Source organism: Phascolarctos cinereus, unplaced genomic scaffold, assembly GCF_003287225.1.
Source record: "Phascolarctos cinereus isolate Bilbo 61053 unplaced genomic scaffold, phaCin_HiC Scaffold_1;HRSCAF=81, whole genome shotgun sequence".
Classification (NCBI taxonomy): Eukaryota; Metazoa; Chordata; class Mammalia; order Diprotodontia; family Phascolarctidae; genus Phascolarctos; species Phascolarctos cinereus.
The window spans coordinates 81,755,946-81,900,124 of NW_027555514.1; the positions used below are offsets into that span (position 1 = coordinate 81,755,946).

The 144,179-nt window shown below is 36.4% G+C and overlaps 1 protein-coding gene and 3 pseudogenes across 2 annotated transcripts; 3 read left to right on the top strand and 1 right to left on the bottom strand.

The window, feature by feature from the left end:
• The first annotated feature begins 222 nt into the window (after nt 1-222).
• On the top strand, nt 223-102,136 carry NCAPG2 (non-SMC condensin II complex subunit G2). Its single transcript, XM_020990346.2, is given in 30 exon segments — nt 223-559; nt 2,092-2,206; nt 8,470-8,658; nt 8,953-9,067; nt 11,447-11,601; nt 13,225-13,359; nt 17,411-17,505; nt 19,541-19,610; nt 22,191-22,277; nt 27,546-27,641; nt 29,419-29,544; nt 39,558-39,737; nt 42,710-42,862; nt 47,113-47,335; nt 47,796-47,899; nt 51,607-51,780; nt 52,456-52,526; nt 58,696-58,751; nt 58,754-58,848; nt 58,994-59,036; nt 59,039-59,166; nt 61,595-61,711; nt 61,804-61,944; nt 62,478-62,577; nt 68,957-69,144; nt 70,941-71,081; nt 76,077-76,180; nt 76,617-76,717; nt 86,710-86,809; nt 101,903-102,136. Coding segments are annotated over 29 exon segments (3,417 nt in total). The 5' UTR covers nt 223-559; nt 2,092-2,128; the 3' UTR covers nt 101,955-102,136.
• Nucleotides 24,380-25,993, top strand: LOC110211163 (oxidative stress-induced growth inhibitor 2-like; annotated as a pseudogene).
• Nucleotides 102,137-120,298: 18,162 nt separating the features above from the next.
• Nucleotides 120,299-120,362, top strand: LOC144455178 (U6 spliceosomal RNA; annotated as a pseudogene).
• An 11,332-nt stretch (nt 120,363-131,694) lies between these two features.
• LOC110211176 (H-2 class II histocompatibility antigen, E-S beta chain pseudogene) lies at nt 131,695-136,786 on the bottom strand (annotated as a pseudogene). Its single transcript, XR_013484637.1, has 3 exons — nt 136,759-136,786; nt 133,934-134,010; nt 131,695-132,433 (listed from the first exon to the last, which is right to left on the bottom strand). The product of XR_013484637.1 is annotated as an H-2 class II histocompatibility antigen, E-S beta chain pseudogene (transcript).
• Nucleotides 136,787-144,179: the final 7,393 nt, after the last annotated feature.

Here is a 144,179-nt window from a genome sequence, read left to right on the forward strand (position 1 = left end):
CTAAGCTCGGTCCTTTAGTCACCATTGCCTCTCCCTGTCTCCATCCTGTTTTGGACCAGACGGAGCCAAGGTGGTCAGGGAAACACCGCAACCCGTCTCACGAGCAGGAAAGAATTCATAGGTAGGCCAACACGTTCACCGGAAACCGGAAAAAGAGTACCCCAAAGCGCGCGACGCCCAGCAGAGTCTCACATCCCGCGAGAAGCTCGTGACAGCTGAGGGGCCGGGGCCGCTTTTCGCTCCGTCCTGGTTACCGTAACTACAAAACATCCCCTCCAAAACACCCTCTGGCAAACGCTGATGGGGGCGGGGCTTTATTTCGGTTCACCCGGGCACACCCCCCACTAGGAAGGGTAGCTCGGTGTCGCGAGAACAGAGTTTCCCCCGCCCACTCCACTCTCGAAAGCGAGGCTACGGTGGCGCGGCGGCGGCGGCGTCCGCACTGGCGGGTTTGTTTGAATTTTTCTCCCGCCAGCCGGAGTCCGGGCGTTGGGCGAGACGAGGCGAGGCCAAGTGGAGAACCGCGGAGGCAGCGGCCGGGGCGGCCCGAGAGGAAAAGGTCAGGGGAGGCGACGTAGAACCTTTGGGGGGGGCGGGTGAGGGGTCGTGGCGGGGGCCGCGTCCTCAGTCACCACGGGTAGCCCTGCCCCGCCGTCGTCCTGTGCCGTGACTCCCTCCCTGGGACCTCTTTAAACGCGGGAAGCGGGAAGCCTTCTTCATCCTGGGCTATTCGTGTCCCACAGCTCTGCCCCGGCACCTGACAGCCGGCGGGCATCCTTCCTGCCCTCCCCTGGTCCGCCGTGGAACCCGAGGCCTTCTCGGAAAGAGCGTTGTAACTTAGGGCATCGTAATTTGTTGTTACAACTCTTCCTATCTCATCCTGGCTTGGTGATTTTGTGTTGGACCAGACAGAGCCGAGGCGGTCAGGGCATCCTAATTTCTCCCTTCACTCCCTTTCTCGGGGAGCCTCCCTCTCTGAAAAGCTCCCGGTTTGACTACTTCTCACTCTTTGCCCTCGTTGAAATCCTTGATTAGGCTCCCACATCATAGCTGGGGCTTTGTCATATTACTGATGAAACCGGGTGCTCAACCCTTTTGCTCCTCATCCTCATGTCAGTCACCGGGGACTTTGTGCTTCGTAATCGGTAGTGTTCTTTTTGTGAAGACCATTGGATACAGGATCATAGGAGTGATGGACATCTTCAGATAATAATGCAGGCTAACAGACCAAAAGTGCTCTAGGACTTTCAGAGAAGACGGACATCACCACAATTCAACCAGTTCTTCTCCAAACTTAAGCTTGTTATCATAGACATTTCTGGGACTATTCTTTTGCTGATTTGGTGTTTACAGTTTAGGTGCTGCTTTGCACTTCCAAAAATGTCTCATTCTGCATCCTGCCTTCCAGGAGGTGGAGATAGATAACATGCTTCATCTTTGATCCTTTGGAGTCAAGTGGATCATTGTATTAATTAAGAGTCTTTAAGTCTTTAAAAGTTGCTTGTCTTTGCAGTGTTGTTGTTCTTATATGAGTTTTTCACCAGGAGCCATTTTGATGTGAGAGGTAACTAATTTGATTAAAGACCATTATTAGATAAAGATTGGATAGTATATACTATGGTTGTGTTCTGTTTTGGTTTTTTCCCTTTTGTAGTTCTATATGAGAAATTCTGTAATTACCATCTATTTAATATTGCTGTTCTGATCTTCCCTTCCCTTTTTTCTAATGCCTTGGTTTCTCAGCAAAATTACTTTTATTGCTGCTGGGTACAAAAATGTATTTGTCCACAGTACAGTGGCTTCCTTCTAACCTTACTGCTGTCATTGTTGTCTGTGATCTGTGGTAAGGAAAGTCCCTAGCAATCAGTCTATAATGTACATACTGATATAGGGGAAAAAAAATACTTAAGTGTCATCCCAGTCTTCAGGAATGGTAACGAAAAGTTATTTTTCCTTTATTCAGATGTCCTTTCCCTTTTGAGATGATATGTTTTAAAGACATTTATGCTTTCCCCCCCAGTATTAGACTATAAATTTCATGTAAATCTTTTCACGTGCAAATTGAAATGTAACTATTGTGTTTGCCTCTAGAGTCACAAAATAAATAACATATGAAAAATATTTCATCATGGAAAAACGCAAGACATTTTTACAAGCTGTGTCTAAGGAATTTGTTGAAGACTTTTTGCAATTTGTTCAACTTGATGTGAGTACTATGCGTTCTGTATTTTTACTGATTTTCAGTACAAATATCATAAATTACTTTTGGTAGAAATTGACTCTCATCCTTCTGATGGTTGAGGACCTGAAACCCATCTATAATTTTTGTTCAGATGCCTGAGATCTCTTAAATCAATTAATTAATGAATGAAAAAGCATTTATTCATAACCTAATGTACTAAACAGGAGAGAAGCACATGAAAAAGTGAGACAGTAGCTGTTTTCAAGAAACTGACATTTTAATGATAGTATACAACACATATAGGTAAGTGGAGGCCAGGGAAGAGATCATAGAATCAGAGATTTAGAGCTGGAAAGGACCTTACTGGCCATTGAATCCAACACCTTCATTTTATAAATAAGGAAACTAAGGCATGGAAAGATGAAAGAATTTACCAAAGGTCACACAGCTACTAAATGTCAGAGGCAAAATTTGAACTTGGGTCTTCTTGACCCTAAATTCAGTATATTATGATGTCTCTAGGTACTAGGGAGGGCAAGAATATGTATGGGGCATTGCTTTAAATTGACATTTTAAGCTTATTCATGGTTAATCTGTGGAGGACTTATAAAAATATTCTTTGCCCAGTTGCCCATCCCTATATAAGAACTGCCTGTCTTTTTCTGCATCTTTCTTTTAAATTCCCCATCACAGATCTCAAATATATTTAAAAAGAAGAAAAAAGCCTTAGTAATTTTTCATGAACTTAAAAAAATAAGTTTACTTTATAAATAAAAAGCTGAAACATTCATTTATAGCTAAAAACCTTCAACAGCTTATCAGTTGCTCAGTTTCCCCTTTCATGCTCTTTATCTGTTCACCCCTATAAATTCACACTTGGTTCATCAGGTGTGGAGTTATCTGCCATACTGGAGGTTTCCATGAGCTAGGTTTTCAAACTGTCAAAGACAACCTGGATCCCAAGTTAAAACAAAACAAACCCAGGGCCTTGTAGCAACTAAAGTTAGCTATGATTAAAAAGTGTAAATTCAGATGATTGCTAGACCTTTATGCCTATAAACAGACAAAAGTTATGGGAGGGAAACTGAAATCTGTGTTTAAATATCTGAAGGGCTTTCAGGTTCAAGAGGGCTTAGACTTGTTCAGTTTGAGCTCAGAAGACAGAATTAGGAGCAGTGAGTAGAATTTTCTGAGAGGCAGTTTTAGGTTGGATGTGAGGGAAAACTTCTTAACAGAGTTCTCCACCAGTGGAATGGCTTGTGTTAGGCAGTAGTTGGTCCTTCCTCATTGGAGTTTTCTAATCATAGATTGATTGAGCACTACTTGTTAGACCTATAACAATGGGAATTCTTTTTAAAGTATGGGTTGGATGGGCTGGATTATGAGGTCACTTCCCACTCTTGAAATTCTTTGATCGTGTAAGGAACAGCTTTATGCTGGTTACTTCTGCAGTTTTAGAGAGTGGTTTGGAGATTTTGATTTTGATCTTGAGGTCATAAGATTATTAATTTAGTACTTAAAGGGACCTTAGAAGTTATCTAGTACAACTTATTCATTTTATAGATGAGGAAAAAGTTGAGAAAAGGGAAAAGTGACTTGCTCAAGTCATGCCAGTAGTCAAATAGTAAATGTCAAATCTGCACTTCTAAATGTTTTTTTTGTCAAAATAAAATTTTGTTGATGTCTTTTGTTTTCACATTGCCTGAATTTTTCCCAGTGTCACTTCTCTCTTCTCTTTCCCAGTCATCTTTTATAACAAAGACTTTTTTAAAAGCAAAAAAAGGAGAGGGAGGTACAAATAAGCAAAATTAATCAATACATCAAAAAATTGACAGTACACGTGTGGATTCCTCTCCTCTACAAAGGAGTGGAGTACTTTCTTTTATCTCTTCTTTGAGGCCTAGCCACTCATTTATTTACTTATTTACCCATTTATTTATTTATTCTGCTTGTGCCATTTATTTATTTATTTTGCTTAAATTTAAATTTTGCAACCTTCATTTGTTTTGTTTTCTTTTCATTTCCATTGTTGTAGTCATTTTTTATGTTTTTTTTGGCTCTGATTACTCCACTTTGTGTTAGTTTTTCTAAGTCGTGCCATACTTCTATATATTCATCATATTTGTATGTCTTATATCACAGTAATATTTCATTACGTTCATATACCACAATTTGTTTAGTGATTTCCAGTCCGTGGATATTTACTTTGTTTACACTCATTTGCTATGACAAAAAATGCACTACTATGAGTAATTTGGTGTATATGGAGCTTTTCTTTTTATCAGTGACCCTGGGGGGTATATTCCTAAGCAGTGGAATCTCTATGTCAGAGGGTATAAACCTTTTATCCACTTTATTTGCCTAATTTCAAATTGGCAAAGCTGGATTTATAATTAGATCTTTTGACTCCATATCTAATGCTCTTTAAACTAGTCTACTCTGGATGAGTTTTTGTTTGTTGAATCCCACATATATTGCTTTATAATCAACATGTCATGTCTTGTAATTTCCAATGCTTTCAATTCAATTTAATATATAACTACTGTGTGCCAGAAATTGACTCAGTTTTCTATATATTTGAGAAATGAGGCCTTAATCAGAGAAACCTGTTGGGGCAGCTAGGTGGCACACTGGATAGAGCACCAACCCTGGATTCAGGAGGACCTGAGTTCAAATGCGGCCTCAGACACATAACACGTACTAGCTGTGCGACCCTGGGCAAGTCACTTAACCCCATTGCCTAACCAAAAACAAACAAACAAAAAAAATCAGAGAAACTTGTTGTAAAAAAAGTTCCCCCAGTTTCCTGCTTTCCTTATAATATTGGCTTCATTGGTTTTGTTGGTGCAGAAAATTTAATGTAATTGGAAATAATCCTATTTACTTCCTGTAATGCTCTCTATATCTCTTGTTTGGTTGTAAACTCTTTGGTTATCCATAAATCTGACAGGTATGGTATTCCATGCTCTCCTGATTTGTTTATGGTATCTCCCTTTATGTCTAAATCATGTACCCATTTTGAACTTATTTTGGTATATGGTGTAAGATGTTGGGCTATACTTAGTTTCTGTCAAATTGCTTTCCAGTTTTCCCAGCAGTTTTTGTCAGATAATGAGTTTTTATTCCAAAAGCTTAGATTGGGTTTATCAAATACTGAATTACTACTAATACCTTTACTACTGTGTATTGTGTACCAATTTATTTCACTGGTCCACCACTCTATTTCTTAGCCAGTAACAGATTATTTTGATGATTACTGCTTTCTAATATATTTAGAGATTCAATATGGCAGAAGGTATAGGATACCTTCCTTCCCCTTTTTTTTTCCATTGATTCCCTCAATTTTCTTGACCTTTTGTTCTTCCAAGTGAATTTTGTTGTATTTTCTAGCTGTATAATATAATTTTTTGGTAGCTTGATCGGTATGACACTGAATAAGTAAATTAATTTAGGTAGGTGTCATTTTTGTTATGTTGACTCAACCTACCCATGAGCAAATAATATCTTCCATTTGTTCAGATCTGAATTTATTATCGTGGAAATGTTTTGTAATTGGGTTTGTCTTGGCAGGTAGACTCCCATATATTTTCTATTGTCTATAGTTACTTTAAAAGGAATTTCTCTTTCCATCTCTTGCTGCTAGATTTTGTTGGTAATATATAGAAATACTAATAATTTATATGGGTTTATTTTGTATCCTGCAATTTTCTGAAGTTGATAATTATTTCAACTTTTGTTGTTTTCTCTAGGATCCTAAGTATGCCATCATCATCTGCAGAGTGATAGTTTTGTTTCCTCATTGCCTGTTCAAATTCCTTCAATTTCTTTTTCTTCTCCCATTGCTGTAACTAGCATTTATAGTATGATATTGGATAATAGTGGTGACAGTGAGCATCCTTGCTTCACTCCTGATCTTATTGGAAAAACTTCTAGCTTATCTCCATTACAGATAAAGCTTGCTGATAGTTTTAGACAGATAATATTTATCAGTTTAAGGAGAGCTCTGTTTATTCCTATGCTTTCTAGTGTTTTTAATAAGAATGAGTATTGTATTTTGTCAAAAGATTTTTCTGCGTGTATTGAGGTAATCATGAGTTTTGTTAGTTTTGCTATTGATATGGTCAGTTATGTTGATAGTTTTCTTAATATTGAACTAGTCTTGCGTTCCTGGTATAAATCCTACCTGGTCATAGTGTATTATCTTTGTGATGTGTTGCTGTTATCTCCTTGCTAGTGTTTCAATATTTATTAGAGAAATTATTCTATAATTTTCTTTTTCTGTTTTTGCTCTTCCTGGTTTATGTGTCAGCACCATATTTGAGTAGTAAAAGGCATTTGGAAGGACTCCTTCTTTGCCTATTTTTCCAAATAGTTTATATGTTATTGGAATTAATGGTTCTTTAAATATTTGGTAGGATTCACTTATGAATCCACCTGGTCCTGGGGATTTTTTTCTTAGGGAGCTCATTGATGGATTGTTCAGTTTCTTTTTTTAAGATAGGGTTAAGTATTATATTTACTCTTCTTTTAATCTGGGCAATTTATGTTATTGTAAATATTCATCCATTTCACTTAGATTGTTAGATTTGTTAGCATATAATTGGGTATAATAGTTCCTAATAATTGCTTTAATTTCATTTTTGTTGGAGGTGAGTTTACTCTTTTCATTTTTGATACTGGAATTTGGTTTTCCTCTTATTTTTAAATTAAATTAACCAATGAGTTATCTATTGGTTTTATTTTTTTCATAAATCCAGCTCCTGGTTTTATTTATTAGTTCATTGGTTGTCTTTCAATTTTATTAATCTGTCCTTTGATTTTTCAGGATTTCCAATTTAGTGTTTAATTGGAGATTTTTAATTTGTTCCTTTTCTTTTTTTAGTTGCATGTTCAATTCCTTAATATGTTCTTTGTCTATTTTATTGATCTAAGCAGTTACAGATACAAATTTTCCCCTAACTACTGCTTTGGCTGCATTCCATAAATTTTGGTTCGTCATCTCATTGTTGTCATTAATGTAATTATTAAAGCGTGATTATTTAATGTAGTTATTGTTTCTATGATTTGTTCTTTTACCCAGTTATTCTTTGGGATTAAATTATTTAGTTTCCAATGAATTTTTGATCTGTGGTTCCATGGCTCTTTATTGTTCATTTCTTTAGTTATTTCTGGGTCATTTTAATCACTGAAACCTTTTGGTATCCACAGTAATTTTAAAATAAATGCTATACATAAGTAATTTTAGTAATATTTGAAAACTTGACTGATTATTTGGGTTTGCAAAGACTTCATTTCTATTATCTTCTCTGATCCTTATAGAAACCTTTTGAGGTAGGTGCTATGATTGCTCCAGTTTTACAGATAAGGAAACTGATGCTTTGGGAGACTGACTTGCCCAGGCTCACATAGTGCCAGAGATGGGATTCAAATCCAGATTATCCTTACGATTACAGTTTATCAACTATGACTCATTGATTCTCCCTCCCAAAGCACAAGTATTGCATGTAGTTTCTGTGAACTACTGATACTCACTTAAATCAGATTTTTTTATTGGACTTTTCTTTGATTTCACTGGTACAGGCTACTCCCCATAAGGAAGCTTTCCTCTACCAATGCAGATTGCTACTTTGCAATTTATGGCCTTCGAGATGTCTGGGGCACTGGCTGGTTTAGTGACTCTACCCAGATCCACAGTAAGTGTGGGTCATAGGCAGGTCTTCTTGAGTCTGATGATGAATTATCTAATTAAAATTAAAGAAGGGGAAGAGGAAGGAAATACTACTATGTGTTGGATACTGTATTTAGGTTCAAAAGTAACTCATTTGATTCTCACAATAACCTGGGAAGTAAATTATTATCTCCATTTTACATTTGAGGAAATTAAAGTAGGCAGATTGAGTGACTAGCCCAGGGTCACATAGCTAATGGGTATTTGAATCAGGATTTAAATTCAGGTCTTCCTGACTCTCGACTTAGTTTTCTATTCACTATACCACCTAGCTGCCTCATCGGTGGTCCAAATAAAAATTTTTTGAGCCATGCTATTAGAATTATTCAGTTATAATACAATAGAATAAATTTTTGCTTACAAATTTTACACCCCACTGCTACTTAATTATCTTTTATCTTTTCCCCCATGGAGAGTGTTTTTTGAAAGCTGCAACCAAGTGTATATTGGTTTTTTTGGTTACATGTATTAAAGATAAACAAAACTTATAATCAAAAATTATAGGAAGGAAAAGTGCTGCTTTCCTTTTTAAAAAAATCTAATTCTGATAACTTTACAGAAAGATGTCTTTGACCCTTTCAACTTAAATGAGTTATTAGAGGAGTTACCAAGGAAACAGAAGGAAGAATTATGGGAAAGGCTGAAGAACTTATTAACAGATGTGCTGCTAGAGACCCCCGTGGATGAGTGGCAAAGGCATGAAATGGAATGTGAAGACCATATGGAAATAGAAAATGGCCCAAACATGGTAGTATATACCTGAATGACTTTTAACAACTGAACTAAAGTACCTATGAAGTATACAGACCTAAAAATCTGGAGTCTTAAAGATTGAATGTGTGTTCCTTATGATAATGAGCTAAAATATATTTAAATCAATTTGTATTTCAGATTATTTCAGCATTAAAAATACATTCTGAATTTATTAAAATAATTTTGTTTTTGAAGCATAGTCCAATATTCAAAAATTTAGTAATGCTTTAATTCCTTGAAAAGTTGGGGATAATTTTGTGATTTTAATGTTGCTGTTTTTTATTTACAGAAACAAACCTTTAAAATCATCTATGCAATTACGTATGTGATTATTATTTCATTATCTGTAGTAAATGAAAATGAAAACTACAAAGCTCTTCTAGAGTGTGCAATCATATTAAATGGTAAGTTTTTTTTTTATAATATCACATTTTTGAAAGAATGTCAAGTCCTTTACTAAGCCTTGAAAGAGAAGAGTTTGCTTTAGAACCAGTGAAATGTTTTTTATTTAAATTTATTTGATTTAGAATCTAACTTGTTGGATTCTTGTTAGGAGGCAGTGCTTTTTCATATACAAAAATAATCTAAGATTTTTCTTTATTATGGGTCCATATTGAATGAATTTAGTTTATTCTTGAAACAGTGGTATTGGTTTATGGAATTTGTATGAGAAAATATCTTAGTGTCTGAAAAATAATGGCCAGTGGCAGCCTTTACAATTTTATTGTTTTACTTATTTGATAAACGAATAAGTTTGGTAAGGGCAAAAGTTCATGAATTTAATCAAGAAATAGAAACAATGTTTTTTTTTCCCTTGATGTATTTTTTGGTAGTAGATATCAAGGAATAAACAATGAAATGTGTCTTGATACTACTAAAGTTTATCCAGAAAACCTTAGTAAATGATAACAATATAGAGAAAAGACTGGTTGAAATTAGTGACATTTCCCAGTATAAAGCATTTAAAGAAATGTTAGGTTCAAGTAATTGTAGTAGACCTACATAAAAACTAATTGTTAAATAAGTGTATCAAATAGACATGCAACACTGTTAGGAGACAGTATGATACAGAGCAAAATGTACTGTCATTGGAGTCTTGGCTTTGCCACTGCCTGGTTGTGTTACCTTTTGCTAAATCACTTAGACTCAAGGAGGCTCAGTTTTCTTATATGGAACATGTTGTATTATATAATCTTTAAAGTCTCTTCTAAATCTAAAATTTTGTGATCTGAGGTTTATTTTAATGACAAAGTAACACTCATTTATAGTTAATAGCATCACTTGCTTAGAAATAATTTACTACACTGCTTAAACTTTTTTATTTTAAGTGGCTTTAGCATGCGGCTAGGTGCCACAGTGGATACAGGGCCCAGCCTAGAGTCAGTCAGAAAGACTCATCTTGTTGAGTTTAAATCTGACCTCAGACACTTAGCTTTGTGGCCCTGGGCAAGTTACTTAACCTTTTTGTCTCATTTCCTTATCTTTAAAATGAACTAGAGAAGGAAATGGCAAATTGCTCCAGTATCTTTGCCAAGAAAAACACAGATGGGATTACTAAGTTTTGAACATGATTGAACAAAGTGCAGACTACATTGCTGTTTAGCAGACCCTTCAAATACAAAGGGAAATTTCACATGAGAGTAGGTTATGAGATAGAGGCTATACTTGGCGGTTTTATTGATCTAGGACCTACTGAAGAAGGAAACTCCCTCTACCAATGCAGATCTGCACCTTCTCTGCCACTTGTAGTGTGTGGTCTGAGAGGTTGAGACCCCTCAAAGGCTGGAATACAGGACAGGGTCTTCTGGAATGAATTCACAGACTCAAATTAAGTCAATTGGCAAGATTTATTGTTGTGCTTGTCAGCGAGCAAGGGTTCTTAAGGAACCTTTGAAAGACTGTTTATATGGAAAAGGGCATGGGAAAGAAGTGCCAGGGATACTAATTAGGTAATCTAAAGATCCAGGTGTCTTTGGGAGCTACGAATGGAAAAGTAGAGAGAGTTGTCAGAGGCATAGATCTTGGGAACCTGGCGGGAGGAAGATTCCTTGGGCCAAGCACCTCTCTCTGTCCTGATGAGACAATGCATTCTGCAACAAGAGAAAATTTTCTCACAAGACAGGAGCCTACTAAGAAATTGGGAGGCTTCCAGAGACATCATGTTAGGGCTGGGGCCTGAGCAGCCCATCACTCTCTCACCCAGCTTTGTCGAACTGTACCAGGGAGAGAGATAAGTGTCTTGCTGGGGCCTGTTGTCCTTGGGCTGGGGCAAAACTGCCAGGGATAATGTTTCTGAGGCTAGGGGGAAACATGGTCTTGGAATTGGGGTCCCAGTAAAAGCACTCAAGCACCTCATCATTAGTATTAGGAAGCTGCATAAAACCTTGAGAATTTAAGTGGCTTGCTGGGGTTACACAGCCATTGGGTGTTGGTACCAGGACTTCAACCTGGTTGGGTCTGAGGTGACCTCTATACCAGGGATGGGGAGCCTGTGGCGTCGAGGCCACGTGTGGCCCTCTAGGTCTTTGGGTTGCGGCCTTTTGACTGAATCCAAATTTTACAAAACAAATCATTTTATTAAGGGGATTTGTTCTGTGAAGTTTGGGTTCAGTCAAAGAGCTGCATTTGAGGACCTAGAGGGCCACCCATGGCCTTGAGGCCACAGATTCTCCACCCCTGCTACTATGCCACATTTCAGTGTACACTAAACTGTTGCAAACTTAATGTGTTTGAGTTAATGACGTTCTACTGTATTTAAAGTTGCTTTCTTATTTTTACTTTAGGTATTATACGTGCCCTGCCTGAATCTGAAAGAAATCTACAGAATTCCATACATCAGCTGTGTGTGACTTGGTGGGAAAAAGGCCTAGAAGCCAAAGAAGAAATGGGGAAAACTGCTTTTATAATGCTGTTAAAAAAGAGTCTTAATACTAAAACAGTATGTTGAAATTGACTATACATTTTCACCATTATTTGTTATTTTATTGTGTTTGAGAACTAGATAAGCTATTGGCCTTCTTATACCTTAGTCTTTAAAATCCATTTTATTGCTTTTGGGGTAACAAAATTATGCTAATTATTCCAGGTTGTTACAAAATGCTTGTTATGGGTATTCTTAATCTTTTGTGTGTCATGGACCCTTTTGGCATTCTGGTGAAGTCTATGGATTCCTTCTCAGCATCATGTTTTTGAATGCATAAGATAAACTGTATTAAAAGGAAACCAATTATATTGAAATACAGTTATCAAAACAAAAAAAAAACCAGAATCCGTGGAACCTAGGTTAAAAAGTGCGTTTTTACCACTTTGCCTACTGCTTTTTTTTCCCCTACTGGTTTTTTTTTAATCCTTTCCCCTTTTGGTAGCTTTCTTTGTTTCTCTCAAATCTTGAGCCTTTCTCTTTTTCATTTGAGTGACTTTATGCTTCTTCTTGGCTTTTATTTCCTTTGTTATTCAACCTTTCAACAACTTGTTTAGCCTTCTTTGTTTTTGTTATATTGTTCTCAAGCTACAAATGATTCTCTGCTAGTTTCTTGGAGGTTTCATATCTATTGCTTCTTGACTAGAACATCGTAATTCTTTGCTAATTTTGGATATGGGATTAAGTTGTCCTATAGAACATTCTTATGTTGAAATTAAAGTTTGATTGGGCTTTTGTCTAGGTATATAAAATTTTATAATATAAACTAACAATGTTTATTATAAAGTTACACATTATATATATATGTATAATGAATAAAACACTTTGTTTCTATAGAACAATGTTCCTATGTTGAAGTATGACTGGGTTCTTTTGTATATTTATATAAATAAGTGTACATTTATTTATATAAATATATAAAACATATTATATGTATGATTAATTCAGCATATTACTTTCAAAGCTGTCCTCCTAATGTTATTACCATTTGAACTTCCTTTTTTTCTGTGAATTCCAAAAAAAAATCTTCATTGACCTTTTTTTTTCATCTTTTTTTATGAGGTAGCATTATGATCTCTAGCACTCTTCCCTTTCTTCTTTCACAATAAAAAAGAAAAACAGTATTTGAACAAATTAGCATAATCAAGTAAAACAAATCTATGCATTGTTATATCCTAAAATATATGTCTCATTTACCACTTTGAATCTCTAATCTCTCTGTCACATAGTGGCAAAGTGGGCAACAAGCATTTATTAAGTGCTTACTATATACCTGGAATATAGTGATAAGCACTATGGGATACAAACACAAGCAAATAGAAAGATAGTACTATGTTTAATCATTGGTCCTTCAGAATTGTGGTTGTTTATTGCATTCATCAGAGTTCGTAAACTTTTAAAATTATTTTTCCCTACAGTGTTGCTGTTACCATATTAATTGTTCTCCTGGTTCTATAACTTCCCTATATATAAATTTATGTTTATTGCCATTTATTTTTACATTTATAATAAGTATAGTATTTATAATAACAAATACATTTATTGTTATTTGTTGTCTAAATCTCCTTTTATCTATTATTTCTCAAGTATATCTAAAATGTTATAGAAATTAATTTTAATATTTTATTTTCATTTTGCTAGGGTGCAGACATTTCTCGACTTTGGAATATTCATCAGGCCTTACTTTGCTTTGATTATGATTTGGAGGAAAGTAATGAAATTAAAGATATGTTGCTACAATGCTTCATGAATATTAATTGTATCAAGACAGAAAAGGTAAATAGGGTTTTCATTTTGAGTCCATTTGCTATATATTTGTACATTTCTTCTCCACAGGATTATCAGTATTAACCCTTTTCAGTTCCTTTCCTATCCAAAGATAGTTTTGCTTGATAGAGAAAACAATAGTAAGATCTACAGATGCAATGGTAATGAATAGAGCTTTGAATTTGGTATCATAGGATCTAAGCTCAAATCCTCTCTCTGGTGCTTACTGTCTAACCTATGTGACCTCGGGCAAGTCATTTAAAATATCTGGATCTTAGTTTCCCTTATATATAAAAGAGGGAGTTGAATTAGATGACTTCTAAGAGGCACAATGAGGTGGCTCAGAGTATAGAGCATGGTGTCAGAAACAACTGAGTTCAAGGCTAGTCTCAGACACTTAATAGCTGTGTGGCCCTAGGCAAGTAACTTACCTTTTCCTCAGTTGCCTCAATTGTAAAGTAGGGATTATAATAATACATACCTCCCAGAGTGTTTTGAAGATTAAGTTCAATAATATTTGTAAAACACTTAGCACAGTGTTTGGCACTGTAGCTGCTTAATAAATGCTTATTTCCTTCTTTCTCTAAGGTCTCTCCCACTGCTAAATATCTGATCTTCTGGTCCTTATGGAGATAAGAATTAAACATAAAACAACTAGGGAGTACTTATGGGTCATAAGTTTTCAAGAAACAAGTGTACTGGGCCTTAAAAGTATATTGTTTAAATTGGCATAGAGAAAGCAGAAAGGATTAAATTATACCAGCCAGAGTATACAGGCAGAAATTGTTAGTGTGGGGAAAGAGAAAAACAAAACAAAGACTAAATTAGTTAAATTGAATAGGAAAGGTGGATTCAATTCTAGAGAATATTGAATAGCAAGCTGAAGAAGTTTTATAATTGGTTAGATAGACTTGTAAGTAGAGAAATTTCTTAGCACGTTCCTACATGTACTAGGCACTAAAACATTTTTGTTGGTAATTTTGTTGTTGTTGAGTTGTTTTTGTTTTGTCTTACTCCTTGTGACCCCATTTGGGGTTTTCTTGGCAAAGATACTGGAATATTTTGCCATTTCCTTCTCTTGCTCATTTTACAGATGAGTAACTGAAGCAAACAAGGTTAAGGGACTTGCCCAGGGTCATACAGCTAAGTGTTCAAGACTAGATTTGAACTCAGGAAGATGAGTCTTCTTGACTTCAGGCCTGGCACTTTATCCACTGTGTCACCTACCTGCTTCATGTTGGTGATTACAACAGTGATATTTTGAAAGATATGTACAGTAAGTTAAAGAACACGCGCAGAAGGAGGATAGAAGAAGAGGAGGTATCAAAAGATACAAAGATAAAGTTTAAGACCTTTCCAAGTATCTGAGTCTAGAGCAAAGAGAAGGAAACTGGCTCTGTTTACTGATTTGAAATGTTATAACAGACTTCTCAGGCTTCTCGAATTATCTTACCTTCATTTCATGGAATCCTCATATTCAATAAATCTATAAAGGCGAGAGCAAAATAATGCTTCCTTCTAAGCAATAAAACATACTCTATAGCTAATGTGTAATTATATGTTATGAGTCATATATAAAAGTCTTTATTTCACAAGAATTCTTAATTCAACAACAAATATTTATTTAGCATGTATTAAATGCCAAGGACTGTTATAAGATGAGCAAAGGTCTCAGATCTTGAGGAATTTGGGAGTGTGACAGAAAATATAACATGTATAATTATCTCAACTTGGAATAAGTAAATTAAAAAGTATAAACTGTAGGAATGGGGACTGGCTATGTTTGTATTCTTTTCCTTTCAGAATTTTTAAAGAAAAGTTCTCAAAATCTTTTTAATGGATTTATAGTTTGATTTTTCACATTCTGACCTTTGACTTTTGAATTTTTTTATTTGAAAACCAAAAAAGAATAATTCTACATGTAAAGTAGAACAAAAAATGGTTTATATGTGAAAACTTGCATGTATGTTATACACAGCTTACTTTTTATTATATAGTAAATTCAATCAATCGGTAAACATCTATTAAGTGTCTACGTTGTGACAGGCACTGTGCTATGTGCCAGGGATAAGAAAGGAAGCTTAAGGTAGTCCCTGACCTCAAGGAGGTTACAGTCTAATGGGGGAGACAGTATGCAGACTAATCTATACAAACCAAGACATATATAAGATAAACAGGAAATAATTAACAGAGGTAAGGTACTAGAATTAAGAGGGTTTGTTTGGACTTCCTGTTAAATAAGGGATTTTAGTTGGTACTTGAAGCCAAGGAAGTTAGTAGCCAGAGTTGAGGAGGGAGAGCGTTCCAAGCTGAGGGAGAGCCAGAGAAAATTCCCAGAGCTGATGGAGAAGGAGTGTCTTGTTCCTGGAACAGATGGGAGGTCATTGTCACTGATTGAAGAGAATGTTACAGGAAATAAGGTGTAAGGTATTAGGGGGCTGGATTATGAAAGACTTTGAATGCCATATAGAACATGTTATATTTGATCCTGTAGTGAAGGGAAGCCACTTGAATTTCTTGAGTAGGGTAAGGAGGAGATATGATCAGACCTGCCCTTTAGGAAAATCTGTTTGGTGTCTGATTGGAGGATAGACTGGAGTGAGGAGAGACTTGAGGCAGGCAGACCCTGCAGCCTATTGCAATAGTCTAGTTGTGAGGTGATGAGAGCCAGTACTAGAGTAGAGGCAATATCAGAGGAGAGAACGAGGCATACTTAAGAGATGGTGCCAAGGTAAAAGGAACAGGCTTTGGCAACAGCTTGGATATGAGGAGTTGTTAGATAATAAGGCCTCGGTTCAGCATGCTACTTTCAAAGCTGTCCTGCTAGTCTGTGTTTCCTTCTGTACTTTGTTCTTTTCTGTGTATTTTTTAAAATTAAATTTTATTTTTTAATGAATATAGATTTCTCACACAGCCTCCTACCATTGAGCATCAAGAAGAAAACCCTTTGTCCAATTACAGTTTTCATTTTCCTTTTTTGTCAGTTTTACTAGTCTGACAGGTATGAGATGGAATCTCATTTTTAATTGACCTTTCTCTTAGTATTAGGGATCTGGAACTCTTTTACTGTTAGTGATTTAAAATACCTTTTCACTACTATTAGTGATTTGGAGGACTTTTTTCCAGCTGTTAGTGATTTGGAGCACTTTTTAATTTAGCTAGTGGTAAAACTGCTTGTTCATATCTTTTCAACATTTGTTTATTTGGGATGGTTTTTGTCACATATTTGAATCAGTCCTTAAATATGTCTTGGATGTCATACTTGTGTCACAGGCACTTGCTGCTAAGATTTTTTTCCTTGCCAGGATTTTTAGAGACGTTTGAATAGTACTTGTCCAATTATTTTTACATAAGTATGGGTTTCAGAATTCAGTGGCAGAATAAGAATTAAGTTTGTGGCTCAAATTGAAAGGCAGTATAATATAGTGGATATGGTGCTAGACAGAGTAGAAAGTATCTTATCTGATCATGAGCAAGACTTTCAATCATTGAGCCTGAGTTTCCTCATCTACACAATGGAAATAATAATAGCTGTGATAACCACTTCACATGGCTGTGAAGCTTAAATGAGATAATATACACAAAGATTTTTATATACCTTACCCATATACTATGAATTCCGTGTCATAATAAGTGATATAGTTATAAGTCTTTGAAGTACTGCGACGTAGTAATGGTATCAGAGGTTGTATTTGTATCTTTAACTCTTCATGTTGTGAACTCTGACTTTAGTTAGTTAGTTGCTATGGAAAGGGATTTGAATGGGGATTGCACATTGACAACCAAGTACAGAAGATGTTAAGATTCTACATTTTGCTTTTTCTCGTCTATTCCCTTCCTTTCCTCCTTCCCCGTGGAACTCTGGTTCATGTCATGGAAACACTAGGGTTTTGTAGAATGTGGTCTGTAGGAAATGCTATATTAAGCTTTATAATGATAATACTTTCTACATGTTGGCTGTGATATCAGAGAATCAAGGATTTGCTCTTTCTTTTGTATCATTGGAATTGTTTTATCCAGTTACTATTTTTATATCACATCTTGCTTTTTTCCTTTACAGGGAAGAAGATTTCTCAGCTTTCTATTCAGCTGGAATGTAAACTTCATTAAAATGATCCATGTGATCATTAAAAAACAATTGCAAGATTTACAAAAGTATGTATTACAGGTAGTTAATATTAATGCAGTTATAGCCTTAGCTTTTTAAAGGTACAAACTGAACTTGCTTTCAAAATAGCCTTGAAAATTAACTCCCACAGTTTTTACTTAGATCATTAGAAATTAGTGACTAATTTTTCCTTATTAATCATTAGAATTGCTCTTTAAATTGTTTGGTAGAAGAAAATTCTCTAGGCTATGTTTTAAACACAAACCTGACAGAAAAAATTATATTAATTATATGACCTAATTATAAGCCTCTTTTGCTTAGAGAGAGGTTCAGAAATGAGCAGTTTTTCAGTAGCTTTGAAAATCTCTTTGATAGCTGTCCTTAACCCATTTTGGCTTATAGATCTTTTTGGCAGTTTAGTGAAGTCTGCAGATCCCTTCTTAGAATAATATTTTTAAATAATTGAAGGAAATGGATAGAGATGAATTTGTTTTACCCATCCAAGTTCATAGATTCCCTCAAATCTATCCTGGGACAATGGAATGGAGTCAATTAAGAAAACTCTTGCTTTAACAGAAACCATTTGGAGTTTTAATTGATAACATTCTCAAAGAAATGACAAAATTCCTCAGTAATTTTAAGCAAGGATTCATGGTTTATATAATAGTCTGAGAATCATGGTACCTGAAAATTGGATCATTCAGTTGTATTAATCAAGAAACCTTGTTGTTGCCCGCTTACCTCCCTTATCTTCAGATAGCACAGAATTCCTCTCTGAACTTTAACACAGTTTCTTCAGAGGAAGGAAGGAACTAGGCATTTATTTAGTGCTTACTCTATGTCAGTTACTGTGCTAGGAACTTTACAAATATTATCACTTTTTTTTTCCCGCACAGCAAACTTCAGAAATAGATGCTATTGTCATCCCCATTTTACATTTGAGAAAACTGAGGCAGACAGAGGTTAAGTACTTGCCTAGTGTCACTTAGCTGGTAAGTGTTGATGGGTGGATTTGAATTCAAGTCTTCCTGATTCTACACCCAGTCCTCTATCCACTGTGCCTTCTAACCATGGCAGCTAAGTCACTTAAGTTCTATCTGCCTCAATTTCCTGAACTGTAAAATGGGGATAATAATATCTACCTGACAGGGTTGTTGTGAGGATAAAATGTCATAATATTTGTAAAGTGCTTAGCACAGTACCTGGTACATAGTAGGTGCTATATAAATGCTAATTTTTATTATTGTTGTCGTAGTTATTATTAGCTGCCTCAAAGTGTGACTAAGCCTATGGCAAGAGGAAAAAGTGATTTATTTAGGGTATGATGTTGGTCAAAATTGATAGTGAAAGAATTTCTCATCTTGGTGGGATCAGGGATATTGTCTTGATTTGTATTGTTTAGCCTGAAAAAGAAAGGAGGAGGACATGGTACTTAAGTATTACTTCTGTAGTGTGAACTCCATCTATAGCTGAAGCACTTTGTCAATTAAATTTCAAATTTGATCATAGTATATAAAAATGTCAGATTTTCTGTATTTTAGATTAAAGTTTATATGATGTTCTTTGTAATATAAAACGTTCAAATATTATGGGGCTTTTTGTATTTAAATATTCAATAAATGTCATTCGCTGAATAATTGAGGGAATTAGTAGAATGGATCATCTGAAGTGTGTATCTTTTCCAAAAACTTTTTTTGGAATATGCTTTTGTACTTGCATTTGAATCCATTTATTGTCCTAGGAGTATTTAAAAATTTTTAGAAAATAATGAAGGCATAGTGAAGATGTGATTTGGAAAGACTGGGAAAACAACTTCTCAGTGTTGTGTTCCTTCTCGGGACTTTTCACTATTTGATATTTAATATTACTGTTTAATATTTTTTCATGGACAAAATACTAGCCTTAATTACTGTGCTAGCCCTCAAATTGCGGACAATAGCTGAACATATATATATATATGTCTATATATATGTATGTATGTATGTATATATATGTATATATGTATATGTATGTATATGTATGTATATATAGTACTTAAGCATTGACTCAATTTTATGAATTTTTTTTTTATAATTCGTACAGATCTCTGATGGTTTATGTTGCTGAAATTTATTTCAGAGCTTGGAAGAAGGCTTCAGGGAAAATGTTGGAGGTATTTGCTTTTAATTTGACAGAACAACTACACTAGACATTCACATGTTTAATTGGTCAGTAGGGAAGGGATAATTTGAACTTTTGGGCTGCCCTCCTATTTCTCTTCCTCTTCCTTTCTCCTCCTTATTTCTCCTCAAAAAAGAAAAGAAAAAAGAAACAGTCCATTAGCTGTAGAATTTTAGAAAACAGGGTGTGATATTTTCTTGTAATAAAGATTAACTACTTGCATACATCCCTCTTGATTATTTGGTCAGATATCTATAAGTCACTACATGGTACTCTTACTCATTTAGCTAACACAAGACTTGTGGTTTCTCTTATTAAATGCACATTTTCCAGAATTCTGAGAACCATTAAAAAATTCTCTTTGAATCTTCATTAAAACCACTTAAGACCTGTTTTTGAAATTAATTAATGACTGACTTATATTAAAAACAGATCCTTGGCATTCTCACCATAGCACAAGAAAAAAGCTTCCTACTTGGGATCATAGTAGATCTCTTACTAACTCAAAAATGGCCTTACTCTAGTGCCTTTTGATCCCAAGACATTTTTTTCCTCTTGGGGAGAATGGTGGCATGAACTGAAAATGTTGTTTTAACCCTCAGGCACCTAGGTAGCACAGTGAATGTAGCAGTTGGTCTGACTTCAGGAAGACCTCAGTTCAGTTATGGCCTCCTTTACTTACTAACATGTCACTGAAGTTATATCTGCCTCAGTTTCCTCAATTGTAAAGTGGAGATAATAACACCAACCTCCCAGAGTTGTTGTGATGACCCAGTGAGATATTTGTAAAAGCACTTAGTGCTTTATGCTTGGTACAGAGTAGGTGCTGTATAATGCTTATTCCCTTCCCTTTTTTCTTTTTTCAGCCTTTGATGTTTTAGACTTTAACTCTCTTCCCATTTCTGAGTTTGTATTATATAAGGGCTCTCTTCTTTTTAAAAAATTATTTTAAAATTTATTATTATTTTACTTAAAATGGTAGGGCTAATTATAAGTTAATATCGAATTCCTCTTGGCAAAATTTTTGGACCAAGGTTCTTCTTAATTTAATGAACATTAAAAAAAAATAACTAACCAGTATAGTTTGTTTTTAAAAATCATTTTCATATAGAAGGATTCAGAATTACATTAAATTTTGTCTTTCCATCACGCATTTCTAAATTTGCTTTCTCTCTTTATTTTCTTGATCATCTGACTCTTGCTTCAGTATTACAAAGATTTTCCTACAAGTGAGGAAGAGCTTCGGTTAGCAGGTTATCACCTATATGGTGCTACAGGAATACATCTTATATGCTATTTCTCTTTTTGAAATATCAAAAGAAATTGTTTCAATTTTCTTAGACTGCACAGTAAATTTATTTTGTAATCTATTAGTATGCTCCTTCCAAGATATGCTGATGTGAAGCTTTAACATTTATATCAGTGGTAGCTTTTGCATTGTAGTTTAGATATACTGTAAAATAGCCTTTGAGAGGAAATACTTAATTTTTATTCCTGAAAAGCTTAAAAAGAAAATGAATTCTTAGTGTTGGTTCAAGTATATCTGTAGCTGTTAGTAGCCTGCAGTTTGTGTTCTCAAGTCCAAGTTCTTAGTAATGCTCTTATTTCAGGAAAGTATTTTTAAAATGGGGAAGCTAGATGTCACAGTGCTTAGAACTAGTAAAACTCAGCTTTATGAGCTTAAATCTGGACTCAGACACTTAATAGCTCTGTGACCCTAAGCAAGTAACTTAACCCTGTTTGCATCTGTAAAATGAAGTGGAGAAGGAAATGGCAAACCTGTGCAGTATCTTTGCCAAGAAAACTCCAAAATAGGGTCATGAGGGATCAGACACCAATGCCTCGACAACAGTACTTTTAAAAGATAGTTGTAAAAGTTGATCAGTTGCAAGATTGTAAATTCTAGGACCTTAGTAAGTAGTTAACCCCATTCAGGCACCATTGGGACAGAGACTTCGAGTTGCTCAAAGTGGGGTGGGCAACTCTCTGACACCTAGTTGCTTTTGCAGGCTACAGTCGACTCAAGGCAGTCGGGTTATTGCCACACCTTGTGTTCTGTTTTGTAGCAGATTTGGGCATCTCCTTCAGTCAGAGATTTGTGTGTTAATCTTAGAGTAGATTGATTCTGGCTTACTGACTTGCTCTTCTTTAAGAATTTCACAAGGTTAGGGATGAGTGTATCTTTCAAGCCTTTTACACTAACTATATCTATTGCCATTAGTCTGGTATGGATTCAAATTAGCTTTTGTAAATATAGATGCATGGTGGTTGATCCTCCTATTTGCCATGAAGTTAAATTGTCTTCAGAAAATAAGAATTATTTTTGAGTGTTACCTCTGCCCTAAAGGAATTCAGAGCATATATTGAGTTAAAAGTTTAAAAGTTAAGTCTATCTGTTTTCAAACTTAACCTGTTTCTAAAATTTTAAACATAATCTGTGTAATCTTAAACATGTTTTTTTCAACTGAGTGAAAGATGAAAAAATTAGACTTTTTATACTGCTTAGTATACTTTATATTGTCTCTGAAATTTTCTGTTAATGCAATTCTTTTTACTACATTTTTTATTTCAGGTAATTGAAGATGGTTGTATTCAGGATTTCATGCATCATGGAATTCATCTTCCGAGGAGTTCTCCAGTGCATTCCAAAGTACGAGAGGTAAATAGAACCTGTTATAATAATGTTTACAAGCTACATTTTGATACAGAACATATTTATTTTTCAATTTCCTTATGATTTTTTATATTCAAATTTAATTAACTTTCCATGATTTTGAAAATTTAAAAAAAACTTAATGTTATTGATCTTCCTTACAATCAAATGGTAATTTAGTTAAGGGAATCTTTTTTTTTTTATAGTTATCAATTTCGCTACTGTTTCCCGTATTCCTGTATACATTGGATGGAAGATTCCATTTCCTGTTGATGATATGAAGTGCAAAATGTGCTTTGAATAGACTCTAATGTTATTATGAAACATGTTTATGAATGGTTAGAATTATCATCTGCTTACTATCATGCTTTCTTAGACCTGTCTTAGTTAAACTTTTTAAAAGTTCTTTTTTGTTACGTACTTAATATTTTAAATAGATTTGAACAGTCATGTAGACCAAAGAGGGAATCAAATCCTGAATAAAGACCTAAAGTCTGCATCTGGAGTTTAGAATTTGAGAAGAATCTCCAGGGTGTTATAAATTTGTTTCCTTATTTTTTATGTTAAGATCATTTTCATTGTTTATCCGTACTATGGTAATTCTAATCCACAAACTGTAGGATCTGCACAGATTTTCTGGCAATTTTACCTCATTCCCAGGCACTTAGTTAATATATTTTTCCCATTTTAAATTTCAAATTTAGAATATATACACAAATGTTACCATTTTCTTTGTGTCTGGATATTTTTACTTATTTAAAGCACTATTATTTATCATTTTTGTGAATGGCATCTTATTGATAATAAAGAATTTAGCAGAAAGTAATTGAAAATCTGGCCCATTGTTATGCTTGGACCTATTAAAGCAGATACTATCTACCAGAAACCCAGTCCATTGGGCTTACTGTCTTAATTTTGTTTTTTTGGCAGTCATGAATTGACAAAATAGGTTGGTAGACACTGCTAATTTTCATACCTAGCACAATCACCTCATTCTCCTTAGCTTACAGAATAGAAACAGGACTTATAGTAATTTTATGCCTTATGGAAAGATTTATTTAAATTTTAGATTATTGAGGCTTACATTTGAATTACATGAGGATAAATAAAGGTTACAGGAAATGTCCTAGTCACTAGCTTTTCCTGTTTTTTTGCACTATAATTTCATGTTTTAAATAGAAAATATTCCATAAAATTTCATTAAAAAGACAATTTTAAAATAGCCTGAAAATAAGGTCATATAGTAGTCATTTTATAAGCTACATATATAAGCAAATGTATTCTTCACCTGTATATAACATCTATTGCTTAATAGTTTTATAACCTTTTGTGAGTTAACATCACATCATTTGTTTTGTGCAAGAAATTAAATTTCTTAGCAACGTAGGCTATAGTGAAATTTTAGTATGTTGTTTAGCATCTTGGGAGCTCTTGCCTTCCAAGTTGAACAGGGATAATTCTTGTGGTCATGGATCTTATCAGCATAACACATAACAACATCATTCCCCCAGACCACCATTCCTGCTTCTAGCCTGTCCCTTGCAGCCATCATTTGGGGAAGCATCTCCTGTGGAGGGAGGCTAGCCATCTATACCAGCTGTCACCTGACTTCTACCCATGGGATGAACAAGCCAACTAGCTGAAAAGCAGGGAGCCTTGAGGGAGAAACAGGAAATAGCATGTGCCAGGCTAGTAAATCCACCACCCCCACTTTGACCACCGTCTCCCTTCTGACACCAGTGGAGCTAGCTTATGACCCTGAACCCCAGAGCCTTTGGAATAGCATTGTTTCCAGCCTAGTGCCCAGAGGCATCGTCCTGGGAAGCATCTGTTGAAATGTAGCCTTGCAAGCTGCACTGTCCCCGAGGGGCTGCAGGAGCAGAATCGCCTCCTCCTGCCCCAGTGGGGTCGGCACCCTGGCGGCTCAGCCGCTGGCTGGCTCGAGGAGGCAACTGTCACAGCACTGAGGAGGTACAGTGGTGGTGGATGCTGGTGTGGTGCTGCCGGTGCTCTCTGGCCGGTCACTTCAGGGTGACACATGATTATAAACTTTGTAAATGCCCAAAATTGACTGAAGGAGAAGAACTGATTTAATATTGAAACTATAGCAATCCTGAAACTGAAGGGCAGATTTTGAATTCCTTAGTACGATATTTTGGTGACAGTTTCAGCAGAAAAGTTAAAGGAATGCCAATAGTTGAAGAAACTTCTTTACCTGAAGACTCAGCACTGACTTTGCCTGTGGTAATAGTTGGAAATGGACCCTCAGGCATTTGCCTTTCTTACGTGTTGTCAGGGAACAGACCGTATTTATCTTCAGAAAAGCTGTACATCCAAATCCAATTTTGCATAGTAAATTAGAAGAAGCAGGACATCTCTCCATTGTTGATCAGGATATAGAGTATTGTCTGAAGATCTTGAAGGCCGATCATCTAATCCAGTTGCAGTACTACTTGACACACTTCTTCATCCAGATGCTGATTTTAGGTATGATTATCCATCAGTTTTGCAGTGGAAATTAGAACAGCATCGTTATATTCCTCACTTGGTTCTTGGTAAAGGACCACCTGGTGGGGCTTGGCATACATTATGCACTTTTTATTCATTTTGGCATCTGGAATGTGATAAACTCTTGCTCAGACGTTGGAGTTCTAGAGTCAAGATACAGCCATCCTAAAAGGAGAAGAAAACCTTTAATTTTAGCATATGGAAGGTTCCATGTTGACAATTACCTTTAGAAACTGGATGGAGTTGCCTGGGCTTAAGTTTAAGGATTGGGTAGCTACCAAGTGAAGGAACATAAAGAGTGACTGAGTTATACCAGAGGAGATAGCTTGCTACTACAAGCACTATGTGAAAGTTATGGGTCTTCAAAAGAATTTCCGAGAAAATACTTATATAACCTCTGTATCGAGACTTTACAGAGATCAAGATGATGATGACCAGGATAATGATGATATTTCAACACAACAGTTACAAATGGAGAAGTCAACATTTACCAAGAGGAAACTGGGAGATTAGAGGTTATCTAAGAATAGCCAGTGGCTCTCATGTCCCTTTTTGTCTCTTTGCTGAGAATGTAGCTCTAGCAGTTGGAACTCTGAATTCTCCTACTTGTTTAAAAGTTGAAGGGGAAGATTTTCCCTTTGTGTTTCATTCAGTGCCAGAATTTGGAGCTGCCATTAGCAAAGGAAAGTTACATGGCAAAGTGGAGTCACTTTTAATTGTAGGTTCTGGACTTACTGCAGCTGATGCTGTGCTGTGTGCTTACAACAATAATATTCCTGTAATCCATGTGTTCCAGAAACGGATTACTGATCCAAGTTTAATTTTCAAACAACTTCCCAAAAAACTTTATCCTGAATACCATAAGGTATATCATGATGTGTATTCAGTTATATTCTATTGACTCTAATCTTTCATCACCTTATACCAGTTTTCCTGAGCACCATGTGCTTTCATTTAAGACGGACATGACATGTGTTCTTCAGAGCATCTCTGGATTGAAGAAAATCTTCAAGTTATCTGCAGCAGTAGTATTAATAGGCTCCCATCCTAATCTGTCCTTTTTAAAGGAACAAGGCTATGACTTGGGCCATAATTCAAACCAACCAATTACATATAAAGGTAATCCTGTGGAAATTGATCCATATGAGTGCACTAAAGGAGCTAACCTTTTTGCTTTGGGGCCTTTGGCTGGGGGGAAAAAAAAAGAAATGTAACCTTGTGGCCCCTCCCAAAGGTGCTAGAGACACAGCTCCTGAAGGCCCAGAAATGAAATTCCAAAGTTCTTAACACTGCTACATAGTTCAGCCTAGAAACTAAATCATTTTATTATTGAAAATGACTTTGAACAAGAGCTATTACCATCTGCTTTGCTGCTGCTGCCTAAGGACTGTCTGACTTGAAGTATTGTCTTCTCCATTAGAGTAGCAGCTCCTTGAGAGGAGAAGTTGTTTTACTTTTGTTTGTATCTCAGTGCTTTTTACATATAACATGCTTAAGAGATGCTTCATTCATTAATTATTCATTCTTTCACACTTCATTTTCATCAGCGTTGTCGCCTACATAATTATCTTAGGACATATTATGGATAAAGGGTAACTCTTTATTAATTTTTTTTTAAAGCAGAAAGAAAATTGAAAAATAGATTAAGGGATTTCATTTCAAAGTAAGATGTTTTCTTAATGTTTTGTTGTACACAGCAACTTTTTGCTCCAATTTCTTCACTTGAAAGATCTTTACTTATGTATAGACATTGGTTATTTGAAACTCCCTTATAGGGAGTTGTTAGAAAGTTATTTTGGAAGCAAAAGCCCCTGCCATCTATCTTTGTAATTAGACATGCCCACATTAGATGGGCTCTTTTTTAACTTTTCTCTTTTTCAATAATATAATCTTATGTTTGAAGAGAAGTAAGAAAAGGTGCTTGTTTTATAAGTCAGTGTGTGAGGAATTTAGGGAAGAAACTGAGAAGGATGCCTAAAGTAAAGGATAAATGAAAGGAAGAGAGTAGAAAAAAAAAGGAAAAGAAACAAAAATAAGTTCTCTTTCCTTTTAAAGATGTTGGGAGGGGCAGCTAGAGGTGGTGTAGTGGATACAGCACTGGCCCCGGACTCAGGAGGATCTGAGTTCAAACTTGGTCTCAGATAAGACACTTGATACTTACTAGGTATGTGACCCTGGGCAAGTCATTTAACCCCAACTGCCTCGCCAAAATAAATAAATAAAATTAAATAAAGATGTTGGAAAACATTTGAAGTTTAGAGTTGTGAGGGACGATTCCTAGTTGACAAAAGAGGAAGCCATTGCTTGTTGTTATTAGTTGTGAGTCTTGAGGTGTAAGGCAAAATTTTAGAGTTATAAGGGAGCTTGAAGACAGTCTGGTATAGTCCCATCATTTTACATATATGGAAACCTAAGAACTACAGTGGTTAAATAGTTTCCCGAAAGCCACACAGCTTATAATTGTTACAGATAAGATTAGAATGAATGTTTCCTGAGTCATAATTTCATGTTCTTTATTTCTCTTGCAGTTTTGTTTCTTATGGGTAAATAGATTCACTGACTTTTTCTTATTGCCTCCATTTGAGAAATTAATGAAGATGATTTTTCAAGAGAATCACAGAAATGTCGTGTAAAGTCATAATATGCTAACCACTAATTTCTGTTTTAGAGGGTTTAGAACAGTTTTTTCCCCCTGATTTCCTTTGAAAGGACTTCTAAAATTTTTATTTTACAATACCAACCATATTTTTGCTTTTGGCTGTATAGGTGCTAAGTTATTTTCACCATCAAAAAAAATTTCGTCAAGGAGTAGAAGAAATGTTATATAGATTGTATAAACCTATTCTTTGGAGAGGATTAAAGGTAATCTACCTTCTAAATTGTATGAACATGTTTTAGATATGTTAATTGTTCCCTTTAATTTAGAATGCTTTAGTGAAAAATTTATGAAAAAACAGTTTTGATAAGGTGAATTTCTGTGAATTTTTTGTCAAAATAAAACCGTTAGAAGCTGGATCTCATGGTAAAATTATAGGATGATTCTCCCCAGGTGCTCTTTCCAAAGTTTCTTAAGCTCCACTCCCACCTTACTAATTGCGTCTTGAACTTTTTGAACTGGATTTACTGTATAGGAAACCGAACAACTCCAAAAACAAATTCATTGTTCTCCTCCACTCCCCCACCATTCCTCAAACTTGATCCTTTTTGAAATTCCTTTTTACTGTCAAAGTAGTAACAGAACGAGTATTAAATTCAGTTTTGTTGATGCCCTGTCCATTGTCCTCTGTACTACTTAGCAGTGGTACCCTTTGAGATAGTTCCATCAATTTACTATGTTAATTTTAAAGATGTGTTTTAAGCTCATTTTAATCTTCAAAATGACCTATATTTCATATTGTGATTATTAAGTTCATGTTTTATTTTCCTTTTTTTTCCCCACCAGACCTGTGATTTCACTGATCTAGGGGGCTATATTGCCTAGCCAGGGAAATAGAAAGTCAATTCTAATTTTTCTTTTTATTTACTAATAAACTTTAGGATCTTAAAGAGTTAGCCTCACTAACCTTAAATTTCCTAATCTTAAAACTTTTAATCTGTAAAAAAAAGGTTGTTGAATTAGAATATCTCTGAAGTTTTTTCACCCCCCAAAATTCAGCTGCACTATGCATTGCCATTCTCTGAAACATCTCTAGTCTTCTAAATTATTTTTTTGAGGTACCACGCCAGGATTGCTTAAAGTTTTCCAGGTGTATTGGTATTATGCTTTTGTACAAGGATAAACTAATATTTTTTTCCCAGATTTTGGTACGATTAATCATTATATTTTCAGGTACTATATAAACCATTTTCTGAATATGGGAATATATGTACAAAATCTGCTCTGGGGAGTGTGGTTTTTTGTTTTTGGTTGTTTTTTGGAATTACTGAATCTCTAAACAGTACTTACATCTAATCAAGAGGTTGAAAATTATAGCTTCATACCATTAAACTCGGAATATTATTTTCATTTTTCTTTTTAACAAAAGTAGAGGTATGCTTTATGTAGCCTTATAGGAAAAATTATGACTTTTTGAATTAAAAAAAATGTTAATCCCTAGATTCAAGAATATCTCCCAAAATTTGCTTTCCTAGTTCTGATACCACTCTTTGCTGTGGATGACCATAGGATGAGTAGGACTGTATCAGAAGAAAAATGTTGTAATTAGGCTGAATGAAATTCTTTTTCTATTACTCTTGAAGGCAGTAGTCAAATATATTTTCATTTCTTAACTTGACACAAAAACATGAAACATGCAGTAATCCTGTATCAGTCTATCAGCAATCATTTATTAAGTGCCTGCTATGTATACATTTTTACTGTCCTCCCAAGGACCTTATATTTATGTGGGGGAGACATGATTATAAGTAAATTATATTGATTAAATTTATATGATTATATGTAAATATGAATATATACAAAATTAATCCACATGATTTTTTGATGGTGGAGGAAAATAAGTATTTGGGGAAGATTTTAGTAATATATAGTCTTTCGTCAGGAAAACAGAGAAATGTTCAACTTTTCACAGTGAACTGAAGTATTTCAGCAGAGTTTTATTTTTGATTATTAAATCATTGACTTTTTTCCTTTATCAAACAGGCCAGAAATCCTGAAGTCCGATCAAATGCGGCATTGTTATTTGTTGAAGCATTTCCCATTAGAGATCCTAACCTTAATAACATAGACATGGATAATGAAATTCAGAAGCAGTTTGAAGAACTCTATGTAAGTTTTACAAAGATGAATCGTAACTGTGTAAGTTTTACAAACATGAATTATTAACTGTTCCAGCTGCAGTCAGGCCACTCCTGGTTGTATTCCTAAACATGCCTTATTCATGTCCTCTATGAAAGTCTTTCCTAAAAACTCGTACCCATTTCCTAAACTTCTGTAGTTTATTTGTGCTTGTTGTTTTCTTTTTAACTACATTGTTAAGACCCTCATTGAACTGATTAACATTTATTAAGCACCTATTATATGCCATGCACTATTCTTGGTGCTGGGGATGCAGTTACAAAGAATGAAACAATTCCTGCTTAAAAGGGTCTTGTATTCTAACGGGGAAGGCAGCAGAGACTTATTCCATTTGTATGTGGAATAAATATAAAATAAATAACAATAACTACAAATGAATACAAAGTAGATGATTTCAGAAGGAAGACACTAGCATTAGGTACAATCAGGGAAAGCTTCTGGTAAAAGGTGCTGCTTGAGCTGTTTCATAAATGAAGATGTGAATTCTATTAGGTGGAACTGAGGCAGGAGCCCATTCCTGTTATATAGAATGTCCAGTGCATAGGCTTGGAGATGGCACATAGAGTGTATCATATGAGGTACAGAGAAGGCCAGTTTGGCTGGATTACAGAGTGCAGGTGGGGAAATAACATCCACTTAGACTAGAAAGATAGGTTTAAAAGCTGAGTAGTGGGTTTTATATTTTATGTTAGAGATGATAGGGAGCCAATGAAAATGATTGAGTAAAGTAATGATATAACCATACCTACTTAAGGAAAATTTGGTAGCAGTATGTAGGATGGGCTGGCGTGGGGAGAGACTTGAGGCAGGTAGACCAGTTAGGAGGCTGGTATAATAATCTATGTGAGAAGTGATAAAGTGTTGTGATAATGTAGGTGAGAACCCTGAATTAAGGTAGTAGCTGTGTGATTAGAGAGAAGGAATTGAATATGAGAGATGTCAGAGTTATACAAATGGCAAGATTTTGCAAATCAAGTCCAGTCAAAAGAATTTATTGAGCACTTTTGTTCCAGGCACTGTGCTAAATACTAGGGATAGAGAGAAAGGCAAAAAAAGTGCCTGTCCCCAAGGAGGTCTTAACTTAATGGAGGGAGACAATATACAAACAACTGTATACAAGCAAAATACATACAGGATAACTTAGAGGTAATCTCAGAGGGAAGGTACTCACATTAAGGAAGAAGAACCTTCTTGTAGACTTAAAAGAAATCACGAAAGTCTAGAGGTGAGGAGGGAAAAGGAGAGAATTCCAGGTATGGAGGGCATCATGTGAAAATGCATAGAGTGTTTTGTGCAAGGAACAGCAAGGAGACCAATGTAACTGGATTGTAGAGTGTTTGGAGGTAAGTCAAGTGTGAGAAATCTACAAAGATAAGAATGGGTCAATTATGAAGGATTCTTTAAAAGGAGGTACTGGGGAACGACTGGAGTTTATGAAGCAAGGACTTGTGCTTTAGAATAGTAACTTTGATGTCCAAGTGGATCATGTACTGGAATGGGGAGACCCTTGAGGCAAGGAGAGCAATGACACTTGCAGTGGTCTAGGTGGGAAGCGAGAAGGGCCTACAACAGGATGGTGGCAGTGTCAGAGGAAAGAAGGAGGTGTTTAGGAGAGATGTTGGAAAGGCAAAATTGAGAAGATCTAGCAACAGATTGAGTTGGGGAGAGAGGGATGAGATAGAGTGAAGAGTTGAGGATGACACTTGGTTTGTGAGCCAAGGTGATTTGGAGGATAGTAATAGTGAGGTTGGGAAAAGGGGTGAGTTTTTAGGGAAAGACAATGAGTTTCTTTATACATGTTGAGTTTGAGGTGTCTATGGGACATCCGGTGAAGATGTCCAATAAACATAGATGGAAATCCAAGACTGGAAGTCAGGAGAGAGGTTAGGGCTAGATAAATAGGTCTGAGAATCATATATATGGATGGGAATTGATCATCTATAAAGTGGGAGTTGATGAGATTACCAAGTAAAGTCACATAAGAGGGAAAAAGAGAATAGGGTCCAAGACAGAGCTTTGGAGGATACATGTGAGTATTCTCTTTGAGACTTGAGCATCAGACAGGTAGAAGGAGCACCAGGAAGAAGCAGGGTAGTGAAAGCATAGAGGGAAGAGAGTATCAAAGAGAAGAGAGGGTCAGAGGTTGTTGAGTCAAGAAGAATGAGAACTGAGAAAAGGCTATTAAATTTGGCAGTTGAGATCATCTTAACTTTGGAGAGACCACCTTCAGTTGAATGATCAAGTTAGAAGCTAGACTTTGTAGAGTTAAGAGAGTGAGGGGAAAAAAGGAAATTCAGGCACTGATTGTAGATGGCCTTCTTAAGGAGTCTAGCCCCAAAAGGGAGGCAAGATGGTATCTCTACTAAGAGATAGATAGATTTTTGAGGATGGCAGAGGCATGGGAATGCTTGTAGACTACTGTAGGAAAGTAACCATTAGACAGGGAAAGACTGAAGGTGAGACAGAGTGTGGGTAGTAGAGGTGACAGTCTGCTGGAGACCACAGGATAGAATGGAACCACTTATGTGTGTAGAGGTTTTTGCCTTGACTAAAAGAGGGCCTACTTCATGTGAGATAGGGATTGTGGTAGGAGTAATTATCTTAATCCTTTCCTCTGCAGATCATGCTGATTTTTCCTTAAAAAGTATTGAGACTTTCTTCCATATTTCCTTGGCTGGGGGAGGGTAAGGAGAGATAAGTTCTCAGACTGTTGTTATTCCCTTATCATCAGACTGTTGTTATTCCCTTATCACTTGAGTATAAATCATCCTACAGGACCAGGGGTGAGGGTTGAGGGAAGGTCTCAGATACTTAACTGGTGAATTATAAATCAACTCTAGGTGTTCTCAGTTGAATTATCCTTCTGCTATTTCTAAGTAAATCTCCTTTTATTAACTATTGAATAACCTACAAATGACTTGTTTTTACTGAATCTAAACTACATAGAACAGGCCCAACTCCAAATCGCTTGTTCCTGGGAGGGGGTTTGGCTTAGCAAGGGGAAGAACCACCTCTTCATATGAGACAGGAGTGAAGGAGGAGATAAACAGAAGGCAGAAGTTATCTGAGGGATATGAAATGAGGAGAAGGTGAGAAGAAGGAGCTTTCTGTAGATAGTGTCAGGCTTTTCAATAAAATATGACATGAGGGAGAGGGAGCCATGAGTGGCTTGAGGAAAGATGGAAAGGTTTGGAAAAGCTACTGTGATTGACGGAATGATGCATCAATTAGGGAAGTATAAAAGGATTGCCTTATAATTGTTAGAGTCCAGTTGAGATTGTATAACATAAATTTTAGTGGATGTGTTCTGCATGGTTTCATGTTTTCTTCACTTTGCAACTGTTTGGATTTATGGGATGAGTGAAAGTGAGGAGGATAATGCTGAGGGTATGAACTTAGGAGACTGGAAGGATGGTGCTGCCTTCAATGAAAATAGGGATATTTAGAAGGGGAGGGGAAGAGAAAGATAATGAGTTAAGTTTTGGATGAGTTTGGTATGTCTCCTATCTTAAGATGGGGTTCTGTGGACTTTAGAACCTCATGGTTTATCCAAGTCTGTGTGTTGCTGTGTTGATTACTACCTGCTGCCACTCCCTGGGACTTTCAAGGTCACCACTCTGGGGCTTTTTGACCACTGGGGCTTTCTCAGAGAGTTTTCTGTTCTTCTTGTTTCTGTACATAATTCCCTTCAGGAAACTTGTATCCCTGGCCCATTTCTGGTCACAGTGGGTGATTGCCTTGTTCTGGCTTTGACTTTGTTGGCAATCTTTTTTCCTGTTGCCTCATCTGATTCTCATGCATTTCTGGGGTGGAAGAAGTCATTAAATGTAGCTTCTCTTTGGATTTCTTGATCATTATTGGTTTTGTTATTAACTTCGGGGTTTTGCTAGAGGGTTAAGGTAGCCATCTTGGCAGGAAACAAAAGAATTTTTTTGTAACAGGAATTTTACCTAGTAAGTGTGGTTGTGAATAAACACTTTCTATAGTTCTGTTCAATAACCTGTGAATAGATGCAGAAGAGATGTATGATGGGAATAATCCAGGGTTGGGGTATGGGAGGCTTTAGAACAGAAGGTAAGGGATTTGAGAGTAGCGAACAGTATACAGAGTTGAAATTGGAAAGAGTAGGGGTAATGGCCTGAGAAAGGACTTGAGAGGTAGAGGGATTGGCACTTTCAATGCAAGGAAAAAATAGATTTAGAAAAGATGAGGCCTTTGGTGGCATGGAGTTATAAGAGGTTATGGTCAGATAGAAGAATGCCAGTTTCTCATGAAGCAAGTGGAACTTATGTAGATAAGGTAAGATTCATTCTTATAACCTTATAATCTCTTTATGTGACTGAGGGTGGAGTAAAGGAGTGTTGCAGGAAACAGCATCATTAAGTGGATCACTATAAAGCAGACTGAGCATGTGTTTTTGTTGATATCAATGTCATCAGTAGACACTCTTATATTTAGTGGGTGAAGGTAGTGAAGAGGAAACTTTTTTTAGACTGTAAAATGAATGGTGAAGTACAATTCAAAATGGTTGATAAGCAAGCACACTTAAGAGATAGTGTGTTTATTATAGTGGATAATCAATCGCTCATCTTGGAGTCAGGAGGACATAGGCTCAGTTCCTTTCTCTGATGGTTACTGGCAACGTGATCATGGGCAAGTCATTGAATCTTTCTTAGCCTCAATTTCCTTATCTGTAAAATAGATATATAGCAGGCATTATCTCATTCTCATAAGGCTGTGAGGCTCAAGCAATATAATGTATGGAAAGTACTTTTATTTTTGAAAACCCTTGGGGTTGTGTGAAAAAGATGGTTTATTCATTTATTCATACTCTTCAGGGTATAGAATGGAAAAAATATGAAAATGAGTTTAGGAGAGTATCGGTGAAAACAATTTGAGAACTAGTCTAATATTTAGGTGTACGTATAAGTTATTAGAAATTACTTGCTGGGTTCTTAGAGTTATCTATATGAGTGGCATGAGCTTTGGTTTGGTCATCTGTGGGGATTTTTCAATGTCATCTTGTTGGTTGTCAGGAAGATGTCAGAAATATATGCCTTATACAACTTGCAAATATCTTTATTTCTGGAAAGATAAGTTTAGGTTTAACTTGGAGAATAAAGTTTATATTAAGAAAGAACCTACATATATAACATCAGAACTTTTTTATGGCTAAATGAAATAACTTTGACTCTTTTCTAATGCTTAAGTTTATTATTTCTAAACATCCTTTCCTAATTGCATTAATAGCACCATGTAATAATTTTGATACTAATATGTCTGCTAACAGTAGATACTCAGTAAATAAGAAAATTTTCTATGATTCAAAGTCTTTTGTATTTATGTAATACCTACATGCTTATAATGGACTGTGTATTTGCTTTTGTCTTATATCTTTAAAAACCCTAAAAGGCATTATCCTAGTGCCATTAGCTATAGCACTTAAGGTTTGGGTTTTTTTTTATCATAGAGTTAAAATGCAATTTCGTGCAATGTATCTTGTGTATTTACAAACGAATCTCACACAGTTTCTGTCTATAATGGGTGAAGGTGACATTAGGCTGATCTGATTCACCCAAGGCTGTGCTAATAGTTTACAAATGGCTAATAGTTTACAAATGACTAGTTAATACTAGTGATAATGACTAACATTTTATATAGCACTTTTAGGTTTTCATCGAAGTGTTTTTTTCACAACAGCCCTTTGAGGAAAGTAAAAGTGTTTTTCCCTTTTAAAGATAAGAAAACTAGGGCTTGAAGAGGTTAAATAGAAAGACAACATAGTAAAATGGACAGAATAGTAGATTTGTTTTTTTGTTGTTTTGTTAGGTTTTTTTGGTGAGGCAATCGGGGTTAAGTAACTTGCCCAGGGTCACACAGCTAGTGAGAGTCAAATGTCTAGTCTGAGGCTGGATTTGAACTCAGGTCTTCTTGACTCTAAGTCTGGTGCTCTATCCACTGCACCTCCTCGCTGTCCCAGAGTAGTGGATTTAGAATTGGATAGATACCTTGAGTTCTAATCCTGGTTCCTTTTTTAATTTAATTTAATTTTTTAAATTTTTAGGCAGTTAGGGGTTAAGTGACTCCCCGAGGGTCACACAGCTAGTAAGTGTCAAGTATTTGATCTGAGACCGGATTTGAGCTCAGGTCCTCCTGATTTTAGGTCCAGTGAGTGCTCTATCCACTATGCTACCTGGCTGCCCCTAATCCTGGTTCTTTCACTTTAATAACTGTGTGACATTGAAAAAGTCATTTAATTTAAGTTCTCTAGGCCTCAGAACCAAATTATTCCATAGTGTTGCTTTGGGATATGTTCATCTCAGTATAGCCATAAACAATATGAGACTTATGGACTCTGGGTTTGAATCCCTGTCTTTGAGATTTGTTATCATGAGTCTATGGGCGAGTCACTTAGTATGAGCTGCAATTTCCTTATATGTTAAATGGGGGTATTAATGTCAGCAGTATTTACCTCATGGGGTTATTAAAATCAAATGAGGCAATATGTGTAAAATTCTTTGCGAACTTAAAAGTGCAATGTAAATGTGGCTTAGCTGGCTTCCTTTAAGACTATTTGCATCCCACCTTTTATGAGCTATGCTTTTCTATGTCTTCTCTTTAAGATTACCTTCCAGTTATACTGGATATACCTTGTATATAAATAGTTGTTTGCACGCTGTCTCCTCCACTAAAATGTGAGCCCCAGAGAGTAGGGACTCTATTTTTGCCTTTTGTATCTCTAGTGCTTAGCATAGTGCCTGGCACATAGTGAGTATGTAATAAAACCTTATTAATGATGATGAGTAGTCATTTCAATGACATGAAGTATTCCATTGTTAATTTAAAGTTGTATTTTTCCTTTTTGTGGATCAAAAAATAATAGTTAAGCAAATATTAACTGAACACATTTAGTAAATGTAAAGATATTTTCAGTATAAATTCAGTTCAAGCATTTATTAAGCAGTTACTATGTCAGGCACTGTGCTAGAGACTGGGAAGACAAGGGTACATTTAAGCAGTTCTTGTCTTCAAATGATGTTTTATTTGTATCATACCACTATAAGAAAATACAAATTTTTTGCAAAATAACTTTTTTTTATTTCATTGCTTTCCTTTTTTTTTTAAATTAGTTTTCAACAATCACTTCCATAAGCTTTTGAGTTTAAAGTTTCTCCCCCCTCCCTTCTTGCTTTCCTCCCCAAGACTGCATGCAATATAGGCTGATATAGGCTCTCTATATAGATTCCTATCAAACATATTTTCATATTGGTCATGTTGTAAAGAAGAATTAGAACCAATAGGAGGAACCACAAAAAAGAAGAAACAAAACAAAACAGAAGGAAAGAAAAGAGCAAATAGTATGCTTCAGTCTACATTCAAACTCCATAGTTGTTTCTTTGGATGTGGGTAGCATTTTTCATCGTGAGACTTTTGGAGATGTCGTAGATCCTTGCATTGCTGAGAAGAGCTAAGTCTATCAAAGTTAGTCATCACACAACATGGCTGTTATTGTGTAGAAGGTTCTCCTGGTTCTGCTCACTTCACTCAGTATCAGTCCCTACAAGTCTTTCCAGGTTTTTCTGAAGTCTGCTTGCTCATCATTTCTTACAGCACAATAGTATTCCATTACATTCATAAACCACAAGTTGTTCAGCCATTCCCCAATTGATGGGCATCCTCTCAATTTCCAGTTCTTTGTCACCACAGAAAGAGCTGTATGAGTATTTTTATACATGTGGGTCTTTTTCCCATTTTTATGATCTCTTTGGGATACAGCTCTAGAAATACTATTGCTGGGTCAAAGGGCATGCACATTTTTATAGCCCTTTAGGCATATTTCCAAATTGCTCTCCAGAATGGTTAGATCATTTCACAACTCCACCAACAATGCATTAATGTTCCAATTTTCCCACATCTTCTCCAACATTTATCATTTTCTCGTTTTGTCATGTTGGCCAATCTGATAGGTGTGATGTGCTACCTCAGAGTTGTTTTGATTTGCATTTCTCTAATCAATAGTGATTTTTAGCATTTTTTCATATGACTGTAGATGGCTTTAATTTCTTCTTCTGAAAACTTCGGGTTCATATCCTTTGACAATTTATCAATTGGGGCATGACTTGTAATAAATAATAAACATTTATTAAGCACCTACTGTGTGTGTTCTGTATTTATTCTAGAAATGAGGCCCTTAGCAGAGACACTCGTTGTAAAAATTCTTTCCCAGTTTTCTGCTTCCCTCCTAATCCTGGTTGCATTGGCTTTGTTTGTGAAAAAACTTTTCAATTTAATATAATCAAAATCATCCATTTTATATTTCGTAATGTTCTTTATCTCTTGTTTGGTCATAAATTCTTCTGTTCTTCATAAATCTGACAGGTAAACTATTCCTTGCTCTCCCAGTTTGGTTATAGTATCAGCCTTTATATCTAAATCATGAACCCATTTTGACTTTATTTTGATATATGGTGTAAGATTTTGGTCTATGCCTAGTTTCTGCCATACTCTTTTCCAGTTTTTCCAGCAGTTTTTATCAAATAGTGAGTTCTTATCCTCAAAGCTGGGGTCTTTGCGTTTATCAAATAGTAGATGACTGTAGTCATTGACTACTGTGTCTTGTGTACCTAACCTATTCCACTGATCACCACTCTGTTTCTTAGCCAGTACCAAGTAGTTTTGATGATTGCTGATTTATGATACAATTTAAGATTTGGAATGGCTAGGCTGCCTTCCCCAGCATTTCTTTTCATTAGTTCCATTGTTATTCTGGACCTTTTGTTCTTTTCAAATGAATCTGGTTATTATTTTTTCTAGGTCTATAAAATAATTTTTTGGTAGTTCAATTGGTATGGCACTGAATAAGCAAATTAATTTAGGTAGAATTATTATATTAGCTTGGCTGACCCATGAGCAACTGATATTTTTCCAGTTATGTATATCTGACTTTATTTGTATGAAAAGTGTTTTGCAATTGTGTTCACGTAGTTTCTGAGTTTTTTTCGGCAGGTAGACTCCTAAATATTTTATAATATCTACAGTAACTTTAAATGGAATTTCTCTTTCCATGTCTTGCTGTTGGGCTTTGTTGGTGATATATAGAAATGTTCTAATCAGATGATCATGTGGTTTCTTTTAGTTTTGTTGTTGATATGATCGATTATACTGATAGATTTCCTAATATTGAACCAGCCCGACATTCCTGGTATAAATCTTACCTGGTCATAGCATATTATTCTCGTGCTAGGTTGCTGTAATCTGTTTGCTAATATTTTATTTAAATTTTTTGCATCTGTATTCATTAGGTAAATTGGTCTATAATTTTCTTTGTTTTGACTCTTCCCGGTTTAGGTATCAGCACCATATGCAAAATAATTGGTGATGGAAGGCTGTTTGTTCACAATAGAATGGGGCTCTAGAGACCACAATGGAAGGGAAGAGTGAGAGATAGATACTGGTGGGATGGAGCTAATGTGGGTAGTTGTGAAGCAGGAGAAGTTGTAGTGAGGAAAGGGAGCTTCTTTCAAGACAGCCAGTGACTCAGTTCATGGGATCTTGAATGGTGAGTGAGGGAAGGGAGGGTTGGGAGATATGTGGCTGCAGAAAAAATGTCCAGTCCCTGTATTTTCCCAATTATCAAGGCTGAACTCAATGGAATACTGGATTTAGGCTGATTATAGTGGGGTAAGGTATCTTGGAAGTATTTACCTTTTATTGGGCCAGCTCTACCTTAATCTCGCTGTGGTGCTGAATAGAGTATCTCTCCAAGGGCAGGGCTGAAGGACCACTGAGGAGGAGCCACTGAGGAGTGGGAGGATCTGCTGAGCAGAAATACAGCCCCTTTACTTACGTTATGGTCAGGACAGGGGTAGTGGGTCTGAGGCCAGGCTGATTATTAGAGGGGTAAAGCTTTTTTGAGATACTAAGTGCCTTATGAAAATTATTTATGATAATAAAGCCTCTGTTTTCTTTCTTGATTCTTATAGAATCTTTTAGAAGACCCATATCCATTGGTCCGGTCAACAGGAATTCTTGGTGTTTGTAAAATAACTTCAAAATACTGGGAAATGATGCCTCCAGTCATACTTACTGACCTTCTAAAGAAAGTAATTGGAGACCTAGCTTTTGATACAAGCTCAGCTGATGTTCGCTGCTCTGTTTTTAAGGTAATATTTTTGAAAGCAAAACCATCATTATTAAATTAATTTAATTCCCCCTCCTCATATTTATTTTAAACAGGGCAGTCTTACCATTCTAATTTCATAATACTTCAGTACTTGAAAAGATCCATTATTTTATCATTGTGAGAACTCCTCTTAACCTTGTAGATCATAAACTTCCCATGCCTTAGATTTCATGACTTATGGTAATCAAAAAACATCAATCACCTTATGGGCAACTCGTTGATGAAGAGCCTTTTTGAATTTGGCTTTTACTAAGATGACAGGCATTTTCATTTGAGATCTCTTCCCATCTGAAAAATTAAGGAGTTGGACAATCCTTTCTAGCTCTAAATCTATGATCTGATGATCCTGTGCTCTGTTTAAATGGAATATTTCCAGTCTGTAGGACATTGCCATAACCTTCAAAAATCACAATTATAGGGATGTGTAGAAGAATTAGGGAGTGTAGAAATAATGTCTTTTTTATTCGAAGAAGATATTATTGATGTCAATTGAACATATACCAGGGAGCTGTACTTTGTTGCCTAAAACAGTGTCTTGCAGTAAATATTTTATTATTTCATTGCTTGACTTTTGAATGGTACTTTCTTCCTAAACTAATAAGTTCACATTTTGCAAGATGACCATTAGTAGAATCTTGACTTTTCTTAATTAATTTGAATTAAGTATCATGAAGATTAGCCAGGTTTCTTCAATCTTTGGTAGTAAGTACAGGGAGAAAAATGCAGACATGTTACGAATAAAGATATATACTGAATAGTAGAAATTTTGAAGTGTTGCTGGAAGAGACATTGGTATGTGAGGAAGTAGTTGAAGTTCTCCATCAGCTATTTTTTGTTTCATCATATATCACCCTGAAAATTTTTTATACCTGTCAGAGTTCCCAAAGTGGGTGATGCTGCCCCCTGGGGGGCACTAGAACAATGCGGTAGGGTTGTAGTAGCCTCGGGTGTAATTGGGTGCCATTGAATAAAAATAAGGGGGTGGTGGAAGCATAAGGAAAGAAGAGAAGATAAGAAAATTTTGAAAAAACATTCCTACATGTTTCATTTGTTGTGTGACAAGAGTTAAAGTTGTAGTGATTATATTTTCCAAATAAACACACAAAATGCAAGTTATAACCAATCAGTCGTCTGCTGATGGATCTTAACAAGCAAGTGTTGGCAGGCAAGCATGTCGAGCATTGTCAGGAAGTCCAGCATACATTGTCACGGATATGTGCATGTAATGATTTATTTACAATACGATATATACAGTTACATGACACAATATTGCATCTTCAAAATTTCAATGCAGGGGGAAAAAACACAAATTTGCAATAAATATTTAAATTTAAAATGCATTGTTTGTGAAAAGAATTTTTTTTTGAAATGATGCAAATTTAAAAAAACCAAAACGTTAAAGGATTAAAGATTTCCAGGAAAGTGCTGTGTAATTCTATTTTTTGAAAAGGAGGTGGTAGTGGCAGCTAGGTGGCACAATAGATAGAGCTCTGGCCTTGGAGTCAGGAGGACCTGAGTTCAAATCTGCCCTCAGACACATGACACTTACTAGCTGTGTGACTCTGGGCAAGTCACTTAACCCCAATTGCCAAACTAAATAAATAATTAATTAATTTTAAAAAAGAGAAAGAAAGAAAAGGAGGTGGTAGGCCTCTGATGCCTATTGTAAAAGACAATCTACCCAGAAGGGACAAAAATATAATTTTATTCCCTGACCTTTTGAGTATTTTTAAAACTTTCTTAAAAGTTTTTTTTCCCCTATTTTGCTAATGGGTGCATGAGGCAGGTCATGACTGGTATGCCAGAGTACTCAGGTCTCGCTTTTATTTTAACTATAAAAATAAACATTTATGTTTATTTAAAAAAAGTTTTATTCAGCTTTATTTTAGTGATTTATATGTTAAATGAGTATCTGCTTACTACATTTTCAGGTGACACAAGACTGGTAAAAATAGTTGATTTGTTGGATAACAGAATCAGAGTTTAAAATGGTCTCACTGGGGTGGAACAATCATTTGAATCTGACAAAATCAGATTTAATAGATTATAAAATTAAAGTTCTTCACTTAGATTGAAATAAATAGCTAGTTGCATAAGTTTAGGAATGACATTGTTATGGAGATATTAGTATGCAGTAATTCATGTGAGAACAATCTGGGAGTTTTAGTGGACTGCAAGCTCAATGCTAATGGACACTGAAATGAAGCCACCAAAAAAAAAATTCTATTTTTGATGTGATACTACATTAACTGAAGTGTATTGTCTAGAACAAGGAACATAATTATCACATTTTCCTCTTTGCTAGAAATGAAAAACATTGATTTCAGTTCTATATGTTGCATTTTAAGAAGGCTTTTACAGACTACATTCAGATGAAGGTGACTGGGATGGTGAAGGTCCTTGAAACCATGGTATTTTCCTAATTGTGGAAGTGTTGAATGTGTTTACAGAAGAAAACTTAGGTGATTTTATAGCTATTTTCAAATCATAGAAGGATCACTTTGTGGAAAAGATGGCATATTTGTGTGTGGCTTCAGAGAGTACACTAAGACCAATAATTGGAAGTTACGAGGAAATAGATTTTGTTAAACTGAAGAAAACCATGAGGATTAAAACCTATATGAAAATGTCATGGGCTGTCTTTTGAAGTTTTAGAACTGAAGGGATCTTAGAGAACCTCCACCCATATCTCTGATTTTCAGATGAGAAAACTGAGGTTATTACCTATCCAGAGTTACAAGATATTAAGTTCTCAGTCAGCAGAAGCCACAAAGCAGAGGCTGGATATTGTAGAAGATGAGATTAAATGACATCTAAGATTCTTTCCAAGTCTAGGATTCTGTATATCTGTAATTTAATTTAATAATTCTAATAATAATCCTAATTTTTTTCTTATTTGGCCTTCTTGTAGTTTTCTTTTATGAAGTTCATTTTGTTGTTGTTTTGTTGCAGTGTTTGCCGATAATTTTGGACAACAGACTAAGCCACCCATTACTAGAGCAGCTTCTGCCAACTCTAAAATACAGTCTCCATGACAATTCTGAAAAAGTGAGAGTAGCTTTTGTTGATCTGCTGCTGAAAATTAAAGCTGTCAGAGCCGCAAAGGTAGGATAACTATAACTTGCTTAAGATAATTCAGAAGATAAATTTGTTATGAGACTTATCAATATTTCATTAAACAAAAAAGTCAAAGGAACTTCAAGTAATAGGTTAGTACTCCTAGTCCAAATATTTAGCTACTCTTTCAGTTTAAACAGGTGAACACTATGTGTTTGGCCAATTATTTTGTATCATCTTGGAGCTCTGGGAGAATGTTTGAATCCACTTTTTTGATGGTTCTAGAGAGATTGTGAATGAACTTTCAGTTCATTTAAGTAAACATTTATTAATTACCTACTACTACATATAAGGCACTGAGCTTGGTTCTGAAGATTGAGATAGGATTTGGGACCTGTGATTTCATTAGTATAGGGTACTCCCAGGTAAGTAAACTTTTTCTGCAACTTAGAGTCTTAGAGCAGAGGTATCAGACTCCTGGCAGCATGCAGGCCTCTAACACTCCAGAGTGTGGCCTAAACCAGATTAAAATGTAGCTCAGAAATACTTAAAACAAATAAGGATACAATAAAATATAGTAATTGTGGTTTTCTAGGTCAGTGTGCTCCAACAGGGATCCTCTATTTGAGTTTGATGCCACTGGTCTCAGAGAGTTTCAGAGATCAAGGTACTTGTCCAGGGTCACACAGTTTTTATGTATCAGAGGGAGACTGGAACCTAAGTCATCCTGGCTTTAAGGCCAGCTCCCTTTCCATTATGCCATACTCTCATGCTGGGGGTAAGAAGACAAAAATGAAACAAGTCCCTCTCCTCAAAGGAAGTGGGGGACAATTAACTATAGTACAAGGAAAATTGAAGAGGAAGAGAATACTCACAACTGTGGCAATCAGGCAAGACTGAGATAAAATATAGCGCTTCAACTGAGCTTTGAAGGTATATTCTATGCGAATATACCTAATAAAGCTCCTGTCTTTATCATGGCAGATGTAACACTTTAAATATCAGCTTTACAAATTTAGTAACTTTTAATTTATGGTTTTAAATCATTGACTGGTCCAAGGAAAGGGAAACTTTGTTTAACTTGATATCTTAAAATAAATATACCTCAATTATTTATAGACTATGTGGTGTTTGATTAATTTTGAATTTTAAACAAGCTTAAAAGCAATGAGACCAAAATTGAAATTGTAGCTAATTAGCAGGTATAGCTGTTATCAGATCTTTGAATTAGCAGTATACTAAACAGCAGAGCAATTCTCTAGGGATTTGTAGCTACATAGGATATTTTAGGCTTTATAAATAGTGAAATAACATAAAATTCAGAGCAATAATTTTTTTCCTTCTACTTCCCCAGACACTTTTTAGAGTGATAAGGGACCTCAGCAGCATTCTGGTCCAATCTGTAACTGAACAAGAATTTCCTCTAACATATTCTTGGCAATTCTTCATTCAGTCTTTACTTAAAGAGGCTGAGTGAAAGGAAACTCACTGTATCCCAAGGCAGCCTGTTTATTTTGGAAGACTCTAATTATTAGGAATTTTTCCTTACATTCTGTGCTTTTGAAACTTCCACTCACTGCTCCTAGTTATACTCCAGAATCATTTGTAAAGGAGGAAGAATTAGAGAAACTTGATAATAATATTTTGGAATATGTAGATACTGTAAAATTTAACATACTTATATATTGACTCTAATAAAGCATTTGTTTTAATAGCCTCTCCAACAAGGTGTCTACCATGAATAAGTGAAAATCATAAGAAACTTTAAAAGCTGTAACAAGAGATAACTGATGACTTTCATCATTAATGTAAAAAGAAGCAAGAAACAAGGAATTGTAAAGTTGATAAACATCCTGGTGCTGTCATATACGGTTCAAAGTCCCAAATTGAAGGGGAATTCCATATAGATGGTGAAGTCTTCTAGATGCAATGCTTCATGGATGATATTGTACTTGATTGCATCAAGACATGAGGGGGGAAAAAAGGTAGAGTTTCCTAAATAGTCAGTTTAAATTGTTTGGCTTGAATGGCCATTCAGGAAAAAGCAAAAGGATGATGAAGGCCCATTGTTCAACCTCTGTTTTTCAGGTAAATTGATATTCTTTAGAGTTCTTCCATCAATATATCTCTGTCAGGGAACAATCATAAATGGCTGTGAGCTTAGCCTGGAGATGAGACATAATTAGGGGAGCAGGCTGGATTGCCATTGGGAAATGGTGCATTCCTTTGAGAAACACCAAGTTTCTCCTGGCAACAAAAGTCCATCTTTTTAACACCATTATCTAGTTATGTTGTAATGGATCTGAGTCAAGGAACACAGTTGCCAAAGAATTGAAGTTCGTGATCATCCAAAGGGCAATGAAAGGTACATGGTGGGTGTAGACAGGCCCCAAAATGCCCTGTCTCCTTGTTTTGCAATTCAGTTAAGTGTTTGGTTGAAGTATTTTCTGAACCTCACTTTGGCAACTCTTCTATATTGATTAAGTAGTTTGCTTGTCTATAAAATGAGGGTATTGGTCTAGATGGACCTATGAGTTCCTTCCAGCTATGAAATTGTCTAAAAAGTGGTAATTATATTATTTTTAAATGCCTTTAACTTTTCCCATTTCCTGTTTTTCAAAGTTAAATTGTTTAAATAGATTCATTAGAGCTATTAGGATTATAGGTGGTGTTTCTTTATCTTCTGTTCAGGAAGAAGTGTTTTAGAGAAGCATGCCCGACTTCGGGTTGATTAGTAAGATTTGAGTTTGAATTTTGTCTGAGACATTTAATAGGGCTATGAGGCTGGGCAAGTCACTTAATTTTGCTTAGTTTAAGTTTCCTTCTAGGTAAAATTAGGATAGTAATAACACCTGCCTCATTGGGCTTTTAGATTAAAATGATATAATGTGCATTTATAAGTGCCTCCTGTGTGCCAATCACTCTGCTAACTGCAGGGATATAAATACAAAAAATAAAAATAATCTCTGGAGCTTACAGTCTAATGGGAGAAGACAGCATACAAAAAGAAACTAAAAAGTGGGGTAGAAGGTTAGGGAGGTACCTGATACAAGGGCATGGTACCATGGAAAAGTCAGAGAAGTTCCAAAATAGTGCAGCCAAGTGAGAAATACTAAGTTCGAGCTGAATTTCCTCCTTAAATGGAGCTTTTGAAGATGGTGACTCTACCCTATAATCAGAGGCACTAAGGGTATTAATGAGGTGGAGTGCCAAGGCCCTGGAAAGGTTTTCCCAAGAACAAGCTTCCTGGGTGATGGTGAATTTGTCAGAAAATACCCAAGGTAATGTAGCTAGATGAGAAATGAGAATATGTCCTTGTGGAGTAAAGACACCTGGGTTCAAATCGTACTCACTATTTGTGTGATTGGGCATGTCCCTTGATCTCTCGGCCTTTGGTTTCCTCATCTTAAAAGAGTCTAGTCATAAATGTAATACAGTCTCACAATGTTGTAAAGACCAAGTAAGAATTTATGTAAAGTGCTTTAAATTTATGTAAAGTGATATAAATGTCAACTATTATTGTCAGTCTCATCTAACTTGCCTAAGCTATTGAAAATCCACTGAGGTTTTTAATTTTAAGAAATAAATTTTTGATGATTCTGCTTCTGGTAAATTACTTAGAACATGCACTCTTTATATGACCAGGGGAATTTACAAACCCAAATTTGTATGACAATTGTAGTCTCTAGCTTTAAATTTTCAGTTGTTGGGGAAAGGTAGCTTTTAGGAGATAAAGAATTGTAAAATTAATTACACTGCTTCCCCCTGCTGGTTTAAGTACATTAAGATTTTTTTTCTTGAAGATTCATCTTAATTTTTAGCCACCTTAAACATTAGGAAATAAGTGAGACTATGATAATAATATAAGATGCATACAAAATATTGTGACTTGACTGTCCATCCCCCCTAACCTCCAAGCTAATAGAATATTTAGAAATTGTTTTCTGTGTTAATAGGCTATTGCAGAGTATCATGTTTTAAAGTTGTAAAAGTATAAAGAGAAAGGCCATTACATAAAAAACATCATCATCATTATTACTATATAAGAACACTATATAAAAGACACAAAATGCTATGCTAACTTAACAAATAAAAATTGGCATAATATATAGTTATATTACTTAGTGTTTTAAGATGGTGATTATGAAAACTGTTGTTCTGATAATTTCAAATGAAGTAATTTCTTAGGAAAAGTACATAAACAATATTCATAATTACAGTTAAGATTTTTATAATGCTATAGGAACTGATCTAAACCTTCCATCTTTATAGAATGATAAACTGGTTTCTTTTTTAAGTTTTGGAAAATTTGCAGTATGGATCATCTTTTGACCCGTCTGGAAATTGATTCACGCCCTGTGTCTCAGCGCCTAGTGCACCTTCTTTTTAATTCTTTCTTGCCTGTTAATCAACCAGAGGATGTATGGTGTGAACGCTGTGTCACATTGATACAGATGAATCCTGCTGCAGCCAGAAAGTTTTATAAGTATGCTCATGAACACACTGCTGCCACTAACATAGGTAAGTGACACATACTTCTTTATCCTGCAAATTTTATTTTATCTCATCTCATAAGTTAAAGAATAATTAATGCTGTGCATTTTTCAGTGATTTTCATTCAGTATTCGAATGAAGAAGGGAAATAGTGTTGAAAAGTGGGAAAAGAGCTGGTCTTGGAGCCAGAAAGACCTGAGTATATAACTCTGGGCAAGCAATTTGACTTCTTAGAGTCTTAGTTTCTTTATCTGTAGAATGGGAATAATATTTATATTACCTACCTCCAAGAATTGTTTTGGGAAAGCTTTATGCAGAGTTTTAAATTACTGCAGAAATGAGAGGTGGTGGTGAGTGCTAATCAGGTGCTTCCCTATGATCCCATCTTAAGATGAATTCTAACCAATTCAGATTAGATTTCATTCTCAGAATCTCTTTTGGACAGAGGTGTGTATATCAATCACATTGCCTGTCTTTGTAATTACAGCGAAGTTAATTCATGTTGTTCGTCACTGCTTAAGTGCCTGTATCCAGAAGGCAATAAGAGAGTATCAGGAAGAGGATGAAGAAGTGGAAAAAGAGAACATAACTGTAAGTATATTAGAATCTTAGCCTAGCTGCTAAATGTAACTACTGTTTTTTAGTGCCCTTTACATGGACACTATGTAGAAAATTGAAAGTTCATATGAATGTTTTCTGTTGGTGCCATATTTTTTAGAGAAAGGCAGGAATTGAAGATATGATGTCATTCTTGACATGTGGTTTTTTTCTTTCACCTTTGCTTCTCTGTTGTTAACCTTTCTTCTATTTAATCAGTCAGTGAGCAAGCATTTGTTAGGTGCCTACTGTGTGGTTGCCAGACACTGAACATACAAAGAAAAATGAAAAAAAAATCCCTTACTTGAAGGAACTTATATTTGATCAGGAGAGTAAATGTACACACACACACACACACACACACACACAAAATAAGTAGGCAGGAAATTTTTTTGTAAGGCATCAGCATTTGGAGGGATTAGGAAAGGCTTTGTGTAGTAGATGTCGCCTGAACAGAGTTTAAAGGAAACATGGACTTCTAAGATAATATTGAGATAGGCATTCATTCCAGGCAGAACCAGGTGCAATTAGTGCAAAGGCACAGAGATGAGAGATGGGAGTATCATTTATGAGGAAGATCAAGAGGCCCAATTTGGGTAGACTGGACGGTGTTTGTGTCAGTCAGCAGGTATTTACTAAACAGGTGGTATGTACTACTAGACATTGTACTAAGTCTTGGGGATACAAATACAAAGAATGAAGCAATCTTTTCACAAGGAACTTACATTCTATTGAGGGAAGAAATAAGGATTTATATAAGTATGTACAGAATACATGTAAAGAAAATTAATACAAATAAATACAAAATAGTTAAATATCAGGAAGCTTGAGATAGAGGACACTTACAACAATTAAGGAGATCAGGAAACCCTCTCCTTGTATAACCTTCCCTATTTTTGTCAAAAGCACTACCATTCTTCTAGTCTCCCAAATTGATAACCTTAGTGAGGTTGGCTCTTCATTCTTCCCTCACCTCACATACCCAGCCAGTTTTTCCATCTTGCCATTTTTACCTTCACAATATTTCTGGTATCTTATATCATTCATCTCCTTAGTTCAGGTCCTCATTAACCCTTACCTAGATTATGGAAGTAGCTACCTAATTGGCCTTCCTGCCTCGAGGCTCTCTCCGCTCCAGTCCATTCTACACTCTGCTGCCAAAGTGGCTTACTTTAAGAACAGATTGATCGAGTGACTCCACTATTTAACGTTCCAGCTAGATGATGCCAAGAGCACTAGAAGACCTGAGTTTAAAACTCATCTAAGACAATAGCTGTATGATCTTGGGCAAGTTACTTAACTCAGTTTCTTCATCTGTAAAATGGGGATAATAGTAGTATCAAACTCACAGGGTTGTTGTGAGGAACAAATGATATAACATTTGTACAGTGCTTTGTAAACCTTAAAGCACTATGTAAATGTAGTTGTTTTTATTAAAATCAAATATAAAACTCTTGGTGTGAGGGCTTTTAAAGCCCTATATCACCTGGCCCAACCTTTTCCTACAGTCTCAGTGGATATTATTCCCCTTCCTATGCTTCTGTAATTTAGCCAGATTTACCTTTTCTTTATTCTCACAAAGGACATCACTTCTCTAACCATATGAGTCACCTGCTGTCAACTCTAGTGCCTCCTTATTGCCTCTAGAACCATGTATAAACTCTCCTGTTTAGCTTTTAAAGCTCTTCATAACCTTACTACAGCCTGTTTAGCCTTCTTGTACCCGTTTCCCTTTCTCATGCTCAGTAATGTGGTCAGAGTGGTTTTATTTTTGTCCTGACACAGGATCCTCTATCTTCTCTCTCTTTCCCTTTGCATTGACTGTCCTCCATACCTGGAATGCATTAACTCTTCCCTTCCACCTCACAGAATCAAACAACAAGCAGTTATTAAGCACATACTATGTACCAGGGAATACAAATAATGAAACTATCCTTTTTCACAAAGAGCTCACATTCTAGCATAATTCCCTCAACACCTGCAGCCTCTTCACCCAAGCATAGGCTGCTGTGGTCTACTATGGCCTTCTCACCCATGAATCCTTGCATAGCTTGCCCCTCCTCCCATTGGTGAGATCCTCCTGTAGCCTTCATTTTATGGAGGGGCCAGCCTTCCTTCACTTTTCCCCTGATGTGTTCCTGATTTTCTCTGAACTTAAAAACCATGCCCCTATCCCAGGGACCTTTATTCTCTGCCTTCACCTCTTTCTACTCCTTTTTTTGTTTGGTTTTTGTTTGTTGTTTTCTCCAGTAGAGTGTAAATTCCTTGAGATTAGTTTTTGCTTGTTTTTGCTCGTATTTGCTCGTATTAGTGTCCCCAGTATTTAGCATAGTTCCTGACATATAGTAAATGCTTAATCAATGGGTTTTTTTCCGTCCTTCCTTAACGGAAGCAACAGCAAGTACTTGGAAAAATGTTTATAGCAGAAATATAAAATGAATAAGTAAAATTATAACCTAAGTAGTTACATATAAGGTAGTTTGGGAGCAAGAGTACTGACAGATAGGGGAATCGAGAAAGGATTCATGCAGAAAACAGGGCCTGAGCTTCATCTTAAAGTAAGAGAGAGACTCAATAAAGTAGAGGTGAGAGGTGAGCGCATTCCAGGTTTGGGGGACAACAATAAATATTTAATGAGTTGTGTTGAATTTTTAAAAAATGCATTCTGGAACATATATTTATCAGGCAATCGTATTTTTGTCTCTAATCAGTAAAATAATGTTTAATAGGCATTTGTGGTATTGGGTTATGTTTTTATTTTATTCCTTTAACTGACATTCTTGTTAGAGACTATAGAGAGCAAGATGACGTTATGAACCATAGTGTTAATTCCTGTGGGACATAGGCTGATTTGTGGGGTTTAGACATAACACCATATGAAGAGATATAGCTACTCTTGATAACACAAAATGTAAAGATGGTAGCATTGGTTCTCTAAATTCTTTAAGTAAAATGGTGTGTTAGGTACTAAAATTAAATATATGTGGCTTAGTTCATTATTCAAGTTTAAAATCCTGGTAACTAAAATTTCACCAATACAGAAGTATCTGTGTAATTAAAATAAGTAAAATATTGCTTTTTGCATTTTTAAAAGCTTTATGTAATTGAGGACAAATTCTCCATGATCAGTAATTAATAGAGTAGCCCAATTCATAATTAAAAGCTTCTAGGGAAACTGTTCCCTTATATAATCACAGGGTTTTTTTATACTATCTTGGCTTTTTGTGTATGCATTTTAAGACAGATTAAATTTTAAATATATGAAATTTCATAATCCTACATTTGAATATATTACAATTAAAATTTATAAATTTATTAAGTTTGTAATGAACATAAATACATTATAAGGCAGTATAGTAAAAATAAAGGTAAGTTTTTGCTCTCATGACATTTTCATTTTCCTGAAATTTGGAGAAGGAAATGATTCAAATTCAGTTTTTTCCCCCTCATTTTTATAAAGGTTTTAGCATTACTCTGCAGTTTATAGTATGATTTTTAAAAATCTTGTACTCAGTGTTGGAATTCTTGAAAACAGAATAGCTTCACAAATTTTTGAGATAACATCTTGCTGGAAGGGTAGATGGTAGGCTAGGCGACTTCTTAAGGAATCTATTAGCTGTATGATTCTAAAATTTATTTTTAAGTGTTAGAGGCTCTCTTTTTTATTTTACTTTTCCATAATACAATTATTTTCTCTTTAGGTGCTGGAGAATACATTGTCAATGAATGACATACCTTCTATGGCAGGTTTATTGGAAGTCATTGTAATTTTATGGAAAAGCATTTGTAAAACTTTGGAACATAATAAAGAAGCAAAAGCTTACACCATTAGCAAGTTTGCTTCTGTGCTTCCAGAGTACCTTAAGCACTTTACAGTGAGTATAAAGTTAAGCTTCATAATTGATATATTGAACATGATATATTGAAATAGCTGAGTGTCTTCAGAAGTGTAACCAGAATGGTGAATGCCCTGAAAAACAGTTGAAAGAACTGGAAATGTTTGGCCTGGGACAGAGAAGACTTAGGGCTGGACATGCTAGCTATTTTAAACTATCTAAAGATATACCATGTGGAAATTAGATCAGACTTTTTCTGCGTGGCCCTAGAATAGAAGTAATAGTAATTAGTTAAAAATTCAGAGGCAGATTTATAGTAAAGGTGAGAAAAAACTTTGAAATACTTTATGTATATCCAGAAGTGAAATGGCTGTTGAAGAACTAGGTTACCCCTTACATTCCTCCTTTACTTCTTTAAGTAAAGGATGGATGAACACCTGTTGCCTATGTTATTGAAGGGATTCTTGTTGAGGAATAAGTTGGACTAAATAGCTGCTGAAGTCCTTTTCAGTGAATGACATTCATCAATTATAAAATTGCTTTTGGGAAAAGGGCATTTTAGTGTGTTAAATATTACCTGTAATGCTACTTTTTAGATCATATTATACCATGTCAATTCCTTGCAAAAGTTAATGGTAACTCTTTCTTTGGATAAGAAAGGTTTCAGCATTATATGTTTTTCTTTAATGTAACATTTTTTACTCTTATTCCTAGGATGATCGTTGCAAGATTCCATTATTTATGTTACTGTCTTTTATGCCAGCATCTGCAGTACCCCCATTCAGGTAGTATGTGAATTTTTTAAGTGGGGGGATTTGAGAGATGACCTTTTCATTCCTTTACTTTATTTGTTTGATTATTTAGAAGGCTGAACTTAATTATTTTAAGTTAAATTAAAATAGCCTAATAAATATTAAAGGGAACTAGGACATTTAACCTATTATCTGCTCTTATCTGCATTTTTACCCGTGAAAGGAGGTGGAGAGAATGTTATCTTGCAGAACACCTTGATTTTTACAGAAAAGAGAAGGAACTACATAGAGCTCAAGTCATAATTTTCAGACCTGCTTTTTTGATACTTATTTCAAGTGGTGGTGACAAATTCACAAAGCATAATTAATTTTATTTACTTTAATCTATAAGGAAAAGCAGAGATAGTATCATAGAATTAAGTGTACATATGTTTTAAATTCTGTGATTCTTTTGTTATATTTGTGTGTGTGTGTGTGTGTGTGTGTGTGTGTGTGTGTTTGTTTGTGTGTATCTTCTATTAAAGTTCCAAGGCCTCATGGTATTGTGAAGATAATCCATGGATCTTGAAAGCTGTGCCAGTGGAATACAAGCTCCATTAGGTGCTACCGAACTAAAAGACTGTGTGTCTCAGTGATAGAACATTTATATGTCATCCACGGATTACTTTAACCAAGTTTAGACAGGTTAATTACTAGAAAGTTAGTTAATAGCTAGTGAATTTTTTTCAGCCCTAATCATAAAAATTTAATTAAATGTGTAATGTATGTGCTCATACATATGTATATATAAGCATACATATAGATATTTATGAAAATGTATATGCATATAACTGTGTGTATGTATATGGATTTATATAGACATACATATAGACTTTTTTAATTAGGTATTTTATTTTTTCCCCAGTTACATGTAAAAAACAATTTTTAACATTCGTTTTTAAAACTTTGAGTTCCAAATTCTCTATCTTCCTCCCTCCCTACCCCCCACTCCCCATTGAGAAGGCAAGCAATTAGATGTAGGTTATACATGTATAGTCATGCAAAACACTTCCATGACAGTCACGTTGTGAAAGACTATCCCACCCCCACCCCCATTTATTCTATTCTCTCTTTCATCCTGTCCCTCCTCAAAAGTGTTTGCCTCTGATTACCCCCTCCCCCAATCTGAACTCCCTTCTATTGCTCACCCTTCTCTTCCCCTTCCTCCTTACTTTCCTGTAGGGTAAGATAGATTTCTATACACAACTGAGTATGTATGTTATTCCCTCTTTAAGCCAATTCTGATGAGAGTAAGGTTCAAGTACTCCCTGCCACTGCGCCTGTCTTCCCCTCCACTGAAATAGCTTTCTTCCCTCTTTTATGTGAGATAATTTTCCCCATTCTACTTTTCCATTTCCTTTTCTACCAGTGCATTCTACTTTTGCACCCCTCAATTTTATTTTTAAAGATATCATCCTATCATATTCAACTCAGTTCCTCTTACCTCTCTCCTCTTCCCCTCCACTGTAAAAACTTTTTCCTACCTCTTTTATGTGAGATAATTTACCACATTCTGCTTCTCCCTTTCTCTTTCTCCCAGTACTTTCCCCTCTCACGCCTTAATTTTATTTTTTAGATATTATCACCTTCATATTCAACTCACCCCTGTCTATATATACTCATTCTAGCTACCCTAATAATGAGAAAGGTCTTATGAGTTATAGATATCATCTTTCCATGTAGGAGTGTAAACAGTTTAACTTTAATAGGACCCTTATGATTTCTTTTTCCTGTTTACCCTTTCATGCTTCTCTTGAATCTTGTATTTTAAAGTCAAATTTTCTATTTAGCTCCAATTTTTTTTTTTGGCTAGGCAATGGGTGACTTGCCTAGAGTCACACAGCTAGTAAGTGTTATGTGTCTGAGGCTGGATTTGAACTCAGGTCCTCCTGACTCCAAAGCCAGAGCTCTATCCACTGTGCCACCTAACTGCCCCAAGCTCCGATCTTTTCTTAAGAATATATGAAATGCTCTATCTCATTGAATGTCAATTTTTCTCCCTCCTGAATTATACTCAGTTGGTTTTTTTTTTAATTTTTAATTAATTTATTTTGGATTATTAACAATCATTTCCATAAGCTTTTGAGTTTTAAATTTTTCTCCTCCTATCTCTCCAAGACAGTGTGCAATCTGATATAGGCTGCATACATATATATTCCTATTAAACATATTTTTCACATTTGTGATGTTGTAGGTAAGAATTAGAACCAATAGGAGGAACCACCAGAAAAAGGAAACAAAACACAACAGAAGAAAAAAAAATAGCAAATAGTATGCTTTGATCTGCATTCAAACTGCATAGTTCTTCCTTTGGATGTGGATAGCATTTTCCACAATGAGGCACTTTGGAGATGTCTTAGATCCTTGTGTTGCTGAGAAGGGTTAAGTCTATCAATATTAGTCATTGCACATTGTGGCTGTTACTGTGTACAACGTTCTCCTGGTTATGTTCATTTCACTCAGCATCTGAGCGTATGAGTCTTTCCAGGTTTTTCTGAAGTCATCCTGTTCATCATTTCTTATGGCACAATAGTATTCCATTACATTCATATACTACAACTTGCTCAGCCATTCCCCAGTTGACAGCATCCTCTCAATTTCCAATTCTTTGCCACCACAAAAAGAGCTGCTATGAATATTTTTGTACATGTGGGTCCTTTTCCCATTTGTATGATCTCTCTGGGATATAGCCCTAGAAGTGCTATTGCTGAGTCAAAGGGTATGCACATTTTTATAGCCCTTTGAATATAGTTCCAAATTGCTCTCCAAAGTGGTTGGATCATTTCAGAACTCCACCAACAATGCATTAGTGTTCCAATTTTCCCACATCTTCTCCAGCATTTATCATTTTCCTGTTTTGTCATGTTGGCCAATTTGATAGGTATGATGTGGTACCTCAGATTTGTTTTGATTTGCATTTCTCTAATCAATAGTGATTTAGAGCATTTTTTCATATCACTACAGATGGCTTTAATTTCTTCATCTGAGAACTGCCTGTTCATATCCTTTGACCATTTATCAATTAGGGAATGACTTATATTCTTATAAATTAGACTTAGTTCTCTATATATTTTAGAAATGAGGCTCTTATCAGAGACTGGTTGTAAAAATTCTTTCCCAATTTTCTACCTTCCTTCTAATCTTGGTTGCATTGGCTTTGTTTGTGCAAAAACTTTTCAATTTAAATGTAATCAAAGTTATCCATTTTGCTTTTCAGTTATACTGTTTTGCTGGGTAGGTGATTCTAGCTCTTTTGCCTTCCAGAATATCATATTCCAAGCATTCCAGTCCTTTAATTTAGAAGCTGCTAAACTGTTATCCTGATTGTGTTTCCATAATGCTTGAGTTGTTTCTTTCTAGCTGTTTGCAATATTTTCTCCTTGACCTGGGAACTCTGGAATTTGGCTGTAACATTCCTGGGAGTTTTCAATTTGGGATCTCTTTCAGGAGGAATTTGGTAGATTCTTTCAATTTCTATTTTATTGTACTTTGCTTTAAAATTTTATTTATTTATTTTTAGTTTTCAACATTCACTTCCATAAGATCAATTTCTGTTTTACCCTCTGGTTCTAGAATATTAGGGCATTTTTCCTTGATAATTTCTTGAAAAATGATGTCTAGATTCTTTTTTTGACCATGGTTTTCACGTAGTCCAATAATTTTTAAAATATCTTTCCTGGATCTATTTTCCAGGTCAGTTGTTTTTCCACTGAGATATTTCACATTGTCTTATTTTTTTCATTCTTTTGGTTTTGTTTTATAATTTCTTGATTTCTCAGAGTTATTAGCTTCTATTTGCTGCAGTCTAATTTTTAAGGCACTATTTTCTGCAGTGAGCTTTTGGACCTCCTTTTCCATTTGCCCAATTCTGCTTTTTAAAACATTCTTCTCATAGGCTTTTTGGACCTCTTTTGCTATTTGGTCTAGTCTATTTCTTAAGGTGTTATTTTCTTCAGTATTTTTTTGGGTTTCCTTTAGCAAGCTGTTGACTTATTTTTCATGATTTTCTTGCATCACTCTCATTTCTCTTCCCAGTTTTTCCTCTGCTTCTCTTATTTGATTTTCAAAATCCATTTGATTTCAAAATCTCTGGCCTGAGACCAATTCATATTTTTCTTGGAGGCTTTGGATGTAGGAGCTTTGACTTTGTTGTCGTCTTCTGAGTGTATGTTTTGATTTTCCTTGTAACCAAAGTAAGTTTCTATAGTCTGAGTTTTTTTCTGTTATTTGCTCATTTTCCCAGCCAATTGCTTGACTTTTTAACTCTTTGTTAAGGTAGGGCTCTGCTTCACACGTGGAGGGCATACTGTCCCAAACTTCAGAGGTTTTATGCAGCGTTTTTCAGCGATACTTCTAGGGACCTGAAAGGTTTCATTTCTTCCAAGGTGATATAATCTAAGGAGAGGTGTCTACTCCTTTTCTGGCCTGTGCTCCAGTCTGTGAGTGACTACAAGCACTCTTTTCTGCCCTGGAACTGTGAGAAGGGTACCTCTGCACTGCTGCCATGAGCTCCGCTATGTTAGTGCTCCTTCTTGCCCCAAGTGCTGCCACCTAGCACTGTGACCGAGATCTAAGTATGGGCAAAGCAATGAAATCCTACCTCACTGCCAGCAAAGGGACCTCTGCAATCTCCTTTTGATCAGTTGTTCAATCCCATTACTGTCTGTGGGCTGAGAGCTCTGGAAGCAGCTGCTGCCACTGCCACCCCAGGGCTATCGATTAGCTACAAAAAATCTATTTTTTTTTTTGCTGAAAAATGTCCCAGGCAAGAGATTATATACTTAATTTGTAGGTGATTTTTTGAACATTTAGAAAATTAGAGTAAAACTTATTTATAGGCTTACCGTACCTGTGTTAATTGCTATAAGATGTGACTGTAGATGAAACAACAATAAAGGAATGCGGGGTAGTGTATGTCATATGAACAATGTTAGAAGCCAAAGATGTGGCCCTTGGTAGGTTTGGATGGCAATGGTAGATAGGTAGAGTTGACTTAGAATGTGTAAATAGTCTTAGGCTGAGAATAGCTAAAAGGATTGGCATTGAGAGGCAAGTACCTAGGGAGAGAGATGCCTGAAGTGGCCATGGGTATAGGGCATGGGTGGGGAACCTGAGGCCTGGAGGCCACATGTGGCCTTTTGACTTTGGGTGCAGCCTTTTGACTGAGTCCAAGTTTTACAGAACAGATCTTTTTATTAAGGGGATTTGTTCTGTGAAGTTTAGATTCAATCAAAGGGCCACACTTGAGGACCTAGAGGGCCACATGTGACCTCCAGGCTGCAGGTTCCCCACTGCTGTATAGGCTTTAGTAGAGTAATTGGTTTCCAGTAATTGGATAACATGAACGTCAGCTGGGATATGTGTTATAATGCACTAATGACTTTCTTGTGAGACACTGTTGGTCCGCTAATACCTGTACTATAAAGCTATAAATATTTAAGAATGTATGTTTAAAATGTTTCATAAATACACACAAAAGTCTCAAAAAATATATAATTATTCCTTTTAAATGGTTATGTTAGTGAAAGCCAAAATATTTAGTTTTTAACATAAGATTCTCAAAAACTTTTAAATGAATATTAGAAAATAAGCTTCTATAAAGAAAGAAAACCTCAAAATAGTTTGTCTACCTATTTTTGTTCAGTCGTTTTTCAGTTGTCTCCAACTCTTCATGACCCCATTTGGGGTTTTCTTGGCAGAGTTACTGGAGTGGTTTTTCATTTCCTTCTTCAGCTCGTTTTACAGATGAGGAAACTCAGGCAAACAGAGTTAAGTGACTTGCTCAGGATCACACAGCTAGTAAATGTGTCAGGCTGTATTTGAACTCATGAAAATGAATCTTCCTGATTCCAAGGCCAGTGCTCTCTCTCCACTGTGCCACCTTTTAACTGCATGAAAATCAATTACTATAAATTCTTCTGAGGGTAAGGTTTTGAGGACCATTCCCTGAAAATGTTAAAAAAAATTATACTCAGATATATCTATAATCTTTTATTTGTAATATATTCAAGCAGTTTTTTTGCCTTGAAAAAAATTTGAAAACAAATACTATCATATGAACTCATGTACCAAGAATTGAAGGATCTGGGTATTTTTCATATTTTAGAAACAGTGAATTTCTTTTACCATCTTAAATGGATATTTAAATTTTTGTAATTTTTAGCTGTGGTGTGATCTCTACATTGAGGAATCAAGAAGAGGAATCTACAGAAAACAAGTATCACTCCTAATAGATTGTCTTTGTTCATGGGGACAAGTGGGACATATCTTTGAGCTTATTTGTGATTGGTTGCCAGATGGAGAATCCAAAAAGAAAGTATGTGAATTTTTGAATTCTAAACATTTATTTAATAGTATGTTTATGTAGTAATTTGTTGCATGAAGATGCTCTTAATTAGAAATTATTTGTCTTGTTTTCACCATTTATTGTAATATTTAGTGTCTCCTTTCCTTTTATTCAGAATAAGGCAGCTTCTAAACGTCAAGTACGAATTCAGGATTCACATCGGCAAAGCCTGAATTGGCATTGGATTACCTAGAGTACTTATTGCTTCACAATAAGAATCGAGATTTCCTGTTATCTCTCCCTGAAAAGAGACTAAATAGTCTTTTGAAAGCCCTTGAAACTTCAAAGGTAATTTTTCGTGATGGAAATACCAAATGTTGATTAAGACTAGATACTGTTAGAATGTTCAGATTTCACATACTTATATATTATCAGTAAAATATTAGATCTTGAAATGCCCATAAACTTTGTCTAGTCCAGTTACCTCATTTTACAGATGAGGAACTTTTGGTCCAGAAACTTGTGACTGGCCCTTGGGCATATGCTAGTGTATGGCAAAACCTAGACAAGAACCTTAGTCTTCTGAGCATCTTGGTTAAAATGGATTGGGAAGACAAGGTTAATGTGAAAAAACTATTGGCCAATGCAAGTGATACTACAATTATTAAAGTTAAATTATATGATACATTTCATACATATATTATGAGTTTGAGATGGACCAAATCAGAAATGGGTTAGAATACCTGGGGAAGCCTTGAACTAATCATTAGATGATGGGGAGGATATAGGGGGGAGATGAAGGATATTCCAAGTAGGACTAATAGCTTGAATACTGATAGAAACTGACATGACATGCATCTGAGTATTAAGGAAACTAAACTCAGTAGAATGGAGTATTCATGGTGGAGAATGCTAAGTACTGGAGTTTCATCTTTTTTATTTGAAGATTGATTTAAAAGGTTTTTGGTTCCTGCTGTTGCATACCTCATCTTGGCTCTGCTGCCAAAATAAGGAATCAAGATTATTAATGGAAATTGTACTAAACACAAACACAATTAATTCTTCCCTTTCTTAAGGAGAATGATGAAAAGGAGGGGCTGAAAACAGAGAGCATATGTCAGAAAAGTACATCTTCTTGTGTTGCAAAGGTTTTAAGGAATTAAAAAAGTAGTAGCCAACATCAAAAAACAAGATACCATTTTGTTCTTCAGGGCTGATGGAAACTTTTTTAAAAGTCCCTTAGCAACTTTTATTTTTTCCTAAAATGTGTAGTGAGGAACAGTAGTACAACTTTTTTCACTGTTTATTGTTCAGGAATAGACTACTGGATATAGTGCTATGTTTACGTTGCTCAATGGGCAGCTAATCAGTTAAATGAAAGAGTCAAGAAATATTTGAGTTTTGTGTGCAAATATCTGCCATTCACTTTTGGATGTCAAAAGTTTAATTATACTCCCTACTCTCATGGAACTTACTACAAGAGGAGCTAACCATTCACTAGGAATGAGGGAGGGGCCACGTTATGACACATAGACACATAATAAACATGTATGGCAAACAAAGAACTTTGTGAAATCTAGCCAGGGGAGATTAGTTTTTCCTGAATAGATAAAGGAAAACTCATGAAGGAGTTGACACTTGAATAAACAAGGCCTGAAAGGATGAATAGGAGATGAAAAGGAAGAAAAAGATCTTTTCATATATAAATAAGGAATGTTGTGAACAAAGGCATGGAAGTCAGAAAGATCCAGGATTCTTCCAGAGACATATTTGTTCACATTAGTCAGTATGGAGTATGTGGAGGAAGAGCAGTAAATGAGATTAGCCTAAAAAAGTAGAGTATTACCATATTGTGAAGGGTCTTAAATGCCTGGAAAAGGAGTTGAAACTGAGTGGTAGGTGATAGGGTTAATCCTATAGGGTTAAAAAATATTTTCCCCCATCATTTTTTAATTCTGAACTTAAACATCAACAAGGTACTTCCATATATATAGTAGGACAGAAAGATAGAAAATATATATGAAACTGATTTTCTGTTTTGTAGTTTTAAAAAATACACCATCAACCCAATATGTAGTTTGTTTTTGTTCTTATATCCTCATAGTCTAGCACAATGTCAGTAGTAGGTGTTTAATAAATGCTTACTGATTGATTAGTACTTTGTAATCATAACTTGTGTTTTTGTGGTGTTTTTTACTTATCAAAGCTTATTCACATCTGTTGTTTAATTATATCTAATATTTATTTATTGATTTCTATCATCTAAGTTTCTGTTTTCTGACCTGGCTTTTTTTGGATATTCTTATATCTAATGGCCCATTCTATATACTTGTCAGCTGTTCTAGTAGTAGTAGTAGGCATTAAAATTTTTTTTCTTTTGATTATTTTTTCATCCTAGCCTTTTTAGATTTTTCTTTTTACATTATTGTGGTACCTTATTTCAAAAGCCATTATCTTATATACTTATTGAATTAATAGTGTTATTACGGAATTGGTATGACAAGACCTTTGTATTATCCTCTAAGGCAGCATATCTTCATCCTTGTGTTCCAGAAATTATATCCAAATATACTTATTTTATTTCATTCTCATTCTAAATCTACAAAGAGCTGGACTTAAAATTCACAAGGCTAAATATAACTAAATCCAAGGTAACTTTTTGATTGCAGCACTGGAACTTCAATATCTGATCTTCTTAGATTAGTGAGGTTATATATCTTTCGAGAATATGAGCCTTAAATTTTTTGTCACTTAATCATTTGCCATCATGTTACAGAAAGATATTCTATCAGTTATACAGTCATCTGATGCAAAGTTACCGAGCTTCAATCAAGCAACTGCTATACGAGCCTTTACTATGTATTGTCGATTATGTATTCATCTCTACCACAAGGTATGTAGTTTTAAAGTTCTCTTACAATGGTATGAGAAGCATATTAACAAATAAGATTCATTACTGATTTATTTTCTTTAATTGTTGAGTAGTTTTGCTCAGAAGAAAAGTTTTATTTGTCTCTTTTGGAAGAAACTGGATTTTGGATAGAAAACCAAGTTCTACCTATTATTCATCAACAAGAAGAGGAACACTTGAAGTCTTGCAGAGAGATTTACCAGAAAACAATTCAGGTTCGAATCTCCATTAGATTGTGAGACTTTGAAAACAGGGACTTTCTTTTGCCTTTCGTTATAGCCTCAGTGCTTAGCACAGTGCCTATGCCAGGTGGCACTTAATAAATGCTTTTTGTTTAAAGTATAACTCATTTTTCTTAGTGTAAATTGGCTTGGTTTTGAATTTTGTTATTAATCCACTTTAAAATTATAAGTTTAGTATTTACATTGTAATAAGAAGAGTTATAAACCATAGAACAATATAAATGACCAGAATTAATTTTAATTGACATACTGTTTTTCTTGTGCTTTTTTTTTGAACAAAAGGTTACGATGTAAAAGTATAGTATTTGTGAATTGGGAAGTCAGTATCTTACGCTGTATCCACAAAGAAGTATTTTAGATATGTTTATATAAATCTTTCAGAAAGGATCTAGTTTATCAAATGTTAGCAAATCTCTGTTTGAATTTCATTAAACTTTTTATGAATTTTTATTTTAATGGTAATTTTTATCATTATTAAACCTTGTCAATCCATCTTTCTTTTGTAGGCCTATGTTACAGTGTGTAAAGATGCTGTAATGATTGGCTTTGGAGATTCCAAGTTTCATATGCAGTTTTTAAAAATAACTCTTGGAATTATGCAAACAGGTACACTTCATTTTTTGATAATTAGAGTATAAGTACAATCTCTTTTTGTTGACACAGCCTTCCTATAAGTCTGTGTCCAGTGTTTTGTTAAAAATGAATGATAGGAATACTGTTACCAGCTTTATTTAGCAAACAAAATTGCTTTTAATAAATGGGGGAGATATTTGGGTGTTTTGAAGGTTTTAGTTGCCCAAAAGCTGATATTGGGTGGAGAGATTTCAGTAAATAGCTTTATTAACTAAGCTCCTGTTCCTTAAAGTTTGGCTTCATTTAGTCCATGTAGCTCGTTTGCCTGGCCATGGGGAATGTATCTCGAGACCTGACACCTTTAGTGTCCATAGATGAAGAGGGTTGAGAAATCTAAGAGCTCCCAAGAGTGGGAGTGCTCCACTGAGATGCAGCCAAGGTGGAAATCCCTATCTTGGGATCTGTCACTGTGTTCCAGAAATTATGTCTGCTTTTCTTTATGAAGTTTCAAATACTCATGCAAAGGGTTTTAGAGATGAGTTAGTCCAACTCAATTTTTTAAATAAAGAAAGCAAATATTTCATTTAAACACCTTCCTTTAATAATATTATTTCATTGCTTATGTAAAATTCTTATTCAATATATTTTTCAACATTATATTTTTTTCCTTTGAAATCTATAGAATGTTTAGAAAATTAGATGCATTTTGTTTGTTCGTTAAATATGACTGTTTTCATGAGATTTAAATAATTGAATATTGGTATTTGAGGAATTCAACATTCTTTTCAAAATTATATTCATTGTATTTTTAGTTAATCTGTTTTTATGTTTATATTCCTTTTTTCTAAATTAATGCCATGTTACAGTTTTCAACAATCATTTTCTTTTTTTTGTTTTGTTTTGGCTAGGCGCAGTGGGGTTAAGTGACTTGCCCAGGGTCACACAGCTAGTACGTGTTATGTGTCTGAGGCCGCATTTGAACTCAGGTCCTCCTGAATCCATGGCCGGTGTTCTATCCACTGCGCCACCTAGCTGCCCCATTCAACAATCATTTTCAATGTAAACTTTCTTAGTGTCCTGATTCTTATCACTTTGATGATCATCTTGGTGGAATCTCTTTACTTCTCTTGATCATCTCATCAACTTGAATGAATTTAATTATCATCTTTCTGCTCATGATTTGCAGATCTCTCTCTCAGGCCACAACTTCTCTGCTGACCTAATTTAACTGCCTTTCAGACATCTTGAACTGTACTTCCACTGGATTTCTTAAACTTATCATGCCCCAAACCAAACTAATTATCTTTTCTCCTAAACCCTCCCTACCTTCCTGCCCCTCTTCCTTATTGCTGTAGAAGGTGTCACCATCCTCCCAGTCCCTCAGGTTTGCAGCATAGGTGTCATCCAAACCTCCTCACTATGTCTCATAACCCGTATCTAATCTGTTGCCAAGGTCTGCCAGTTTCATCTATGCAACATTTCTTGAAGACTCCCCCTTCTATCCTCTGACACTGTTGCCACTCTGGTTTAGATTCCCATCACCTCATCCCTGAATTATTGCAACATCCTGATAGTAGTGGGTCTGCCTTCCTCAAGTCTTCCCTCACTCTGTTCCATCTTCTTCAGCCACTAAAATGCTTGTACTGTAGCTCAGGTACCATGTCAGTAAAATCCAGGTACTTCCTCTTTTCTTCGGGATCAAATATAAAATGCTCTGGTGATCAAAGCTTTTTGTAATCTAGTCCCCTCCTATCTTTTTAGTATTCTGCATCTTACTCCCATTCATGTTCTCTTCAGTTTAGTCACACTGGGTTCCTTGATGTTCCATGAGCAAGAAATGCCATCTCCTGACTCCAAGCATTTTCTCTGGCTGTCCTTCATGCCTGGAATGCTCTCCCTTCTCATTTTTGCCTGGTGGTTTCCTTGGCTTTGTTGTTGTTGTTGTTGTTGTTGTTGTTGTTGTTTTCAATTACATGTAAAAATAATTTTTTCCATTTGTTTTTTTTATTTTGAATTCCAAATTCTTTCCCTTCCTCCTTCCCCTTTCTCTTCCCTGAGAAGGCAGCAATTTGATATAGACTATGCATATGCAGTCATGCAAAAACATTACCATGTTATCTATGCTGTGATAGAAACATGGACCAAAAAAATGGAAATAAAGAAAATATGTTTTGATTTTCATTCAAACTCTGTCAGTTTTTTCTCTGGAGGTGGATAGCATTTTCTGTAAGACCTTCAGAAATGTCTTGGGTTATTGTCTTGCTGAGCATAAATAAGTCATTCACAGTTGATCATTGTACAGTATTGCTCTTACTGTGTACAATGTTTTCCTGGTTTTGCTCACTTCACTTTGCATTAATTCATATAAGTTTTTTCAAGTTTTTCTGAAACCCTCCCACTCGTCATTTCTTCTAGCACAATAATAGTATTCCATCACAAACATATACCATATCTTATTCAGCCATTCCCTAATTGATGGTCATCCCCTCGATTTGCAGCCCCCAAAAGCATTACTGTAAATATTTTTGTACATATAGATCTATTTCCTTTTATTTTTAAATCACTTTGGGGTATAGACCTAGTAGTGCTATTACTGGGTTAAAGGGTATATGCACAGTTTTATAGCCTTTTGGGCACCGCTCCAAATTGCTCTCTAGAATGGTTGGATTAGTTCACAACTCCACTAACAGTGCATTAGTGTCTCATTCCCTCCAACATTTGTCATTTCCCTTATCTGTCGTATTAGCTGATCTGGGAGGTGTGAGGTGGTGCCTCCGTTGTTTTCAAAACTTACATTTCTCTATAATCAGTAGTGAGGGCAGCTAGGTGGTGCAGTGGATAGAGTGCGAGGCCTGGAGTCAGGAAAACTCTTCCTGAATTCAAATCCAACCTCAGACATTTACTAGCTTTGAGGCCCTGGGCAAATCATTTAACCTTGTTTGCCTTGGTTTCCTCATCTGTAAAATGAGGTGGAGAGACAATGGCAAACCACTCCAGTATCTCTGCCAAAAAACCCCCACAAAAAACAAATGGGGTCATGAAGAGTCAGACATGACTAAAAAGTGACTGAAAAACGATCAAATAGTCATGTAGAGTAATTTTTTCATAAGACTACAGATAGCTTTGATTTCTTTTTCTGAAAACTGCCTTTACATATCCTTTGACCATTTGTCAGTTGAAATGTCTCATATTCTTAAAGATTTGGCACAGTTCTCCATATATTTGAGAAAGGAAGCCTTTATCAGAAAAAGCTGCTATGAAATTTCCCCCCACAGTTTTCTGTTTTCCTTCTAATCTTGGCTGCATTGGATTTGTTTATGCAACACCTTTTTAAGTTTAATGTCGTAAAAATTATTCATTTTAATTCTTATGATGCTCTCTATCTCTTGTCATAAATTCTTACTTTGTCCATAGATATGACCAGTTAGGTATTCCATGCTCTCCTAATTTCCTTGTGGTATCACCCTTTATGTATAAATCATGTGCCCATTTTGATCTTATCTTGATATATGGTGTGAGATGTTGGTCTTGACCTAATTTGTCCCAAACTGCTTTCCACTTTTACCAGCAATTTTTGTCAGATAGTGAGTTCTTGTCTCAGATGCTTGAATCTTTGCATTTATCAAATACTAGATAACTGCATCATTTATTTCTCTGTATTGTGTACCTCATCTAGTCCATTGGTCCACCACTTTACTTCTTAGCCAGTACCAGATTGTTTTAATTGTTTACCACTTTGTAATACTGTTTGAGATCTGGTATGACTAGGTCACCTTACTTCACATTTTTCCTGGCTTTGTTTAAGTCTCAACTGTGATCTCATCTTCTATAGGAAGACTTTTGAAACCCCCTCTTAATTCTGGTGCCTTTCTTCTGTTTATTATTTATTCTTCATCCTGTATGTGGCTTGCTTGTACTTATTTTTTGTTTACTCATTAGATTGTGAGCTCTTTAAAGGGAGGGATTGTCTGTTTATTAATTGGTATGTTTTAAAACTATTTTCTAATTCTTCTTGCTGCTTTTTTTATAAAATTAGTTGCTATGCCATTAACTATGTAGATATTTAACTTCAATATTTTCTCATTGTCAGTGTCACCCTGTAAGTGTCTTTTAATTAATTTCTTTGTTAATCATTGCCCATCTTTCTAATTTGAATTCAGCTCTGTTATATTGCTTTGCTGTAGTTCTAGATTTTCTGGAGTCTAGTTAAATTTTATTAAATCCTTTGTCCTTGAACCAATAAATATCTTGATGAATTATCTGTAGATATTGTGTGGTACAGCTGCCCAAAAATAACACTCAGAGATTTTCTAGGTATAAAGTGAAAGATGTATTACATTCTCGCGAGAAGTGGGCGTCTGCTTCATCCAGCAGTCCGAGCGAAGCGAGGCAAGGCACCAAGGCCAGGACAAAAGTTATATAGCCCTAAAGCCGAGATACCCACCCACCACTGGCTTTGAATTCCCATTGGACAGGAATTTCAGCCTTACAATCTAAAACGCAAAAATCTACCCCAGAAACAAGAATCCACATTATAATACTACCAATCCTAGCTATTTATCCTTATTGAGTAATTAGCCATTACCTAATGCTGATGTAACAATACAAATCCTGTGATTTCTAGGAACCCTGAAATTTAGGCCTATTAGTGTAACCAACCTGGAGTTTGCAACATTCTAAGACATTGTACACTCAGTCCATCTGCGAGATCTCACATTGTTTACATTGTTTTACTCAGTTAAAAACCAGAGTCTTGACAAAAGTTTGCAAAAAGAAGAGATCTCTTTATTGACTTTCCCGAGAAAGTGCACCCCTGTGCTGCCTAAGCTGCCCCGATAGTGCAAGTGCTGTTTGTTTAAGCAAGGTTACATAGACCCTAATGCAGCAGCCCACCCTAACGCCCTTCCCGTCGGCTCATTGACTGAGCCTCAGGTATGCAATCTATTCGTGTAAAAACTACCCCAGTAACAGAGAAAACAAAGAGGCATAGAAATTATGTTAGCATGTTCCCCTTTTCAGGGCCTCACAGTTTCATCAACCTTTTACCCAAGGTCATATAACTAGCTAGAGGATGAGATAGACAGGATGCTCTTATGACTCAGGAATTTCTGCTAACACTGTCTAAGAGTAGGGGAGGGAGAAGGCTGGGGTTGGGGGTCTCGTATTCTGAGGGATCTTCACTTAGTGTTGGTACACATGTACCACTCAAAAGCAACAATACCAGAACCATTAACAAGAACTAATGATCCTTTGAGGAGGCTTCACTTCTGAGAGATCATCTCTCACAATATCATAAAATTGTATCTTTGAATCCATCCAAATCAACCATTTCCTTTGCATTGGAGAGGACAAATCAATTTCCACTCAAGGCTGTAGTGGTTATTTTTAGTTTTACTTTTTTCCTACCATACTTTGCTTAGTTATTTGTTTTGTCAGTATGAAATAATAATCTTACTTATTACACTGATATTATAACCTTAACTCAACTTTAATACATTCATAATCCCAAATAAACATAATTTCTATGTTAATGGTCAATTTAAAAAAGGAAACAAAAAAACTACCTTCTGTCACCTTGTTTGATATGAAAACATCATTCAGATTTCTTTGACTCTCAGAATCTTTCTATCTTGTTAAAACCTGCACAAGCTTGTTTTCTTCTGACATACCTATTGAGAATATGAGATCAGCTGTGATAAAATGTTTGTTAATCAAGAAGTGCCTTTTTAAGTACCTGCTAGATGCCCAACATTGGGCTAGCCTCTGGAGTTACAGAAAGAAAAAACTGTTTTGACTCTCAAGGAAATTACATTCACTTTTGGAAAACAATACGTATACACATAAATACACACAAAATGCATAGAAGTAAATATGAAATAATTTTGAAGAGATCACCAAAGGTCTCATATAAGAGGTTACATGGGTAGAACTTTAAAGGAAGTTGGTGATTCTATGAGGGAAAAGTAAAGAAGATATGTATTTCAGCAACAGGAAGACATCCTGTGAGAAGGAATGTCAGTGGGAGGTAGAATGTTGGGGATTGCATATAGGGGCTGGAATATAGGAAATATGAAAGGGAGTAGTATGCAATAAGCGTAGAAAAGTAGGCAGGGTCTAGACAGTGAAGGCCTTTTAAAAGCCAACAGAAGAGTTTATAATTTATCATACAAAGAAAAGGGAGCCCCTTATACATTATGAGCAGGGTTCTAATGGACAAAACTGTGTTGTAATTATGTACCTTTGGAATGTATTTGCACCGAAGGAGCAGAGTAGAATTTTTGTGACAGCATGATTAGCAGAATGCTATTCATATAATTGTATTAAATGTTCAAAAAACTTTTATTAATTTAATTAAAGTATGTTAATGAAACTAATTTGTCATTTCTTTCCTATTCCTCCCCTTGTTTTTTAGAGAAAGGGCATTTTTGCATTCCGTTACTCCTTTGTATTCTCAAAGAGATGACAGCAAGTTCTTTAATTCAGAAATCTAATTCAAATGAAGAAGTTGAAACATTTTTTGATTTGATTCAGAAAGTGTTCCAGAAAATGTTGGAATGTGTTGCATACAATTTCAAAAAACAAGAAGAAGAAGGCCTTCAGGTATTTCTGTAGCTTTTTTTTAAAAATTAATTAGTTAGTTTTTAGTTTTCAACATTCACTTCCACAAGATTTTGAGTTCCAAATTTTCTCCCATCTCTCCCCTCCCCCCACCCTAAGATAGCATACATTCTGAATGGCCCTTCCCCAATCTGCCCTCCCTTCTATCACCCTTCCTCCCCCCTTCTCTTATCACTTTCTCCTTCTTTTTTTCCTGTAGGGCAGGATAGATTTCTATATCCCATTGCCTGTATATCTTATTTCCCAGTTGCATGTAAAAACAATTTTTAACATTTGTTTTTGAAACATTGGGCTCTAAATTCTCTCCCTTCTTCCCTCCCTACCCACCCTCATTGAGAAGGCAAGCAACTTGATACATTTGTAGTCATGCAAAAAACTTCCATAATTGTCATGTTGTGAAAAACTAACTATATTTCCCTTCATCCTATTCTATGTATTCTTTTCTCTCCTTTGACCCTGTCACTCCTCAAAAGTGTTTGCTTCTGATTACCCCCTCCCCCAATCTGCCCTCCCTTCTATCATTCCCCTCTCCCCCAATTCTGTCCTTACAAAGTATATGTTTATTAAAATCCAGAAATAGGCTAAAATTGAGTTAATTTATTTTTCATGTAGAAAATCACCTAAACAGTTGTAAGCACCCAAACGAAACCTCTTTAAACTCTGCATTTTGAGTGATGTTATTTCATTTATTTGAGTGCTTACTGCTTTCTTGACTTAGACTGTAATTTGCCTTTCTGCTTACCCTGCCAGCTCCACACCCCTTCCCCCCAACTCAGTGAGATAATTTTTACTTTGTATATTGGATTTTTACTTTAAAATATCTTGCCAGCTTCTCTCCCCTGCCCCACTCAGATACTTTTTATACTTTGTATATCAATTTTTTACTTTAAATTCATTTTAGAGATTCGACTCAGCATGTTGGAGGATTTACTCTTATATTAATTTTCTTCTTTTGAATGTTATCAGTATACAAGCAGGCTATCTATTTGTCCATCTGAGAAGTCAAAAGAATATATTTTTAAAAACTTAAAACAACCATTCAGGACACACTGTATTTCTGCTATTTGTTCTTTGATTTACCCTTGGTTAAAAGGCAATTGAATTTTCATTTCTGGTTTGTTGGTCTTCACTGATGAAAATATTATAACAAAGCCAGATAATTAAAATTATACATCCTAATTTTTGTAAATGCAGTTTACTTCAAACTAATGTAAGATCATGTATAGTGCTAGGAAAATATCTTTATTTAATAATGTGCTCAAAAGAAATAAGTTGTATGCTTTTTAAATATATGGATAGAGACCTTAGAGACCATCAGTTTCCCAGCCCCCTCCTTAGATGATGAAACTGATAGACTTGTCCAAGGTTACGCAACTAGAAAAAAAAAAGTCTTTCCCTTAAATTCATAAAAAAAAAAAAGATGAGTTTTAGAGCTCATCTTGTCATTACTTCATTTTACAAATTGTGAATTTGGGGAAGAGAGTTGAGTTGCCAAAAGTCATAAAATATTTGAATGATGTTCCTGATTCACACTGTACTGTAGACAACTCTAGGGCAGCTGGGTGGCATGGTAGATAGAGTGCCAGAGCTGAAGTCAGAAGACTCATCTTCCTGAGTTCAAATCTGGCCTCAGCTACTTTGTGACCCTGGACAAGTCACTTCACCCTGTTTACCTCAGTTTCCTATAAAAAGCTATTTCTAATAAGTTTATCAGTTTTCAGAGTTAATATTAAAAGATGGCTTTAACTCCATTAAAATAACTGTTTTTTTTGTATTAGTTACTCTATTCTATTCAAGTGCCTCTTGATGAATTTGTAAGTGCTGTCCAGTCTTGGCATGTGAATACATCAGTACACCAAGGAATGCTTTCTACTCTCTTAGCTGCAGTAGTGGTTGAAATAAGTCACAAATTACGAAAGGTAAAGTATTCTATTCCAGAAAATATCACACAGTTATATTCTGATTTTCAATATATGGGTTAATATTTCTCAGTAGTAATTTATTTCGGTCTTAAAAAAGAAAGCTCACAAACAATTCTGAGTATGCTGCTTTTAAGGAAGATTTTTAGTGAAGCTTTGGATTACAGTGTTTCCTACAACTGCTAAGTAATGCTTTAATTTATATTCAATCAGACATTACAAATATTTATTTACAACTTAATTTAATCAATATTTTGTGAATGGTAAACTTGCCATAGTTCTGTCATGAAATATACGAAAAATAAAAAATGCCGGAATGTAACCACAAGGTTAGATAACTAGAAAAAATCATAATATGAACCTAGAGCCTTTGACTTAAAGTCCAGTGCTCTTCCTCCTGCACCATGCTGCCTGTCACATGATGTGAGACTTGGGCAGGTAGGTAGTTCAATAGACAGAGTGCTAGACTTGGAGTCAGGAGGACCTGAGTTCACGCCTTGACTTAAAGTCCAGTGCTCTTCCTCCTGCACCATGCTGCCTGTCACATGATGTGAGACTTGGGCAGGTAGGTAGTTCAATAGACAGAGTGCTAGACTTGGAGTCAGGAGGACCTGAGTTCACGCCTTGACTTAAAGTCCAGTGCTCTTCCTCCTGCACCATGCTGCCTGTCACATGATGTGAGACTTGGGCAGGTAGGTAGTTCAATAGACAGAGTGCTAGACTTGGAGTCAGGAGGACCTGAGTTCAAATGTGTGACCTGGGTAAGTTATTTAACCTCTCTTTGCCTGAATTTCCTCAACTGTAAAATGGGGATAACAGAACCTAGCTCCCAGAGTTGTGGGTCAGGATCAAATGAGGTATTTGTACAACATTTAGCACAGTGCCTGACACATAATAAGCACCTATTTCCTTCCATTGTTGTCAACATTTTTGCACATTTTAGTAGTACCTAAAATCAATTTTAGTATCTAAAATCAATTTAGACAAACAGTTAATATTTGTTGGTGACTAGTGTGTTCTTAGCACAAAGATCAACTATTTAGCTGTACTAAAATCAGAGAACTATTTTAAGAGTTAATTATTTTTATAATGTTGACAAGCTATAGTAGGGTCATGTTGGAAATCCAACAGCTTTGCTCTACCATTGTATAAAACTGTGTTTATGTTCACATCAATAATGTTATGCACATATTGGTGGTTGTACCTCAAAGGTATATTGGAGCTATAAAAGTTAAAAAAGGAGTAGCTCAAGTTATACTATGAAAGAGTCTTCACATGGGGATAGATGGAGTAGGTAAGCAGCAACTTTTGTTAGAAAGATAAAGTATGAGAGGGAGTATGATTGTGGTGTATAAAGTAATAAACATAGAAACTTGTTCATAAGATAGGAGATTGTTAGAACTAAAAGTCACCCATTTGTAGTTTGGAAGAGATAATTTTAGGACAAGAAGAAAAAGTCCTACAAGAGCAATTTAGTCCTAAAGTTTATAGAATGTTTTATCTTTTGGAACTAAAAAAAAATTGAAAATAGTAGTTCAAGAAAGAATTCATATTCTTTCTCCCTCCCCCTTACCCTCCCTCTCCCCCCTCCCCGGTCCTCTCCCTGGCTAGATTTCTTTCTCAAAGACCATACCTTAAACCCAATTCATTTGGAGCTCATAGATTGGACAACAATTGGTCCCAGCCCAGGCACATCTTAATGATTATTTTTTTGGGCCCTCCTGGCTCAGAGTGAATGTAAATAGTAACTGTTACTCTTTTGGCCAGCAACCCTGAGGGTCTTCCCCTTCCAGTTTTTTTTTGATCGAAGGGGCCATCCCTTGGCTCACTTATTTTTTTATTTTTTATTTTTTTTTTGTGAGGCAATTGAAGTTGAGTGCCTTGCCCAGGGTCACACAGCTAGTAAGTGTTATGTGTCTGAGGCCAGATTTGAACTCAGGTCCTCCTGACTCCAAGGCTAGTGCTCTAGCCACTGCACCACCTAGCTGCCCTCCTCTTGACTCACTTCTTAAAGAGGCCTATTCACTGAATGGCCCTTACCTTACTCAAAGTGAGAACCTGAAAAGACCTTAGCTTAAAAGGACCAGGGTATCCTATTGTATCCTGGACCATTTCCAGTCATCCTGATGAATATCTGGCTACAGCGCCCAGATGACTCTAGAGGAGAAAGTGAGGCAGGTGACCTTGTGCAGCCCTCTTTCACTCAAATCAAAGTTAATTACAGGTCATGTCATCATCTCCCTAATATCATGGTCCTCTTCAAGAACAAAGGACAAACACAACAACAACATGACTTACGGTCACAGTTTTTCATAGATAAAGTTCATCATTTTTTGTCTCAAGTTCTGTCAGTAAAATATTAACTCAAGAATCACAATAGATCAAGGGAGCCTAATGAAAGGCTTTGAGGCCGGGTGAGGTAACCTGCTTTATTGCTGCAAAACTAGTATTCCAGGGGTAGTAAACAAGACTATATTAATCACTTAAAGAAAATAAAGATTGTAAGCCATATTTATTTGTATGTGGATGGGCACTTTATATGCATAATTGCCAATAATATAATTGGGAATTATAATAGATATTTTGTTGTTGTTCAGTTGTTTTAGCCAACTCTTCATGACCTCAGTTGGGGTTTTCTCAGCAAAGATACTGAAGTGCTTTGCCATTTCCTTCTCCAACTCATTTTACAAATTGAAGAAGTGAGGAAAATGGCATTAAGTGATTTTCCCAGGGTCACATATCTTGTAAATGTCTGAGGACAGATTTGAATTCAAGAAGATGTGTCTTCCTGATTCCAGGCCCAACCAACAGACTTTGAGAGTTGGATGAGCCCACAGAGGCCATCTAATAAAATTTACTCATGAAAAGAAGCCCCTAGAGTAACATGACAGGTGGGCATCCAGCCTCAGCTTAAAGACCTCTGAAGAAGGAGAACCCATGGCTTTTCACAGCAATAGCCCATTTCATCTTTGGACTGCTGTATTTTTAAAAAGTTTTTCTTGACAGCTAGCCATAATTTGCCTCTTTATAGCTTTTACCCATTGTTCTTGGTTCTTTTCTCTCAAGACAAAAAGAAGTTGAATCCCTCTTCCATATGACAGCTCTTCAGATATTTGAAGGCAGCTATTATCCATTTCTCTTCCAGTACCCATTTTCTTCAGCCAAGGCTCATGATGTGGATTTGAGACCCTTTGCCATTCTATTTACTGGCCTCTTTACTATCCTACTGTACTCTTCAGATTTTTTCCATTTAAAATGTCCTCTTGCCCTTCTTTGCTAAACAGTACTTAATGCTACATTTAAAACAGTCTAGATAGCTCTAAGAATGCTGCCCAAATACCCCGAGGGATCCTATCTTTTACACTTTTCACAATACCTACTTATCTACTTTTTCAGCACATTTGAATTATACTGTACTTACATCATCCTATACATACATACATATATATATATATTATATATATATACATGTATATGTATATATATACATATATATATACATGTATATGTATATATACGTATATATATATGCATAATATATTATATATATATATGCTTAGTCTTTGCTCTCAGTAAGATCCTCCTAGACAGTCAGCAGGAATTTACCAAGTGCCAACTACGTATCAGATACAGGGCTAGGCTGTGGAAAAATGGCAGAGTTCAAAGAACAAACTTGAAATTTCACTTCACAGCTCATTTTTGTAGGCCATAGGGCAGTTGAGCACCTTCTTAGCTATATTACTCCCCCCTTTTTTAAATAGGATTTGAAATAAAAATTTATTGAATATAGGACTTTATACAGAATCTGTTTATATGTAATCACCAAAATGACCTTTCTCTACGTATATAAATATATATGTTGTGCTATACTTTAAGCACCTAGGTATAAAGAACTGTGCCAGAAATAGCATACAGTTAAATTTGAAGATGTTCCATGTCCTCAAAGATGGTGCATTTTTTTAAAGTACAATTTTTAATCTTAATTTCAGTTCCATTTTCTCTTTCTCCTTCCTCCCCTTCCCTCACCCATTAAGAAAAGCATGTAAATCATGCTGTTACAAATATGATAGTCAAAGCAGAACAAATCCCCACTTTAGCCATGTCAGAAAAATATGCTTCAATCTGAACTCTCAAGTTCATCGCTTCTGTGCCTGGAGGTGGGTTACATGTTTCTTCTGGAGTCCTATATAACTGTTATTGGTTCCATTTTGTTGATCAGAGTTCCTAGGTCTTTCAGAGTTGTTTGTGTTTTCACTCTTGTTATTGTATAAACTGTTCTGCTGGTTCTGCTCACTTCACCTTGCATCAGTTTATATAAGACTTCTATTTTTTTCTATAATTCTTTTTAAATTAGAGAAAATTCACAGAATACCTTTTCCCTGAACACCAAAGAGTGGATAAGGGGTTTATGTGGTTAAAAATAAACATGGACATTTTACTACTTTTTTTTTCCCATCTGGAAAGGTGAAAAGCTTCAGGAAGCAAGGAGGTTTGGGAAGAACATATGTAGATAAAAATACAGTGGGCAAGAAAACTCAAATTTACAAAAGATAAATTTTTGTGTAGTCCTAGTTAGTGATTGGTTCTGAAGTTTTTCTTCTTTTTTTTCCCTCTCTCTGACCAGTTCATTTTTTAATCCAAACTGAAACTAATTTGGAGAGTAACCTTAGACTTGAAATAGGTTCTGATGCAGATGCTGAGTTTTTATGAAGGACTTGCTTAACAAACTAAGATAGTGTTTGGTTTTTGGCAAAGACCTTTTCTTTAATTGTCTGCTCATAACTACCTGTCCTATATGCTACAGGTTCTACATGCTATATTACCTATTATAGGTTTTTAATTACTTAATAAAAATTGAAATATTATTTCAAGTGTATAGGGGGTAGTTTTCAAAGTATGCTAAAAAGCAGTATTTGCTAAGCAGTGGACTTATTTTAGTCATACAGATTGCTGCTTATGTATTTGTTCATATTTAATTTCATATTTTCTTAACAGATTTCAGATACAGAAGAATTTGCAGTACCCAAATGTCTTTCTGATCTTCCACCATTCTCAAGGTGTTTAATGGGAATCATAATGAAGTCTGTAAATGTAGTTAGGTAAAACATTTTTACTTTGTTTTAAAATTTTTATTATGGACCTTTCAGTGACCATATTTTATTATTCTCATTCGAAAATTTGAAAGACTTATTTTCCTTTAAGAATAAAGTCTTTAGCAGTTTTTGTTGCTGCATTTGTTTAAATATAGACCACTTTCTCTCTTCCCTTCCACATTTACGCCGTAAATATGTTTATACAAAATCTAAGTTTGACCTACAGTTGCTATTATTTTTTAGTATATAATGATTTCCTTTTAAATATTTCGTTTTACAGATATGGATAATTTTCATCTTTACAATGAATTCACACACATGAATTATTCTAACTGACCATATTTATAATTTCTGATCATTGTTAGGGTCTACGTATATATAGGCCAATTTAACTCATGTAATCCTGTAATGGGCATATTTATAAACACAATTTTTTTTACAGATCATTCTTAGAAGAATTGACAGTTTGCGTAGCATCTCAAGAAATTGAAGGCATTGTTTGCCTCACAGCTGTTGTATGTATGATTGTCATTATCAGTAAAGGTAAGTCAAATATTTTTCTTTTATTTCTTGTGACTTCACATCATATGTAGGATTTTGAAATTCACTTGCAACATGGTGTAGTGGCTAGAGTGCCAGGCTCAAAGCCAGGAAGACTTGGATTCAAATCTAAACTTGATACGTATTGGCTCTGTAACCCAGGTCTAGTCATTTAACCTCTTAATCCTTTAGACAGCTCTCTAAGACTAGAAGCTGTAGAGAAAATTGTTATCTGCATTGGTAGAGAGGTAATTTCTTTTTTAGGAGTGTCCTGTACTTATAAAATCATAGGTCCAGTTCTGATCCTTACTAATTATTTTAAATATATGAATTCCCTAAATCCTGTTATGTAGTTGAAAAATGAAATTCAGGGAAGGTAACCAGTGTACAATAAAATACTTTGTAGTTCTCAGTTCTATGTATAGAAATATCCCTTTTCTTTAAAGACCTTGCTTGATGTATTGCTCTGGTGTGTGTGTATGTGTGTGGGGGTGTGTATATGAACATTTATGGATACTATTATTATGGTGAGAAAAAAATCTAGATTCCCTCTAGTTTGTAAATGTTCTTTCTAAAATGTGGTGCGCAGAATGAATGCAGTCTACTTCTCTTGACCTAAACAGAGTATAGTGGTATTACCACCTCACTCATCCTGTAGCTTTTTATGTATTGTAAAGTCACATTAGTTTTTTTGGGTGTAATGTCACAGCATTGACTTACCAACCTTACATTCCAATAAAACCTACCATCTTTTTCACATAGTCTCTTCTCTGATTACACTTCATGAATCTTCAGAAATTAATTTTTTTAACCCCAGTGTAAGAATTTATTCCTGTTAATTTTCATCTTCATAGAATTGACCCAACATTCTACACTGTCAGGATTTTTTGAAATCTTATCCTGTGTTCAGTGTGTTAGCTTTTCTCTTCTAGCTTTATGTCACCTGCCAAGTTTATAAGTATTCTATCTATGCTTTAATTTAGGTCACTAATAGAAATGTTAAATAGCACAGATTTTGGGGGGCAGTTCACTAGAACCCTCTTTCTACTTGAACCATAATGACTAGTGTTTGAACTGATCATTCAGCCAATTCTTTACCACTTTAATCCATCTAGTTCATATCTCTCCATATTTTTCATTAGAATTGTAAGAGAGCTTTTTGTCACTTTCCCAAAATATAAAATTGTAAACTATATAGCATTTTCCTTGTCTACCAGTCTAGTAACCTAGTCAAAAAAGGTAATGATGTTATGCTAGTGTGAGCAGTTCCTTTTGAAACCATATTGGCGCTGCTTTCTTTTCTAGAATACTTTCCAGAATTTTGGCAGGAATTTGTATCAAGTTCCCTTGCCTATAGTCTACAAACTCTGTTCTCTTCCATTTTTGAAGGTCAGGGTCATATTTGACTTTCTCCAGTCCTGTAATACTTTTCCTTGTTTCCTAGGACTACTCAGAGATTTCTGAAAGTTGTTTAGCAATCACATTTGTTGGTTTTTAAAAAAATTATCTGTGAAAGTAATTCCTACTTTGAGATTCCTTTTGGTTTTTCTTATTTCTTATTCATCTCAATTTATTCTGAACTTTAGTACTCCTAATTTTATTCTGTGAAGAATATGTGATGTTTTGTATTCATCCTTTATTACTCTCTGTGGCTTCCATGTTCTATAAATGTCTCTTTAAAATCTAAATAGGTTGGTAAGTTCCTTCTATATTTATCCATATTTATCACCTTGGCTCCTTTAGAAAGCTTCCGTTTGCTTTCTTATCAAATTGTTTCTCTTTCAGTGTTAAGCATTTCACTTTTCTTTTCCTATTTCCTAGACTGTAGCCTTCAGTGGGAAACTATTCTTTTTTTGAACCTTTAAAATCCAGAGTTCATATCCAAGTGTTTCCATCTTTCTTCTTTATCACAAATTCTCAGATGAAATGGTAATTTCATGTGAACATTACCATCATTTCTATCTTAATATCTAGTTCCTCTCTGTTGGTGGCAGTCTGCTCCAGAATTGAATATCATCCTTGTTAAATTTTCCACTTTTTTAAAGGAATAAATAATTATTAAGGTATATTAAATAATTACTAACTAATGTCCTTTTGACAGAGATTGTTATAACATATCTGGATAGTCTTGATAATTGAAATTCCCGGTATTAACATATCCTGTCCCTGTGACAGGCTTGTGATCTATTTTCTGAATTCCTCATCCATTTCTGCTTTCTATCCAAGTGGTAAGTAGAATATTTCAATGACAGTAATGTTTCTATTTCTACTTCCGGAGATAATTGCCAAGTATTTTCCACCAACTTTCTCCCTCTGGTTCTTGGATTTTTTTTTCCATGGGCTTATATTTATCTTTTTAGTATATGATGCCACTCTATCCCCTTTTTACCAATCTTGTTTCTTTTGAATAAGGTAAAGCCTTTTAGCCCACATTCTGGCTTTAGGTCCCAAGTCACATATCAGTAATGCCTATTATGTCAACTTTGCCTCCTTGTATTAGGATCTTCATTCTCTCTTACTTTTTAATCATGACCATAAGTCAGTAAATCCAAACTGAAACTTTTAGAATCCTGTAGTTAAATATAATGAACCCAATCCTTTTAAATGTGTCAGCTCTTCACATATTTGAAGATAATGTGGTGTAATGGAAAGTACTTTAGAACTAGATAGCAAGGTGAGGTATTTTCATCTGGCCCTTTGTGTTCAGTTCTTGCACACTGGTGCTACTCATTAAAGAAAAGAGTTACAGTTCTGTTATGACTAAAACCTAAACACTATCACCTTCCCAGTACTTGCTTCTCTTACTTTTCATACGTGATCTGATGGATGATGATGATTGTAGGATCAATGGCATTTACCAACCTGAACCTCTGGCTAAAGGCTATGCAACTTGGCTAAATACAAAAGAAAGAAAGAAGAAAGATAGCCTTCCAGACTCAGGGTGATCTGTATTAATAAATACTAGGGTATATCACTTGAATTGTGTAGATGTTCTTTTGAGATTCCTGATTTTGAGGTTTCAGGTACTCTTGCACCAGGAGGTGGTGGTTTACTTTAATAATAATCCACATTTGCTACCATGACCCTATGTGCTTAAAATACTGCATTGTTCTCTAATTTAGCATGAGCGATTTAAGAAATTTGAAAAACGCTAGTTTGAGAAAGAAAATGTAAATCCAAGTTTGCATAACTTTAAAAGATTTAGGCCATATTCCATTATGGAGGCCTTCTATGCTTTCTTGGCTTCATGGTGTGCTATTATAGTTTCATCCTAAATTCTCTGCCTTGATCCTTCACTGATTTTATTTTTTAGTAGATGATGGATTTAAGAAGCCAAAGTTTGCTGTGGATAATACATTTAACAAACCAAAAACTAGTTCATTAAAACCCCTATCCTGAGAGATAAAAATCCACTTAAATAATTTATCATAAAAAACATCTCTGCTTTTACTGTGGAGGCAGTTTTCTGTGCCTTGGCCCTGTATGTATTGCCATGAGCTTACCAGAACAAAAAAGAACTATGCCATCTCAGAGAGGAAGATGGTAGCTATCGATTTGAGGCATAATGGCTCTATCCTGAGGTAATAAGATACTTTATCATTGACCATAAGAATTAGAACATCTTCAGAGAGCCCAGAAGCTTAATCTATACTGTATCTACTAGACCTTTTTTTTAAAAAGAAGGTTGAACTTAGCTATCATTTGCCTCCCTGAATATCATAATCAAAAGGTAGATGTTTAGTCCCAAAAGCCTGCACTTCTATAGACCATAAGTCAGTAAATCCAAATTAAAACTTTTAGAATTAATTTACTAGTAGCTGGTATAGAACACCTGTCCTCATTCCCAGTTGTCCTCCCAAACGGGCATGATGCTTCCAGCCTCTTTGGATTACTTCTCTCAGACATGCTTTTATACATCTGATTATACTTGTGTGACTTTCCTGTCCACCTTTGAAGAGTGGTGCTGTAAATCTGTTGCAACAGTCTGAGAGCAGACCCCAGGGACCCTTGATTTCTGTTGGCCTCAGACATAATAGCTAGATGTTTAGTCATGTCAAGTGGTTGCCTGGGCCAAATACCTATTGGACTGGCCAGCAGGCTTCCTACAACTCTTGCCTTCCTCTAAACTCCGGAGCTCTCCCCTAGAAAGTAGTAATGTTAGTTTTTTTGCATGTTATATTCTGCTGGCCTTTGCTGTATTGGGCTCAACTAGATCAAATCCCCATCAACCATCACTGATTGGAGATGGGCAGTATATGGTGCACAGGATAGCCTTGATTCATAGAGGTGTCCAGTCTAACTTTAGTGTCTAGTAGATGGGAGAAAGGATTCTGAGAAGAAAAATTCCAGAAAGAGGTTTAGTCCCAGTGAAGAGTAAACACCTCCAGACTAGGGACCATTTAAATGACAAGTGGCAATCCCTGGGGTTAGCTGAGTTAGAGGCTACCTCACCCACAGCCTCAGGAACGTTTACCCCTGGTATAGTGAGGGGAGTTGGGCATCTGAGCTGGGGAAGATCTAGGGAAGCTCTGCTGACAAGGAATGCCAGACCCAGCTGTGCCGTGGAGATGCAGTGGGGAACTAGCACATGCCTGATGAATGCAAAAGCAGTGGGGTGCATTGCCATAGCTGTGGGCACTTATAGGAGGCTGGAGATCTTGGTTTGAGTTCAAGGTCAGAGGGGAGAACTAAAGAGCATCTGAGGCCAGAGTTCCTCATCCCCCCATGTCCCAGGAATAGAAGTTATTATAAAAACTAAACTAAAACAAAAAAAAAATGCACAGGCAAAGGAGGAAGAATCCAAACATAGAGAGCTACCATGGAAATAGAGAAGATCAAGTTTGTCTTCAGAGGAGGATACTGAAGCAAAAAGGCCCTCTTCTACCTCAAAGAGTAATGTCAAATGGTCACCTGACCAAAAAATTCACCGAAGAACTTAAAAAAGACTTTAAAAATCAAATGAGAGAGATTGAGGAAAAACTAAAAAAAAAAAAAAGAAAAGTCCAAGAAAAACAAGATTATGAACAGAAAGTTAACCAATTAGAAAAAGAGATCCAGAATGTTACGGAAGAAAATGACTCCTTGAAAATCAGAATTGGGCAAGGGAAAGCCAGCAAAGTTATAAGAGATCAAGAAATAAAGAAAACAAAATATTAAGAATGAAAAAATAGAAGAGAATGTGAAACATCTCTTAAGAACAACTGATTTGGAGAACAGATCAAGAAGAGAAAACAGAAGAATAATCAGACCACCTGAAAGCTATGATCAAAAAAGTAATCTTGATACAATAATACAAGAAATAATTAAAGAAAGTTGTCCTGAAACATAACAGAATGGGAAAGCAGAAATAGAAAAAGTCAACTGATCACTACCTGAAAGAGATCCTACAAGGAAAATGCACAGAAATATTATAGTCAAATTCTGAAACCCCTAGATCAAGGACAAAATATTATGAAGGGCAAGAAAAAAACATTTACATATGGCTGTGTCACAATTAGAATCACACAAGACCTAGCAGTGGCAACACTAAAAGATCACAGGTCTTGGAACACTATCAAAGAGCAAAAGAACTGGGCTTCCAGCCAAAAATATCATACCCAGCAAAGCTAAGCATAATTCTGAATGGGAAAAAAATGGACATTTAATGAATTATCGCACTTTCAGGACTTTGTTTTAAAAAAAAAAACTGGACTTAATAGAATATTTGACATATAAGACCCAAGAGAAATATAAGGTACGCACCAATGACCAATTTCAAGGGACTCAATAAAGATAGACCGTTTACTTTTTATGTATGTAAAATGTAAAACCTATGTCTAAAATTATTATTAGTAATTATATAGCTTATAAGAAAGATTGGGGTAGACCTGAGTATGATATGACTCCAAAAAGCAAAACCATTCAAGAACAGCTAGAAGAGTAATTATTTTATACAAATGAGGTGTGAGAAGAAGAACCAATACTGAGGAATTAGATGGGGGAGAGGGGCTGTTAGTTCTGGAAACTGTTTTTGTCAGGAATGGGTTCAAGAAGGAAAAATACATATACATCTAGAAGAGTATAAAAGTCTTCTAAATTTAGAAAGAAATAAAAGGGGATAGGGAGGGGGGAGATCTTTAAAGGGGAAGGTGAAAGAGTAGGTCAAAAGGATGTACCAAAGGATGTTCTGATTTATGGGAAGGGGAAGATAAGGGAGGGATTGTTATGGGGCAGGCAGGTTAAGTAGGAGGGTGAAGTAGTGGGTAGAAGAAAAGCAGTAGGTCAAAGGGGCATATGAAAGGGTGTTTAGATTGATGGGAATGGGAGGATAAAGGAGGGATTGTTGCATGTGGGGGATAGATTAAGTAATAGAAGGTCTAGGTAGCTGGTAAAAGTAAAGTAGTTAAAATAAAGTTAGAGATAAGGAAAAAAGAGATACACATAAACATGAAAACAAAGATTAGAAGTAGAATCTCTTAGGAAAAGTATATGTTTATGTGTTTATGTATGTATATATGTATGTATATATGTATGTATATATCAGTATTTATATGTAAATGTATACATGCTTAATTGTAGCCTGGGGGGTACACGAAGGGAAGAAGGGGGGAAAAAGAATAAAGTAAGAAGTGTACAGCAGAGAACAAAAGAAAACCTACAAGGAAACAAAGAAAAGAAAGCTTTCAACATAACATGCAGTATTTAACATGTAGGCTTTCTTGAAATAGAAAGTTATTGCTATGTATTCTGAATCCTTTCCTATGTTCTGCTGTGCACAACATTTTTTTCTTTTTTTATTTTATATTTAAGTTTATAATGTTTCTTTTTCTTTTCTTATTATGTATTTAAGTTTTAGTATTTGTCTAAAATTTTTTTAAAAGTATCTAATAGATGAACCGTTCTGCCAGTTTGAGCACATAGGAGCTAGCACACCCGATAGAGGTCTGCTACCATTACTACTCTACCAAACCATAGCCTTGAGGTCTGGGGAAGAATTCTTGAAGAAGACGTGAGGTATAAGCCTTTTACCTCAGGGTTCAGCAGGGTTTCATCGCCAACCAGGGAAGTTCATGCAAAACTTAAGAATAAAAATGGATATAAGATTTGAAAAAGCTTGAATTCTACTTTTTATTCCCTCCACGCTGAATGTTGTCTTCTTGACTTAGTGACATTGCTTTAGCTTTCAGCTCTCTGGCAGCCAATTCATTCTGAACCATTTGGATTATATCAGCCTGTTTTCTTGCTTTTTTGTCTCAAGCTTTAGCTTTCCCCTTTCCCAGAAGTTTCCTTAGTTACTATAAGCTTCTACCTTAGGTGACACATGACATATACTGCGTGCATAGCACAGTTTACTAGTTTTGTTTTAGCTTGTTGAGATATTTTTGAATCTTGGTTCTTTTCACAATATTTGCCAGTCTCAACTTTTTGCTAACCTTGTGATTTAATAAATATGTTCTCTGACTTTGTCCGTGTTTCACACAAAAATATTAGACATTCAGGATCAAGTTACATATCTAGGAAAATACAAATGGCCTTTGTCCTAAGTGGCATATGAAAAAATGAATGGATGAAAGATGATCCTGAGAAGGATATATTCCTGTGAGTATGGAATTTTAGAGATAAAAAAAATTTTAGAACCTTAGAAATCATTTGGTCCAGACACCTAATTTTACAGAGGAGACAGTTGAGACTCAAGTTAAATGATTGTCTAAAAGGTTGTAACAATGAATTAGTAGCAGAATTAGGAATCCAGTTGACTTCCACTTAGTATTTTTTATACTTTTCTTTCAGTCAGTTAGCATTTATTAAATACACCATAGGCCAGCCAGTGTGCTAAGTGCTGGGGCATAAAGAAAGGTAAGTGATGGTCCCTCCTCTCAGTCTGATGGGAGACTTCTAACTTGAATCATTTTCTGGTATATCTCTCTGCAAGGCCTCAAGCTTTCCTTGCTGATGAATAAAAGGGAAAACTTGGTTTTCTATCCAAAATCCGTTTTCTTCCAAAAGAGATAGGTAAACCTTTATTTTTTCTTTCTGAGTAAAACTACTCAACAACTGATATCTAGTTAGTTTAAATGTCTTGTTCAAGGTTTTACTAGCTCATTAGTAGTGATACTGGGATTAGAATCTAAGTCTTTTGACTTCCAGTTCAGTGTTCTTTGTACTCTAATAAAATACTAATCTGTAGTACAGACAGTTTTAAGTGAATTTTCTACATTTTTAATCCTGAAACAAAGATTTTTTTCCAATTACATTAAAAACTCCGTTATCCACATGAATATGGTTGCTCCTACAGTCTTTCTCATTTATGAACCAAGGAGCCCTCCTTCCTTTTTATTGCTTATTTGTTGCTGCCTTTATCCCTTCATGCTGATTCAGATTACACTTTGAACCATGGGGAACAATAGTGCTACCAGAAAAGGGATTTTGGCTGAATTGAAGTGACAGCTTAGTAATAGAGTACCTAATAGATGCCTAGACAACTTTCATGGCTTTAAAAGTCAGCCTAAAGAAAGTGCTGAACCAGAGAGTAGGGTTCTAATCTAGCAGCACAGTGGAGTCCTTAGCCAGGAGCAAAGTAGGCTGAGAAAAATGAATAGACATTCATCAAGTGAGTACATATGAAAGAATCCATTGAAATTATTCAAGATTACTTTACTTTTCCAGCTTACATCTTTACACCAAGAAGATTCTGGATCTACACACTACCATGCTGCTACTCCTGGACTTTAGAGTTGTCTGGGATCTAACTTGGGAACAAAGGTTACCTCCCAACTAAACTACTTTCACCCACCTGTACCTTTCAGGGATATTCAGAAAAGATGAGAATTAGATTAAACCAGAAGTTTTCAGTAGCTTCCAGTTGCTTATGGGATAACATTCTTTAGCTTGGGCATTTAAGGTTCTTCATAGTCTGACTAAAATATGTTTTTCAAGCCTTGTTTCAGTTTCCTCCATGCATATACTCTCTATTTCCAACATACTCTACTAGCTATTTAATGTTTTTCAGCTCTTGTCATAGAAGGGGCTTAATAAATGTTTATTAAAAAAAAATATTGACTGATTGATTGTTCTCCTATCTCCTGCCTTTATTCATTCTTGTACACCTCTCCCCCCCTCACTCCCAGTATATTACTTTCTTATCTCTGTTTATTGAATGACTTTCCTTCCTTCAGGCTCATTACAATTGCTGTCTTCTCCATTAAAATTTCTATATCCTTCCTCCAATTTCCCCAGCCAAATTCTTTTATTCTTCAAATTTTCCCTCACTTTTCACATTTCCCTTGAATACCTTCTATCTCTTTTCTATTCCTAGCACAGGGCACTTTTAGTTTTAATTATTTCTCTATGTCTTTTTCCCTTGAGTAGATTATAAGTTTCTTAAGGATAGAGACTCTGTCTTTTTGCATCTTTGAATCCCTAAAGTTTTATATTTATACATATATGTATATACACACATATACATACACACACATATATATATTTAGTAATCTTTAATTAAACTGAATGCAAGTGATCAGGCATTCCCTATATTACTTCATAGAATGTACAAATGGTAATCGTGTCACTTTTTACCTGGAATTATAGAAGTATTAAGCCTGCAAGAACATAAGGAATAGAGTCCCTGGAATTGCATGTTTGTTTATGAGTATTTATGTATGTATAAAAAGGAGGATAAAATCATAAGTTTAGAGCTAGAAGAAACATTAGAGGTTATTTAGTCCAGCCTCTTCATTTTACAGATGAAGAAATAGATCTAAAGAAGTCAAGTGATCTGCCCGAGGTCACACAAAGAATAAAGTGCAGAGCTGGAATTTGAACCCAAGTCCTTTGATTCCAAATCCAGTGTCTTCCTCTGATAATAAAGATCACAACCTATCTATTCCTTGTGAATATCTAGATGTTGAGAGAAACATACGTACTTTATGATGTTTTATAGTGTTTGTGACTGTGCCAAATTTATAGACTTAATTTTGTTCCTTAACTCTCTCTTTTAATGCAACTTCTTTAAATAGGTAAACATAAAGATCCGAAAGTTAAGGATGCTGCTGCCACTATTCAACGAATACTGAACAGATACATGGAAATTACCTTGGAAGAAGATAGCATTGAAAGGTAAAAAGCTAAATACACCACAGAAACAATAATCATCAAAATGTAGGTTGTAATCTAAGTATATTTAAATGGAAGTATCTTAATTTGTTAGTTCCTGACACCAAGGATCAGGAAGTTTTAAGTTTAGAATTTCATACAATCATCATGGTAATATATCTGTTTGAATCAGCTTTGTTAGATATAGATTTAAGTTATTCACTTCTTTAAAACAATCAAAATTATATATATTTATTTTTCCCTACCAAAAGACAGTCATAGTGAGGGTTTTCTAGGTATTGAAAGTAGTGTCAGTCAAGCTACAGAGATTAAAAGGCATATAATTTAACTTTTTTAGGACAGTGACTTCTTCATTTTTTTGTCCTGTTGTATCAAGTTCCTAGATTCACAATCCCTGGCACATTATAAATATTTTATAAATACTTGTTGAATTAAATGGAAATTGTAATCCCAAAATGGGAATTGTAGTCTTACTTAGTCCACTTTTGTAATACTGTGTTTAGTTTTGATTACAAAAAAGGTCAACAAACTGGAGAATATCAAGTTAAGATAGTGAGAGAAATTAAAACTGAGTATTATAAGGAATGGCTGAAGAAACTGGGTACATTTGGTCTGGGGAGGAGAAAATGAGATGGAGCTAGAGATGTGGGAGGGAAATAATATAATTGCCTTGAAAGTTTGTCATGTGAAAGATTAGATTTATTTTCTCTGATTCAGGGGAGCATTTAAGTAGGACAAGTGCTAATAAATAAAGGGAGGGACCATCCAAGATGGCAAAGTAGAAACAAATAGTCTAATCCAGCTCCCCCCAACAAATATTCCATAAAGACCAAGAAAAAAAAATTACAGTGAGTCATTTTTCCTGCTGAGGTGAGCACAGGCAGATAAACAGATCCGTAGGCACTACAGATGGAGTCTAGGCAGAAGGACACAATGTAGAGCAATTAGAACTGGGACCAAATAAATGCCTTCAACTTTATACTAGAGTAAAAAGAGATTCCATATCTGACATAAAGGTGATTGACCTTGTGCAGGGAGAATGAAGAGATATAAACTGGCAGTTCTGTCACTAATACCTCAGTGCTACTTCATAGACCTATTGAAGATAAAGGAAGGCACCTGTGCATAGTGGTGGTTGTCCAGGGCAAGGAACAAGCATAGAAAAGAGCAGTAATTCTCTGGCTGTGACCCTGGGAGCAAAGCAGGGTCCCTGATTCAGCCCTCTGCCCCATAGGAAGTCAACAGTGTGAATAATCAGACAGGTAGCCATTCCAAAGGAGAACCTGCAGTTCTTTCGCTCTGAACCTGTAGAGGTACTTAGCTCCCTGACAGTGGCTGAATCCAGCAGCATTCTAGGGGAGCTGTGGTGGGACAAGCCTAAAATTGTCTTGCTCAGACCCAAATTTAAGTTAGGAACTTGCAGAGCTAAGACCAAGAACTTAGTGCTCATACTTCATTCATCCTGGTTCAAGCTGTTTTGGGAGAACTGAAAGCTTGCAGATCCTTAGCCTGTGCTGTCTCTAAGATCTTTGACTATCACAATACTCATTAATTACCCTGAGAAAGCAGTGGCAGGACAGAAGAAGACACAAAACAGGCCTAGATTCAATCCAGACATTCCTTCCAGATGTGTGCATAGCTTGGCCCTGACTCAAATTCCAAAGTCAGGAATGATCAAACAAATGAAAAAAAAAAGACTCCAACTATAAAGAGCTATTGTGAGAATAAAGACACTGCTGACACAAACTGAGGGAAAAAATTGCTCCAAAACCTCTACAAGCAAAGCCTCAAAGAAAACTATAGCTTGGGCAAAAATTCAACTAGAATTCTTAGAAGGAATGAAGCAAAATTTAAAAGAAAGAGTTAATAATGATTTTATAAATAAAATAAAAGAAAAAAGAATTGGAAAAGAAATGAGAGTACTAGAGGAACAACTTAAAAAAAGAAATGAGAATTATAGAAGAATTGGAAAGAGAATTAGCAGCTTGAAACAAGAGGTATAAAAAACTACCAAACGACAGAATCTTTGGAAATTATAATGGACCAAAAATAAGTTAATGATTCCATAAGACAACAGTAAATATTTAAATAAAGTCACAAGACAGAAAAAATAGAAGAAAATCTAAGTAACTCATCAGAAACAACCGATGTGGAAAACAGATCATGGAGAGATAATTTAATAATCACTGGACTACTTGAAAAGCATGACCAAGAAAAGGACTTAGACAATATTTCAAGAAATCATAAAAGAAAACTACCCAGATGTCTTAGAACTGGAAGGTAAAGTGAAAATAGAAAAAAAAATCCACAAGTCATCACTTCTTGAAAGAAACCCCAAAATGAACCCTCTCCCCAGAAATATTATAACCAAAACTCAGAGCTTCCAGATCAATGGAAAAATACTAAGTCGTCAAAAAGTAAGAATTTGACTACCAAGGAGCTATAGTCAGGGTGAGAGAAGTTTTAGCAGCCACTAATATAAGAGGAGTGGAGAGCTTGAAATATGATTTTCCAAAAAGCAAAAGATCTAGGCTTAAAACAAGAATAACCTAGCAAAACCAAGTATAATCCTGACAGGTGAAAAATGAGTATTTGATGAAATAGAGGATTTCAAGCATTCCTGATGAAAAGACCATAGCTGAGTAGAAACTTTGAAATATAAACACGTGTTAATGTTACTGAAAGAGTAGATATTCAAGCAGAGGATGAATAACTATTTGTAGAGATCTTGTGGGAGAACTTTATCTTATCCATTGATCAAAAATTCAGTTATTCCATCTTTTGTAAGAAGCTTTTTCTCTATCCCCTTAATGCCTTCTCTCTGAGATTACTGCTATATACCCTGTATGTATTTCATATTACATAGTTGTTTGCATGTTGTCACACCCATTAGAATCTGAGCTCCTTGGGGGCAGGAATTGTTTTAGTCTTTCTTTTTTATCTCCAGTGCTTAGCCCAGGGCCTAGTTTCCTTTCATCTCTAGGATTCTATGGTTCTTTGAGAGGAAATTGAACTAAGCAGGATAAAAAGAAGCAGGGCAGTAGCAATTGAGGAGTATTTTGTAATTTTACCTTATTAATCTGGTTTACTTGTGTGCCATTTGATTAAGGATTTCAGTTGCATCTCACAAAGAAGAATTCCAAAAAAATTTTAAGCAATTGTATTGTCATTGAAAAAAATATATTGCCTACTTGGTGACTACTTTGAAGGATAAAACTCATTTAGATGTAAATAATACTTATGTTTGGGCTGGTTGGCCTTACTACTGTATAGTCCCATCTTATATTCTATTCTTAAGTTTGTCTATGGAAAGTAAAAAGCTATGTTGTAGTGATCGGTTTTTTTAGTCCTCTATTCATTATGCATGATTTGTGGTTGAAATAAAAAGATTTAATTTTGTGGAGTCAGGATCTAATTCAGTTCCATGTTGTGTTTCCATTGAATGCTATTCAAGTCACAGGTTTGCACACCATACTTCTAGTCTCCTAAAGTTCATAAACTTGGTATTATCCTTGACTTCTCATTCTCACTTCTCATATGCAGTCGGTTGATAAAAATTGCCAATTCTACATTCACAACTTTTCTTGAAACCAACCCCTTTTTGCTTTTCTTACAGCCCCCACATTAAGATCCTTATCTCCTCTTGCCTAGATTATGATCTCCTTGTCTCATATCTCTCCCTATGAATTTTAAATCTCCAAAGTGCTGCCAAAGTATTTTTCCTTAAGTACAGAGCTGACCATACAACTCCCCTATTCGATTAATTCCAATTGCTTCCTGTTATGTGAAGGATAAAATGTAAACTCTTCTGTTTACTTTTTAAAGTCTCTTACAACCTGGCCCTATCCGATCTTTTCACCCTCATTTGACATTATTCTCCCTCCTGAACTTTTTGATCTAGCCAAACAACTTGACTTCTTTTGTTCTCTTACACAGCACTCTATTTCCCATTTCTGTGCCTTTGCCATGGCAGCCTCACAGATTTAGAACATGAGCCCTCTTTCCTTCTTTCTCATAGAGTTCCCTTTCTTATTTTTAAGATGTAGCTCAAGATACATCTTCTGCATGAAACCTTTTGCTCAGGTCTTTCCTGATCCCCTCCACTAGCTATTGCTCTCCCTAAGTACTTTGTATTTAAGTATAAAGATTAAGTATATTTGTATTTATTCACCTTATATTGATTCTCTGTGTGTGTGCACGCGCATGCATGTGTGCTCACTCATACACACATGTTGTTCTCACCATTACAATGTAAATTTATTATGAGTAGGGATTGGTAGATTGTTTTGTTCTTTATACTTGTGTCCCAGTGTCTAGCATAGTCCCTGGTACACATTAGGTGCTTAATGGATGCTTTTTGATTGGCTGATTTCAGGCTTTTTAGTATTATGAAGCAACAAATAGTATTTTTAAAAAAGTTAATTTTGGTTATCCTATCTAATTCTTATCCATATCTTTCCATAGATTTTTCATAAAGGATTTGTTCAACATACATGTATAGTTTCCTCTGGTTCTTTTAATTTCTTGGGGTTGCCACTGTAAAACATACTTTGTCCATTTGTTTTTTCCTTCTCACTTTTCCAGTCATACTGGTCTTGAATGGTTTTTAGTGTCACTTTACATGAATATTTCTTTATTGCCTATGTTTTACTGACAGCCAAAATTCACTAAGCGTCTTACTGTTAAATTTTTAGTTACTTAGAATTGACTCAGGCTTTTGGTGTTCCATGATGATACCTTATGATTTTAAATAAATGTAACTAGTTATTGTGTTGTCCTCCTAATCATATTTTATATCATGTAGCTATATATAATTTAATCTTTATTAAACTTCGTGACTATTTAATAACAAGTTGTATATCAGATCAGGAATATGATCCTATTGGTCTGTGGGAAAGTAAACTTAAATCATTTTTGTCTTTAGATACATTTTCCTAAGAATGTAACATTCCATAAATGTAAAGAATGCAGCTATTGGGAAGTGCATTAGGTAACAAAGTTCTTAGTATTAGGTAGTTAATGTTTCACTTAGCATTATGCCATACATTTTGGCTTTTCAAATGATTTGCTTTTTCCTGATTTAGTTTTTTGTTTCATTATAACAGTCTTTTTAAGGTAAAACTTATTAATATTTTGGATACCTCATCACAAATACTGAAGAATAATGTCTAGTGACTTAATACTTTTCAAAGCTAATTACAAGAGAAAGCATCTTCGAAAATCTCTCAAGAAGCTGGCAACATAATTAAAATTTTTTTCTAAAGTAAATTTTTCCTAAAAATAATTTTTTAAAAGTAATAAACCTAATGTTGATCTTGAGAAATAAAGTTGAAATAAGCACATATCTTTAGGATTCTTTTGGAACCTCAGCTCAGTTCTTAATTCAGGGACTGAGGCATTAACTGAAAAAATGTATGTTTTCTTAACTGTAATTTAATTTTCTCTCCAGCAAAGTTAGCAGTTTGTTGACTGGCCTGTTGGGTTTTAAATAAAAATTTGCTGTTAACTGCATTTACTTTTCCTTACTCAGAATAAAATTCTGTAAATTGAGCAGATTTTCTCAAGAGGAGCAGTATGTACTAGCTAATGCAATAACATATTTAACTGCCAAATTGTTATGTGTATTGTTGTCATTATTAGTGAGAAGATAACTATGGATTTGTGGTTGAAGAAGTAAAAATATTCCTTTTAGAGTTAAGATTAGGATTTATATCGTGGATTTCTTCCACTGAGTCATTGACCATGATATTATAAGTGAATTCCTTGTGTGTATTAATTATTTCTATGTAGGGTGATTTAAATAGTGTTTTAGTATACAATCTCCAGCAGTGAATATTTTTATTTTCCTCAAGGAATAGTCTTTTGAAGAAAAAAAAAACTAGTTTTTTTATTTTTTAAAAAAGCCTTCTTAGTTGTGAGTCTAGGTTTTTTGTTTTGTTTTTAAAGCAGATATTGGATTTGAGACTGACAATTTTAAATGTTTTTAAAACTTTCCATGGAGTGAATATTTATAGAAGGGAACAATAAAAGAGATTATTTGCACCAGTTGATAAGTTATTTATATTTGACTCATACCTTGGAGTAAAAAAAAACACATGGTACATTTGTCCTCATAATTATGATTTAGATTATTATTAAAATTTAGCTTGTAGGCAATAAGGGAGCTGTACAAGGTAATTGTTGGATAGTGGGAAACTGACATTCTGCAATATGTGTGTAAATTATGAAGACTCTAACTGTAGTTGAATATATAACTAGGTTTTTATTGATTTCTTAAATTCATGTGTAAACTCTTAAACATTTTGTCATAAATAATTCAGTTACAAAGTATGTCTTGGTGTATACTATGCTATTTGTAGTGTTTTAATCACAAAATTTTATCTAAAGGAGCAGAATATACTCAATGTTTCAATGTAAATGTTACGTGTATTTTCAGGTGGTTTTCTTACCTATTTATATGCAGGTTATGGTAGAATTTGGTTGCATATATAATGTAAAGTAGAATGGTAGATTTTGGGGATCCTTTTTTTTAAAAAATTAGTTCATTTTGATTTATCAACTATCACTTCCATAAGCTTTTGAGTTTAAAATTTTTCTCCTCCTCCCTCCCAAGATGTCACACAGTCTGATATAGGCTATTCATATACGTTCTATTAAACAATTTTGAGAACTTAAAAGCAATGTAATATGATATAAAACAATCTTGAGTAGGAAATTTCATGGGGTACATAAACTTTGATGGGGAAAAAAATTACATCTTCATTTTCACTAACCTTTTGTTTTCTTTGTAATTCTATGTATTTTATTTTATATATTTAAAAACTTTATTCTGAGAAGTGGTCCATAGACTTCACCAAATTGCCAAAGAGGTCTATGATATAAAAAAGCAACACAAAGATTTGTAATCTTTGTAATACAAAGAACCCTTTGTGTAGGTGATATTTTTTCTCTATTTAGAATTTATGCTAAGTCTCTCTGTGTATGCATGTATATATATATGTGTGTATGTATCCCAGTGCCTGGCACATAAGTGCTTAATAAATGCTTGTTGATTTATTGCCTCTTTCAGTTTAATCTCCTCTCTGAGGTTTTGCCAGCCCATTTCTAGCCAAACTTCTTTGAAGCTGGAACCTCCCAGACATACCTTCTCCCATTTCCCCTTTTCTATACAATATAATGTAATTGTTGTCTATTGTTATAAAGTAAAGGCTCTGCTTCTTGATGAGTTCCATGTCAAAGTCCCAAGCTAAGTCAGGTTTTCTCATTATTGTTTAAATTTAAGTCTTCTTTTCTTATGACTATGCTTTATACTCAAAAATTCATGGCTCTGTGATCTTACTGATTCAGGAGTTTCCTTCAAAAATAATTATAACCCATCCATTCCTACCTCCTGTACCATTCTCACGCAGAGGTTTTTCATGTGGGTTCATTCAGTATCCTAGAACCCTTTCTTCTTCTGACATATTGAGGGCACCAGTGGAATACCCTGGCTATTTACCTGTCATTGCTTTCTCTTGCCACATGACTGTTTCATCTTCTCTTCCTGTTTATTGTTCCTTGATGCACCCTTTTTAAAAAAAAATCATTTAAGCGTAAATACAAAAAGACAAAAAAATTTCCATGGACATAGCACAACATAAAAAGAGGATTCACTATAAAATAATATTTTTCCATTTCACACTGTTTACTTTTTATAAAAATTACATAATAAATGCTACATATCATTTTCAAAGTTACCCTGCTTTTTTGTGCTTCTTTTCTAATAAATTTTCTATTTTAAAAAATATTTTATTCATTTTGAGTTTAAATTCAAAAAGACAAAAAAATGACCAAGCCTGGAGTACCTTGTGGATTATCTGTTGTAGCTTGCTTACACTGCCATGATACTTTCCATTGCCTTTTGTGTGATATTTAGCTGTAGTTCTTCAGAAGTAGTCCCACATCTTGTGCCATACAACACCAGTAAAATGTTAGAATTTATAAAACGACCTTTGATTTCTTGGGAAGCATGGGGCTTTGTAATTTCCTGAAAGCAGTACAGCCTGCTTACCGCCTTTTCAATCTTGGCCCATTTTATTGCCCATCTATACTATCTGTCTCAATTATGCATTTTTGGACAAGCATCATAGGCTGTTCATTCAAATGCATGTTGTGATCTGGGTAATAGGTATCAACTTGGTCTTCTTGGGTGTACGGATAGGCCTGACTTCCTTGAGTCGTTACAGATGTCTTCCAGGGAAAAAAGGTAACTGAAAAGTGGCGTTAGGGACACCCTTCATTCAGAGGTACATAGAATGGTGATGAGGTGGAGTACCAGGGCTGATGGGATCTTGCAAGATGATGAGCTTGTCCACAAATCATCACCATCTTGTAAACCTATTATATAACATGGTTCTGCACGTAGGAGGTGCTTAATAAATAGCTGTTGATTTGGGGGGGGGCGGTGGAGAAAGAGAGAGAGAGAGAGAGAGCTTCTCCATATATACAGTAATACATTGTATAGTGCTTCTGTCATTACTGAACCCTGTTGCTAATTTTTCCACTTTGCTAACCTGTCTCTAGAGGACTGTCATGAAAGAGAAGAGGACCGTCTTTCTTACAGCTAGTTCTTTTATTTCATTTCTACACCTTTCAGAAAACTTTAATGGTCCCCTCTGGGCCCATCTACAACAATACAAAACAAAATACTGCTGAGAAAATGTGAATTGTTATGCCTTGTTTAATACCAGAGTGTAATTTTTTTTAACAGTACTAGGTTGACTTATAACTCAAACATAGAACAAAGTGCTGATGTCCAAATATGTTTTAATCTGCTGTGAGACTGATTAGCATTTTAGGATCAGCAAAATAACCTTAACTTTATTATGTAAAAATCGTTTATGTTCATATAAAGTCCAATGTGCAGAGCTAGCATGTTAGTTTGACTAATGTCCCTTTCCTAATATATTTTTATAAGTGATCCTTGTCTAAACATAACTGATATTGTCTGAAATAGAAGTTCCTACTAAGCATTTAGTGAACTGCTTTATAATAAAACAGTGATATTTGAGATCTGTAAAAAAAAAAAAAGTCAAATAGTATTTCACTGCAACAGATAGATAGAGCTGAGTTGAATTAATATTGGAGCATATCTAGAAGAGGGCAATTTGGATTTTGAGAGAGCTGAAAACCATTATATTCAATGTTCTATTGAAGGAAATGTAGATATTTTATCTGGGGAAGGGAAAACTGGAAGGTGGAGGTAGAGGAATGATAATAGTCTTCAGGTTTATGAAGGATTATTTTGACATAAAGATATCTATCTGGAATTCCTTTCTTGTATGGGTTGTAGTAGGTGGCCACAGAGGTCCTTTCCAACTCTCAAATTCTGATTCCATGGGACTAAATTTATACTATTTGGCCCTAGAGGACAGAAGTAGTAGCAGTGGGTAGAAGTTGCAGAGAGATTTAGACATGAGCTGCCAGAGAATGTAATGGGCTCCTCCTCCCTGGAAGCCTTTAAGGTGTCTCAGTGAGTCTCTGTGAGTGTTTATTGGGAATGTCATCGAAGTGATAGAATCTTGGTCAACTGTATGGCTGCGAAAGCTCCTTGTAACTACAAGATTCAATTCTAGTATTAAAAAAACTATAGGAATTTAAATTTGTGAGACACAGGAAAACATTTAAGTGCTTTTACAGTTAACATTTCCTTGGAGTTAATGACTAGCAGAAAGAGTTAATTAACTTTCTTTTAGTCAGTCCTAAGTTTCGGGCAAAAACACTTTGTGTCAGTGAAGTTTATTTCTTTAATAAAGAAACAGTAAATTATCGATTTCTTAGATCTTGTTTTTTGTAGTGAAGAGTAGGCTTCAAGATTTTTTTTGATAGCTGGCTCTTTCAGGGAATTCTGCATGTCAGAAAAAAAAAGACTGGTAAAAGCTTGTAACTGATGAAAAAACCTTTATCTGAAGCTAACCTCAAAGGAGAAATATGAGAGCAGATTTTAAATGAAAAAAATCTCTCTCCCCCCAATCTTCTGTTTTTGTTTTTGTTTGTTTGGACTTTTGCTTTCAAGGGTATAAGGAGTTCCAAGTAGGGACTTTCTCTATCAGTACATCTTCTCTGTAACAGTCTTTGAGAGTTGCCTGAGGACACTAAAAGGGTAAGTTATTTTCCTAGGGTCACCCAGCCAGTATGTGTAAGATTCAGAAAACTATTCTAATAGTCTTGAAACTACAGTATATTGTAGTTATGTAAATTTGGGTTCAGAAGTGGCATTTTTCCTTTTGATGTTGTTGATATAAACTAATTTTTAAAAGAAATTGATGCCTTTTTATTTTTACATCACATTCACTTCTGAATATATTCATTCCAGAGAGCCTGGTAACAAACATGTTTTTAAAAAGAGAAAAAAGCTCTTTAAAATTAATCAGAACATTAGCATGTGTGACAATATGGCACATATTCCATAACCAAAATTCTCTACTTCTCCATTGACAGGAGAGAGTTACGTGCTCTCAACTTTTTTCTAGGGACAAATTTGGACTTTACTCAGCATTCACGGTTTATTTCTTTCCATTTAAATTGTAGTCATTGTGTATGTTATCCTGTTTCTGTTTATTCTCCTTCCAAGTCTTTTTCCAAATAACTCAGGTTTCTTTTCCAATTTTTTTTTCTTCTAGCTTTGTTATTTCATTCAGAATTTTACTTTTATTCTCTTTTTTAAAACTTTTTTTCCTAGGAATTTTAATTAAAATTGTGGTCAAGCTGTGTTTCTTTGAGGCTTTGTTTTTAACTATTTTGGAGTTATTTTCTTATGGATTTGTATATTGGAGATTCCTTGCATCACTCTAGGTCTTTGTATATTTTGGGGGGTTTACTCATCTTTCTAACCTTCCTTCCAAGATTGGGACTTTATTTTAGGGCTAGGCTTTATGCACTTTTGGCAGACTGGTGTGGCATTGTATGGTGCTGACCTGGCTGCTGTCCTGCTGTTAGGATCCAAGCTGGAAGCCCTAGGGTGTGACTTAGAAAATTCACTTTCCTGGGTTAGTGAAGCACTGGGGCCCTATTCTGTTACCATTGTGTGCTATGAGATCTCTTCTTAAGGACTAAAGCAGCAAATAGTGGCCCTTTTCCTCCCTCCAGGATCTAGCTTCAAGATTCCCTCACCTTGGTTAGAGGGACAGCAGCAACAGCATCAAAGTCTCTGCTCCTGGGAGCTACGTCTTAGTTTTCCCCTCCAGAGTCAGAGCTTTAGCACTGGCCTTTGTTCTTCAGCTGTTACCTGGCTCCAAGGTCTCCTCTCCTAACATCTGAGTCCTTGTCTCCTTCAACATTTGGCTCTAATTCCTCTCTCCTGTGTTAGAGCAATAGTTCTGAGGTCTGCTATATTTGGGAGCTGTGGTAGGTCCTTTCCACCTAGGATCTAGTAACAGAACTGTGGTTCTGTGTCTGAGTCAAAGATACTAATCCCCACTCTGGGTCAGAGTGACAGCACTGCAGTCATATCCTGTTCCCCAGATCTGCATTCGTGATCCTGACCCTGTCCCACACACTCTGCCCTGGATTATTTGCATGTGTGTAAAATTTATGATTTTTGCTGGAAAGATGATCCTCTGTGGTTTCTCCTTAATCATTCATGAGACTTTTGTTCATGAGGTTGTCTGGGGAGCCAAGCTTCATTGCTTCTTCCTATCCTGATATCTTGGCTAGTCTCTAATCACAGCTTAAAATTGAATGGGGTAAATAACCCAAATAAAATGAGATTTGCAGAATGAACTCCACCCCCCCCGCCCCCAACAATCTACTGTAGAAAAGAAATAAATTTTTAAGGATAGACAAAAAAGATGAGAAGCTGAAACAAAATCTACTGTGCATCAAGTGATTGCCAAAGAATGAGTTCTAATGCTAAAACAAGAATTTACTATACCCAGATGCATAAACATGTAGCTTATGTTATATATTTAAAGCAGTTGTAAAGAGTAAGCCAATGTGAATATTAAACATATATGCCACGTGCCTTATTGCCTAAATCTATAGAGGAAAATAACAAATTGCAAAAAGACATAGTAACAATAATTTTAAGTGATTTCATGTTCCTCTCTCAAAACTCAACAGATTCTTTTCTCCATCTCAGTTCTGTCCTACTACCTGCTGCATTTGACACTGTTAATCACTCCTCTGGGTTTTCAAAACACACTCTTTCTTTATTCTGTCATTCTGATTGTTCCTTTTCAGCCTCTTTTGCTGGCTTTTCATCTGCATCACACCCCTAACTGAATGTTCCCCGAGGTTCTGTCCTAACCTTTCTTTTCTCCCATCTACACTTTCTGTTTTGGTAACCTCATCAAGTTAGCTGGTCTTAACTGTTGTCTCTATGCAGATAACTCATAGATCTATATATCCATGCTTGGTGCCTTCCAAGAGCATGAATCACTTAATACCAGTTTCCTAATGGACATTTCAAATTGGATGTTCTCCAAAAGTCTCACTAAAAATGTCCAGAAATGATTTCAGTGTGTTTCCCCCAAACCCTCCCTTCTTCCAAACATCCTCATTTCTGTCAAAGGCACAACCATCTTCCTAGCCTCCTAGCTTTGTACTTTGAATCTTTGTACTTCCTCACCTCACATATCTATTCACTTTTCACATCTGGCTGTTTCTACCTTCACAACATTTCTCAAAATCTACCTCTTCTCTCCACTGACTGTTACCACCTTTGCTTAGTTTTTTATTGCCTCCTGCCTAGATTATTGCAACCACTTCTTAATTGATCTCAGTGCCTCAAGTCTTTCCCTGCAGCCTGTCTTCTAAAGTGCTGCCAAAGTGCTTCTAAAGCACAAATCTGACTGTGTGACTCCCCAACTCATCAATTTCCGGAGCTTCCTATTGCCTTTGGGATAAAATATAAACTCCTCTGTTTAGCTTTTAAAGCCCTGAGCAACCTGACAGAAACTTGTCTTTTCAGCCTCATTGGGCATTACTCTTCCTCTGTGTATTCTGTGATCCAGCCAAACTTTACTTCTCTCCATAATTCATAAGTGACACTCCAACTTTGTCTCTGTATCTTTTAACTGCTTAGCCCGCATGCCTGGGTTTCAGTTTGTCCATTTTTCTCACTGCTTCAGAGTCCCTCTGTTCTTTTATATTTTTCTTTTTAAGGCAATTGGGTTTAAATGACTTGGCCAGGGTCACACAGCTAGTGAGTGTCAGGTGTCTAGTCTGAGGCCAGATTTGAACTCAGGTACTCCAGACTTCAGGACCTGTGCTCTATCCACTGCGCCACCTAGCTGCTACTTCCGCCTCCCCCGCCCCCCCCCAGTCTGTTCTTTTAAGAGGAAGCTCAAGTACCATCTTCTATTTGAAGCCTTTCCTGATTCCCCCACCTCTTAGTGCTCTCCCTTCCTAACTACTTTGTATTAAACTCCTTTGTTTTTATTTTATTTACTTAATATTTATGCTGTATGCACTATGTACTTACTTTTCTCCTTCTTAAAAAGACTTTTGAGTAGGTATTTCCCCATTATTTAGCAAAGTGCTTCGTATATAGTAGATGTTTTAAAAATGCTCATAATAATTGGATGCTCATGATTGATGGGCTAACACTTTAATGGAGACAAAAATTACCAAAGTGATACCTTAATAAAGCTAAACAAAAGAGTAAGACAATATATTTGGAGAAACAAAATGCATTTCCAGAAAGTCCTACAATCTCAAGGGAAATAAAAGAACAGAACTAGGAATAAAGGAAAAATATCACTTCTAGGCCTCAAATTATATTTTAAAGCAATAATAAAAAAACAACTTTTTGATATTGGTTAACTATGGATTAAACACAAAAATAGATCAATGGAAGAGTAGATAAGGAAGAATCAGAAATAATCTGTAACAAAAGCTTAGTGTTCTTTAAACAAGAGAACATAAATTATTTGGAGAAAGACCATTGTTGGGGAAATAGTTTGGCAGTAGTTAGGTTTAGAACATCTTACAATGGATACCCCGGTAAACAAGAAATGAAATGTGATCTGAATATAAAAGGTCACACCATCAAAACAGTAGAACCTAGATCGAGTACTTCTCGCAGTTATAGTGGGGAGTTGGAAGTGGGCAGTGAAAATCTTAACTGAACAAGGGATGAACAAAAAAAAAGTAGGTTATTCTAATTATATGCAATGGAAAATCTTGTGCTTGAACAAAATGAATAAACAGTTTTCAAAAGAAATGCAAACTATTATCAGCCATATGAAAGATATAAATCACTTTTGTAAGAGAAATATAAATCTCACTCTCAGCAAATTGACAAATAAGAAAATATGGGAATAATTACTATCAGAGAAGCTTCAGAAAATAGTCACATGATAATACACTGTTGGTGAAACTATGCATTAGTTAAATCCTCTTGAAAAACGATTTAGAATTATTTAATAAAGTGACTAAAATGCCCATATCCTTTGGCCCAGAGATCTCTCTGCCAGGCATGAGCCCCAGGGAAGTTAAAGACAAAAATGTCCTATATACACTAAAATATTCATCAGTAACACTTTTTGCAGTAGCAAAGAATTGGAAACAAAGGAAATACCCATTAATTAGAAATTAGCTAAACACATGGTTATATGTGGAATATTACTGTTTGATAAGAAATTAATAATATAAAGAATCCAGAGAAACCTGAGAAGACATGAAGCAGCACGGCATGAGATGCACAATGACTACAATAATGTAAATTGAAGGAAGAAAAAAAGACCACAACATTGAATGCTTTGTAATTATAATGATCAAGTATGGTCCCAGAGAAGAGTTGAAAAAAAATTACCTCTTTTCTGTCCTTGAACAAATGAAGAACTATGGGTATGGTGGATAATTGTCAGATAAAGTAGTGTGTTAATTGGTATTGCTGAACTAGTCTTTTTCCTCCTCTCTTCCTTGGGAAGGCTGTCACGGTAGGAGAGGGGTGAAGGACATACTAAAAAAAAAATGAAGGTGATGTAAAAACAGATGATGTTAATAAAAATAAGATTAAAAGTCCTATAATAAATTCTCTTAGTTTTTTTATTTCACATCTAGTGATTACTTATTTACTGTTCTGCCACTAAATCTTTTTTTTCTTTGTTTCAGATCTCTTTATGAATCTTCTGTTAGAACTTTGGATGAACTTCTGAGGTTATAACCGAGGAATCATCTTCCTTCCAGTGTGTAAAAAGGAAGAAAAAGTATTGATTTCAGAAAATATTTTAAACATATAATGTATATATTGTATTTATACTTTCAGAATCTGTATCACATGGGGAGGTTATTAGATGGAAAATTCATGTTTTACCTTGCAATTGCTATTAAAATATCTTTAGTAAATCTGTTTAATATCTCTTATCTATATCCACATATATATATATGATATATATATACACACACACACACACACACACACACACACACACACATATACATGTGAACTTGTATAGTTACATAAAATATTCTCAAATGTCAGTGGTGTAGAAAAGGGAATATACTTGTCTTAGGAAACTAAAAGACATAAAATTAACATACAAAGAAATAATACATCAAAAATACACAAAAACAATGAGCAAATGAATTATGTTTAATAAGGGAAAAAGGTATTTTTAATTTCCTTTTTTTTTTAGGCAGTTGGGGTTAAGTGACTTGCCCAGGGTCACACTGCTAAGTAAGTGTGAAGTGTTTGGTCTGAGGCTGGATTTGAACTCAGGTCCTCCTGACTTCAGGGTCACTGCTGTATCCACTGCGCCACCTAGCTGCCCCTGGAAAAGGTATTTTTAAAAAATCAAATTAGTAATGGAGTTGTGTCCAATTGATTACAGCTATAAATATGTAATTTAAAATCTGTCTTACACATAACGGAGCAGTACTGGAACAGGGGTAGTGGGAATGTCCTGTGTACCAAGAGCCGCCCTGGAAAAAACACAGATACACACTCTCTCTAAAAGTAAAGTGAGGACAAAAGCGACCAATCTGAACAGTCCTCCCACTTAATACTTGGTCTCTACAACTATAAATAATGTTTTTATCTGAGAGGTCAAGTAAACCTGGGACTCCTCCCTAAGCTCCTTTTCTTTTTTTCTCTGATGGTTGCCCTAGTTGTGGAGGGAAATTGTGTTCCAAGCTTGTTAAAGTATGTAGTCCTTCACAGAGCTATTCTGACTAATCACTCTTATCTTTGTGCTCTGTAGTGACTAATCTGGGCCAAGGGCTACACAATGTGACAGAGACATGCATTGTTTGGAGCCAGCACAGTTATGGCCTCGGTGTCCTCTCCACTCTCCAAATTAAGAAAGAAATGTATGGGATAAAATGTTCAGCAATTTTTAAAATATGGTTCTGTGATGACGTGAGGATTTACCAAAAGACTCCTGATAAAAGCTGAATCTCTGTGCAAGTCGACCTCATAATCTAGAGCTAGAAGAGATCTTAGAGACCAGTTAGCTTAATGCTCTCATTTTGCAAATTATGAAACTGAGGTGTGGGGTGAGGTGAACTCATCTGGTCAGAATCTGGTAGTGAGTGTCAGGGCCAGGACCCTGACCTAGCTCCTCCAGATCCCAGTCCACTGCCCTTGCCATCACACCATGCTTCGTCAGTCCTGATGTGTATATTTTATCTATCCTAACCTTTTCTTGCTTTAAGACTGCTATGCAGTATTTGGCAAAATTACTGGGAAAAGTGGAAAGCAGTCTGGCAGAAATTGGGCATAGACCAGTATTTTACTTAATTTACCAAGATAAGGTCAAAATGGATACATGACCTAGATATAAAGACAAATATTACAAAGAAAACTTGAACAACATGGAATATATTACTGAGTGGGATTGAGACCACTTACCCAAATAAAAACTCAGAGGTTTCTCCAAGTAGAAAACAGAAGGTTTTATTTTAGCAAGTCTTACACGAGAGTTAGGCGTCACCTACCCAGGGCAGACTGGAGTAGTGAGGCCAAGCACAAACAGCAGCAAGCAGTTATATACTCTTAGACAAATCACTCCAAGAAGCTCCCCTCCCCACTTGTTTGTCTCAGTCTCTTCATCCTCATTGGTTGAGGCAAGAGACCTCGCAGTCTATATTTAGAACCCAAGAGATACATTTTACTCAAAACAACCTTGGGAGCTAGAAGATTGCCTTATTTGGTAAAGATATGGTGCAAAACAAAAGAGGGAAGGAGGTGGGCAGCTGGTGCACAACCCCATTCCCCAAAAACAAAAGTGAAACTTAGGCCCAGCTCATGCTGAAGCCTTACTACATTTTTGGAGCATAGCTTACATCTCACATGAGAAACTTTCACTTGTCCCACACAGTTCTCTTATTTCATAGTTGAAAGTTTCTCACACCAAAACTGGTAAGTTTTTTCAGTTTCCCTATTTGCTATTTCATCAAAATTGGACCTTCCTTCCTCCTGATTGCCTGGCATCTACCCTTGATTCCTTAATATCATTAGTCTAATAGACTCACTGACAGGTTAATCATTCTAGAAAGGGTCTTTTGCACAGTAGTAGTAATTAACTGCACCATTCAAGGGACACACAGTGGGAGTTGTATGACTCTACTTACTGCTATTAACAAAAACCGTAATACCTGTTTCCACCAAGATCCCCCAAACCAGGACCACCAGGGAGTATTAAATGAAGAGGACCAGGTCTGAACTGGAACATGGGCCATCTTTCGAATTTCTTTATTAATATCTCTCATGGTTTGTCCCACGTCATCTATTTTCATACAGCAAGTGGACAGGTTCAGTTTTCCACAGACACCTCCTTCCTCAGCTAAGAGAGAATCTAAGACTAACCTGTGTTGTAAGATAGCTTCCCTGCTTTGGTCTACAAAAACCGACAAGAGGTCAGTAGCCATAGCAGTTTGATTAGTAATTTCCACCACCACTTGGAGTCTAATTATTCTGTTAAGCATATATATATATATATATGTATATATATGTATACATATATGTATATATATGTATACATATATGTATATATATGTATATATATGTGTATATATATGTATATATGTATATATATATGTATATATACATATATATACATATATACATATATATGTATATATATATACGTATATATATACATGTGTATATGTATATATATACATGTGTATATGTATATATATATATATATGTATATATATATATATATATATATATATATATATATATATATATATATATATATATATATTGGGGTCCGATATCCCCAGCTCCCATCTTGTGCCCAAGTAGCAGGTCCATATTCCTTTATGATCCTTTCAGGGGGCCAAGTATCTCCCCATCCATTTGCATTTCCCCAGCTAGCAATAGAGGAATCAATGGCTCGCTTGTTCCTTTTAAATCATCATATACTTGTACCCCCAGATGTTTGCCTCCTTTTCCCAGGAGGAAGAAGAATGTAGGTCGAATTAGTTGCATTGTGGGGAGACATACCAGGAGTAGGACAATAATTCCTGTCAAATTTTACAGTCTAAGAATTTTAAAAACACAGTACAGTTTAGAAACAATAACTTTCATAATATAAACTACAAACTTCAGATACCATCAACTGCATCTTCGTATCATCACATATAGAAATTATCATTCTTATGATATCTTTAACACTTGGCACTCTTGGTATCCTTCATAATCACATTAAATAATTCAAAGTCTTCTCTCTTTTTCTTCTCTCTCTAACCATCACCCCTTTCAGTAAATATAGGCATCAGTCTAAACATTGACAAGTCAAAGAAGTAGTTCCTTTATACATGCAGATACAGCTGTCTAGCCGGGAACACCATCAATGAAGTCCTCTTGTCCTTGGTTATTTGCTCCTGCCATCTCCAGCACGGCATCTCAGCATCTTCCTCTTGTCTTCTTGTGGGAACCAGCTTTCTGTCCATTCTCCTATAAAAGGGACCTTAGCACAATTTTAAATTGCTTTTTCTAATCTTTATAACCCTGATCATTTCACAGACTCAAAATTGGAACCATGGCCAATTGTCATGTTTAAGAAATTCACATCAGAACCCAGTGTCTTGTACTTTACATTAATCCATAGTTAATTTCCTCACCAGGGGGATGAGACTTCACTATGGAACTAATCACAGGCTCCAGTACATACATATCAATTTTTAACACAGTATGTATATAAAATCTTAAAATTTTAGTCATGCCTTGTTTCTTTGATGGCACTGCCACAAGCCATTCTTCTTTTAACATTATTAATCAATGGTAACAAAACTTTAGACGAGTATGATATTATCCAAATAACAAAATAACATTCTCACAAGCCCCTGACTATCTCTATACCATTACCAAGAATCAAAAAGACCCTAACTCATACCAGAACACAGTCCCAGTTCTATAATAACCCAAGATGTTCCATAATCAATTATTTTAGTAAATTTGTTAAATCTTCTGATTATAAAAACTTACTACAGAAGGAAAAAGAGCAGGGACATGGAATGTATCATGTATGACAGGATAAAACAGCCTTAGCTTTGTTTAAATTCAGATGGAGTCACAGTTCTCCAATCATGCAGTATCTGTTCCATCTCATAGCCAGACTCAGAAATAGGAGGGAAACATTCCTTTCCAAAGGAACACAATGGGGAAACTGAGCCAGGAAGATCCCATCCTAGATTGAGGCTAAGATTGTCCCCTCAGTTTTTTTCCCAAATAAATCACGTTTCCTCTAAATAGACCTCCACCTGTTCTTGTGGCATTTCTCTCAGATACTGATTTAATGCAGACAATTATACCCAAATTCAAACTCAAAACAAAATTAGTTATAGTCCCAAAAGCCTTTTTCCCCAAACAGCAAGTCTCACCAATCACAGCTTAAAGCCAGATATAGTTACTTTTACTCTCATGGAGGTGCAATAAGCAGTAAGTCCTTACCAGGACTCACATACATAGGAGATCTCACTTTACATCTTACCTTCTCAAATTTAAACTTGCCCTGGTGTAAAAGCCAATCATCAAAAATCATTTCTGTCTACTGAACATAAACTGGCAACTTCTCAGCCAACTAAATTCATTGTCTAGGAACTGCACAATCCCAACAAGTTCTCTTCTCAGAGCAGATAACCTTGCCCCCTTTCCTCCCAGATTCTCTCAAAAATATGTACTACTCCCCAGGCATACTTTGAATCAGTATAAACGTTGCCCTCTTTCCCTTTTAATAATTTTAACGCCCTATTTAAGGCATATAGTTCACATATTTGGGCAGACCAATTTTTCAGTAAACTTCCCGCCTCAACCAAGGATTCTTGCTCCCCATTAATGACAGTATATCTGTTCCTTCTTTTCCCTTCCACCAAGCCAGAGGAACCATCAATAAACAAACTGATTCCTCTGGGAATCGGGGATTCTTGTAAATCCTCCCGAACCTGAGTTTGAAGGTCAATAAAGTCAATACAATAATGCTCTAATTCAGATGCATCTCCACCCCCTGAAGTCAGAAAAGAGGCAGGACTTAAGTTATTATCTTGTGATAGTACTAAATCATCTTTCTCCAATAATCTGGCTTCATATTTGAGAATTCTGGAATCTGTAAGCCACCTCCCTACCCTTTGATTCAAGATGGCTCATACCTGATGGGGAACACACACTGTCAAGCTTCCCCCAAAGGTCAGCTTTCTACTCTCTTCCACTAGTATAGCAGTAGCTGACACTACTTGAATACAGGTTGGCCATCCTCTAGCCACAGAATCCAAGATTTTTGGTAAGAAAGCCATGGTTCTCTTCTGCCCCACCCCCTTATTTGGGTCAAGACCCCCAATGCTACCCCTTTGTCCACATTCACAAATAAGTGAAAGGGTTTCTCCAGTGAGGGGGGTGTCAAAACAGGAGGGGAGGTGAGGACCTCCTTTAACTTCTTAAATCCCCCCCTCCCCTTCAGGGCCCCATCTCATTTGCTGTGGTTCTTCTTCCAATAAGTATTGGTACAAGGGTTTTGTGAGGGACGCATATGAATCAATCCGATTTCTACAGTATCCTACTAGCCCCAGGAACTTTCTGAGTTCCCTCTTAGTTTTTGGGAGGGGCATTTAAAGGATTCCTGCCACCCACTCTGGGTCCAGCTTCTTCTGCCCCTCATTAAATGTCCCAGATATTTCACCTCTCGTTCCACAAATTGTAATTTATGTTTGGAAATCCTCAAACCTTCTGATCCCAAATAGTTTGTCAATTTGATCGAGGCCTCAGTAGTTTCTATTCTCTTGTTACCTGTCACCAGCAAATCATCTACATATTGTAATACCTGTGTCCCAAGGGGAGCTCTGAACCCTTCCAGGATTCTCTCAAGGACTTGTCCAAACAAATTTGGTGATTCAGTATACCCCTGGGGCAGGACACACCATCTATACTGCTGCTTCCTCCCAGTCTCAGGATCCTCCCACTCAAAGGAAAAGATATCCCTGCTGTTAGGGTCTAAGGGACAGGCCCAGAATGCACCTTTTAAATCAATTACACTGAACCACCTACTGCCTTCATTTACCCTTCCCAAGATTGTGTAGAGGTCAGGGACCACTGGGTGGGATGGTAATACAACCTTGTTAATTTCCCTTAAATCTTGGACTAGTCTATATGTTCCATCCCCTTTCCAGACCGGTAAGATAGGGATATTGAAGGGGGAAATACAGGTTCAAGAAGTCCCCCTTCCAATAGCCCCTGGATCACTGGTCTAAGTCCTTGCATCTCCTCTAGAGATACAGGATATTGTTTTACTCTCACCACTGTAGTGGGTTCCCTCAATTTGATCTTAAGAGGGGTTATGTTAACCTTCCCCCTGCTGGTTTCCAGGGACCTTGGGAAGTTTTCAACATAAGGAGTAATTGCCTTGTGCCCCTTCTTTTCACACACAAATAATCAATTAACAATTCTAGGGTTTTTTTTAAATTTTTTTTTTCCATGAAGGAATGTAAGCAGTTCAGTCTTAATAAGTCTCTTATGATTTCTCTTTCCTGTTTACCTCTTCATGTTCCACTGGAGTCCTGTATTTGAAAGTCAAATTTTCTGTTTAGCTCTGGTCTTTTCATCAGGAATGCTTGAAAGTCCTCTATTTCACTGAATGACCATTTTTTCCCCTGAAGGATTATACTCAGTTTTGCTGGGTAGATGAATTCTAGGTTTTAACATCAAGACAGTAACCCCAAACAACCTAGTCAACAATCTCACAAATGTAGCAAAATAATTTCGGCTGAAAATGCCCATTAAATCAAGACAAAATTTGGGAATGTTATGCTTTCTTAAATTACAATACTTAAAAAGGAAATGTTACAAAACAGTATCATATAGAATGCCCCAACAGCCAGATTCATTCCTTTTTCTCTTTTCCCTGAAGGCACAATTAATTTAACATTCCAGATTATAAAAGAAATTGCCCTTCCAACAACATAACTAATACAATTGAAAACAGACTCGATTAAAAAATCTTTCTTTCTTTCTAGACCCCTTCACCAGATTCAACAGTTTCCTGGGGCCACACAGTTAATAAATTTCTTACTGCCAAATAACAACATGTGCTTTTAAAATTATACAAATACACATTTCTAAGTTCAATGACCTTGGCCTTTTATAAAGGAATATTATCCACAAATTCATATATTTCTTCAATATTTCAGTTCCCCATTCATGTCCACATTTTCTTGCGAAAGTTTTACGAACAGTTTGGAATCACCTATTATAATCAGGTCAGTTTAAACTGTACTGGGGCAGTATTCTAACTACTTCTTTTTGCTTTCCTTCCAGGTATGCACCTCTGGATCTTAATAATTAATTGAACAGTAATAATCATAACTCACAATAACCAATATCTTTATCATAGCCAGGATCCATGTTAGATTTAATAGAACCCACCCACGGATCCAGCCTGAAAGGTGGGTGGACATAATTACTTCCATCTCTCCATAACTTTATCTATTAGTTTTTAAATTAGGGGAAGAAAAAAAAGAATTTTATTTTTCCATCCTTCCACTTTAAAACATACCACTTCTTCACACCTTCTCAACTTAATTAAACTATCTAAAGCTATTCAGAGGATATCCTCATCCAAGGGTGGGGACTTAAGACCTCCACCCAAATTACACTCACCGGACTACTACACAGCTTTCTTTTTGCATTTCTGAAGGGAGATAATAGCTCTCCCTCCCCTTCTCTCTTCCCCAACTGCTTTTACAACTTTACTATGCATTGTAAACAGTTCACTCCTCTTACACTATTTTTCCACTATTCTTTAATTTCTTTCAATTTACTTTAGGGCCAAACAGTATAATAAGTTCTGAAATTAAAGACATCACATTTTTACCAATTTGAATGAGTTGGGGCTCATGGGGAAACATCATGGTCTTGGGAACAGTCGAACCAGTCATCCCCAACAAGCCGCAGCCCTCAGCACAGCTCCCTGGCTGCTCATAAATTACCTTTTGTTTATGTTCTGGTACACAAAAACTTTTCTTTTTTGTGAGAGGCAGAAAAGATTAAATGCTACCTTGCTTTCTAATCTGAGGGGAAAAGATTCCCTTTTTCTCTCTTTGTCTCCACACTCAAATTTGGCCAGAATTAGAATGCAGAGAGAGAGAAATTATTATTTTTTTTTCCAAAAGTTTCAAAACCTTCTTACTTTCAAAACCCTCTGTTCATACCGTGCAAATAAATTATACCTTCCTTAAGCATTCTACACATACTCCTGTCTCCTACATACTTAAGCTTTCTTGCCTTTCTTTCTCATGGACTTTGATTAAAGTCCCTTTAAAACTGTACATATCTTATTTCTTTCTAATTCTGACCTGACATTTTGAAAATCCTTCTAAACTTGCTTTTCACCAGTCATATAACCTAAATAATGAGGCGTTTTTCCCACCCCTCTGAGGCTGCTGTTATCAGTGAGTGAGAGGGGAGAGAAAGAAAGCCACACTCCAGAGTCCAGCTGCAACACTCAGAATGCTTTTCTTGCCAAATCTTTTACTATCAAACACTGTTAACACTCATTCACACCACGCACAGACACAAACACAAAAAAGAAAATAGACATACAATAACCCTCCGCCCTGTAGAATCCTCAAATCCTCAAATCATATTTAATCATTTTCTTTTTATCTTTTCCTCTATATTTTGGTAGTCCGTTCCAATTCTGCAATTGATTGCCTAAAGGACTGTCTATAGGCACCTCACATTTGCGCTCCAATTGTGCAGATTTAGATTGTCCCTTACATTTGTGCTCCGACTGCGCAGATTAAATTGTCCCTTACATTCTTAGGGACCGCCCCCCCCTGGCCCTCATGTAGGGAATTTGCAGGAGCTGTCACCAAACTCCCCGAGTCTAAAGCCAGACTCAGCTGAATCACTGAGGAGGGTCTCCCACTCCTCACCAGTCACCCATGAAGCTTTCTCAGCGGTGTCCTTCCACAATTTGACTAGGCCAGGACTCTACCTAAACTAGAGTCCATCCTAAAGGGCCCTTACCCTATGTCAATTACATCTAGACCCCTGAGTGCTTACCTCTGGGTTGCAGGCATACAACTTACATGAATGCTGTCACTCACCAGCCGGCTGGAATTTCTCAGTTTTGCCTCTAATTGTCAGAGCCCTAACAAATCTTCTGTTTCTTGGAGTCCCTCTCTTTGGGTTTATTTCAAAGACTGGGTGGCAACCTCCCTCCAGAGCTCAAGGCCTCCGAGAAATCTCAGATGAATGCTTGGCCTTGATCTCAGCAAGGAAGCCCCCCTCCCTAATCAAAGAAAATTCCAGATGAGTCCCCACTGAGTGGGATTGAGACCACTTACCCAAATAAAAACTCAGAGGTTTCTCCAGGTAGAAATCAGAAGGTTTTATTTTATCAAGTCTCACACGAGAGTTGGGAGTCACCTACCCAGGGAAGACTGGAGTAGTGAGGCCAAGCACAAACAGCAGCAAGCAGTTATATACTCTTAGACAAATCACTCCAAGAACCTCCCCTCCCCACTTGTTTGTCTCAATCTTTTTATCCTCATTGGTTGAGGCAAGTCTATATTTAGAACCCAAGAGATATATTTTACTCAAAACAAGCTTGGGAGCTAGAAGATTGCCTTATTTGGTAAAGATAAGGTACAAAACAAAAGAGGGGGTGGTTACAAAACAAGGGGGGGGGCAGCTGGTGCACAACCCCATTCCTCAAGAACGAAAGTGAAACTTAGGCCCAGCTCATGCTGAAGCCTTACTACATGTATGAGCGTAGCTTACATCTCACATGAGAAACTTTCACTTGTCCCACACATTACCTATCAGATTTAACGGATAGGTGAATAATTTATGAGAGTGATGTGAGGTGTAAAATGGATAATTTTGATTACACAAAATTAAAAAGCATTTGTACAAATAAATGTAACTAAGATCAGAAGAAAAGCAGAAAATTGGGAAAATATAGACAATTTCTCAGATAAAGGTCTCATCTCAAATATATAAGGAACTGTGTCAAATCTTTTGAGGTTATGAGTCATTTTCCAATTGATAAATGGTCAAAGGATATGAGCAGGCAGTTTTCTGATGAAGAAATCCAAACTATATAGTAATGGAAAAAATGCTCTAACTCATTATTGATTGGAAAAATGCAAATTAAAACAACCTTGATATAACATTTTACACCTCTCAGACTGGCTAACATGATTGAGGGGAAAAGTGACAAATGTTGGAAGGGGTGTGAAAATTGAGATACTAATTCACTGTTGGTGGAACTGTGAACTGATTCAACCATTTTCTTTGTTTTGCTTTTTGGTGAGGCAAGCGGGGTTAAGTGACTTATCCAGTCACACAGCTAGTAAGTGTCAAATGTCTGAAGCCTTTCTGACTCCAAGGCCAGAGCTCTATCCACTGTGCCACCTAGCTTCCCCTGATTCAACCATTTTGGAGAGCTATTTGAAATTATACCCAAAGAGTTATTAAACTGCCTACATTTTTTGACCCAGCAATACCACCACTAGGTCTATTTCCAAAGATGATTAGGGAAAAAGGAAAAGAACTTATATGTTCTAAAATATTTATAGCAGCTCTCATTGTGGTGGCAAAGAACTGGAAATTGTGGGGATACCTATCAATTGGGGAATGGCTAAACCAATTGTAGTATATGATTGAGATGGAATACTACTATGTTCTAAGAAATGATGAGCTTGTTGATTTTAGAAAAACATGGATAGACTTGCACAAAATAATGAAGAGCAAACTGAGAACCAAGAGAATAAAAATAAAAAATAAGGACAAAAAAAGAGAAGAAAAAAAAAGCAAATAGTATGCATCAATCTGCATTCAAACTCCAAAGCTCTTTCTTTGGATAGCATTTTCCATCATGAGACCTTTGGCGATGTCTTAGTTCCCATTGCTGAGAAGGGCTATCAACATTAGTCATCACACAATGTGGCTGTTACTGTGTACAACATTCTCCTGGTTCTGCTCACTTCACTCAGTATCAGTGCATACAAGTCTTTCTAGGTTTTTCTGAAGTCTGCTTGCTCATCATTTCTTATAGCACAATAGTATTCCATTATATTCATAAACCACAAGTTGTTCAGCCATTCCCCAATAGATGGGCATCCTCTCAATTTCCAATTCTTTGCCACCACAGAAAGAGCTGCTATAAATATTTTTGTGCATGTGGGTCCTTTCCCCATTTTTATGATCTCTTTGGGATACAGCCCTAGAAATGCTATTGCTGGGTCAAAGGGTATGCACATTTTTATAGCCCTTTGGGCATAGTTCCAAATTGCTCTCCAAAATGGTTGGATCATTTCACAACTCCTCCAACAATGCATTAGTGTTCCAATTTTCTCACATCTCCAACATTTATCATTTTCCTGTTTTGTCATGTTGGCCAATCTGATAGGTGTGATGTGATACCTCAGAGTTGTTTTGATTTGCATTTCTCTAATTAATTGAATATATTCTTTTAAAGAAAACCAAGCTGTACATAGACATTCTCATTTTTACATATAACCAATCCTTTCTGTTGTGGTTTATCTGGAAATGTTTGTTTGTTTTTGTTGTTCATTAAATTCACGATTTTAAAAAATTAAGTTTTTAAATGTAGGAAAACATGGTTCAAGAGTAAGAAACCAGAGAACCCAAAGTCTTATAGATTTTGTAGAAGCCTCATGCCCATAATTGTGGATCACTGCCATTACAAATCTGAGAAATCAAAATGATGTAAATGAGTGACCTTTCTCAGCTAGCTGATATGGCGGATAGAACACTGAACCTGGAATTGGGAAGACTTGTGTTCAGATATAGTCTAAATACTTACTATGTGACCATAGGCAAGGCACTTAACCTCTGTTTGCTTCAGCTTACCCATTTGTAAAATGGGGTAATAATAGCACCCACCTCCCAGGGTTGTTGTGGAGATCAAATTCGATAATAGTTGTAAAGCACTTGGCACATAGTAAGTGCTTTATAAATTTCAGCTATCATTGTTATTATTTTTAAAAAGACTAGTTTTACTTAGCTTGTAGGGATAGAGTTGTCAAACAGAGCAAAGATACATGTTGACAATTCTGAGTTTTTGCTTACCCCTATAGTCACCCATGGTTCTTCTTTCATGAAGATAAATGTTAGGGTGGTGGCAGGTAGAATGCAGCCAAGGGTCCACCATATCTGAGGGAGCAGAAAGCTGCCTTGTTGGATGGTTTTTTATAGTGTCATAAGGATGCTGAGGACATAGAAAGTATAAAACCTTGCATTAGGCATGAAACAAAGAAGTCTTTAAGCTTCAGTCGTCTATGTAGTAGAGGTTAAGCAGCAACCTTTAATTCTTACATCCTTGTAACTCTATCTGCTCCACAATGTAGGGACTTGCCCATTGAAATGCTATGTGTCACAGCTCAAGGCCAGGGAAAGGTGCCCAGGCCTGGCTGTGATGTACCACATGTATATATGAAAAATCCTTTTTTCCTCACAAGAAGAGTAGGAAGGCATGGGCAAACACTAAGTGGCATTCAATTCAATTCTAAAAGTATTATTAAGGTGAAAAAGATCCATATGCACAAAAATATTTAGAGCACCTCTTGCCATAGCAAAAAAAAAAAAAAAGAAATTAAGGAAGGTTCCCATCTATTAGAAAATGACTAAACAAACTATAGTATATGAATGGAGTGAAATATTATTGCAATATAAAAAATTATGAAATGGATGGTTTCTGAGAAAGATGGGAAGACTTTTATGAACTGAAGCAGAGTAAAATGAGAAGCAAGTAGGCTAGTCTGGACAGAATGTAGAGTGTATGGGGGGGGGAACCATGAATTTACTCTGGAAAAATATGTTGCAGTCAAACAGTGAATTCTTTAAATAAAATAGTTTTTGTTTTAGAGACAATAAGGAATCATTGAAGCTTCTTAAGCTTGAAGGACATGGTTAGACCTATGCCAAAGTGGTATCAATGTGGTAGCTGTGGGGAGGATGGATTAGGGGGATAGGTTTGAAGTACAAGGACCATTTAGGAAGTTTTGAAATGACCTAGACTCAAGGTAGTGAGGGCTTGAACAAGTGAATATATGAATGGAGAGAAGTAGGAAGATGCAAGATATATTGGGGAGGTAGAATTAGCTTGACTTGGCAACTAATTGGGTATGGGGGGTAAGGGAGAAGGAAGAGTTAAAGATGGCTCCAAGATTAATAACCTGGGTATTTGGACAGGATAGTGGTACCTTCAATGGAAAAGTGGAAGTTTTGAGAAAAGAGGGAAGGTTTTAAAGGTGAGATAAGTTGCATTTTAGGCATGTTGAGTTTGAAATGTTTGTGGAACATATAGGTAGAAATTTCTAGGAAGCAGTTGGTGATACAGGATAGGATTGGTAAATTTCAGAATCATCTTCATAGAACTGCTAATTGAACCTTTGGAAGTGGATGATATTACCAACAGATATGGCCTAGGAGAATAGAAGGAAAGAAGAGTTTATGTTCTTTTAAGGAAATTCAATGTATTTATAGGATAATTAAATTTAAGTAAGATGCATGCAGATTAATGGGATTAGGACATAGCTAATGATCTAGCAAAGGGGTCAGAAAAGTCAGGTAAGAGGAGAACCAAGAGAAAACAGTGTCATGAATCAATAATCCATAAGCATTTATTGAGTGTCTACTATGTGCCAGGCACTGATAGGTATTGGGAATGCAAATATAGAAAAAAAAAACCCAAAACAATTCCATACTCTTGAGGAGTTTATATTCTATTAGAAAAGACAGCATATAGACATATAATACATACATAATAAATAAGATGTAGTTAATTATAAGATAGTTATGGAGAAGGGCATAGCTTGAGCTTCATTTTGAAGGAAGTAAGGGATTCTGTGAAGCAAAAGAGGGAGTGCATTGCAAACAGGACAGCTAATGCAAAAGCCTGGAGATGAAATACTATGTGTGAGGAACAGCAAGGTCAGTTTGACTAGACTGTAGAGCATGAGAAAAGACAATAAAATATAACTAGCCTGAGAAGGTAGATTGGGACCAAGTTGTAAAGGGCTTTAAAAGCCAAACCAAGGAGTCTGTATTTTATCATAGAGGCAAAAGGAAGTCATTGGAATCTGTTGAGTAGAAAGTAATGTGGTTGCATTTAAGAAAAATCACCTTAGTAGCTCATTGGAGAGTATTTTGGACCAAAGAGATGCTTAAGACATGAAAACTAATTAGGAGATTGGTATAACAACCTAGGTACAAGGTGTAAGGTCTTAAATTAAGATGGTGACTGAGTGGAGAGAAGAGGCAGTATACAAGGAATGTAGGGGTAGAAACTTAACAAATATGTAGAATAAAGAAGAGTGAAGGATGGAGGGTTACACAAGGTTATGAATTTGAGATGTGCATGGGACATCTATTTTGAAATGCCCATCAGATAGGCGGTGATATAGAATGGAAGCTCAAGGGGAACACTAGGGTTGGATTTATTGATCTGTCAGTCTTCTGCATAGAAATGATGATTACATAGACAGAGAGAGAGAGAGAACCTTGGGGTATATGGTTGAGGGGCAAGATATCAATGATAAATCATCAAAGGGGACTGAGAAGTGTTAGCTCTCCTTTCCACTCGTATCTCATTTGTAGATATGGTAAGTGTAATCCAAATGATCAAAATGATGGTTGTTGTCTATACAAATGATGCAGTTCTCTAAAAAGGGGCATTCTGGTGATAAAACATGCCTCCCTCTCTGCTCAGAGGCGGTAGGCTGTAGGTATCAGGGAGAACAAGTCTGTTATCAGTCCTTTTCATGCATAAATATAGCCATTCAGAGTCAAGTCTGAAATGGGCACTTCCTTACATCTCTATTACCTTCCTCTTACATCCTGCAAATTTGGCTAGTCAAAGTCTGAAAACCTTGTAATTTCACCCAGTGGATTGAGAGAATTGACCACCCCACCACCACCCACACGCGCTCCTTCCCATGAATGATGTAGAGTAGGGATACCGGCCAATGAGGGCCCAGTCCTTAGAGCACGTGAAATACTGCATGGAGGATTGGTGGACCCCCTTCCATAGATGTGTGATGAGTTGGGGTCTTTTACCACCCTGATCTGGAGTTTCTGTCTGTTTCTTGTAGGTTTACTGTATGGTGACTAAAAGACCTTTAATTGGTTACTAAAGCAGAACTGAATGTACATTTCAAAAGCCTCATACATTCAGTCTCAGTCTCTCTCTCTTCCCTGGAGGCAAAAACTTCTGGTCTTGAAGTGAGGGAGGGGCCTCAGGTCTGCCATCCCCCAGGCTGCTATGTGGCTGTAGCCCTGTTGCTTCTTTTGCCTGTATGTTTTTTTTTTAATTCTTTTTCACTCTTCTGTGAATGAGTACATGAGACAGAATGGACCAGGTTATGACCTTGTGAGATTTGAAAGTTTGCAGGAGGCTTTAGAGGTCCAATACCTGGAGTCAGTAGCAGAGACTGTTGGTAACTGCAGGAGCCAAGTCTGGTGATCATGAAGTCCTAAGGATCAGCCTGCTTGCCCTGGTTTAGTGGGGAATTAACTCAGCAGCTGGGATATAGTACCACACCCAGAAGGAATTTGGTGAGGGGTATGTTTTGTACCCACCACTTGAAGTTTGATCTCATTGTTGCCAAGGACTGGGGTGTGCGTAGGAGAGGATGCTCCTGGTTTGGGATTTGGTTGTACTGTGGTCTTTGCCATACCTTCTCAGTAAATACCCCATTATTGAGGTTTATTGGTTAAATTATATTAGGGAGATATTAACAGTCAGTTGATATTAGGGGGAAGCAGAGGGGCTTTTGAGTAATAGTACTAGGAAACCCTAACTAGTCTAGGTCAGAGGTGTCACATATATGCCCTGCAGGCTGCATTATGGATCTGCCCAGCTTTGAAATATGGCTCCAAACCAGATTAAAATATAATTAGGAAATATTTAGCAAATAAAATTTTAAAAATTCAATACAAATAATGTTAACATGTTTTCTAAGTTAGTATGTGCCCTACAGAGATCTTTATGTATGGTTTAATGACCCCATTTCTATTTGAGTTTGACACAACCACTATAGATTACCTTGAGAGCCCTGAGGGAAAAGAGTCCTGATATAATTATGGGTTGGGAGAGTGAGCCCAGAAATCTCCAAGAATGTCTTTCCGTGAACAAGCTGGGCTTTAATGACCAGCATGTGCTTTTATAAAGTTTATCTTTTATGTCCTATATACACAGCAAATCATCCCTGCTATAAAACTGCACCTTATGCATAGGCATGGGGGGATGAGTTACATTAAATGTGAAATTAAAGTAATGCTTTTATATAAACATTCAATAGTGTTGAATGAAATACTCGACATGCTCAAGGAAACACAGACATGAGGGATCTATTCATTGGCTTCTTCACAACAAGGTCAGAGTCATTTTATAGTTGCTACCATAGCTTAAAGGCTAACTCTTGCTTTCTCTTTTCCTTAAGGAAATTATTTCTTTCTCTTTTTCCTAGATTTCCCTGTTGAGAATCTTTTGCTGACAAGAAGCCTACATCTTCCTCCCTTTAATTTAATCAAATTACTCCAATTAGACCCCCTTCCCTTAACATAATTAGTTTCTCTCTATTGTTTGCACTCTTCAAATACTGGTAAACAAAGATCCTACTTCTAGGAGTCCTATTTATGCAAGCTTTCCATACAGACTAAAATATTTTCCTTTCCTATCTTTCAGCCTGTAGGTCATTTTATTTAAAACTTCTTTAAACTGCCTCTATTTACGTCATCTCAGAAAGATTCTGAGAGTGAAAAATAAGTAAGAAGTACCAAAGTTTTGAAAAGGGTAGAATTCCAAATTTCTTTCCTAAGCTTGTTTTTTGGAACTTGGAACATATTTCCCAATAGAAAGGGTGCTATATGTTGTGGTCAGGTTTCCAATTCTTTAACCCAAAATAATACAGGCTTCAGTCATAATCTAGGCAGGGGCATGCTGGTAATTTAACAATAACCTGCTCTGGGTGGGTGAGTGGGGAGAGAAGTACCCCTGAGATAGTTTGAAAGTTTAATCTGCATTATTAACATTTTATATCCATTACTTTCTTAAGAACAGTTAATAAAACAATAAATCAAGCCCTGATTTGTAGCATTTGCTGATTTTGAGGAGTAAATGCTCACATTAAAAATTTAACAATCAGCTCTTTGAGCTCACTCCAGTGTACTGCTGAATCAAGGTGATAGATTGGGTTTACTTTCTTTTGATTAACCTAGCTATGTAAGGTTAACCTACCTCATTATCAGTAAGCTGGCAACTTGAATTCTTTAGTTCTACCAGCCCACAAAAAAAGGACAAAATGGCCTTTAGTGTTCTTTTTAAAAATTTTTTATTTAGTATTTTATTTTTCCTCACACGTAAAAACAATTTCAACATTCATTTTTAAAACTTTGAGTTCCAAATTCCCTCCCCACCCCTCCTCATTGAGAAGGCAAGCAATTCAATATAGGTTATACATGTGTAGTTGTGCAAAACACTTCCATATTAGTCATGTTGTGAAAGACTGTATTTTCCTCCATCCTATCCCCCCCATTTACTCTATTCTCTTTTTTCACCCTGTCCCTTCTCAAAAGTGTTTTGTTTCTGACTACCCCCTCTCCTAATCTGTCCTCCCTTCTATCACTCCCCCCCATCCCCTTCCCCTCTACTTTCCTGTAGGGTAAGTTAGATTTCTATACTCAGTTGAACATGTGTATTATTCCCTTTTTGAGCCAATTCTGATGAGAGTAAAGTTCACTCACTCCCTCTCACCTCCTCTCTCTTCCCCTTCAGTGCAAAAGCTTTTTCTTGCCTCTTTTATGTGAGATAATTTACCCCATTCTATCTCTCCCTTTCTCTTTGTCCCAGTACTTTCCTCTCTTACCCCATAATTTTATTTTTTAGATATTATCTTTTCATATTCAACTCACACCTGTGCCCTCTGTCTATATATACTCCTTCTAACTACACTAATAATGAGAAAGGTCTTATGAGTTACAAATATCGTCTTTCCATATATAAATTTAAACACTTTAACCTTAATAAGTCCCTTATGGTGCTTGCTTCAGCAGCACATATACTAAAATTGGAATGATACAGAGAAGATTAGCATGGCACCTTGTTGCCCGCAACCAGATAGTACACCAAATGGAAAGGCGGGAAATAAATGTGAGACTTGGGCCAGGCGGAGCAGTAGAGACTGACTCAGTTTATTCATCTAAGGGTATGGGATATATAGAGAAAATCTATCCTAACTTCAAAGAGTCCTCCCTGTGAGACACTCCCCGAAACATCTGCTAAGGATGTGACAACATACATTTCCTTGTTATCAGAGTTCCTAGATAGGGTTGTAAATTCCAAGGCTTTTTCCTGGCACTTGTATAGATGAGTGAATATGTAAATCTAAGGTTCAAAGAGTGAGAAGGAATGTCTCAGGAGCCTCCTAGTAGAGGGGATTTGGAGAGCCCTTTGGGTTAAAGCCTGGTCAAAGGTCAAACTCTGTCCTGGATCTTAAACCCATATTGGATTCTTAAGAGCGGCCCTCAACAGCACCTGTGCCAGGATGACATGCAAATTCATGAAGTGTTCCATATTTTTACAGAAGGACTTGTTTAAACCCTAAACCACCATTTTCTTCCAGTTGGGGGTATGATTATTCTATTCACTGTTTTGTACAAATGAAGAAAATGTTGAGTCATAAAAAAAAAAGTCCTTATGATTTTACTCCAAGCTTTTGGAGACACACCTATATGTTATGAATATTTCCTTCTAAAGAGAGGCATGAGGTGGTGCAAAACACCAAATAAAATTATAAAACAATTATAAAATTATAAAAAAATGAAATTATTACATTTTAGCAGATACACACACAATGGCTGATTACCAATAAGGTAGCTATTTCTGAGTCAGCCACACAAGTTTAGTCTGACAACTCACTTCTTAGAAGAAAGAGAAAAATCAATACCAAATTATAGGAAAGAATAAAAAGTTTGAAAAATATATGGCAACTCCAACCTCAGTGGTCTAAGTGAACTATTAATGCCAAAAAAAAAAAGGGAGGGTAAGTGGGAATAGGGTACAAGGACAGATTCCTCACTCAGACATTAAGTCCTACTTCCTGCTTCCTGGTGATGGTAGGCTAGACCCCTCTAGGACCTCTTTTATAGAGTGGGTATAGATGTTTATAAGCACTTGGATGAGTTGGAATTCACCAACTATAATTTTTCCAGTAAGATAAAAGATCACCAGACCTTCCCATCTTCCCTGATGATTTCCCCTCCAGACTCCTGGTCATTGCCATTGAACCTGCCAGTCATGTAAAGGACCCCTGTTACTTGCCAGCAGCTACCTTTGTATTTCTCGGCCACTCCACTTACCCTGAATGTATATGTGCTCCTTAATGTATATATGTTTTCTCCCCTGAGTAGAATGTGAGCTTCCTGAGATCAGGGACCATCTTTTTCTATTTGTATCTTCAGTATTTAGCAAAATCCTTAGCATGTTGTAAGCATTTAATAAATACTTTTTCAATTATTCATTAATTTGTAATAGGAGTTTGACAACTGACTATCATCTTGGGATTTGTAATTCAGAGGAATATGCCTTTATTCCATCTTAATGCTAAGAAGAAGCTAAAACTATCTAAATCTTTGAGTTGGAAGGTGGACTTGAGTCACATTCAGAAGTTTTTAAAGGAACACAAATATAGTCAGTTATGGATTGAGAATAAGAAATGGGGACACTAATATATGAGCAGCAGAGGCAATGGGGGATAGGTCCCCAGACCTGTGAACCTGGAAGAACTGTGGCATGGGAGTGACAGGTAAAAGGAGAAACTGGAGGAGAAAAGTGAAGGGAGGTCTGAGCTGTGGCACAGAAAGGAGAGATCTGAACTTGCTATGAGGCTGAGTATTGAAGAAGAAATAATGGCTGAATGCAGCAGCTTGAACTGATTCTCTCATTTTCCTGGGAAAGAATTGTGTCTCGTTTAGAGGATTCATAATGAAAAGCAAAAGCCAGGTTTCTACTTATCCTCTGGAGCTGTGTATAAGTCAATCTTTTAAAGTTAAAAAAATAAAAAGGCTGCTACTGAATTGAGATCGACTTCCATGCCAGCTCTCCTGGCATGGTACCCCTTTCTTCCTCTCCTCCCCCTCATCACCACCTGCTTCTGTGGATGAAGCAACTGCTAATGAGTGTAGACCACCTGGAGCTCCAGCTTAAGCAGCTGCTTAAATAGGAGAAGCCTGGGATGCTATGGCATCTATTGGCTGCCACAGCTCTCAGCGGGGAGGAGGGTCAGCCTGTGTGGAGGACACAGCAGGAAACTGGCTTTTTGGTTCAGAAATTCAGGTTGACTTACACACACCCTGTGTAGGTTTTGCTTTCCTTATTGGAAGGAAATGGGTGCAAAAATATGGGTTTAAGGACCCCTCTGTAATGCTGAAGCTTCTATGGTTAGGAAGCATCAGGTGGTGGGTAAATTGCCAAGATATAGTTAGACTTCTGGGGTTTGTAGCCAGACTCATTCAGTGACTCTGTACGTGGTCTCATTATGCTTCTAAACCTTCAGGTCCTTTCCTCGTGGTTCCTCTCTTTTGTCCCTAATATCACTTCTGTCTCTCAACAACATGGTGGACGGAAAAGAAACTGGACTTGGTGTCAGAAGTCCTAGGTTCAAATTCTGACTCTGATGCTTAATAGTATGTGACTATGAGCCAAGTCATTTAAATCGTTGAGCCTCTGTTTCTTTAGTTGTAGTGTGAGGTTAACGTTTTCATTACCTACTTCACAGGGTTGTTGTGAGGAAAGTGCTTTGTAAATTTTAAAGTAACTATTATAGAACGAACACTCACGTTTTATAGCGTTTACTTTGTACCACTACAAAAAGTCTTCCCATTTTTCTTTCTTTGATTTACTCATATTACTAATTTTTAACTACAAAAAACAATAATCTATTACATTCATATACATTAATTTATTCATCCATTCTTTTTTATTTTATTTTTAAATATTTTATTTTTACCAATCATATGTAAAAACAATTTTTAACATTCATTTTTTAAAATTTCCTTCCTTCTGGACAACAAATTTCGTAGGTTGTACATATGCAATCATGAAAAACATATTTCTGTATTTGTCATGTTATGAAAGAAGACAATCAAGAAAAAAGAAGATATATAGATTGTATTTTTTCTGTGTCGATAGCATTTTTTGTCATGAGTCCCTTGGAATTGTCTTAGATCACTGTATTGCTGAGAATAGCTAAGTCATTCACAGTTAATCATCGTATAATTGCTGTTATTACGTACAATATTCTCCTGCTTCTGCTCAACCTACTGTGCATCAGTTTGTGTAAGTCTTTCCAGGTTTTTTCTGAAATCATCCTGTGCATCATCTCTTATAGCACAATAATACTCATCACAATCATATACCACAACTAGTTCAATTATTCCCCGGTTGATGGACATCCCCTCAATTTTAATTCTTTGTCATCACAAAGAGAGCTGCTATAAATATTTTTATATAAATAAGTACTTTTCCCTTTTTTAAGAAAAGCTCTTTGAGATACAGACCAAGTAGCGGTATTGCTGGATCAAAGAGTGTACAACGGCCTTATAGAACTTTGGGCATAGCTCCAAAGTGCCCTCCAAAACGGTTGGATCAGTTTACAACTCCACAGACAGTGCATTAGTGTCCCAATTTTTTCCACATCCTCTTCAACTTTTATTATTTTTCTTTTCTGTCATATTAGTCAACCTGATAGTTGTGAGGTGGTACCTCAAGGTCATTTTAATTTGCATTTCTCTAATCAATAGTGATTTAGAGCATCTTTTCATATGACTATAGAGAGCTTTGACTTCTTCATCCAAATACTGCCTGTTCATGTCCTTTGACGGAATGACTTGTATTCTTATGAATTTGTCTCAGTTCTACATATATTTGAGAAATGAGGCCTTTATCAGAGACACTTGGCTATAAAATTCCCTCCCCCACCCCAGCTTTCTGCTTTTCTTCTAATCTTGGTTGCACTGGTTTTGTTTGTGCACAAACCTTTTAATATGATCAAAATTAGTGATTTCACCTCTTATAGTACTCTCTGTCTCTCATTTGGTTACATATTCTTCCCTTCTGCATAGAGCTGACAGATAGGCTATGCCTTGCTCTACTAATTTATTCAAGGTATCACCCTTTATGTCGAAATCACGTGCCTATTTTGGCCTTAGCTTGGTATATAGTGTAAGATGATAGTTTAGACCTCATTTTTTGCCAGACTGTTTTCCAGTTTTACTAGTAGTTTCTGTCAAGTAGTGAGTTTTAGTCCCCAGAGCTTGGGTCTTTGGGTTTATCAAACACTAGACTACTATGGTCGTTCACTGTTGTGTATTGCATACCTGATCTATTCTACTGATCTGCCACTTTATTTCTTAGCCAGTACCGGATTGTTTTGATAATTACTGCTATGTAATGCAGTTTAAGATCTGGTACAGCTAGGCCACCTTCCTTCACATTTTTTCCCCACTAATTCCCTTGATATTCTTGACCGGTTGTTCTTCCAGATGAATTTTATTATTTTTTCTAGCTCTATAAAGTAATTTTTTTTGGTAGTTTGATTGATATGGCACTGAATAAGTAAATTAATTTAGGTAGAATTGTCATTTTTATTATATTGGCTTGGCCTACCCATGAATACTTGATATTTTCCCAGTTATTTAGATCGGATTTGATTTGTGTGAAAAGTGCTTTCTAATTGTATTCATAGAATTCCTGGGTTTCTCATGGCAAGTAGACTCCCAAGTATTTCATATTGTCTACAATTATTCTAAATGAGATTTCTCTTTCTGTCACTGGCTGCTGGGCTTTGTTGGTAATATATAGAAATGTGGATGATTTATATGAGTTTATTTTATATCCTGCAACTTTGTTAAAGTTGTTAATTATTTTAATTAGTTTTATAGTTAATTCTCCAGGACTCTCTTAAGTTTACCATCACATCATCTCCAAAGAGTGATAGTTTTGTTTCGTCATTGCCTATTTTAATTCCCCCAATTTCTTTTTCTTCTCATTTCTACAGCTAACATTTCTAGTACAATAGTGAATAATAATGGATATTCATCCCTGATCTTATTGGGAAGCCTTCTAGCTTATCCCCATTACTGATAATGCTTGCTGATGGCTTTAGATAAATACCACTTATCATTTTAAGTAAAGCTCCATTTATTCCTATGCTTTCTAGCATTTTTAATAGGAATGAGTGTTGTATTTAGTCAAAAGCTTTTTCTGTATCTGTTTTCTGTATCTGTATCATATGATTTCTGTTGGTTTTGTGATTGATATGGTCAATTATGTTGATAGTTCTAATATTGAACCAACCCTGCATTCCTGACATAAATCCCACCTGGTTGTAGTGTATGATCCTGGTGACATATAGCTGTAATCTCCATGCTAGCATTTTATTTAAAATTTTTGCATCAATATTCATTAAGGAAATTGGTCTATAGTTTTCTTTCTCTGTTTTGCTTTTCCTGTTTTTTTTTTTTTTTGGCTAGGCAATGGGGTTAAGTGACTTGCCCAGGGTCACACAGCTAGTAAGTGTTATGTATGTGAGGCCGCATTTGAACTCAGGTCCTCCTGAATCCAGGGCCGGTGCTCTATTCACTGCACTACCTAGCTGCCCCATGCTCTTCCTGGTTTAAGTATCAGAGCCATATTTGTGTCCTAAAAGGAATTTGGTAGGATTCCTTCTTCACCTATTTTTCCAAATAGTTTATATTCTATTGGAATTAATTGTTCTTTAAATGTTTGATAGAATTAACTTGTGAATCAATTTGGCCCTGGGGATTTTTCTTAGGGAGTTTATTGATGACTTGCTCAATTTCTTTTTCTAAGAAGTTTTATTTAAGTATTGTATTCCCTCTCCTGTTAATCTGTGTACTTTATATGTTTGTAAATATTCATCCATTTCACTTGGGTTCTTATATTTATCAGCATATATTTGGGCAAAATAGCTTTTAATAATTGTTTTAATTTCCTCTTCATTGGCGGTGAATTCGTCCTAACTTCTTGTTTATTTTTTGGTTAGATTTATCTGGTTCTGAGAGGGCAATGTTGAGGTCCTTTGCTTGTATAGTTTTACTGTTTCCTCCTGTAATTCATTTAACTTTTTTTTTTAATTGGATGCTATACCTTTTGGTGTATATGTTTAGAATTGATATTACTTCTTTGTCTGTGATGCCTTTTAGCAAGATGTAGTTTTCTTCCTTATCTTTATTAATGAGATCTATTTTTGGTTTTGCTTTGCTTAAGATCATGATTGCTACCCCTGCTTTTTAACTTTAGCTGAAGCATAATAGCTGAAGCATAATAGATTCTGTTCCAGCCCCTTACTTTTACTCTGTGTGTGTCTTCTACTTCAAATGTGTTTCTTGTAAATAACATGTTTGCTCTCTAGTTTTTAATCCATTCTACTATCCATTTCCATTTTATGGGTGAGTCCATCCCATTCACATTCAAAGATATGATTACTGTGTGTTTCCTTCTATCCTATTTCCCCCCTGTTTATCTTTCTCTCTCTCTCCTTTAACCCTGTTCCTCCTCACCAATATTTTGCTTCTGACCACTGACTCCCCCAATAACTCTCCCTTCTATCAGTCTTTCTCCTCCCTTCTTTTATTCCCCTCCCCTCCTACCTCCCTATACAGTAAGATTGATTTCTATACCCAATGGAGTGTGTGTTATTCCATCTTTGAGCCAATTCTGGTGAGAGTAAAGTTCAAGCTCAAGTCATGCCCACTTGCCCTATCTTTCCTTTCACTGTAATAGGTCTTTTGTACCTCTTCATGTTTAATAATCTACCCCATTCTACCTCTCCATTCCCATTCCCTCTCTCCCAGTGCAATCTTCTTTTTCACTCCTTAATTGTTTTTATACCGTCCCATCAAAGTCAACTTATTACCACACCCTCTGTCTATATTATACTCCTTGTAACTGCCCTAATAGTGACAAAGTTTTTAAGAGTTTCAAGTATCATCTTCTCATTTAGGGATGTAAACGGTTTAACCTTCCCTTATGTTTTCTCTTTCCATTTTGCATTTTTATGTTTCTCTCAAGTCTTGTATTTGAATATCAAAATTTCTGTTCAGCTCTGGTCTTTTTAACAGGAATGTTAGAAAATCCTTTGTTTCATTGAAAATCCATTTTTTTCACCTGAAGGACTATATTTGGTTTTGCTGGGTAGATGATTCTTGGTTGTAATCCTAGCTCCTTTGCCTTTTGGAATATCTTATCTCCAGCCTTCTGATCCTTTAATATAGAAGCTGCTAACTCCTTTGTAATCCTGACTGTGGATCCATGATATTTAAGGTGTTTCTTTTTGGTGTCTTGCAGTATTTTCTCCTTGACCTGGGAGATCTACAATATTCTTGGGAGTTTTCATTTGAGAATCTCTTTCAGGAGTTGATAGGTGGATTCTTTCAATTTCTATTTTAATCTCTGATTCTAGGATATCAAAGCAATTTTCCTTGATAATTTCTTGAAATATGAAATTCTGGCTTTTTTTTTTTTATCGTGGCTTTCAGGTTGTCTAATACTTCTTAAATTATCTCTACTGGATCTATTTTCCAGGTCAGTTGTTTTTCCAATGAGATATTTCACATTTTCTTCCATTTTTTTCATTCATTTGATTTTGTCTTATTGTTTCTTGATGTCTTATGAAGTCATTAGCTTCCACTTGCCCAATTCTAATTTTTAAGGAATTTTTTTTCTTTAGGGAGTTTTTGTACCTTTTTTTTCCCCACTTTGGCCAAATCTACTTCTAAAGGTATTGTTTTCTTCAGTGAATTTTTGTACATCTTTTTCCATTTTTTTTGTCCTTTATCAAGCTGTTGACTTTTTTCACAATTCTCCTATATCATTCTTATTTCCTTCCCCAATTTTTCTTCTACCTCTCTTATTTGATTTAAAATACTTTTTGAGCTCTTCCAGCAGTTCTTTTTAGGGCCTGAGACCAATTCACGTTTTTATTGAGGCTTTGCGTATAGGCATTTTGACATTGTTGTCTTCTTCTGAGTTTGTGTTTTGATCTTCCCTGTCACTGTCATAGTTGTGTTCTTTTTTTTTTTTTTGCTCATTTTCCAGCCTATTTTGTGACTTATAAAGTTGGCCTCTATTCCTGGGGTGGAGGGGGTACTGTCTCAAGCTTTTAGTGCCAGGAGCATGGGGCCTCACCACTGGCCTACTATACTAGGGGGTGTGGGGCCCCTTTACTGGCCTACTGCACCAGGGCTGTGTGACCAGGCTACTGGCCCGCACCAGGGCTTGGAGCCTTGCAGCTGGCTTGCTGGCGTGTGGTCTGTTGCTAGCCTCCCTGGATGTTACCTGCACTGGACTGTGCTCCCCTTTTACCCAAATAAGATAGACCTTTCCTGCCAACTTTCTAAGTTGTCTTGAGCTGGAAAAATTGTTCCACCACTTCCTTTTGTTGGTTCTGCTGCTCCAAAATTCAATTTGAGATGTTATTTTATAGTTATTTGGAGGTGAATTTGGGAGAGTTCAGATGAGTTCCTGCCTTACTCTACCATCTCGACTCCATCTCCCTCTATTCTTTAGTGGATCTGCATCCCCATTTTGGTTTTATTTTTACTAGCACAAAGAGTGATGCTGTTAATATTTTTGTGGTAGTAAAATAAAAAAATTTGACTACTAATATTCTTGGTCAGCTAGATGGAGCAGTAGATAGAGCACCTGGCCTGGAGTCAGGAAGACCCATCTTCCTCAGTTTATATTTGGTCTAAGATACTTATTAGCTATGTGATCCTGGGCAATTCTCTTCACCCTGTTTGCCTCAGTTTACTCATCTTTAAAATGGGTTAGAGAAGATAACGAAATACTCCAGTATCTCTGCCAAGAAAACCCTAAATGGAGTCACAAAGAGGGACACAACAAATGACTGAACAACAACAACAAATTAATGTTTCAAAAATATTTGGGGCCTTTTTTTTTTATTGCTATTTACCTCCTGAGGGTATATAGTCAAGAGTTTCTTCACTAATTCAAAAGATAGGAACAATTGAGTGACATTTATCAGATAATTTTAAATTGTTTTCCAATACATTTGCATGAAATCCTACCAATAGTGTCTTAGTGTGCTTGTCTTACTATGGCCCCTTAGAATAAACACTTTCTGTTTTTTAAGAATAATTTTTGCCAATATGATGGTTATTTTGTGAAACCTCAGAGTTGCTTTAGCTTGAGTTTCTCTTTTTATTGGTGATTTGGGGCAGTCTTTCATATGTTTGTGAATAGTTTGCATTCCTCTTGAAATCATTCATAGTTTTTGACCACTCATTCATTGCGGAGTGGCTCTTAGTCTTAAATATTTTTGCCATTTCCCTGTGATCTTGGATACCTGATTTTTTATCAGAGATATTTGATGCAAAGATTTCTTCTCCAATTGATATGCTCTTCTAATCCTAGCTGGATTGATTTTATTTGTGTAAAACCTTTTAATTTTATGGCAAACTTGTCTATATTATCTTTAATTGTTTATCCTATGTTTTGGTTGGTAAAGAATTCTCCTAATTCTAGATCTGAAAGGAACTTCCTTCACTTCTCCAATTTTTTTTTTATGTTCCCTTTTCTGTTAGTACTCTTTCAACAGTTAAATGTTGTCCTTCTATGAACTAACGATATTATTAAAATAATGAAATATAATGTTAACTTAAAGGGTGTGTGATCTTGGTAGAATTGATTTGGCTGTATGTCCAATTTATTCCTTAAACATTGGAATTTTGTGGTAACACTCAGAACTAATCTAAAAAAGTCTGATAGAGGGCTGGGCCTCCAGTTAGGAAGACCTGAATTCAAATGGAGCCTTAGACACTTAGTAGCTTGTGCCTTTGGGCAAGTCATTTTACCAGTGTCTGGCTTTCCTCATCTTTAAAATGAGAATAACAGAACCTATCTCTCCCCCCACCCCTGGGTTGTTATGAGGATCAAATGAAGTTAATGTATATAAAGCCCTTTGCACAGTGCTTGGTATGTAGTAAGTGCTCAATAAACACTTGTTTCCTTTTTTCTTTTTCTTTTCTTTTTTTTTTTGTTCAGTAGTATCTGATTATGACTTCATTTGGAGTTTTCTTTGCAAAGATACTGGAGTGGTTTGTCATTTCCTTCTCCAGCTCATTTTACAAATGAGGAAACTGAGGCAAATAGGGTTAAGTGACTTGCTCAGGGTCACATAGCTAGCAAGTATCCATGGCCAGATTTGAATACTCTGGAATTTTTAACAGGAATATTTAAAAATCTTCTGTTCCGTTAAAAGTCCATTCCTACTCCTCATTCCCATTCCCACCAAGAGGATTATACTTTTGTAGCGTAAGTAATTCTTGGATATGTCTTTATATTTTGCCTTTTGGAATATCATAATCTAAGATTTTCTCTCTTTTAAACTAGTTGCTGACAAGTCTTTTGTGATATTGTGATTGCTTATTACCTGAACTCTTTCTTTCTGGGTACTTGGAATATATATATATATATATATATATATATATATATTATATATATTTTTTTTTTTTACTTAAAAGCTCTGGATTTTGGCTGTGACTTTTATAAAGACTTCCCCCTCCCCATTTCCTCCTCTGGTTCAAATAGATCTGGACGATTTTTATTTATTAACTCTTGAAATATGATATGCAAGTTTTTTATTGGTCCTATTTTTCATGGAGTCATGATTCTTTTCTTTTTTTTTTTTTTTTAACAAAAATCATTAGTAAAATTTTCCTTTCTTTAAAGTGCAGTGGAGGGGCACGTGATGGGCAAACATAGGCTATAGCATATCATCAAGGAAGAACTGAGCAGAACAGGGACAAACACAGTGTCATCAGAAAAGATGTATGACCAAAATGAAATGGGCCCTGTCACATAGGGAAAGGGAAGGATTCTTGGGCCATTGATATCCAGGTCAAGAGACATAGAGGAAGGCCAGTGGCATGCTGGGAATTGCCCTCTAAAGGACTTATGGAAGGATACATACAAGAGGTACTCAGAATGGAAATGTGTGCATGGGTTTCAGTCTTCACCTTTGGAGACATTTCACATATTGACAGATTACACAGACCCAAAATGCTAAAGTTTCTTCCCCTGCCCACCCTATTTTGTCTCCATGTCACCAAGCATCAGTTGATTCTCACTCTTTTAATTTATTGGGATGAAAGCTCAAGGGACAAGAATGGATAAAACATGGATGCAAGAACAAAGGAATGTGGAGGGGTCTTTGAAGTTCTATTGGAGAAATGTCAGAGTCCAGACAGACAAAGATACAAGGAATAAGGTATTTCAGGGAAGGGGTCAGTAGGGCTAACCTCCTGGAGATCTGGGCACAAGCAGAGAGTGTCCAAATGTGGGAGGGAGGCTTAGGGGAGGCAACAGTTCCAGGGGACACAGCCTCAGGAATCAGCTCAGGTACCCTGCTGGTTGTGAACCACGATTTCCTTTCTGACTCCTCTTACAGACAATGAAGCCAACCCTAAAGAAGATTAGCCCCGGCAGGAGGCCCCCAACTCCACTCAGCATCCTTCTCTGGGCAGATTCAGACTGTGCTTTCCAGTCAACAGTTCTCTGAAGGCTGGAGTGCTCCACTTGGCAGGTGTAGACATTCCCCTGAAGTCATTTCTAGCATCGCCAGGATCTGGTAGGTTCAGTCTCCATTGCTGATCAGGCTTGTGGACACAACACCAGCTGTCTCCTCCTGTCCATTCAGAAACCACCGGACCTCAGTGTTACCGGGATAGAAACCACTGGCAGAGCAGGCAGGTTGTGGTGTCCCAGAGGGGCCATCTTTGATGGATACACAATCGCCTCGGGCTCAGCTCGTAGTTGGCGTCTGCAGTAAGCGTCCATGTAGCCCGATAGCTCTCAGGGCATCCCTCCGGCTGCTCCAATCTTCAGCATCGGGTCGCCCCACCTCCGTCACCGCCACAAACTTCATCACGTCTCTGCCGAAGCGCACAAACTCCTGTCGGTTGTAGATGAATCTCTGCACGTACCACACGGGCTCCGTCCCGTTCACAAAGTGACACTCATGTTTAACATGCTCCGTGAAGTGCTGGGGGCGGGGGAGAGGAGGACACAGCCGGCGTGGGTCAACCCTGACGTACACCCCAGCCCTTGAATTGGTGACCGCAACCTGGGCCTGATCAACGTCAGGCCAATACCCGGCTGGAGTCCTGTGATTCTTCCAAGTATCCCTTTCTGACCTAGTCTGTGTCCGTGGTTTTCATAGTGGATACCTCATATTTTCTTCTGTTTTTTTTTTTCTTCAAACCTTTGATTTATTCTAATATTTTTGTTTCATGGAGTAGTTTCACTTGTTTCAAATTTTCAGGGAGCCTGTTATTTAGGTAAGGTGTTCTACTTATTATACAGAATCAGAGGGCTTAATTCTTCAGGGCCCCTTGGCATATCTTTAATCAGAGTACTGTAGACTCCAAATTTTCTTGTTGTCCCAGTCCAGCTTTGCTCGCTGGTCTGTGGTCAGAAGGCAAGTGGTATTCCAAACTTCCTGGAGTTTCCTTGTCGTAGCACTCTGAGGTCCCCTCTCTCCCACCTCTCCTCAACAGAGCTCTGTAGTTTTAAGGATCCTCTGGAGTGATTGAGGTGCTATGGACTACCAGTCCTTCTGGAGCATCCTGTTCAGAGAACTGCTGGTTCCTGGTCCCCTCTCACGGTCAGAGTGCTGCAGATTTCGGAATGCCCTAGAGTTTCCCTTTCTTTGCATTCCAAGCTTCTTGCCTGCTAGGGAACTGCAGGTTTCAGGTATTGGAATGTTTCCTCTAAGGGTACTGATAGACTTTGAGATTTTTTTTTTCCCCCTGAGCTTTCAATGGCTTCCCTGGCAAAAGAGTCCCAATCATTCCTGGAAGAGGGAGACTACTCTTGTTTCTCTTTGAATTTCTTGATTATCAGTCTAGCACTTTAATTTTTTGTGCATATGCTGGTGTATACTTATTTGGGAGACCTGTACAACTTTTCACACCAGTATCTTAACCAGAAGTTCCCTGACATTCACTACCTATGTAATCTTGGGCAAATGACTTAATCTGCATGGGCTTCAGTTTCCTCAACTATAAAATAGATAGATTTGATTCTCTATGGTACTAAATTAGTTAGTTCTCTCCTTTCCCTTTATGGAAATATATTTAGGTGCTTTCCATCATTTGCTCCAAGCTCATCCTTATTTGTTTTTTAAGCCAGGATCCAGAAATCTAAGTCTTATTCTTGGTAACCATTTTTCACTTCCCAAATCTGCTTTCCTCTACTGAATTTCTTATCTTCAATCAGCAGTAGTAATGAACATACTTGTTGCCTTCCCACATTCTTAAGTATTTTGCCCAGGACTTTAACATCTTTAGCAAGGCTTTCTAGGTTCCCTTTGGTGCTATCATTTGACCCCATGAATCATCAGAAGCAGGTTTGGTAAATCTCGGGAGGGTCTCAATCATATTCTGAATACATGCCCCAGGCATATAGCAAACTTCTTTTTTGTTTATGTTGGGGTAAAAAAAACAAAACCAAACCGAAACAACCACCACCAAACAAAACCCGAAAAAACCTGCTTCATTACCCCTCTACAACAGCTATCAGTACTCTTCTCTTAATCCTTTTACTATTTTTAGAAGGTATCTTTACTCACCTTAGGTTTCCTGTGTAGCTGCATCATAATTCCTAGGAGCATAGGAAATTGCTTCTCCCAAACATGGTCTAGCTCTTCTTTTACAAGAAAAAAAATCATTCAAAATCATTCCAAATATGATACAGCTCCAAATCTCCAGTGGTCTTTCTTCCCTTCCTTCTCCATATCTATTCTTCCACCCTTAATCTCCTAATATAGGTAGGAATTCCCCTTTCCTCTTCACATGTCTTTTCTTCCTTGTTTTCTTTTGAATCACTGCTATACTTTCAAGGAGCACCTGTCCTTGATAGTGAAGGGAATAGAAAAGTTCCTCCAGGCCTTTCGATCTCTTCTCTAAAAGAAACAGAGCAATTTTCAGTTTGTACACTCAATGACATTATGTGACTGGCAGAAAAACAAAGATAGAACACTCTCTTCAGCTCACAACCAAATTCTTCTTACTTCCTATATTTGCTACCTACAAGCTCCTGTAGAGCCCTTTGTCTTCTCTTTAGCAGCTCTTTTGGCTAACCTTTGCTGCAACCAACTGTGGGAAAGTGACTATTTGTGAGATCTGAGCTTTGCAACACAAATATAAAAGGTACTTCTGACCTTGTTTCATCTTGCTAGTGATCTCCTCTGTACTTCTTTGGGTGCTAGACTCTCTCAGACTTAAAATTCATTCTTAGTAATCTCATGCTGGCTCCTGATTGTTGCTTTCTTTTCTAAGAGTTCACAAACCATCAATTTGGCAATCTAAAATTTTGCTGGGAATTGCTATAAAATGTATCTACCTTGGCTCATACAATTTAGGACACTTGACTTAATCTTTTCATTGATCCCACTTTTCATTGATCACTAAATCCTACCAATGTTTCTTTCTAGATATTTTTTATCTGTAACTCTTGTTTTCATTGCTACTAGCCTAACCTAGACTCTTATCACCTTGATTATTTCAACAATTTCATAGCTGGACTCCTGGATGCCAATTTTCTTCCTAGTCGTTTCTTTTTTTTTTTTCTGCCTTTTTTTTTTTAGGCAATTGGGGTTAAGTGACTTGCCCAGGGTCACACAGCTAGGAAATGTCAAGTGTTCGGTCTGAGGCCGGATTTGAACTCAGATCCTCTACCCACTGCGCCACCTAGCTGCCCCCCTAGTCATTTCTTTCTGCATACTACTGCTAGCCTAATATTCCTTAATACCATTTTTATTATTTTCCTCTTCTGCTCAATAACCTTCATGTCAATCCCTGTTTTTTACCTAATCTATTCTAAGCTACCAGTCATTTCAGGCCTATTCTGTTTATCCAGTTTGATGTTTGTTGTTGCTTTCTGTGTTTTTCCTGACTCTCTAGCTGTACTTGAAAGTCCTGGAGAGAAGAGAATATATTTTACGTATTTTACATTTTTGCATAACATATAGAGTTTAGGACAGTAGTGAACTTGTTGATGGTACCCAATAAATCCCTGCTTACTAATTAATCATTGACAAGATGGTTGTAATCAGGCAATAATAAAGAAGGCAAAAATAGTTTTCAAGTAGAGGGGACTACATGAAATTTAACTAGGAGTTTTTGTCCTATTTCCATGCCCCCAAAGAGTCAGTTCCCTGATGTTACATATCCTGGATTAAAATCAGAATCAGATCTAAAGTTACGTTTGGGGCTCCTAGTTCTGTCAGTGATGGATGTTAGAACTTCATCTTTGGCCTTTACTTGATCATTCCATTGGTCTCTTCTATTCCATTTAATCAAGGATAGTTCAGGCATACCTGAGGGGTTATGCATATAATCAATTAAGGTTTGTTAGGTCTTTTGTGATTCTCAAATTGAAAGACACAATGGTAGTTGATGTGCTACCAAATAAACACAACAGTTTCCCTAATGTGAGACTTTTGATTGTGAAATTCACGTGGCTACACGGATAATTAAAATTGAAGTAGTCCAGGGAGGCTTGAGCTGAACATTTTGGACACATTCAGACTGCAGATGGTTGACCACAAACTGCATCCAAGTGTTAGATTTGTTATAAACCTCAAGACGAAACCTATTTTACTGATGCAATTGGATCTAAAGGAATTTTTTTTTTGTTCCCCCAGAGAAAGAACACCACGTTAATGGTTGGTTGAGTTACTAATCAAGTCACCCCATCCCTACTTAGAGTAAATTGTAAGAGGACTTAGAACCTTGATCAGGTAAAAACAGTCATCAATCAATGTCAGGGTTTAGTTTAAATCAATCATAGGGCTTAAGAAGAAGCATGAGCAAAGTCCTTGGAAAAGGAATCCTGTTTGGAGATCTTAGGAAACTTGGTCATATCATATGGATCATGTATAAATTATCAAGGTAATTAGAACCAGAATTCTTAGAGATTTATAGAGATTGTTGGATTCTTAGAGATGCTGGAACAAGTTGCAGTAAAATTTCTGAAGAGTAACTGGGTGAAGGGAGGGGAAGCCCACACCTCAACCTCGGCTTTAGCTTTGGCCCAGATGTCTTTCCACCTTCATTCTTTGATCAGAAAAGGACCATACAAGCTTCTGAGTCCAAAAGATGTTAGACTTTTTGCTGGGGTCTTAGTGGCCTCCCCAGATCAGCCAAAAGTGTCTACTGGCTATTGATTCATAGCTCCACAATGATCCCAGCAAAGAAAATGCATCCTATAGTTGGGCAATTTCTCTCCTCTCCCTCTCCCTTCTTTGCTCTCCTTTCCTCTGCGTTTCTCTTCTGTCTTCCCTTCCCCTCTCTTCCCGTTCCAACATCAATTCCTTTGTGGAGCATCAGTTTTCCTGATAAGAAACATTTTAAAGAGGAAATGAAAATGCAAGCAGGTGAAAGGACTAGTTACCAGCACAAACTCTTTCTCCCAGGTCCATGGTCTATGAATGCCTTTATTCTCACTTATGCAAGCCTCAGGGTCAAGTGAAAACCAAGACTTCACAACTTGTAGGAAGGAAGGCCTTATAAGGGGTATATAAAAGGACTAGAATAAGGCAGGTTCAGAGATTTCCCTCTGTGTGCTGTAAGCAAAGCTCTGAGGCAGAAACCAGGTCAGAAGAAACATGACTTCTTCCCTTGAGCTGATTCAAGACCTCCAGAAAGAGCTCACCTGCTCCATTTGCAGGGAGTACTTCACGCACCCAGTGTTCATTGAGTGTAGCCTGAGGTTGCCTCCTCAGGAGCTGGCAGGAAGCCTCAACCCCTTTGTTCTGTCCAGAGTGCAAGAGTATCTCCCAGGTAAGGGATTTCAAAGCCAATGTGAGACTTGGGAAACTGGCAGCCATAGCAAAAAAACCAAAAAAACCAAAAAGCTAAGACCCCATTGTTTTCACTACCCTGAAGGATATGGGAAGTATGAAATACATCAAAAAGGGCAGAAGTGGTTCTATGAGGATGACCAGAATCCAGTCTGTGCGTCCTGTTCTTGGTCCCAGGAGCATGAGGCTCACAAACTCTGTTACATAGGTAAGGATGCTGAGAACTTCAGGGAGAAGCTCCAGAAAACCATGACTCATTTGTGGAGGAAAATGGAGATCATTGTTAAACAGAGGGCTAATGAGAAGATTAAATTTGCACTGATAAAGGAGGAAATGGAGATTCAAAAGAAAAATATTGAGTCTGAATTTGAGAAAATGCAACAATTCCTGGATGAGGAGAAAGATGCATATCAATCTGGAAAGCCTGAGCGAGAGAGTACGTGGACTGTCCTATTAGAGTCAAGAATTAAGGAAGAAAATCATAGTTAGAGGAAAAGTGTAAGAAACCAGATGTGGATTTGCTCCAGGATATGAAAGGAGTGTTAACTAGGAATGAATCTGTACGGCAGAGGGAAACAGAAATCCTTCCTATAAACATGACCATGTATTTCATCCCTGGAATTATAGAAAAGATTTTCAATTTCAAAGTGGACATCACTCTGGATGGTAACACAGCTGCTCCGGACCTCATTATATCTGAGGATCTGAAGAGTGTGAGGTATGGAGGTATCCAGGAGGAAGTGTCCAACACTAGTGGGAGATTTATAGATTTTGCCCAAAGTTCTTGGTACTCAGTCCTTCCTTTCAAGGAGATGGTATTGGAAAGTGGAAGTGCCAAATAACACTGACTGGTGCGTTGGCATCTGTAAAAAATCAAAAGATTCTTGAGACTTCTTTGTGCTTGTGACTGCACAGAAGCAGAATTTGCACTATCTTTATGCCATAGCCCAGCACAACCTTGATTCCCAAATCCATAAAAAATACCACCAGATCAGTGTGCCCAACTTAAGGGTTGGCGTTTTCCTTGACTATGACCATGGAGAGATATTATTCTATCATGTTAAAGAAAGATATCTAATTTGTACTTTGCCTAGTACTTCCTTCTCAGAACTGCTCAAACCCTTGTTCTGTCTTTCCAAGAAAGTCCTGACCAATGATTGCTCTCTCACAATCTGCCCCTGATTGAGAGAGAATAAGGTATGCATACTTGCTGGACAAATGGATGTATGCATTTGGTTATATGAAAATAATTGTGCCTACTTGCACTGCTATATAGATAATAGCTTTTCCTATTTCAGCTTTGTATATATTTTTTCTTGATCCCAGTAGAATGTAAGCTATATTACAGTGGGGATCGTTTGATTTTGTTCTCGGTATCTCCCAGTAGTTAGGACATTACTGGGGCTTTATAAATACATGCTGAATTGAAAAAAAAAAAGAGAGAGAGAGAGAGAAAATGTATCTTAGTCTGCCTAAGGGAATCTTCTTGTACCTGCTGTGAAAGAGAGGAAAGGACTTCCAGCTCTGAGTTACCCCTTTACTACATGTGCTTCTAGATTTGAGTCTACTTTCCCCTGGACCCTCTACATACTAGTGGTGCTGTACTGAGAAATCAGTGAGCAAGACCCAGACATAATTTAAAATGTGGATTTATCAGCATGGGGCTGCAAGGAGTATGCACATCCAAATCAAGCAGCCCCGATCAGGGGTTGATCTAGGGTTTATATGGAAAAGAGCATGGGAAAGAAATGCCAGGAACACTGATGAGGTAATCCAAAGGTGCAGGTGTCTTTGGGGGCTATGGATGGGAAAGTACAGGGAGTATACCGGACAGGGAGGGGGGTGGATCTTTGAAGTCTGGCAGGAGGAAGAGTTCTTGGGCTGGTCAAGGACACTCCTCTCCCTCTGTCTTGATGAGAGAATGCTCTGCAACAAAGGAAAGCTTTCTCACAACTAAGGAATTGGGAGGCTTCCAGAGACGTGATCTGAGGGCTGGGGACTGAGCAGCCCAGCTCTGTGTAGCTGTACCAGGGAGAGAGATAAGTGTCATGCTGAGGCCCATGCATGAATAACTGCTAGGCACAGGGTCCTTGGGCTGGGGAGTGGTGGTCAGAGACAGTGTTTCTGAGACTAGGGAGAAATTGGGGCACAAGTACAAGCACAAGCACCCGAGCACCCCATCATTACAGGTCAGAGATCGCACAAACCAGACCAGGTGTCCTGGTCTCTGGTATAAACATAATTATCTAAAGCAATTATATTGCAAGCTTTCTTATCCATTTGCACTGGAGGTATGGGCTGTGCTGAGCTACGTAAGAGTACATTTCACTATTGTTTAGATTTAGGAGGAAAGAGGTCTGGGGCAAGATTAAGCAGCAACTTTTGCTTTCCATGGCTTAAAGGGCCCTACTACCTAAATGGCAAAATAATGTTCTGCATTAAAGCAGGAGAATGTCACCAACTTTTGGAAGGATGTTTTATACCTACTATTTTTCTGGTACTGCCTTTCTGAAAGCTAATTAGGGCTGGCTGACTGCAATGATTCTCAACTGATAATCTTAGGGGATAGTGGGACGGACACCGGTGTGATCTTGAACTGATGGCATTAGAAAATCACCCTTATGGGGCAGCTAGGTGGTAGAGCACTGGCTTTGGAGTCAGGAGGACTTGAGTCAAATCAGGCCTCAGACACATGACAGTCTCTAGCTGTGTGACCCTGGGCAAGTCACTTAACCCCAATTGCCTTACATAAAGACAAACAAAACCAAGAAAATCACCCTTACTCCTCAGGGGGTACCCCTAGAGCCCTGTGGTAGCCTTGCTCTGGGACCCAAAAACTTGTCCTTGGGAGTGGGGATTAAGCTATGCTTCCTCACAAGTTATATAAGCTACACGATGATTGGCATAAGGAAATCAGGATGCCAAGGCTGGAGCAGAAAACTTAGAGGGGAGGGAGGATGATAGCAAATTCAAGTATTTGCAGAGCGATTAGGGGTAAGAATGATGAGGCATGTTTTTCTTGGCCTTAGAAGGAAGAGCTAAGAGAAATGTGTGAAAGTTGCCAAGAATTAGATTTCAGATTTGTAATCCTTAGATATAGGTTTGAATCTTATTTATTGGGGATCTCTGACCCTCAATTTCTTCGTTTGTAAAATGGGGAAAATAATACCTGTACTGCTTCCCTTGAAGCATTGGTGTGAGGATCAAATAAAATAATGAGCTAAATGCCTCTAAACCTTAAAGCACTATATAAGTGCAATTTAGTATTAATACAATGAAGGATAACCCATTCCTGCCCCCTTCCAGTGCAGTTAAGCTTTAGCTATGGTGCCATTTATTAGGTTGTTGTGAGACTCTATGCTCACTTTCTCCCCCTCAGGATTCTAGGGTTGGAGGTATCTTTTTCTAATTGATCCTCTATTCCATTGTGTTTCTTCCCACTGTTAGTCTCCAGCAATTAGCACTCTTGTTCCATTTAACAAATTAACATCAATTAGCTTTTACAAAGGGATTTTGTTGTTGTTCAATCATGTCTGACTCTTTGTGACCCCGTTTGGGGTTTTCTTGCAGAGATACTGGAGCGGTTTGCCTTTTCCTTTTCCAGATCATTTTACAGCTGAGGAAACTGAGGAAAGCCAGATGAAGTAACTTGCCCAGGGTTACACAGCTAGTAAGTATCTGAGGCCAAATCTGAACTCAGGAAGATGAGTCTTCCTGACTCCAGGCCCAGTACTCTGTCCACTTTGCCAGCTAGGTGACTTTTTTGTTTGTTTGTTTACAGAGGGATATTTATTTTGAAGAAATAGCAAACCCAGAAATACAAGCACCTCTTCTCTCCAAAACCCTGGGCCTACTCTATACCAGCTTGGTCCCTGAGGAGAGTGGGCTCAAAATTAAAGCAATTTCTGCATAATGTTTGCCCCACCAAATTCACATCCAAAGATGAAGTACTCTGTCTTGCCTGCCTTCAGTCTTTGCTGGGTCAAACAGGTCACCTTCAACTTTGATTCTCACCATTTGGCCTGGCCACAAAATCTGGCATGGGCTCAAGCTTTGGTGCTTCAAATCCTGCCACTGATTCTAGCTCTCTGACCTCTAGTAGCTATTCATTTTGACCTTTGAACTTCACAAAATCATAGCTCTCTCCAATATTTCTTCTTTGAAAAGTAAGAAAAAAACAAAATGCAAAGAGCCAAAAAACAAAGTCCTGTGTTCATTCACTACATATGCTGATCTCAAACGGTGAGTGAGGGCTGAGGCCTTTCCCCATCAGAGATTATATAGCAACTTCCCTTTCCTCAAAGGAAGCAAAAGAGTGAAAATAAGTTTCTCTGTAGCTGATTAGTGCCCTTAAAATGCACCCAAGCTCCAACTCCACAGACAACTAATGGTCCATTTTCTTTCTCACTACCTAGTTAGCAGACTAGAACATTCCTGCATTCTCCTTCAATTACAAGTCATTATGTCTTTTCAGAAGGCTTTTCAGCCTCTTCCAATGCTTTACCCAAGAACAATGCCCATGCTTATTAATCCCTCTACTCTTTCCATTGCCATTACAAATTGAAGATGAATTTGGAGGAGAATTTTAGAGGTACTGATATCTAGAGCTTTCTCATTGAATTAGGAATGTTTGAGCTGAAAAGGACCTTAGTATCATAACATCCAATTCCCTGTTAGGGTTAAGGAACTGTACCTTCCCCCATTAGTTTCTCTGTGAGGTAGAGGAGCCCTCAGAAAATGATCAGATAAGAGTCTACAAAGTAAGCTGAGATCAGGTCTCAGTAGTGCTTGCCAACCAGCAGGATATGGTGTTAAGAGAGCTGGTTTTGAAATCAGAGGAACTGGATTTAAATCTTAGCTCTTTGGTCAAACCCCATAATTTTTCTGGGCCTCAGTTTCTCTATATTTTTTCTTTATTACAGGTGATAATTTCTTTTTTCTTTGTTTTTATTGTGAACTTGACAAATATGAGTATTTCAATATATAAAGAAATGAAAAAAGACTGTCTATAAAATCATGACTTTCTTATGTACAACTTTTTTTTAAAAGCTTGTATTAAATTTAGCATCACACTGCTTTGCTTGTATTTCCTAAATATCCTTCTACTCTCTTCTTTTCATTCTTTTTAATGTTTCATTGATACTCTATTATCTTATTTTTTTTTATAATTTTTGCTCTCTTCCATGACTCTCCCCTCTCCAAATATAGAAGTCTTCCTTTGTAACAAATAATAATAGCTAACATTTATATAGTATTTACTATGTGCCATGCACTGTGGTAAGGGCTTTACAATTATTATCTCCTTTGAGATAATAAAACCTTGAGAAGTAGGTGCTATTATTATCCCCATTTTATATATGAGGGAATGGAGGCAGACAGCCAAGTCACTTGCCTAGATTCACCCAGCTAGTAAGTGAATTAGACCAGATTTGAGCTTAAGTCTTCCTGACCCCAGGTGCACTAATAGGGCATTAATGTGCCTGACCTCCCTTCCAGCAATTGTCATTTTCTCTTTTTCTCATCTTGGCCCATTTGATGAGTAGGAGGTCAAATTTTGAAGGATCCTTTCAGGTCTAAATCTGTCATCTATGATGTATAGAGTTCTGGTTCTGTAGTGAAAGGATTTGGGTTTGAGAACAGGGACTGTCCTGCCTTTCTACTCCCAGTGCTTAACACAGTTACTGGCATCTAATAGATACTTAATAAATGCTTGTTGACTGTCTGACTATCATCTATGTGGCCTTAGGTAAGTCACCAACTCTTTGGGCTTCAGTTTCCTCCTTGGTGAAATTAGGGGGTTGGATCAGATGGCTGTTCCAGCTCCAGATCTATAAAACTTTAGCAAATTGACCAGTTCATCATATGCCTCCACATCCTTCCATCTGCAGAGAGATACATAGAGAGAAGCTTTTACCCACAAAGAAACTCTGCTCTTCCACAATCATGAAGGAGCGGCCAGATCCATCATTCTTGGGCCAGAACCTAAGGTATTTTTAGTGATTGCCTATATCTGAGTTATAAATGCTCACATTCAAAATTTAACAGCCTGGGAGCTGGTACAAGCTGGCTTGAGCATTCTTCTGCCTCCAAGTTAGGAAGAATGGCATTAATAGTTGGGATCAGGAAGTAGACAGTGGTACTTAAGTCAGATATTGAGCCAAGTAAGGAATTCTACTAGATGGAGGGAGGTGGGAATGAATTCTAGTCATAGGGAATGGCCAGTGTAAAGTCACTGGGAAAGAAGATGAAGTGTCCTGTGTAAGAAATAGCAAGGCACTGGGCCGGGAGCTGGGAATACAAAGACAAGATTGAAATCATCCCTGCCCTCGTGGAGTTTACTTTCTACCTTATCACAGAGGAATCTGCGCAATAATGAGCTTTTCCCCACATTCAACCTGGAGTTGCATATCTGACTAAACTTACTCCCCTGTCCTTGAAAAACACATCACTCTGGAGAGAGTAGGATATAAGAGGGTTTTTGTTCATTCTTAAGAGAAGGAAAGAGTGGTAACAATACAACAGTAAGGGGATATTATGGAGAATTCTCTGAGAAATGCAGTGGAGAATTACATAGGGAATGACCTATTTCCTTTTCTAGATGTGGACTAATTGGCCTTTACCTTCATAGGCACATGCTCTTACCAATTGTTATATTTAATAAATGTCAGTCAAATGACTGACTGACAGACTGGTGAAACCAAAGGAAGGCTTCTTTCGTTGGGATTTTGACAGCTTTCTTTCCAACCTCTATGCTGGAGAATTAGATTAATCGATACCCAAGTCTGCCATTAAAACAGAAACACAGGCTGCGTCAAACGATGAAAAATACCAAATTAGAAATGGCGCTTCTGGTGTCTTAATGGTTGATTCAATTCATTAAGCATTTCTTAAGAACCTACTATGTGTAAGGTATTGTGCCAGGCACTTGGGAGGTACAACATTTACACAGATAAGTAAATACAATTAATTTGAAGAGGGAGAGAGCATTAACAACTAGAGGATCAAGAAAGGT